Source organism: Falco biarmicus, chromosome 5 (genome assembly GCF_023638135.1).
Source record: "Falco biarmicus isolate bFalBia1 chromosome 5, bFalBia1.pri, whole genome shotgun sequence".
NCBI lineage: Eukaryota > Metazoa > Chordata > Aves > Falconiformes > Falconidae > Falco > Falco biarmicus.
Genome location: NC_079292.1, coordinates 70,430,205 through 70,552,100, shown reverse-complemented (window position 1 = coordinate 70,552,100; position 121,896 = coordinate 70,430,205). Strand labels below are relative to the sequence as shown.

The 121,896-nt window shown below is 40.9% G+C and overlaps 1 protein-coding gene and 1 long non-coding RNA gene across 4 annotated transcripts; one reads left to right on the top strand and one right to left on the bottom strand.

Moving 5' to 3' along the window:
• Window positions 1-645: 645 nt before the first annotated feature.
• On the top strand, window positions 646-107,572 carry RERG (RAS like estrogen regulated growth inhibitor). 3 transcript variants are annotated; one of them, XM_056341573.1, is made up of 6 exons: window positions 646-771; window positions 1,568-1,668; window positions 2,384-2,558; window positions 91,532-91,588; window positions 105,591-105,664; window positions 106,389-107,572. In XM_056341573.1, exons 3-6 carry the CDS (start codon window positions 2,498-2,500, stop codon window positions 106,797-106,799), a joined length of 603 nt encoding a protein of 200 aa, XP_056197548.1. In that variant the 5' UTR covers window positions 646-771; window positions 1,568-1,668; window positions 2,384-2,497; the 3' UTR covers window positions 106,800-107,572. The 3 variants fall into 3 exon arrangements, with proteins under 3 accessions (XP_056197548.1, XP_056197549.1, XP_056197547.1); XM_056341574.1 differs by lacking the exon at window positions 1,568-1,668 and having other exon boundaries at window positions 106,392-107,572; XM_056341572.1 differs by lacking the exon at window positions 1,568-1,668.
• On the bottom strand, window positions 33,763-48,565 carry LOC130150525 (uncharacterized). Its single transcript, XR_008822246.1, has 3 exons — window positions 48,351-48,565; window positions 47,825-48,049; window positions 33,763-37,437 (listed from the first exon to the last, which is right to left on the bottom strand). It is a non-coding gene; the product is annotated as an uncharacterized LOC130150525 (long non-coding RNA).
• Window positions 107,573-121,896: the final 14,324 nt, after the last annotated feature.

Below are 121,896 nucleotides of genomic sequence, written 5' to 3'. Positions count from 1 at the left end.
TTTGCCGTAAGCCACGCTGGGATGCAGGGAGAAGAGCACCGTGTGAAAAGTTGGTGCTGCTGTGAAGCGACCTGACGGAGCAGTGACCTTGCTGTTAGCCTGCCAGGGCAGGGAGGCTGCGTGGCTCTGCAAAGCGTTACACCAGGCGGTACCGGTGAGCAGCACTAACCAAGCAAAAGTGAGGGAAAGACAGTGCTCGAAGGTGTTGAATTAGCTACGGAGCAGACTTGGCCGGGCCCGCTAGCAAGCACTTCGTCAGAATTTATGCATGTGAGCAACCCCGCTGTCCCGCACAATTAAAGGCTGCGTTACCGCCAAACACGCCGAACCTCAGGGCTGAGCTCGCCGGGCTGGGGTGACGCTCGTCGGCACCTACAGCGAGGGGACGGCGCCACCACGGTGGCCCTCCCCGTCCCGCCTGGCGCCCCCCGCCGCCCCCCGCCCCGCCGGGGCGCCGCGGACCCGCGCCCGGCACCCTCCGCACGGCACCCGGCGTGCTGCTCCCGGCGGCCCGCAGGGGGCGCCGCAGTGCCGCGCGGCGGCGGGGGGCGCTGCGGGAGCCGCCGCCGGGCGGGCGGAGGGGCGGGCGGCCTCTCCGCATTGTGCGGCCGCGCCGCTGCCGCCGGCGGGAGCGCGGGTGCGGCCGGGGTCGGGGCCGGTGCCGGGGCCGGGGCTGGGGCCGGGGCCGGGGCCGGGCCGCGCCTCCCTCGCTGAGCGCCGCGGCGCAGCGCGGGCACCGCCAGCGCGGCCCCCCGCGCTGCTCGCAAGGAGGTGAGCGGCGGGCGGCCGGCGCGGGGCTGTGCGCGCCCGCGGGTCTCCTCCGCGGGTGCGGGGGGGGCGGTGCGGGGAGGAGCGCGAGCGGGAAGGTGCGGGGCGGGGGGCACGGCGCACGCTGCGCGCGGGGCCGCGGAGCCGGCCCGGCCGGTGCCCGCAGCCGCGGGAGCTGCTGCGCTCCGCACCGTGCGGCAGGCACCTGCCGGGACCCGGCCGGGGAGTGGAGCCCGGCGCGGCGCCGGGGCGGGCGGGTGCCGGTGCCTGCGGGGAAACGCGGCGGTACCTGCCGGCGGGGCGGGCGCGGCGGGGCCGGCCCGTGGTGCCGCAGGCGGCGGCGGGGTCGCGGCGCTGCTCGGGCGCGCAGCCCCTGGAGCTGCGTGAGCTACCGGCAGGCGGCCGGGAGCCTTCGCGGGAGGGGGATGGCGCTGTCCCCCTGCCACCCACCCCCCACCCCGCCAGGCGGTGCAGCTCCCGAAAAACTTTGCGCTTCGTGCAAGGCGATCGAGGTCTAAATTCACTCATAGGCAAAATGATTCAGGAGCATGAGGATGTCAGAGATGAGCTGGATCCCTTCTCTGTGTAAGGCGTTTTTACTTCTTTTTGTCTGTATGCAAAAGCCTCGGGTTTTATTTCAAGAAATCCGTCTGAAATGCATTTTGCTGTAGACCGGGTAGTAACATAGCGAGCTTCCTACGTCACTGTTAGGATTTATGGCTAAAGCGAACACTTCAGCGCAACAGCAAATCTTCATAACAGGTTGCATTCACAAGTAAAGTTCTGCCCTGTTTTACAGGGAGACTGAGTTTGTGATGTTTTAAGTCAGGCTTGAGGATCATCAGCATCGTCAGAGTTGCCATTTTTCGCCCAAGATCTTAAAGCACTCTACAATGACAGGTATTGTCATATTTTTTACTGTCCAGGCTAGAGAGATCAAGGAGATGAAGTGCCAGGTGACTTGCTCAAGGTCATGCAGCAAATCTGCTGTGAATATAGATAATTCCCATGTGGCCTGTTAAAAGTGTATTACCAGAAACTCTGGCATCCTTTTCTAACCCCATGCTTTGCCGAATGTTTATGTACAAGCTGAGGCAGTTTAAACAAGGAGCCATGGAGAACTACTGGGTACAGATTTGTTTAGCAGAACTGGCAGGTTACAAGTGCTTAGAGGTTTTTAGGCAACTGCAGCTGGGTAACTGAAACCTTTCTGGTACTGGAGGGCTTGAGGGAAGATCATCTATCTGCAGGCACGGTTAGTGAGTGCTTGTGGCTTTTACATACATTCTACAAAAACTAATTCATTGGAGCTGAGGCAAATACAGTAAATATAGCAATCACAGCTGAGAGAAAGAACAAGAAACCTTGTGAGGCAGGTACTTTGGGTTGTTTAGTACCTCGTGCAGTGTTACAGTGCCACTGTGGAGCAAACAGCGAGAGCTAGGAAGCTGAAGGCAGGTTTTGCCCTAACAGTGCCAAACGTGTCAGTGGTGTTGCTGCGATGTTTAAAGCAGGAACATAGCATCAATTATCATGACTATTTAAAAAAGAAAAAAGGGGGGCTGAGGAAGAGCCTGCCTCCTTGCAGCTCCATCCTCGTGTTGTTCTTCCCCAGGCTCTGCATTGACGTCACAATGACACGGTGAAGCCAAAGACAGGAGCTGGGAATGGTTCTTCTGCTTCACTTTAGATAATCGAGTGAATTTGTCACCACTCCGTCCCTTCCAGCATGGCTAAGAGTGCAGAAGTGAAGCTGGCGATCTTCGGTCGAGCTGGTGTGGGCAAATCAGGTATGTTTGTTGTCTGATTTTTTCTTCTGCTTGTCATCAGATAACTTTTTCCTCCCTCTCTTTGTACAAACTCATTGTACAAAAGGACAGCTGTGGTCTTATTCTTGTCACAGAGGTCAGGATCAGGCCAGGAGTTCTCTCTTCCTTGCCTTTCATGCTATTTTCTCCAGGATCTCCAGGATAAAAGTACTTTTATTGCTTGGAAAAAACCACAAAACCTAACAAAAACCAACAAGAAAACAAAATAACAAACTTCCCACCCCAACTCAGTCCCACTTCTCATGAAGTGAGTGGCAAGATTTCTCTTTTCCATAGAACAGAATTAGTAGTATTTGTCTCTTCATAGCTTGTGCTAGATGAAGGTATTTTTATTATTCTCCCTATCTTCTAAGATCAAATCCTCTGTTAAATATTGGATGACTTCTGTAATAGCTGTAATACTGGTTGATTTCAGTGGGAAATTTTAGCCTTGGCAACTGAAAGAACGTTTATTCTTAGTGCTCTTTTGTATTTACATATTTACCAGGAAACCAAGAAAATACAACGTGTAAATTTCACGTTTAGAGAGGTCTTTTGAGAAATAAACATAGTCTGGTGAGTTCACATAGTAGAAACACAAGGGGGAGGTGTGAATGTTAAAAATCCATTTCTACAGACAGCCTTTCCTTTGGTGAGACAAGGGGCATAACACGAGGGTTGCAAGCTTGCTCGGGTAGTTTGGTGGTGTTGTGTTAACTTGACGGCTCCAGGACCTATCTTGCATGTCCTTGCACCATAAGGATGAGGAAATAAGTAGCCTGCGTGTAATCATGCTCCTGTGCCAATCTGGGAATTGTAAGATACTGTTTATTTTAGAGAAATCTGCAGAAGAGAAGCCAGGAGGTAGGACATACTGGTAAGAGCATTAGGCTAGACTCTCAGCTGCTGTCAACCAGCTCTGGTTCCCTGAAGTAACATTTTAATTAGAAGTGCCAAGGTTCTGGCCCATAAACTATTATAGTTTCATTAACTTTAGAATGGGTTGTTTATAAAAGCACATTTTTTAATATATATATTATGTATACCCAGAAGGTATTTTACCAGAACACTATCAGTGAAGTAGCTCTGTCAGCCTTCAGGAAAAAAGGCGTATGTGAGGCAGAGGTTCTTAGAGATTATGCTGTTTATACAAAGACAATGCAGATTAAATTGTACCTTTTTGAATAAAATACCTGAGGGAATGCTGGTAATATTCTGGGATAAGTTTAAACTGTTCCTTCTTCCCTGCTGCACTCACCCCACCCCTCTTTTGTGTTTCGCTGTCCTGTCCAAGTTTGTGAGTAACTTCAGCGGTTCTCCTTTTAGTTTGTCTTTTATTCAGTTGACTGTTTCTGTGGTTGTCTGGTCTTTTGGCTGGATTCAAAATAATGCAATAGGATGTTGAAGTATTCGCAGGAAACTTGAAACACTAAAAGACTCCCCTCACCCTGATATTCCTAATCATTTGAGAGCTTATATTTAAAAAATACAAACCTACCAGTTAAGTGCTCTGTTAAAATCCCTCATCAGCATATGATAAATAAGAGCCTTTTTTACCTGTTGTATCCTTTTTATAGACTTCGCTATACTAGGTTTTTATGGTAAAAAAGTTTTCGTGTATTCCTGGGTGGGAAATAATTTTTAATGAAAAGTCAATAAAAACATTCTAGTCCTTCACAGTCTTCCTCCTCTGTGTCCTCTTTTTTCCCCTTTGAGATGGAAGGAAATGTTATGTAAAATATGACTAAGGTCCTCTTTTTGATTGTGACCACGCATGTGAATCTGTGTGGAAATGAAGGTGCAAATAAGTGGGCAGCACAACGAGGTGATTTGAGGGGGTGGAAAGACTAGAGAGCTATCAGCTACCTCAACAGAGCAGCAACTGTGCCTCCCAAAATCTCAAACTGGTTTATGAAAACCCCTCTTGTACATTCCCATAAAAGGATCCAGCTTCAACAGCTTGGCCAAGTCCACAGAAACGGGTATGCGTGTGTGGCAGGGTGGTGTCTGAAAACCCCTATTTGCCTGCAGCCAACAGTAGCAGGAGTGGGAGCTGTGGAAGTGCTGTTACACCTTTGCTAAAACAGAGCAAAGTAATCTCCAAATAGCTGGGTTTGGTGGTTAAGTACCCTGCTAGATTAGCGTTGATAGTGTCTTTTTTTTTTCTTTTTTTTTTTTTTTTTTAGCATAGCTGTGTAATTCCCTATCCCTGTGACCAGTTTGTAATATGTTGTTGAGGCAGAATCCTGTGGCCATAGGTTACTAAAGTAGGTTTGGCCAGACAGCTGAAAGATAAACCAGACTCTAGAAGCAAGAATGCAAGGCAGAATGCTGGAGCAGGCTAGATATGTGCAAGGAAAAGGAGAGGTTGGGTGATAAATACGGTCACTGTAATGCCAGGAAGTCATGCCAAAATACGGTCACTGGCTTGCTTTCTTGGCTTCTCTTCATTTGCTGAGGAATAGCCAGGCATTAGATTCTTAATCTGTAAGTGGCTTCACCACCTGACAGCATCTGTGAAGTTACAGACACATACTGTGATATCCTGGAGAGGCTCCTCCTCCAGTTCCTGACTGGGACTTTGGATCATGGCTTCAGCAGCAATGAAGAAAGGAGCGTGGTGATTCAGGAGAATTAAAGCTGTCCCTCATGCACCATGAAAATCAATAGAACTGTTGCCACAATCAACAACTGCTGAAGAACATCCTGGTCTCATCATTGATGTTAGACATCTGTGCAATGGGGTGCAAGATTCCTTGTTCTACTTAGTCCCTTCTGACTAATCCAAGACTCTCCCAAACATGAGATGGGAAATCAGAACACCATTCACAAGTCGATAACATCTCAAAAAAGAGTCAAAGCCAGGGAAAACAAAACTTTTTTCCACTTTCTTACTGCTTATCAAGTTCCCATGGTCAAAAGGATTAAAAAACAGGTGGAGGGGAATAGCAAGTCTGGGTGTCAGCTTTTTACTGTCCTTCCTTGCCTTGTCTCCTCCTGCCTGCTGGAGAAGGCTAGCAGAATTATTAATCAACTCACCTGTCCTGTTTTGATTTTTACTTAATGTAGACCTAAACCTTTCAAACAGGAAAAAAGGAGCAAATAAACTCAGAAAGGTGCATGTAAAAGTGCTCTAGTAAGGCACTTAGTTCAGAATTACACTGGGTAGTAAATCACTGGTCAGCTCATCTGGGCGAGCTCATTGGGTATGAGCATCCCAGCGTGCTCTTGTACAGTGGACTGGCTGCTCCTCTGTTCACCTAGTTCTTATGGCATAAAAGTTGCATAAGCATTGCTTTAAACTAGCTGGGGAAAAAAACAGATGAGGAGCTCTGCCTGAGCTAAGGAGCACTTCACTGATGCTGCTTCACTCGGGAAGAAGAGGAGGTGCTCTGTGGGTGGGAAGGGACATCGCTAAGCCCTGCTATAGATTACAGGGCTGCACCTCCTAATTTGGGCTAGACTCAAGCGGCGCTGAGAGGACGAGAGCACTTTTACAGTCTTTTTCTTTATGTCCAAGAGGAGCTTAAAGGGAACAGAAAATTAAAGTTGAAGTGAATTACTTAAACACTGCTGTTTAAGTTGCTCTCTTGCTGAATCCTACAGCTTCATTCCTATGGTAACAAAAGTTAGAATTTCCTAAATAGCTCCTTTTAAAAATACAGTAGTAACAATTAATAAAGACTTAAAGGCCTTGTTCTTCCATGTCATCACAAGGTACAGTACGTGCCCAGAAAGCTAAAAAGGAGTGAAAATTTATGAACCAGGAGGAGAAAAAAGGGCATGTACTGGACAGCACTGCATGGCTGATGCTTGTCCAACCCATAATTCAGTTGACTATGAATGCTCAAAATACCTCTTCTTAGGAGCCTTAATGTTTTGGCCAAAAAAAAAGACAATGTCCAGCTGTGGCATGTACTATCCATCTTGCCTTTTTTCTGTGTTTGTGCCAGGCTGAATACTCCAAGTTTCTGTGTTAGCACATGTCATGTGCCCAGCCATGGGCAGATGCAGTTCTCATCTGTCTGGCTGGGCCATGCAGCTGCAACCATGGCATGTGACATGGAAGTGTGTGTGTTTTCTACTGATGCTTAAGCAACAGGGAAGATACCAAAGCTCCCACAGGCTCTACCCAGAAAATACGTGTCTGCTTCTAGGCAGCTACAAAAATAATTTTCTTGGCAATCAAGTACATGGGACACAGGGCTGTTGTCATCTTTTGATCCAGCGATAGCTCAGGTACTTGCATTGTGCAAGAGGGTGATCAATAAAGTGGCATCAGTAAATACCATCCTGCAAAGAGCCTGTCCCATTCCAGAAATTAAGATCACACCAACTTTATTTTAGTGTCACAGCTGGGAAAGTCCTGAGTAGACGTAGATGTGAATCTGTTGGTTTACACTATTTTCCCTGTCTAATCCAGGGTGGGAGAACATACTCAGGAGAAAGATATCTGGATTTGAAAATTCCTACAGGAAAAATTCAAGCAACAGTCAAGTCAGAGAGGTCTACATTAATCTGTGTTTTGTTTTCATTATTTGAGGATATATCTGGAATACACTACCAGGGATCACTTTGCAATTGCAAGGTCTGGGCATGTGGGGAATAGAACTGAATTCAGCACTGGCCCTACCCTCCCCTTCCGGAAAAACCATACGAGTTACTGGGAAATAAGCCCATTTCAAAGCGATTTTCTACTTCACAAATCCCTGCTCATATGTTTTCCTCTAGTTTCATTTCAGGGACTTTTGGGGAGGAAACATGAGTTATTAAGAAGTGATTAGTCATCAAGCTCACAGCTCTGCTAGTAAGGCAGGGAAAGCTACCACAAAATCTTCAAAGTCCATGCTATACCAACTGATGCATCTAGGGAGAATTGCTGTAATAAGGTGCCTCTGAAATCCAGAAATGTGGATGGAAGGAGACAGTGGATTTTCTGTTGTTTTGGTGTTTTTTTTGGTGTTGTGTTTTTTTTTTGTTTGGTTGTTTTTTTTAGTTTTGTGGCATGTGTTTTGTTTTGTTTTGAGGTTGTTTTGGTTTTTTTTGTCTTTTTTACACTGGTGAAGTAGGTCAGTTGCTTTTTTTTGACTTTTTGTTCTTAAGAATGGCAATGATAACCAGATGCTTAAGTGATTATTCAGTGATCAAGTTTAACACCCACTGTATTAATTGTCCCCTAATATTTTGAAGGTAAAGTTCTCATTAAACAATCTCACTTTATGCGTCCTCTGGTTTTACACTTTTCAGCCAGGTACAGCTTCACTAAAGGTACTGTGCATGTATGTGTATACATACTAGTAGAAATCTTAACAGTAATTAGGTCACTCTGGTTGAGGTTTTGTGATGATTTCTCCCCCAACAAGCATGCAAATACACCCTCCTGGAGCAGGTAATTTTGCAAGCAACCAGTTGCATTAATGTGACCTTTCCACACTCCTGTCCAGGTGATGACGGTGATGCCTATACAGGGGGTGAGCCCTGGGTTCGTGGATCAGTGAAATAAGTCACTGTGACCCATGAATGTGTGGCCATGCCAGCAGGGAGAAGGGCTGCTGTTGTAGTGGCCCCAAGATGTGCAGCTTTGGGGCCAGGCAGGCTGTACATTAACCAAGCACAGGGCCCTACTAGGATCAGCAGTACCTCTGGGCACCCTCAGCACGCTGCTTGGAAAAAGCGTCACTGGCCTTCCTACACAGATACAAACTTTTAGTCAGCAGCAGCGTGACAACCAGCCCTCCTCGGACTTTCTCAAAACTGCTTTTGTTGATTTTTGTTATGCTAGAATGGAAGTGAGGGAATGCCAGGAACTTGGGCTAGACACACGAGCATTTGCTCTGAGTGGCAAGGTGGTCTGCTTGTATCTGTTACCTCCTCCCTTTCCTCTGCTTATTTGCCTGTCCATGGTTCACTATAGACTTGCCCTTGGTGTAAAAAGCATTCATGCTCAGCTTGACATTTGATCTTCCTTCTGGCTAGCCATGAAACAATAAAATGCAGAATTTCTCTAACCAAACACCAGCATTGTTCATTCAAGCATAGCTGCCTTCCCTGTTCCATCTCATTTAACTACATCTGACGTCGTCGGCTCTACCTGCGTCCCCTCTGAGCAGCTGGTGGCAGCTGTTAGAGCTAAGACTAGTCCTGCTGTTCTTTGTTTCTGTTTAGGTTGGGCTAAATATAGCCTGCTGTTTGGTTATTGGGGAAGGAATGCCAGGATTTGAGATTTATGTGTGTAGCACAGAATTTTCTCTAGGCCTGTGCTCAGCCACCGCACCCACTCCTGTCTCTTGTAGTCTTTGTGAAAGACAATGGAAAAGCTTCCCGGTGGAACCCCAGGAATCCTTTGCCAGTTTACCAGGAAGCCTTCCAGTGTTTTGGTCGGTCTGCTTCTCCCCACCAGGTCACTGGACGCAGTGGTGTCTCCCAGGCTGCTGACCCTAATGAGTCCTTTCAGAAATGCTGGTTTTTTTATTCTTCCACTTGTTCTAGACCTCCCTGGTATCTGGGATCCCTGCCTACCTCTTGCCTTGCATATACTATTTGCTTGGTTTTGTTTCTTCTCAGCTGTCACCTTCCCTTTCTCCTTGCCAGGTTAGTACACGTTCCCTAAACTCTGCATACGGTGGAATCACTTCTGCTTTGTACTTTATATGAAAACTTTGTATTTACAGTTGCCTTCTCAGCCTCCTCACCTAGTGCTTCCTCCCATCTCTGCTTCTCATCTCCAGCTCCTTTGTTACCCTTCACCCACACTGCCAGTTAAAGGCTCAGTGCACAAGATCCAGATAAGCTGACCCAGCAGCAGTGATGTGGCAAAGAACAGCCACTCTGAAGTGTTTCCTACTGTCCTGGGAGCCATTCTGTGGCCTGGACTTTGAGGATGCTCCAAGCTTTGACTGCTTCAGACAGTCATTGTGTGAAGCCAGCTTCATGCTGGTTAAAAAGGGAAGCGGTGTATATCTTTACATAGCTAGTCTTGGTCATGGAAGTGGGTAAATTTACCTATTTTGGCTTCAGAGCTGAGCAGGAAAAACAAGTTATGTCTCTATTTTCCACGCAAACTTTCTGCATTTACCTCTGCCACTCTTATGCCTTTTACATTTACAGCACCCAAAATCAAATACGTAAGTCTATAAAAAACGTAACACCACTAAGACGATCAACAAAATGCTTCAGCCGAGTTGTGGTTACAGGGCTGTCATTAGCTGCTGTTGACTGAAGGTGTTTGTATCCTCTCACCCCATGCCCGGTGGGTGCTCCCAACGCTGTGGTGAGCAGGAAAGTGGACAAATTGCTACAAGATAGCAGTGGGCAAGGAAACTACCGCATCCTCATCCATTTGCTGCTTTCATTCCAAGGCTATGTTTACTCAGCGTTACTGTCAGTCCTTTATTATACCTGCTGCAGCAGAGGCAGTTACAATTTTGGAAGGCGGCACCCCTTGGCTTTCCTTGCCTTCCCACATGCCCTTTACAGTGCCACCATGAATGCTCCCCATTGCCACTCTACTGGTTATGGGACACCCACCTCCCCAGCTCTCAAGCCTGGCCTGCTGTTTGAACAAGTATTTCTTTCTGTTTGCTTCAGATTAAACCAGCTCCCCCAATTTCATTGACTCCTACCTCTTCCCAGAGTCAGAAAAATCAGTGTTGTGGTTTCGGTGGTTTTTTTTTGTTTTTTTTTTTTTCTCTCTCTCCCCTGGGAGAAAGGAAGGGAGGTGCATCTATTTCTATCACCTTTTCATAATTCTGAATGGGAAAAGTACTTTTTTATGATTGTTTCCCACCAGGTAGAGCATTCACGCTGCTAGAGTTAATCTGCAGCTGTTACAGTTTCTAATGGATTTGCCATGTAGGTGTTGGGAAATGCCATATATTATGGTAGCAATGCTGTAGATAACTCGTATTCTATGCGTACAGTATAAAAAGATGAATGGTAAGAGAAGCATGAAGTCCCGGGGAAGGAAGTAGTAGATATATTAAACATATGTGCAGCTTTAAAACACCATAGAAATTGGCTGGAGTCTCCAGATGCCTTTCCAGAAATGTTAGACAGTAGTCTGTGCACAGGAAGATGAGAGAATATGTTGAAAACATCAAGCCTGGTTCTGAAAGCACATGAAGATCCCGATGTTAACAGGTTGTTTTACTGCCGCTGCTGGGGGGTCAGCAGAAAGGAAGCTGCGGAGCAGCAAGAGCAGAGGCCTGGGGCAGCAGCACATTACCGTGTGGGAAGTGTTTAGATAAGCGGCTTGGAAAGTTTTCAGGCTGGAAGGATGCAACTGGAGAGTGCACAAGATATACTCTCCCAGGAAGGGAATTTCTTTAGCACTTGAAGAGCACTCTAGCTTTCCAAAGGGCTGTGGGAACAAGGGCCACCACCATGACCCTCCTGCAAGGCACACCACCGTCACTATCCTCAAGTGGCCAATATGGAAACTGAGGCAAAGGAAGGAGGAGCCCGATAGTCTCAAGTCACCAAGAGAATTGTGACTCAGGCATTGCCAAAGCTTCTTTCCTTGATTTCTCCTCAGGCCCAGGGCTGCCAAAGCCAGTCTGCAAATGGCTGGCAGCAGTTACCCAGCACCTGAGCCCCAGCCGCCATAGGTCCTGTGGGATCCTTATGACCCTTTATGGCTCACCCACTGCCATTAATTACTGACAGCAAAGTAAAGCATTGAAATAACATTTATTTTCATTAAAAATGTATTTGGCAATCCTGTCTTTCACTATTTACCCAGTAGGACTTAATTTCATTTTGACCCACAGGAGCACAATCATAAAAGGAGCTTGCCTTTCCCTTCTTTCTCCCCTTCACGCGGCTATATTTGCCAACCAACTCTCAGTATAACTATAACATAATCTATCATAGATTTGCACAACCCTGCTCTAGAGGGCTGCTTTTGTCGGTGGCTTATCTCTGATGCCTGCCACGGGAAACAAAAATCCCACTCCCCACAATGACAGAAACTAGTTATACAGAGCTGTCAACCATGAGCTTTTCCTGACCTACCCAGCAATTAACCTGTGCCCTTGAGGAGCTTTACAAGTGAGAACTTAAAGTCTGACATTTGGAGCAGAAAAATGCAAGAAAGAATATAGAACCCAAAAATTCAGAGTGGGCTATTCATTTCTTCACAGAAATAGGGCTGCAGAATAAATAGAAATATATTGGAGAGTCACCACAAAAGAATGCAGTATTAGACCCATAGGGAGCAGGGAAAAAACACAAAAAAACCACCCCAAGCCCCACACTGCAAAATGCGGGGCATGGGAGCATGAATGCCAAAACAAACATCTTGCATTTGTCAGCCTCAGTGGCAGAACGCGTGATGCCAGGCACTACTGCTTAACCCAACTGGATTCTTGTGGTTACATATGCTGGAGCTGGGTCTGCTCTAGGCTGAATTCCAACTTGAAATAATTTAATAGTGATCCACAGCATGAGTTTGTCCCACAGGTCCATGTCTGTTAAATCTATTGCCAGGCAAAGTTTCAGGAAGTTTCTCTCTGATCAAGAAAACTTGAGCTTTATCTACAGGGAGCATGGTAGGTCACAAGATTATCAAAGAGGAGTGGAGAGGAATACCAGTATCCTTACTTATTTATTTAGAAAAGTGTTCTTCCATGGTGTGTGGCCTTGTACCCATTCTGGCAGTGGGTGCCTGCTTACACCAGCTGAGCATCTGGCCAAATGAGCTTATTTACAAAGCCAGGAGTGTGGAGCTGGCTACCCACCTCCCACTGCCGTGTACATACAATCACCCTTCCCCTTGCTGCAAAGGAAAGCAGAGAAATTTGCCTTGTTTCCTGACCACAGTCAAATTCAATAAAGCCAGGAGGAATGGGAACTCTTGTAATTCATATCTTAGCAAGTGGAACTGCAGATGTGGCCTTTATATCCACTCCTTCTGTTTATTTATGTTTACCTTGCTGATCAAATGACAAGAACAGGGAGTACAGCAATTTTCCCACAAAGATGCACAATCCTGAAAGAACAGCACCTACCTCTGAAGAGCAGCAGGAAGGCTGAAGGCGAGAGACAACTGTATCCAGGACATGTGTATGAATATTTGATAATTTAAGTATAGTAAACTGTGGCCTATTCGTGACCTTGTGACTGAAGATATAGGTTTAGGCATAGGGCTGTGAATAATCTAGCTAAAGGCTAGTGAACATAGGTTGGCCATAGATGGAAAACAATCCAAACTGAGCTGAAACCTGTGCTTTTGAGATTTGATAAGTGAAAAAATGTAAATCAAAGTTGGCCCCATTAAGTGTCAGTGTAGTAAGAATTCATTAATGAGCTGTACTGGTAAGACATGAAAAAAATGTAAAGGGTGCAAAAAACAATCTGGGCTCATTTTTACTTGAAAAGAAGTGACTGCCCAGACCAGATACTTCAGACCTGTTCAGGGGGAGAGGCAGACCTGTCCTGGAATCACAGCTGATCTTCTTATATAACTGATACTGTCTCACTGAAATAAAAGCAAGTATTGGCTGAGGCAAGAAATCAAGGTCTTGGCTTTAATTAATCTTCAGTGTCCCATGGTAATCTAATAAGTACATCTCATGCAAGAATACTCTTTCATTAACATTCAGTGTAATTAAACCAGCCTATTTCTCACCACTCCCTACCATGCATCCTGTCTCACTTTTTTAATTTCTTGGGGATTTTTGTTTGCCGTTTCTGACCTGGCATCTGAAACGATTGAGTCTCTCTCATGAAAACAAACCACCTGGTTTAAACACACTCAGTATGACTTTTCTTCATTAATTTTCTATTTAGGATCTAGCGTGAAAAAGGCACCTGAGCTTTGACTCAACACTACTGTGGCGGAAACCATTAGAAGTTCACAGTGCTCAGTGTATGTTGGGAGGAGTTTGGGAGCCTGTACTATAAGAAATATTTGTATAGTTTGGACAGGTCTTATATATAGCTCTGCAGACTTCTAGGACTCCAAAGAAAAGACCATGCACTATGTCCACTCTTTCCTGCTTGAAAAGGCAGACACGTTGGATTCTGAGCCAAGAAAGGAGCTTTGCCTGTTCTGGTTTCCTAGTCTCCCCTCCACAGAATAAACCACCAAACTAATAGATATTTCATTCTCCTATTTTATTTTCATGCCAAAACCTCAATAAACTTGCCTATTGCCTAAGTGATTATAGCATCTGTGAAGTATATTGAACTGTAAAATTATGGGCATGATCTGCATGGTACAATAAGCATCACCTCTGGAGCAGGCTAGCCTGGCATCCCTTTGAAGATGAGGCAAGAGACAGACCATGGAAAACGCAGAATGACCCTAGAGCAATTTAAGTTTTAGCACCTTACAGTTATGAAGAGTATCATAATTTGCCTGCAGGAGGTCTCAATGCAGCTGAATGAAGCTTCAGTATCATTAAGACTAACGTCATGTTCAGTAACATGCATCTCACCTTACATTAGGTCTATATATAAAAGACTTTTGAATCACCTAAAATAATTTTGCCTGGCTCATTTTATAGCATTTCTTCAATTGCCAAATGTTTACTGAATGGTACTTTCTAGTAACCTGTGAAAGTTTTAATGCCAGTAAGTGTGAAGAACTTTGTTTTACGTCAGAGTGCTGCAAGTAATACTTTTTGTTCCCAGTGCTGCAGCATGGACAGAGACCGGCTGCAAATAGAAGCAGGTGACTTGACAGAAAAGAATGACAGCCAAGATAAAACAGTACCTTGCCATCCTAGATCCTACTTCTAGTTTCTGCACAGGAGGTAGCTGACGTTCATGTTGTTCACAAAGGCAGGGAAAATACAATGACCAACAGCAGGAGCTGGAATAGAGCTTAGGGAAACATGTTCATGATTAAAACACATTGAAGTGCGATTGTGCACTGTCATTTTCTGTTCATTCCCATTAATACTGTTGCTCCAGGTGAAGGTTAAAAATGCTTTTGTGTTTTGTGGATAACAAGACATAGCAGATGGAAAAAAAAAAAAAAAAAAAAAAAAAAAGAGTCTTTAGTTTCAAGCGTGGGCAGACTGACATAATGCATTAAGTACTAAATCATTGTGCAATTCCAGGACTGCTCTGTTCACTTTCGTAGGTGACTCTTAAGAATTTGGGGCTCTACACTCCTGTGACATTCTAAAGGCATATTTCATATGACATTTCAGAACACTTTGAACCTGCTGATTGCAAAGTGCTCTCAAATCCCAAACTGTTCTGCTCAGAAAAAAAGTTTCCAGGGCGAACACACGATACTCAGTGTATGCTCGGTGTGCCTCCCAGAGTATTAAACCTATGAGAGCAGTTCTGCACGTGGGCCTCTTCTGTAAGGCATAATCCAGCTGCACCTCTACAATTTCTGAAGAGTCATAGGGATGGTCTTAATGATGTTGCTTTTGTATTTGGAGAACAGAATTAATGGTTGGGTGGGGTTTTTTTCTTTGTCTGAATATTAACCTCTAGAAAAAAACATATCTGCCTGAGGCTTAGAGCATAGTGACATCCTCTAGTTCCCTGTTGGGTTGCAAGCTTTCTGAGGAGCAAGGCCAGTATCCCAGTAAAAGTGGTGGTACATGATCCAAGTTTGATAACTGTAAGCAAAGTGTCTGTGCTGCTAGCTTTTACCTATTCTAAAAACCAAAACAAAACAAACCCACCACACAACTGGAAAAAAACCCAAGCCAAACAAACCCCAAACCTCATACTCAAAAAAACCCCCATAAAAACAGGCTAGAAAAGTGCATGAATGCATGGAGCCACTAGGTCACTATGGGAATGAGGACTGTCTCTTGTATAATGCCTACAGACTGTTCTGCTTTCAGTTTGTCCCTGTACCCCTCACACGAGGGACAGCCAGTACTCAAAAAGCCTTATGGGTTGGGACACCTTTTACCACTGGACAGGAGTGGCAGCAAAGGCAATGACACTAACGTGTCAGCTCCTCATACCACTCAAGAACTTTGGTGAAGTACTGGGATGTGATCGAGGAATTGTTACCTCCGCGCAACATCATAGCCACTACTTCTAAAAAAACCCACCATACCATCCTGAAGGTTTCTGGTGCACAGATGAAGTAAAACAAGTGTTATTTACTGCCTTACGGCTTACTGGAGGAGGAGTTATGCCATCTGTATCTCTAGAAGCCAAGTCACAGCAGCTCCCTCAACTCATGCATTTGCAAGAACACTGTCAACTAAGTATCGTCACACAGATAGCACGCTTGCTACCATAAATCATCCTGGAAAAACTGAATGGCAGGAACATGAGACAGATGTATGGATGATATCTACTCTTAAGGAGTCAGTACAGGGTTCTCTAGCAGTAGTCTCAGCAGTGCAGAACTTGTCCAATTTTAGGTAACTCATGAACCCTCTGGGATGTATTCCTCAGTAAATAATTTCGCCAGTAACAAGTATTTTATGTCCTTCATTGCAAGGGGTCAGAGTAGATGTCTGTGGTGACCCTTCCTGACTTGAAAAATTGACCATGAGTATATTTAAAAAAAAATTTTCTCTGGTGCTCGGTTGCCTTGGTTTTGTTTTGGGGTTTTTTTTTCCTCCCTTGAGCTACATCGCTTCTGTAGCCATGATCCTCTCCTCTGGACTGCTTGAACTTTCCTTTTTCTTAGTATAGTTTACATTCTATACATATGATCATGCCTACACATTGTCTAACCACATGGAGCCCCTTCTTCATTTCATAAGACAAATGATTTCCACAATAGTTATGAAATCTCTTTAGTATGAAGAAAAAAATCACTTTCTGTTAAATAAGACAAATACATATAACTTTACAGCACTAAGGTGAAAGTGTTAGCTGAGTCAGTGTTTGGACTGTGCTACAGGGTTGCTAATGAGAACTTGCAAATTTTATGCATTTGAAGCCATTAAAATGAACAGCACAATTTGTGCGGCAGTGGCTTATTTGCAAGAAGAAGGATGAACAGGAGCATGTGGAATAGCAGAATACAAATGAAATTTCTTCTGTAAACTCACATGAAGATTAGAACAAAAATAAAGAACTTTCTCCTGACTCTTATTAACATGAATATTTTTACCTCTGACCAGGGTGTAAGATTTGAAAACACACTGTCAAAGAAACTAAGAGCCTACACAGGGGAGATCCTGTCCATATTGGGGTGGAAATCTGGCAGTTTTAGAAAGAAAAATCACTCTTGGAAGATGAAAAAGCAAAGTCACAGAAAGGTGAGCTTTAGCTGCAACTCTTCAAAACTAGATGGAAGTTTCACTGGATTATTTGCAATAATAACTGAAGAACATCAGTTGTGGGAAATTAAAGATTATTAAATTTAGTCAAGACTCCACAAAATGCAAGACTAAACCTTGTACAGTGCCCTGAACAAAAGCTTTGGCCCTCACAGACAGAAAGAGGCTGATATATAGGTAATACCTGATTTCAAACAATCTGAATTGCAGCTTGTTGGTGCCACTACTTCTGCACTGTTTTTGTATCTTTAGAGGCGATAATCTGCTAGGGAAGTCCCAGTTTAAAAGATGTTCTCCTTATTCAAGAACAGTTCTGGGAGATTTGAAAAGCAGAGGTTTCAAAACACTGAGGGAAGGGTGAGGAGGCAGATGTTTTTGGGGGTATTTTTTTTTTAAAAAAACCTCTCAATTCAAGAGCAAGTTTCTTCAGCCTTAGCCACTCCAGAGACTTGAACACAACAGATCCAGGAGAATCTTCAGTGATTTAAAATGAAACATTTCTTCCCCCCCCCCCCCCCCCCCTTCAGAAAAATACTGGTTTGGGTCTCTTCTGAATTGCCATAATCGCTTAGTTTCCATAGCAATATTTCCACAATTAAGAAGTATTGACAGACATCTGGAGATCAATCCAAAGCCTGTGGAAATCAGTGGAAAAGCATGTGTTTATTTCCGTGGGCTTCGGAGCAGGGCCATGGAGAGTGGGGTCAGTCAGGCCACAGACCAGACTGCACCCACTGTCCCTCCATGGTGCTTCCCTGGTAGGAAAGCAGGAGCCTGGGGTATCCCCACACCCCATGCTAGCAGACTCTCTCAGAAAGTAGTATAATGAATTGAAAGACAAAATACTATTTAAAAGCAAGCATTGTAAGGGCAAAACCATAGACCCCAGGAGAAGCGTGGTGTGCTATTTCCTCAATCATAGATGCTGCATATTTATTTATTTTTTTTTACATTCAGAATTTGAAGCACTTCCTACAAAGTTTCTAAAAGCTTATCATCTAAAAAAGTTATAGTTCAGATTTTTCCACCCCTGCCTTGCAACAGCAATAGACTGCAAATAGCACGGCACTAATATACACTTGCAGTAGCGCACATTTCACACACTGAGGACAGGCACTGGGCAAAGACATGAAGTAACTGATACCAAGGTGGTAGCTGTGTCAGCACTCCATCCCAGACCTCTCCAGTTCAATCTAGACCCTGACTTCTGGGACCAAGGACTCTCTTCCTGCCGTTTGTGCGGTTTAACTTGCCACTATCAGCATGTTAGATATTTCAGTTACATAAATACTGATTTACCACAACCTATTGGCTCTGTCTCCTAGATACAAGCCCCTAGCAGAGCGCTTCTTATCACAGGACAGCAAGGACATGCCCACAGTTGTGGTGTTTTTCTGTTCAGCAGTGATGTGATGCGATGCTTCTAGAGGAGCCTGGCTCAGGCTGCTCAGTGGTGGACAACAAGTGGTTTGTTGACAGCTTTGGCAATTAAAATAATGAGGAGACAATGCTAGTTACTAGTGCACAAAGCATCAGCATCACAGGTTCGATAAGACAAACTATTTACCTGTGCTGCCTCAAAATGCTGAGTTGCGTAGGCCAAGCCAACATGGCTCTTGCATTTCTTTCTCTTGACAAGGATGAGCATCATCTGTCAGGCTAAGCTTTCAGTTTTCAGTCTGACAAGTGGAGCTGGAAGCAACACTAAGGTAGCCTTAAATAATAGTAGGATGGTACCAGGGCCCTTCTAAGTGTCTTAGTACATTGCTATAGATTTAACTATTCAGGCTGGATATCTGCTTCAGGCTGCTTTTTTTTCCTGGAAGGTGTCTGCAGAAGTAATACAGTAATTTCTAAGAACAAAATCAGGAAAAAAATTGGGTTGTGTCTGTGTTAAAAAAGAATATTCTTAAAGCCACTTCACATAAGTATTCTAGTATCATCATTCCCCAAAGCAGGAACTCAAAACATGAGAGGGGTGTTAGCATGTCAGCAAGGGTATGCTTTTGCTATGCTTCTGAAAGTATACTTATGTTTGGTAGCGAGCCAATGCCTCTGAAAGTCCCGAGTTGTGTTTCATGTGTTGGAGCTGGGAGTTAAACTTTCCTCATGAGTTTATCCTTATGGAAAACATTCCAGCTCTGGATACAGAACTATCTTTCTTTTCAAGGAGCTGTTTAAAGAAAAAAGTGGGCACGTTGACATTATTGCCTTTTCCTTTTTGCTGGCACAGAGGCACTCTGAAGAGGTAATAAAGTACATGGGAGAAAAAAGTCCCTCAAAATGAAAAACAAACAGCAATTTAGGATTAAGATTGCCTTTCCATTAGTTTATCTGAAATGGATTTGTCTTGGGAAGCAGCTCTGGAAGCTAAAAATGTAGCGCTCAGCCTCAGAGATCAGTGGCAAAATTTCAGTTTCTTTACCTCATCCAACATTCAAGTGGCTGCACATCAGTGTGATCAGTCTCTCTTCCAGGCTTTCTTTTTCAATTGCTTTTTTACATCCAGTGCAACTGGAAATAAAGAATGAATCAGTCTCACCCACTTAAAGATGCTTCCGTACTGAGCAGGGTCACAAGATGCGGGTGAAGGGAGATCTCCCTCCCACTGTGCCTGTGTGGTAGTTATGCTATGGATAAGCGAAGGTCTCCCATCCCAAGGGCTGTCAGCCCAGCCAGCACCTCTCAGCAGCACAGAAAATAGACCAAAGCACAGGACTGAGGATTACCTCACTGGTACAGGAGACGTTTAATACAAGTATAAACACATAGGGAGGTGGATATACATGCACACATGCCAATACTTATCTCTGCAAGTATCTTTTGGCAGCTGGAGTTTGTAGCCTCATATTCACTGTCTTTTGAATAGCGTGGGCAGAGTCTTCAACCCTGCAAAACAAGTTGCAGTTTTCAAACAGCACCAGTGATATACAGGCTATTCATGAATTTAAGAAACTGAAGTGCTGCTAAAAGAGAAAAGCCTGCCTTCCTAAGACCTCTTCTTAAACATAGGCCACTAAGGGGACATCAGAGTAGACAAAATAGAAAAATAAATGATAGTGTCCTAGACAGAAACCATTCCAGAACAGTTATTTTTTTCATCTATTTAAACTGGGAGATCAGTTCCTTGTGGCCTCTGGGGTGGTTGGTTATTTTTTTGTTATCTTTTTTTTGAAAGAGGCTTTTTGGCTCAGGGCTGGAATGCCATGTTCAAGTGAGGCCAGCAAGTAGCCTGGGAGGCAGTTTTAACACCCTGAGTACATACCATGCAGCAGCAGGCCCAGACACCATTGTCAGTCCCGTAAATTAATTCTAGGTGTTCATCTTACTTCCAGGTGTTTGTCTTAACTAAATGCCCATAAGACTCTGAAAAAATAGCAGTAATCCAACTGCCTTCTAAGATTCAGCATTTGCACAGCAGTGAGGAAGCTTTTGTTTAGCCTGATATTCCAGTTTAGGCTGCCTCAAGTGATGAGTGGAGGGCACTTCATGCATTGCCACCAACATCAGCTCAGCAGCACGCTGTTATTTAGCTTTGGTAGAATTTTATAGCCTGCATTACGGCAGCAAGAGCCGCAGTATGTGATGAATCTTTAAAATAATTCTCATCTGATGGATTTCCTGGTGCCTTATTTAGACTAGGGGTGGAAAGTATCCCTCCCTCAAAGCTCAGATTTACCACCAACATAGGCACCATTTAAAACCATTAGTACGGTTTTGGCTAGGAAATTTATGTAAAAAACTACCTGTACTGTGTGGGGACACACCACAGATGAGCATTAGGTACATGCAGTGAACAGCACAACACTGGAACAAGCTTATTTTCAGTATTAACTAGCTTAAGTCAGAGCCTGACTACACAACTAGCTAGGTCATCTTTTCTGCTGAGTGTTTTCACAAATGCAACAAGTGAATGGAATGAACGTTCACCTGCTGCTGAAACAAGCTGTGGGCAGAGTAATTCAAGGGCAGCTTCAATTTCATGTTCATTCAGAAAGTGAGCTTAACTCAATCTCTTTTTAAAGCGACTTCCTTTCCCCTTCCCCCAGTTCCCCCCATTCTGTTTAGTGCTGTTTGAATTGTATTTTTCACTTTGTCTGAAACTGCCATGAAGCAAATCTGCTGTCTCAGTGAGAATGAGGCCAGTTGTGCAGAATTTTGAAAATTCAAATAACTTCCAGGCAAAACCCTAAAATTTTGGGAGTTTATCCAGATTTAGACTTTTGTTTGTGCATTACTCAGGGAAAATGAGAAAAAAGCCATGGGTTGCTATGCAGTTCTTGATACCATATACCATGATATCTTAATTAAACTCTGCCTTTGTTTGCTTAAGCCCCTAAGTATGTAGAGCTGAAAACTTAACTAAGATCTATTTATAGGGTAGCGTCTAGTCTATGCAAGTGTTAAATCATTCTGTTGCCTAGTGTGTCTGCTAGGTGAAGCAAAATTCCTCTGCAGCATTTGTCCCTCCACAGAGGAGTTTAATGGTCTGAAATTCCCTGTCTCTTGCCTAGGCTTTCTATACATTGTTATAAAGGAGCTTTTTGATGGATTTGCACTGCTTCCCGTACCACCTCTTTTCTTCCCATTCCCTCCAAGATGTGCCTTGCTGAAGGACAGTGGAAAAAGGGGGTCTTACAGCTCTGCAGCCTTTCTTGGGAACACGTCCTTCCACACCAGATACCTTCGTGTCAGCCTTTTCCTCCTCAAAGTTTTGCTTAAAGTATTCTGAAAGCTCTGTTGATTCAGTTTCCACTCTGGCTTGCAGGGCCTTGAAACCAGTATTTATATTGACCTGAGGCACATTAATTTTGCCTCTATAATGAGTGACAAAAGTCTAACGTTCAGCAAGTATATAGGAGCTGTCTGCAGATAAGAATGTCACATTATTTTTTATGGAAGTTTTCCCTCAACATGCTTCTGTATTTTTGTATAAGAGAAGATACAGGTGATTTTGAGATGAGCTTGAACCTTTTTGAGCAGTGGGCTTAAAATCCATTTGGAAGTAAAAAAAAATGTTTTACTAGTTGGATTCAGAGTATTAATTTTCTTCTAATGCTATAGGAAGAGACCATCTCCTTGCCTTTTTGCACCTCCCAGAGAATCATAATCTGATTTGCAGTGTCATTCATACAAGTTTGCATGAAAGTTCAAAGGTATTCTCAGTGAATTTTAACTGCTAAAGAGAACAGTTTTAATAACAATACAAGTACAAAGGTTGTGTTTATGTGCACATAGCAAATGGATGACAGTTCTAAAATTCATGTCTACACTAATAATTAGCAGCCAGAGAAAATACGTACATTTCAATGTTCAACCCTGAAGTCAGATTGGTGTAAAGCTCTGAAGTGATGTCACATTAAAGTGTTATCCAGAAATTGTGTCTTGAAATGAACCACAGTGAGCTGTGATTGACAGCAAGAGACCTTGGTACTAGTTTTCTAGCATATGTTCTTAATTCTGCTATTTATTCTATAACCTTGAGAAAACTTCCACTGTTTTGGTGTTCCTTGCTCACCATCCTATGTTGAGATACACACAGAGAAGGCTTTAATAGTCTCAGAGGAACGCTTAAAGTCCTTGAAAAGAAGCAGCTATACAAGTGCAAAGTGTGGATGGTAGAAAATTCCCTGAGGACAGAGTAAAAGAAAGGGAAGGTGGAGGGAAGCTCCTGCACTCCTGTAATGCTAAATTCTGCAAATGCTTCTGCGGGACAGGTAGCTCTCAGATGTCTGGCTAGAGTCAGAGACACTCATTTGTGACTGAATTTGCTTTGCGTCAAGGTGGTTAGGAGAGAATGAGAAATTAAGGGGATGTAACAGCAGCTTTGCAATGAGACTGGAAAAAATGGGACTCCCCTGTTAGAAAGCCAAAGGTAGAGGGAAGATTTAATCAAGGTTTAGATATAATCAGGGTTTACACATCATTAAAATGGCAGGCAAAATCAACACAACGTTCACTGAATAATACTACAGTATGAGGCACTTACTGAAACTAGTATAAGACTGGCTTAAAACAAAAACAAGTATTTCTTTACAAAATGGGTAATGAAATCCTGAAAGCATGCGCTAGAGTTTTAAAACACAGGCAGCATCAGAAAGTTCAAAAAGGATTTGCACAGATTTATGGATAACAGATCTACAAATGGATTTTGAAAACAGAGGGCACAGATGTGCCCTGTCACATCCTTAATACACAGTTCTCGAGGAGGGAGCAAACCATAGAAAGCAGCCAGGCTTGCACGCTCTCCCCAAACTGGTTTTCTGTGGCCACCGTTGGAGTGTAAGCCCCCGGGTAAGATGGACTGCTGGTCTGACCCAGGAGGGCATTTTATACACCCCGATGCTACAGGAAGCAAATCACACAGACAGTGCGGTAACTTTACCTGCTGATGTTGTTCTATAAGATACCCTTAGTACCTCCAGACTTCTAAATGGCATCATGCCAGGACTAACCACTTCCCTGAACATATGCTACTACTGTGCACCCCAGTAAAGGAGGTTTCACTTCTTTTAAATTCACATTTTCAATTAGCTGCTATTAAGATTATTTTATTTGCTTTCTGGTGTGAGGTTTCAGAACACACATGCTTATAATTTTCAAACTTTTCTGCATAATCAGTGTTACCGTGCACACATTTCCATGGGGTTTCAAACAAAGCTGACATTCTCAGAGTACCTACTGCCATCAGTCAAAGCTGCACTAAAGGTAGCAAATGTCAAAAAAATTGCAGTTAAAGTCATGAGAGATAGCAATACTTTTGTGACTAAACATGACTGCAGCTATAGTCATATATATATGACTATATAATCAGTCATATAGATTATTTTAAATGCATTCAGCTTCCACAAATCAAAAAGACTTCTGAAATTAATCTATTTCAAAGGTCTGCATCAAAGAAAAAAAACATTATAAATGGCACTTGAAGTCCCAGCACAGGTAATAAAAAACCCCTAATAATGGCACTAAAAATCTGTTTTCCAGGCAGAGGACCACTTTCACCATAGTCACAGCAGTACAGAGTGTTTTTTCTTGAGGCTGAATAGATGAATTGTGTCTTAAAGTCTATCATCTAGAAACTTCTGCAACAGGGGTTGACCACACAAACTGATGTTGACAAAACAGAGACCAAGTTGCATTTCAGTTTAGTATGATTCTTAAGTTGTTGGCTTGTGTTTCATTCTGCTTCTGCCTTGACCCCCTTTCTTTTGCAAGAGCACTCTATCTGGAAGGCACAGTTCTGTGCTTGCTGGGCTTATGGTAGTTAGCCATCCATAGGGCATTCTTTTCACTTGGTAAACTTGGAAGCAGGGATAGACAACCCTTATAAGAGAGATGATAACACACACACACATTATTCAGAAGTCTAATAAAATTTCAAGCTAGAGCTATTAAAAGTGTTGGAGTATTTTTGTTCATTGGATTTTTGGAGGGGGTTGGGGTTTTTGTTTGTTTTGTTTTTTAAACAGTCACAGATCCCTAGATACAATTTCTAAAGCTTAAAAAAAGCCTAATCTGACTAGCCAAGCAGAGGAAAAGTTAGACCTGTCTCACTGTGAATGAATACTTTAGCTATACCTCTGCACTTCAAAACATCCTTATCAAACTCCCTGTAGGACCAGAGTGCTCTTCAGAAGAGCTCTACCAACCTGAACATGCAGCCTTGATATTGTAAGTCACGCAGTTAAGAGGGCTACTTAAGCACTAAAGTTAAAGTTAAGTCACTAAAGCAAGAAAGTGTGCAGCCTACTTGTGCCCAAGCAGAGAGTGGTTTATTTTGAGGAGTTGAGCTGTAAGACAGGTTATTCACCTATGTTCCTGGGTGCGATAGGGAGCACAGGTAGTCAGGAGGTTATCTGGACATGCAGTGGGTATATTGATGCAGTTTCCAAGTTTTATGATGCTTTATGTAGAGCAATCCTAGTTTTAATGTAAGAGTTCCCACATCTACTGAGTGCTGCAGACAAGGAAACAGGAGCCTGAGGGCTATCAATAATAGTTCACTCCTTGTGTGGTCTTAGTAAGTGACTTGATCCTTTGCTACCTCAACTTCTTCCAGCCCCTGAAGAATTTAATACCTTTTTATTTCCTGCTTCCTCTTTCATTATGGTAAGAGCCAATAAGCCCCACCAGAGATTACACTACTCTTTTTCTTTTCTATAAGGCAAACAAAAAAGATGTGCAAAAATCAGCTGATGTTTGTATACTGACGAGTGCCTTGTTTGCAGTGCACCATATGGATTCAAAGTTTTGTCTGGCATATTCCTACAAGCAGATGCCTGAAGGAGCAACTGCTCATCTGAAGTTTTTACTAGAAGAACCTCCCATTTCATTTACGCCACAGCCTCCTCCTCTTTCTCCCTCCTTCCATAACATGAAAAATAAACGTAGTTATGACTCAGGGGAATGTTTGTCCTTAAAATTAAAGAGCTTTCCCTGAATGCACTTTCTGTGAGGAGTTTCCTTTGTCACCTTTCTTACAAACCATTTGTATAGTTTGTATGCTTCTACAGATTATATTTAACATGTCAGGAGATAGCCAGTTGCTTGTACTAATGTTATGAGCCAACGATTTTGGAGACAGGTTTGCCATCTCAGTTGGCTTCAAGACCAAATGAAGGCTTAGATATCAGCCCAACAGAATGGTTTTGCTTTCCCACTTTGTATCTGCAAGAAACTTTGTTTTGCAAGTGTAGCACAATGCTCAGTGAGGATTACACAAATAACTAGTTGTGGGGCAGGCATTAATTTCACACTGTAGTTTATTAGCTGCTGTGTGGCAACATCCATATGGTTGCATGTTCTTGTCCCATGGAAGAAGCAAGGTAGCCTTAATGGGAGTTGAACTTCCTTCTTTATTTAGAAAGACCATACACACAGCAGCTGGTGCAAGGAAAATGGGATGATGTAGCGCTTATCTGAATTTGCCTGGCCCCAATTTGTTTGGGTTCCCCATGTCTTACCGTGTAGCTGTCGTTATGGAGGAGATGTCTTGCTCTGAAAGCTAGCGACTTGAATTCAAGTTTCCCATCTGTCACAGTTTTCTTGTACAACCTTTGGTCAGTCACTTCACCTCTAACATGATTATTAGAATATATCTTTATTTCAACAAAGCCTGGGGAGGATAAATGCTTTCAGACCTTTAAGTAGCTGAATATCACAGCAATGGGAGGCTCCACATGTGACTATGTCAGCTTGGGTTAGTTGTGCAAAAATGATTTTGAGGAATTAAGATGTATCAGCACGTACCATATAGAAGAAAGGATATTTAGGGTTGCTGAGGAAATGCATTTACTGGGAGAAAAAGGAGGTCAGATTTCTTTTACTGCTATCTACCTCCTTAGCCTCCAGATTAGTTTTTCCTAATATATGTAGTTTCAATAATTTCCTTGTATTAAAAGAAGAATCTTCCTGCAGTGCTCCCCAAAGAGTTAGGCTTCACTTTAAATGCCTCCCCCCACCTCATTCTATTCACCATGCACACAGGGCTCCTTTTTTTCCCTTTATTTTTTTCCCCAAGTGTTTTGTTGACCACTTCCAGATATCACACAAACCACTAGCAATTCAGAAACCACAGGCTGAGAAACATAATTATAAATGCTGCTGCAGTATCAGAATTGTCACGTTCTTCATGATGAATCTTAAAGGCACTAAGGTACAAAGAGCCTTCAACTCTGGGTGCTGCTGCTTGGGGCAGCTGGAGTCCACTACTCAGATGCCCTCACCATGTCCTATAGAATGCACCCGAGTGCTCCTGCACCCACCCCTCTGCCAACTCACTAGGCACAGAAGCCCTAGCTGTGGGTAGGACATGCTGGTTTGAAGTAGCTTCACTGCAGCACATTCTAAGAACAATCTAGTAAAACACCACAAGCACAACCTGAAAAAATTCCTGGGACTTAATGTTGCTAGAAAGTCTGTGCAGTTCAGATGATGGGATCTCGGTGCTTTCAGAGACCACCTCTTTGTAGAAGAAAAAGTGCTGTCAGTGGGGCCCTGGATGAGTAATTCCCACACAGAGTATTTTTGTAGCCTCATCTGGATCTGGCATATCTGTGTTCCAAATTTAAGCATGTTAGTGTTAAAAAGCAGATGAGCATCCACGAATCCCTGTGCAAACAGTCTGGCTACTATACATTCTACTATAGTACAAGTTTTTGTCACTGCTAAATTAGTAATTTACACTGGGGTTTAGCAAGACAAAAATTCCAGTAACACTAATTGGTACCACCTTGGAGCAGGGGGTTGACACATGTGGTACCTGACCCAGGTACCCTTCTGAAAAGTGCGATGCACTTTTGCCTTCCAATAGAAGTAGAAGAACATTCTGCTCTGTGTGGCAAGGGGCTGGCACACATGCTTGCTTTAAAAAGACTGGATGTTAGAAAACATTTCATAATGGAATGTAGGAGTCTCAGTAAGCTGGTTTAAAGAAAATGTTTTTCCTCCCAATCCATTTTAAACTCTCCCTATGTTTTTCCCATTGGCACTGAAACACTCCTCTGAAATAGATCTCCCCTGTAGAAGCTTCTGACCCAGAAAATGATGTGGTTGAGAGGACATCTTCGTGCCATATCCCAGTGGTGCTTAGTAGCCCTTAGATGTATACTTGATGCCCTTTTCCTATGGCAAACAAGTGGGTTGAGACATTAAGCCTGCCTGTGAACATCAGGGTGCACTGACAGTTAAGAATGCTTCCTTTCAAGAACCAATAGACCAAAGTCTAGTAAGAAGTCACTACAAAGCAAGGAGTTCAGCAAAAAAGTATCCCTACTTTTACTATAAGTCTGAAGATTTACTAGTACCAAACAATATATATATATACATGCTGCTCCACATAGTTATTTAGTCAGGAGAGCTTAAGCCTGATGACATAGTTAAGTTCCCTGTGCAAACCAAAGGGCCTTCCCCCAGTATTACTGCCTGTTTGCATCGTGGCTTTGAAGCTATAGGTATGCCAGGGAAGATGTGCAGAATTTGATCTCCTAATGGACGAAGATGAGAAAGCACAACCTTAGAAGTACTTTAAACTTAATTAGTCTTCAGCACATTGCAATAATAGGCAGCTCCAACTCGAACACATCCTGCAAAGAACTGTGCTGGCATTCCCAGAAAATGAGGAAATTGCTCTGGAATAAGAAGGGACAGTGTTAACTTGGAGCATAAGGACTATTCTAGAATAATCCTCTGTACAACTGATTTCAAACCTAGCCTTTTATGATTTACTTGAAACCCTTTCCAGGTATTTGTCCTTGCTGAAAGTACAGCTCCAAAAGCTCAGGCTGTATATCTTCCATTACCCACATCAGGAATCTAGAAATAAAACACAGGCTTACAATATTGCCTGTATGGTATCAAATGACTTGTCTACATGTGGAACTGTCAAAGCGAAGTTTTGCATCCTGGTTTATAAGCCACCATGATCATATTCCCTGTTTGGAGGGGCTTCAATGCTTTATGCAATTTTTCTCACAGGTTCTGCATCAAGATTTGCAAGGGTGGTTCAAGATAACGAGACAAAGTTTTCTTTAGCTAGAGCTCAGGACTATGAAATTACACTTCATTATTGCTTCAGGTAATGTCACCAAGACTGTCAAGCTCAGCACTGAAGCCTGTAGAGACTAAACTCTGTAAAGAGACAGATTCTTAGCTGAAGCTGGTGGAGGAGAGCACTGTATCAGAAGCAAGGCAAAGTGACATTAATCTTTCAGACCTTCTGACACCAACTAGCATCTTGTACCATTCTTTGGGTCTTCCCTTCTCTAGCGTATATCTGAACCTATACACAGCATACCAAGTGTTTTAGCGAGACTGGCTTTGTCTCCTTAGGGAATTCACGTGCTGCTAAACTCAAAAGATTATCTGTATTTTCTAGACACCATGTGTTGTTTAGGAGTGTGTTTTTTAGTGGCTGCTGCATCAAAATACAGCACCAGCAGCTAACATATAGTTACTAGATAACATAGTAGTTTATGCTGGCATGCTAGGAAAGTAGGATTATCAGATCCTGAAAAAACTTTGATTTGTTGCGTATCCCATAGAAACAGTGTAACATTTTTCTTGGAGAAGGGCCACTCACAAATGAGTCAAGCCAAAAGTCTAGAAAAACAACAAAAAATCCAGACTGCTTCAGGCCCAGATACTAAACCTTCAGTACAGAATGTTTTCTACCTAGGAAGGATTCTCAGTGCTTTCCATTGACTATAGCCAGGCACCACCTCTGTTTTCATGGCATCAAATCATTCATGTCCCTTTAAAAAGCGTTTTTTCCTACAATCTGCCTGTTGTTTGGGTCAGAGAAGCAAAGGCACCCTATCTGTAGTAAGCAAACACTGCATCTCTTCACCTGGGAGTCCCTGTGCATACTTTCCCTCACTGTCATTGCTCCTCAGCTTCCTCATTAGTTCCTATCTTCAGCCCTTTCCCCAGCTCCCCATAGTGCCGGAGTTAGCACCGACCGACACTGTAATGAAAGTCACATCAAGCTAGGCAGAGGCAACACAAAGACAGGCAGGACACAACTGTTTACCCACTCCCTTATTTCACTTTCTGCTTATAATTTTCTGGTCTCCCCTTTCTCTACCCTGGTTGTAAATTCCTCTTCTGTGCTCACCTCTCGCTTTTAAGACCACATGGCTCTGCTTGACACTTCCGCACCCTGTGTCTAGCACACAGGGTAACAGATGACACAGCCTAGTTAGCCCCAGAGAGGGGGAAGAGAAAAGCATTGCCTTGGTATGTTAGTGCTCCATCTCTGATGCCTGGTGAAGAGTAGGCCAAAAATCTAGTTCTTTGCATTGTGGATCCTAGGATGAAGCTGCTTATTTAAGTGTGTTTTGCTGTACAGCTTTGGCCACGTGATGATTTCTGGACAAGTCCTTTCTCAAAGCAAGGAACCCTACAGGGGAAACACGATCACAAAGCACTTGGAGTCTACAGTGGACCCATAGCACGCAGAGGCATACGCGATCTCCAGGCTAGGAAACAGAGTGGACTCTTTTCTATCCGCTGTGCTCTGGAGATGCCCAGAGCTTACACGCAAGAGCAGACTAGCTTTTAACAGCACAAGCAGGCAGCAAGCCTGCCAGGCCAATGCTCCGTCAGTAGTGCAGACACAGCATGGGATGGAGCAGCAAAGCACCCGAAATCACAGGCAACAGTCCTGACTCATGGGGCAGGAGCTTAGCTGAAACAGTCTTTTCAGGACTGGGGACTGGATGAAAGTTATGAGAACTTTTTCAGGCTGGGATGTCGAGCAAGGAAGCATTCAAACTTTCCTGCACCTGGAGGCGCCCGTTTGACATGCTTGGTGGCATTCAGTGGTCATTTTTCGTTCCTACATTCATCACTCAGTGCTGCCCATGGCAGCAGCTTGAGATGCACCTGGCTTACACGCTGTCAAGGGCAAGGCTGAGAAGGGGAAGGAGGATGCTGCAGGGCAAAAGACAACTTCTCCCTGATCTTTCTACCACTGCAGCTCCTATCATGGTAGCATGCTATGCTCTCCCTGCAAACAGGGGGTAGCTCTGCGCTCAGCCCTTGACGGGTCTTAAATGACCCACTGCAGGCAAAGTTAGGCCTCTTTCCCATCAGCTAGGCCAAACTAAGTTGTTTGTTTGTTTTTTTTTTTAAAAGCAATACGAAATAGGGAAGCTGCTGAGGGCACGTGTGCTCATTAACACACACCACAATGAATTAGAATCATGTGGGAAAGTTTTCTACACCATCCAAGGGTTATTTGGCTACAGCACGCAGAGATCAGCTCTTATTTGCATTAACATAAGTTGATTGCTGAAGCTGTAGGTTAGATCACATCACAGTTCTCCCATTAAGTGGTGAGGGCGCAACTTGACTAGGTTCAATTCTCAGCTTGGGCTCCAAAGCATGTAGGAAAGGCATTAGGGAACAACTGATAAAGGGCGATATTTGGATCCTTGGGTGCGGATAAAATAAATTAGGAGCAAAGCTAGATAGCCAAGAGCAAATGACTGGCTCACGTGGTGGGAGGAGCCTTTGAAGTGAGATTGCAAAGAGTCTCTGAAGGTTTGACCCCGTGCGGTTCACATCTGGTTTGTCTACATTAATATGAGATTGCTACAAGTGTTTCCCATCAAGGATCAGATGGTGGGGTCTGGCTGCCAGCCTCAATGCACAATCTCACAGGGCACTTGTACCTCTAGGTTGCTATTCTTCCATCACTAGACAAGAGGCATCTACTGGATCTAAAATTTCTGGCCTGAATATAGGTACAGTTTGTAACAGGACAATACATGCACTACTTCCCTGTATGCAAAAATGATATTTTCTTTGTAAGAGCCAATTATCAATAGCAGGTTCTCATTAGAGTTAAATGGATTCCTTTGCTTCAGTTAGACTAACTCCAGAAGAAGAAATGCTTTTAGCCCAGAAGTTGATTGTGTGCGTTTAAATTAACAAAGGAGTACTTTATTCTCTAGAAGTGTTTTATGTTCACATGTATTTTGTTCTCAAGGACAAGCAAGTCTTTTAACATTTATTGCAAGTTTAAAAAGCAAAACATTCAACCTCTGCAACACCACCCACTCCAGCTCCACACCAAATAAACCCCGCTCCAAGAAATCCTTGTACTAATAAAAGGAAAGCCACAGCAGCTAAAGCACCTGAACTTACCTAGTCATGTTCTTGAGCAGAGACCACTAATTAAAAACAAAATTGATGGTACGGTACTTTTATCACATCAGAAGGATAGATGCATACACAACTGTTCACCAGTTGAGCCTCACCAGCCACAGTTTAGGACTTATTAAAGTCACACACTTACAAGATAACATGGGGGATGCAAGTAATCTGATGTTAGTCTTTGAAAGGGATAGGAGTGAATTAAAGCTTCAGATTTTCCATACATAAAGCATCTTTTCCCAAGGCTTGTATACCACAGCTTTATGAAAGGTAATACCAAAAAACTACAGTTCCAGACTTCAAAATACACAAATGATCCAAACTCCTCTTTTAAACCCATCAATAACAGCAGTACCTCGATTCCTCAAGTGGGCAACCAGCAGGCATTCACAGCCCTGCCCACTCCCATTTCAAGCTCCTGCAACCAGGAAATTATTCCCTAGCAGAAAACAGCAGCAGCAGATTTTGGAGCTCCAAAAAAGATCTGGTATTTTCAGCACACTCATTTTCCAGCTCCATGCAATTACAAAAGCTGACCATAAAGTGATTTTCTTATTTAAGAAAGTCATGGTTCGTTTTTGCCTCTGTTTAAAATCTTATGCAAGATGAAATGTTAAAACTGACAAGCCTGAAATGAAATATCAGAACATTCCTTGACCTTGTCATCACCATCTGCTTTTTACTTTCTTGTGTAATGAAAATATTTTTTTTTAAAATCAGCATATTCCCATGAAACTTGTTGATTTGCATGATTTGGCATTTTTCAGGAGAAAAAAATAGTTAGCTGGAAATTTTTCAAGCAGCTCTCTACACAAGAAATGCAAAGCAGAAAAATTGGCCCAGCTAGTCCAGTTTGAAATCCCTAAAGGCTTCTTCTTTGCTCCTTTAACTCTGGCCAGAAGATAGAGCCTTCACTGAATTCTCTCCTGCGGGATTATAGAATGGAAAATAGTTCTCACTGCTTCTTTGGTTGTTTTACACTATCATAACTGTATATATGTATTACATTACTGGAATTGATGTAAATGTGTAAATGAGGGGAAGACATGAAAATGCCTATTGCATATCCAGGCATGAAATCATTATTCACTTCAGGAAAGACACTATGAAATAATTTTTGTTGCTACAGCAACAGACACTGCACATAGCAAGATTATTTTTTTTAATGCATATACCCAGATAAATATATATAAAAGTCATACTAACACATTTATAAAGGAAACTGCAAATAAATCAGGTGGCTGCAGCAAATGTAGTATTTGAGAGTATGATAGATGAATACCCAGTCAGAAAGCAGTTTGATTTACATTGTTGTATTTACTAGCCACATCCTTCTAGCGTAAATACTCAGACTCTTGGATCTGGCATTTTCCATGGTACCGCATCACCACACAGTTACTGATTTCTGTGCAGGGCTCTTACCTTTGTAGCATGACTCCTCCCCATCTTTCTGACCCTGCATCCCCGTGGTGGCAATTGCGATGTACATCCATGTCCAGCCAAAGCAAAAGCCCACCCTTTTATGGGTGAATCAGGCTCCAGACAAGTGCTACAATGCAGGTCTCCTACCACTTCTTAGCAGAGCGGCACACTCCTTACTCTGCCGTGGGCAGGTAGCTGCTTCTGCTTCAGGCACACAACCCGATACTTCATTCCTTGTCCTTAATAAATAAAAGTTTTGTCTCTTGTTGAGGAAGCAAAGTGGCAGTGGGATTTATTTAGCTTTCCCAGGAGAAACTAGAAAAGTGGAATCGCTAGACAGAGGCCACAGCTCCTCAGCAACCTTGTAGTCCTCTAGGTTCTTTCATCATGCTTCCTACTTCATCCCGAGATACTGAATGACTTCCTAGGACCTGCACCAGACAAATTTCTGAGCAGTTTTACCACTTGCCAGAAAACATCCTCCAAGCTCAGACTAAGCTAAACAGCCCAAGGCTTGCAATTTAAAGGGAGTGCTGCAATCAGCTGACCTCCATCACCTGGTCCCTTATTTCCCTCAGCCACAGACTATTTTCCATCAGGGCTTTGTCCCAGGCTGCTCCCAAATATCCCTGGTGGGGATGGTGACGGAGAAACAGTTGCCCTGGAGCCAGCTAGTGCAAGTGACAGGGCAGATTCAGTGGCAGAGCTTTTAGCACAGGTTCTACAAGCTCCTTAGCAATTCTTTTTACTTGGCAGGTTACTCTGGAGTGAAGCTGATGGAGAGAGAAGATGCCATGCTATAAGCATGCATCAGACTTTGCAGTCCCAGCCCATTGAAACAGATAGGTAGTAAATACCAGCAAAATTGAGTATAGAACAGTTTGGGACAGACTGTTAGCATAACAGATAGTTTCTTTCTGAAAGTGAGCATAATACACCTGAGTGGTCAACCAGAGCCCAGAGTGCATTCCTATGTCCTGTGAAAAACAGCATGCCAAGCAGTTTGAAATGCTGAAATATGGTGCTGAAATACAATCTTAAAGCTGAGATTTAATTTCTCACTCTTGAGGAGAAAAATTATTTATCTAAACGTGTCTTTTCAAAATTACAAACAATGATCTATGGGTAAAAGTTGAATTTTCATTATTTACAGTTACATTTGATACTGGCCTTGCTAATGACATGTTTTTGCCTGCATAACCTATAAGTTACCCCCAAACCCACAGTCTTTCAGCTGCTAATAGCTGAAGGAGACTTTTAAGAGAAAGTTTATCAAATGTTGCTCTTCAACAGAGTAAAGAGGAATCCTTTCTGCTTGTGCAGAAACTCTGTGCAAGTTATCTCAGGACGTGGGCACTATCAGCCTATTAGGCACTATTTCCAATGGGCTGCAGATCTGAGAAGCACATTATATACTGAAAACTTGCCAGTATTCTGCTTCACTTTTTCATAGATCTTCATGGTTTCATCTGTTCTATTTTTCATTTTTGTAGATAGACTTCATTGGCTTGCAGTGTATAGGTAGATACTACTGCAGCACACATGAAAACAAATCTGCTTGAGAGTCTATGTAGAGATGTCGCGTATCATATGGGCCATGGTTTTAAAGAAAAAAAAATAAAAAAAAGAGAGAAAGGAAAAAGAAAGAAAAAGAGAAATGGTGGAACATTTCCAAGATGGAGATGCAGTAGTCTTCCCATCACCAGTTTCCCTTTGTTTTATTAGATTTGATATTTGGCCATACAGCCTTGTACAAAAGTGTAACAAATAGCCTCTACAATTTTTATATCCTATATAATTACACTAGGAATTGTGGTGAACTGAGGCCTTAAAATGCTCCACTGCATATAAGCAAATTTCACCTTTTGAAATGTTGAGGAAGGAGATAACTTATAAACCTCAGAAAGTGTTTCTTCAAAACTAAAGAAATAAAAGTTTTGTATCTAATCTTACAAAACTATTTTCCTGTGTAAGAGATTTTGCTGTTAAAATATATCTCAAACTGTTTCATATAACTTGGTCAGAAAGGGACACAAAAAAATATTTCAACTGTGTTTAGCAAAGGTTTCAGAACATCCTAAAGTAGTCTGGAAGTCTTGCAAGAATACACTTTCTAATACACTCCCTAATGAGATTCATGGGGCACCCTGCTTCTGCTTAAACTGGAGCATAAAGGAGTGGGGGTTGGGGAGAAAGCACAACAAAGTTCCAGCAGGGTTTACTGAGCCTGAAATAGGTTTGGCTTGAGATGGGAATATAGTTTTGTTTCATCTGTATCATCAAGTTAATTTACACATTTTATGAGCAACGTTTGTCCCTGCTATACATTCACTGCGCAGAATAACAGGTATATCATAGGTACCATTTCCCTGGGTATATTGTTACAGTATTTTATTTGAGGGTATCTTGTAAACATTAACACTTTTGACATGGCTTTACATGATTATTACTGAGGAAGAGCTAAACAATGTTTAGCAAAGCAGCTGGTACAGTCAGATGTATATTTCTTTAAAAATAAATCACAGCGTACCACAATACATTTCCTGCTACTGGTATTCAGAAGTGAGCTAGGAAAAAAAAGTAGACACTTATCATCTTTAGCCTTTTAGAATAACTTGATTTTTTTTACATAAATGTCACTCATATTCGTATGAAGGGGTCATCGCTTCTCTCATCTGTTGAATACCTGTTTAAACAAACACTGTTATTCTTTAAAGCTTGTTTCAGCAGGGCTGGGGACTGGAACCATGAAGCTAGCTTGTAAGTGTAAATCTGATTTAAAACTCCAGAAATGCCAAAGCAAAATATATTGCGTTTGAGAAGATTTCAAATCTCTCTTGCTAATTGTCACCTGAAGTTGGAAAGTAAATAATGACTGATACTGGTATAGAAGCTTTGATTCATAGAAATCACTTAACATACAAAAGCCCATTTCAGCAGTTCACAGCTGTAGCTGAGAAAAAACAAATCCAGCTGAATCTGTAGGAAGAGTAAAAAATAATAGCAAAACTAAATTTGACCAGAACAATATGGCTAACAACTCTTTTCTCATGAAAAACAAGTAGTAATATGTGATCTTGTTAAAAGAGAGATCAAGAACTTCTATCATTTCCAGAAGTAAAAAAAAAAAGAAAAAAAAAGGTGTGTTTTAGAAAGCTGATTGATTTGGCTCAGAAAATGTGTGCTAAAGAGGAGAGGATTCAGGATGTTAAAAATTCCAAGTTTAATGAAGGAATGAAAGCTCCGTTACATGGTCAAATGACTTTATTAGCAGCAGAAAACTGTTGAAGAACGATTATTTGGAAGTAACCAGCAAGTCTCAGAGAATCTGCATGGAGTAGTCCTGGGCAAAAAGCATATTCCTGTGGGAACAAAGATACAGTAGAAGTCTCTGATCCTAGCCAACTTACTGTATTTCGTGAGTAGAAAGGACCAGAGAAATGTATAATTTCAGACAGTGATTTGAATTCCACAGGTTGTTGAATGGATGCTGGGGTGCATTGATACTAGAGATGGTGCTACGTGACTGGACTTGGGTTGCTTACAATGATAATTCTTGGATTTATGGGAAATTTGGAATTGCTGTTGCTCAAAAATCAAAAAATCATAGAACTTAGCTAGTAGTATCATAGCGTAGAAGATATTTTCTGGATGTGCAAGGGCATTGCAATATAGTTATTATTATTAAGACAGTATCTTAAATGTGCTTTGTGTTTACTCTTCTAAACTCAAATTAATTTACTGTAGTCCATTATTTTATACACTGTAATTCTATTTCTAAGAATCTGGGAGGTGTGACTTTAATTAAACATGATACTAATTGGTATGGGAAAAACAATAAGGGTAGGTACTTCTGGAAAAGTGTGAACTGTCAGAAGGAAAGATGTGGAATGAGAATGTATCACATAAATTCAAATGTCCCATTTTACTGTTGTCTTTGTGAACCTGGTTTCCTAAGGAATTTTTTTTCCCCCGGTCATACCATGTCGCTCTGTTTCACCATCTGTCTCTTAATTATTTGCTGACCAAACTCCATCCGAATTTGACACATAGATAGTAATCTGAAGCATATTATGTTCCAATAATGCATGTAAAGCCCTACTTGGAGAAATAGTTCGTTGTAAACTCTCTTCTTTAGCCATCTGAGCTTAATCCCGGGACCTACACTTGAAAAAAAACTTGGCCTCCATTAATGTTCCTCCTCGCAGATTTAGTCACTTCCGTAGTTGCAGCAGTTCAGTTCTCAGAACACCAGACCAGATTGTGTTAGGTGTTATCCAAACACAGACCAAGAAGAGCACAAGAACAAAGATTGTTATGAGAGGACTCATAGAGCTGAAGAATGCCTAGAAGATCATTCTAGAGTAAAATACATAGATCTAGACATACAAACATGGAAAACAAAGCACCAGCCTGGAAAAAAAATAGCTCTGCCAGCATCCTGGTCTGGACACTCACGAGACTATTATATTGGGTCCCATGACACTTCACTGGGCTCCTGTGTGGTTAATCTTCTGTCAATCCAAGTTATCTTGTTCCTTCTTCCATGCAGCTCAGTCTGTTGGCTGTAGGAGAAATGGCACATTAAGGAACTTTACCCATGGCCTCATGGACCACTTCTGACCCATCCCTGTTCTGACATACACCTTCCGAGTGCTCTAACCTGACCCTGCACTCACTCTCCATTTTCGTTTGGTGTTCATGATCACATATCCTCTAGGGTTTTGATGTCACATTACTGTGGATTCACATGGTGTATCTATTCTACTGGCTTTACACTCCGCAGCTGCAGACGAACAGGCAGAGGATTTCACTTTTCTGTAGCATAGAACCATACAGCTCAAAACCAGCCACTTTCTCCTTAACCATCATGCCATTCAGTGAGCATTAAAGACCACATGGAAGAGAACAAGAAAGCTATAAATGGGAAGGCAGAAGGAAATACTTATTATTTGTAAGAATGTTTCTGAGCTAAACAGACATCATCCACAAGAATTAGTAGGGCAAGAGGAGGTGTTGCTGGCTATTCCCACATTGATTCATTTTGGTAACACAAGAAGAAATGTTGAAGAGTCCTGCCATAAGGGAGGAGTCTAAATGAAGTTCTTTGTCACTTCTTACATTCCCAAATGAACTGAAGGGAGAATTAGAGGACTTCATTTGAAATTATTTTTGAACGCTGAATTCAATTGCAGCTTAAAAAACTGCTAAAGCAGATGCCTCTGTTGCAGATGACTGTAGTTAATTATTCATAGTCCACGAACTGCAATGAAAGCAGACCTGGAGATGCAAAAGTCATTTTATGCTTGTAAGTCAGATTCAGCAGCACCGAGTAAGCAGGTGCAGCCCCACTAATTTAAGAGAAAGAAGTTCTGCCAGGCCACCAGCAAAATTAGACCGTTGTCTAGCGTGCAGATGGAAGGAGGTTTTGGAAGAAATGGATGTGGTTGATTTGCTTTTGTAGCAGTTCTAATGTAGTGTTAAGCTATATGCCATGTATTTACTACAACTTTTACTTTACTACAGCTGTTCTTCTATCTGGAAATGAATGCTTCCAGGCCATGGTAACAGACGATATACAGACAGTGTGTTTCACTGATTCCCAAAATGCTATAAATGGTAACAGCCTAGGATGCTGAAGTTCTCTGTACCCTGCAAGATGCCATTGCACAATATCAAGCTCCTGAGAATAAATGATAGTCCTTTCTGCAGAATAAATGAAATATTTAGTCTCCAAATCCCTGAAAGGCACATCTGGAGCACAACAGGGATGGGGAGCTCTGCTGTCAGTGTAGTTCTGCATTGGTTCCTAGCGTTGCTGCTGCTCATACCCACAAAGGCCAACCTACCAGGCAGAAACTACTTTTTGTGGCTCATGCTAGCCAGACTAGCCACTGTTTTCTATCATGCCCCCTCCATTAAGGACATTGAAGCTGGGGTTTAGAGGGACAGAAGATTGTTGGCTCACTGCTAGCACAGTTAGGGAAGTTTGTATTTTTCCAGGAAAATGTTTCCCTTTTGGCACGTTTGCCACTCAGAGCAAGTAATTTCACTTACTCCAAAATGCAGCCTTCTTAGGGGAAGAGTGCAGATTCTTTTTCATAGCACAAAGTAGCTATGACTTTTCTGGACAGAAAATGAAGGGCTCCTATAGCCATCCCAGCTTCCAGAGTGGAGGCTGGCAGGATGGAGGTGCCTGAGCATGCCAGAAATAACACGGCTCTTCTCTCCTGTGAGGGTGGCCATCTGTCCTGCTCTCTCCACACCGCCTTGGAACCGCACTGTGATCTTTGGCAACCTCCCGCTTCCAGCCTTCTCATTTGCAAAACGGGGGCTTGCAATGTTTCCTCTACCTCCAAGGCCTGTTACAAAGCTTTAAGATGGAAGATGCTAGAGAGGTCTAAAAATACCATGGCTGTTAAAATTTGGGAGTATTTGAATCGGAAAAGCCAGTGAGAGGCAGATGGGATATATCCAAGATCTAACAAGGCGTGTTCATTTCCAGTTGGACTTTGTGGTATGGGTGGCAATGAATCAATGAGAGGAGACCTTCTATTTCACATGTGCTCTAGAAAGACACTGCATTATCATTTGTAATACAAGTAAGTGTTGGATAATACTACAAATAGGACTCCTTTGTACTTTGGTGCCTCTGGCAATGCTGTTAAGCACATAAATATCGCAGTTCTGCATTGAAAGGTGATTCTGCTTAATAGAGAATTTTGATGGTTCAACATTTGGTGTTGTTCTGACAAGAGACATATTTCAAAATTCTCTATAAAAAGAAAAAGTCATGGGACTAGGACTCTGGAGCAGACATCTTGGCTGTCTTCCCCACGAGCAATGCAATGCCAAGAGCCCTAAGAAACCTAGCCTTTCTGCTGACTGATCTCAAATCTACCTGGGTTGTGAAGGAAAACTGTCAAAAGCAAACCATCTCTTCAAAATGTTTCAGTTTTGACAAATAAACAAATGCTAATGTAAAAAGAGGAAAAAAAACCCCAACCAAACAAAAAACCCCAAAAGCCAACCCTGCTGGAATTTTTCTCAGCAGTGCTAGTAAACATTGAAGTGCAATGGCTCCAGCTAAGCAAACAGGAAAGCATACCCTGGTGTCTAACTGTGCAATCTGGCAGTAGCAAAATAAAGACTAGATTAAAGGTATGTTGGACCACAGCAACCAAGAGAGCTCTGGATCTCTAAAAAACATTATGTAACGAAACACAGAAATATAGTGCCACTTTATGAGCTTAACTCTGTTTTGTCATGCAGATAATCAAGGCTGATTTTGTGACGAAGCCATCCAGAAGAGCATACTGGAACCTGCTCTTGGTCAAAATAAATAAATAATTACTTCAGGGAAAAATACACATCTGTTTCCTCTGATTGGCAAAAACATCACTGGTATTCCAGTGCCTCCCTAATTTACAAAATTAGCCCTTAGGATAATTATGGTTGTCGTCTTTGTAAAGGGCTTTGAGTTTTGCACAGGTACCGCTCTATACATAAAGTACAAAATAGTATTATTTCAGCACGGTTGCTGGGATACCATTATATTGCGCATTATGGGAGTACTCGTGTTAGTGATATTCCTAGGAGGGGGTGTGAAATATCTTTCCCACCCACCCTTCTTATTCAGTGCAATGGTAATTACTGTTCCTGCTTTCCAAACTTTGTAAACATCCCAGCTGGCTGTGAAGGGGACAGCTTTCCTTGGTAGCCACACACTCTTTGCAGGACTGTGAACACAAGCCACAGCTCCTTGACCGTTCTGGAGCCCAGCAGTATAGCTCCTCACACACTCAAAGTTCAGCACATCCCAAGTCACTTGCTGAATTAGGCCCTGTTAATGAATTTAAGCAATGATTTACCTCTCTCTGTGGCTAAAACACTGGTGTGTTGCATCCCATCCCATTCCCTGGGCATTTTGCAAACAATCACCATCGAGGTCTGCAGTGATTATAAGCATTAAGTTTGCTTTAGCTGCCTAATCTATATTTCTCCACTTTCCATTTCGTTATTTGCTTTGGATTAATGTTTGAAGAGCTATGACTCAGTCTACTCGGGCTCCTGCTGCTTGAAATTAAAATAAGAGAGTTCCTCCCTCTACCCCCCCACCCTCCATTTCCTAATATGTTGCTTTCTGAAGCCATACAACACCTTATAAATGTTTCACCAGAAGGGAGCTGCCAGAGTATTCCCATCTGTCACATTAACACAGCCAGATTGGAAGTATTTTTAAAATTTAAGATAGCGTATGGAGAGAGGGAATAAATAAGGGACTGCTTACCTGACTGGCAGAAGTAGAGTTAATGGGAGACCGTGAAGTACTGCCACTTTGGGTTTGAGAATTTGGGCCCACCTGGAAACAAGCTTCAACAGCCTTTATGGACGATGAGCAACTTGGCCCTTGCCATCTTTCTCTGGTTCCTTAGAAAGTGAGCTGTCTTTACTAGAAGTGAAAAGTACACGACCTTTCAATTGCCAGAGTTTCAATAGGAATGCTTGAAAATTGTCTCTGCCTATGTTTTCAGAGAGGGGAAGGATTCTGTGATATCTTAACAGTTAAGTTTTTTCTCCTGTGTCTTACCAAGTATTCGTAACAGTTAACCAATTGTACAGCCTTTCCTTTGAGCCGAACTGCTGCCCCACCAAAATCGCTGAGTTTTAACATTGCTTTGGGCATGGCTTTGGTGGGATTTCAGCGTTAGGCGTTGCTACTCCGTGTGAACCAGTAAGTTCAGATCTCACAAAGAGAGCGCTGAATGTGACCACTCGGGAAAGAGAAGTGAAACAACTAGCTGAGGTGTATGCATGCCTGGAGTAATTAAACTTTTCTGTTGGCAAGGCTGGTTGTTTTGGGCTTTGTGGCTATGCCTGTTTTGCTACACAAAATAGACTGAAAGACCAGTTCTTAGCCCTGAGAGCTGGTGGCACCAAAGAGCTCAGGGCTAACTCCTCTGGATGCAGATTTGTCTTGGGGGGAGCTAGTTAGCACAGCCCAAACCAAAGTCAGGGCAGCGTGATGAATGAACAGCATGAATGACGGGGTCTGCTGCCTGGTCTTGCTTTTTCCTCTGTGTCATTCAGTGTTGTATACTTGTGCTGTGTAGTCTTACCAGTTCACTCAGCCTTGTGGGCTTCTCCCACTCTGGGGCTGCCCTGAGCAGGAGCCCTTGGTGGCTGGCACGCACCTTACGGACTCACAGAGTTGCAATGGATGAATCTACATCATGGTGCATGGTATTCGAGCTATAAACCAGTCAGTAAAAGGTTGTAATTAGCGCAGAAAAAAACATATATTTTTTTCTTAGGATTGCTTTGATTCTGAAATGCAAGCACAGTCAGTACATCTTTGCGTTTTTTTAGCTCCTCTGTGTAGGAGGAGGGCAGAAAAAATGTTGTATTGCAGCTTTCAAGGAACTTGCTTATTCTGTCTCTTTTCCTATTCACAGCACAGAGGATGCTTTTCAGCTTGCGTTTTAGCCTGTGCGTATCTTGCACACCGCTGGCATACAATTCTCACTGGGGCTGAACACATATGCTATTATAAGCCAACCATACTGCAGGCTAATTCGCAAGAACATACATGGACAGAAATGGATGGCTTGAAAGCCTGAATCCTGATTTTATTTCCACCTGTCCTGCAAATGCTTTGTTGCACTGGGATCTTGCTCCATCTGTCAGTTTATCTTCTGCAAAGTATTGATAACCTTACAATAGCAATCTAGATTTTCAAAAGAGCTCAGCCTCCCACTCTGACAGCCAGACTACAAGGAAATCACCTCTGATTTAGACATCAAAATGTAATACTCATATGTAGAAAAGAAGTTTAGCACACTGGATCCTCAGTTTCTTATGCAATCTGGGCAGCAGGCGCTGCTGTGAGGGTTGTTGGGAACTTTGGAAAATTCTCTCCTTCTTTAAGAACCTGAATGAGAACCCAGCTTTTCTGAAAATCTGGCTCCAATTTAGGTGTTGAGCACTCAAAAATTTGAGTCTGAGCTCTCTGGAAAATCTGGCATCAAACAAAGTAGTGCTGTGAGAATAAATTAATTAATGTGAGATCCTGGGGTAACAGTGATGACAGGACTAGTAAACTTTGTAAAAAAGTGAGGAATAGCTTCATGTGTTGAAATTTCAGGGAAAATACCTAGTAGCCAAGAAATGACGACCTACTGTGGGTCTGCCACAACACAAGGAGAACCACGGTAGGTTCTTCTGTAGCTAAATTCTGCCATCGGTAGAGTGGGTACTGTTGCCAGTGACAGATGTGATACTATTGGCATCCAACTTTAGAAGTTTTAAAATATTAAAATACAGGCTTTTAGTGAAGTGGAGAAACACATAGTAAATCTTTAATCCTGACTTCTTAAGCAAGAAACACAAAAAGCATTTGAAAGCTGTTGGTCTGTTGCTATTAGTTTCACCAGAGTATTTGTTGTCAGGTGGACTTAGATTTTCCAGACGACACTAATATCCCTGCAGGAAATGGGAGGGAGATGAGGCAATGTCTTTGAAACTGCTGAAAGACTAGTTTTGTAAAAGAATTACACATATACGATAATAGTGTGCTTTTCTTTTTAACAGTTACTGTATATAAAAGGAAAAAAAAAAAAGCAGAAAAATGCATCTGGGAGTTGCCTGTTGCTTGTTCTGCGTGTTCACTGGTGTAATGCCTGTCAAGGGTCTTCACTCACCCTCACAGAAACAGGCATATGACTCTGCTTTGGGGGAGGTTTTTCTAATGAGAAATAGGAAGGGTCTTACTTCTAACATAGTTCTTTTATTCCCTAATAGTCCCTTAAACACAGCTGAAGAATAAGGCTAGATCTATGACATCCTCACTGTGGGGGGTAGTCACATCTTCAGCAGAAGCTGAGAGCTCTGTAGCTGAAGGCTAGCAATATTTATGTCAAGCTTCATGTTCCAAGGACCATCTATCTCTTTGGTTTTTAGTGAGCTAAGCAGCCACAGTCTAACAAATACACAATTCTAATGAGTTCAGCAGAGTTACTCTATTTCATATCAGCAGAGAGACTGGTCAAGTAAATAACCCTTTTGCAGATACACTAGTTATATACATGGAGCATAGCACTCCAAGGGCAGAGGAAACCAGCAGGTTTGGCATTTTTGCCTTTTCTTAGCTATCTTGCATCTTTTCTCAATATTTCTTTTATAAGCTTAAGCTTTCTGTTTTGCCCTTGTGGTATGTAACTCTCACGCCTGCTTCTGCTGATTTTTTTTTTTTTTTTTTTTAAAGAAAAGGAAAAAAGAAGTATTGGGAAAATAGAATGATTTCTGGAATGTGTCAGCAACAAGTAGAATCTCTTGGGATCACCTTTGACATACAGGAACAATAAGTTTGAGAGAGGAAATTGGTTTTCCCATGGCTGATGGTTTTCCTGGATTGGCTTACCCCACTCCCACAGTGTTGAAGCTATTGAATGCTCAATTAGTATTCCCTAAAGTGTCAAAAAGACTTGAACCAGCTCCACAAATTCTTGCTGCAGTTCATGTATCATTTTTCAGGCTTTGAGAAAAGGGTCTACTGTTTCACTGTGTGCAGCAAACAAATTGCCCCCTTCTCAACCCTGTGCCATTTTGCTTTTTTTACTTGGTTCAAGGGCACCTGCAAAAATAAACAAATGGCAAGTTATTGCCTCCAGAATGTGTGGAGTACCTTAGCTAACTAGTTTAATAAATAGCTAGGCAGATGGATATATTGACTATAGTATCTTGAAGTATTTTGGGTTGGTTTTGTTTTGCTTTGGGCAGTTGCTATATTACGCTGTATGATTCTGACAATGGTAATGGATTCCCAAAGCGCAGATGGCAGGGCCCCTTTTGAGCTATGGGCCAAAAATCATGCTGCCAAGCCCAAGGACTCAAAAATCATGACCTAGATTTCACCCCAAATAATGGGATTTCTTCACAAGCTGGTGGAACTGGGTTTGTAAATTAAAAATAAAAAGAAAAGGGGGGGTGGATTGCTTATATTTCATATTTATATTTTTGAGTCTTTGTAATGTGTTTGGCTACATTTTAATCTCACCTTTATAACCAAGAGTCATAAATTTCTTGCTTAGTAATAAAAATGGAGATCATAGTGTGACTCCAAGAGCCAAAGCTCCAAGAAAAACACTGATTTTCACTAGAAATTATAAAATGGAAGAAGTTAGAGATTAACTTTTCAGTTGCAAGAGGTTTCCAAAGACAACCCATTCTGGTTCATCTCAGTGCAAATTCCAAGGAAGTCCATGTCAGCTTGAATCACTAAGGTACTCGTGTAATAGTCTCTCCAAGTCTTATTTGCATTAACTTCATTAGATTTGCTTACCATAACCATTCTTGACCCAGTCTTTGCTAGTTCTGATGGCTTCCTTTGTGTTGGCCAGGCTTATGTTTGTGGTCAGAAGCAGCAGACAGAAAAAAACAAAGAAAAAAAAAAAACAAAAACCCAAACAAACAAACCATAGCTAAACTGGGTTCTGGACAGGACTGAGTGCATCACTCATCGAGGTGCTCAGAAGAATGAAAAAGCAGAAGTTATTTGAACTTTAAACCTTAAATCACAATTGGATTTTAATCTGAAATAGCAAAGAAATTTCTAACAGCTTGCTATTTTATTGTGAAACAAGTGAGCTTTAGTACTTTGGTGCTTTGCAGTGAGATCAAGGACTGTTTTTCAATGATTGAGAAGCTTAGCCTTCAGTAAGTCATAACGAACAGCTCTTCCCAGTTCAGCCAGAAACCAGTTACAAGAAAACTGCATTCAAAGGGAAGTGTCAAATAGGATCTGCCTGGAAAATTATTCAGGAAAAGAACTGAACAGAGAAGAGTGGCAGTGGCAGAAAGACAGTGGGTCAATTTGCAGATATTCTTTGTTAGCCCTGACCTCTGACAAGCACACTGCAGTTTATTAATTGATAATCTTGATGATGGGATGGATAACATGCTTGTGATACTAAGCTGGGATGCACAAGAAGTGTGTCAGAGAACAGAATAAGAATTCAAAATGGTCCTGGCAAATTGGAGAAGTAGTGTAAGATGACCATTCTTTCTAAAGACCACTTCTCTATGTTGTACTACAACCTTTTTCTAAATAGAAGTGGTAAGTGTGCCACAGAGATTGAAGAAATTAGTGATGTGAACACAGTCTGGGGGATGTCTGGCTGGATATCACTTTATCCAGCAGGGATTTGAGGGTTATAATGAATCTGAAGCTATGATCATGAGCCAATCAACCTGAGGCACATAGGGAAAATACTGTACTGGTATGTTTAAACCAGAGTATCATCTGTAATAATCACTCCACTCTACTTTGAGCTGCTTAAGACCAAGAGAGTAGTGAGTAGCATTCTTCAATATGTAAAGTATAGTTGTGGGTACCACAAAAGCAATGGCCTTAAATTTGCAGTAAGGAGGGTTCAGTCTGACTTTAAGGAGAAACATCTAACAGCAAGGATGGTGGACCCCTGAAACAGATTGCTGTGGGAAAGTTGAAGAATCACAGAAGGCTTTTACCCACAAGATAAACATCCATCAGGAATAGATATAGTTGAACTTTCATAGGGTGGATTTGGTGACTTCAGGGTCCTTAATTTCAATGATTTGTTAGTAAAGCCTAGACAAAAGAGGAAGAGCTCAATACAATATCATCACCATTTCTTTAACACTGGGAAAAAATGAGCACAAGAGACAGCGCCTCAATTTTGGTACTGATTCTGATGCTGGCAACAGCAGTCATTCAGTGCGTAAGGCAGCTTGGAGCAGAAGCAGTACAAAGGCTGGTGGGGAAGTGAGATGAAGATGTTGACCCAAGCTGCAGGGTGTGTTGCAGCTTCAGAGTCACTTGCTGCCACAGGATGCTCAATAAAGAGCTAATGGTAGCACCTGCTGATGGTGCAGCTTGGGCCGTATAAGGCCATATAAATAAAAGCATTCATAGCTCAAATCCTTCAGGCTTTACAGCACATGCAAGAATGCAGCTGTCTGGCCCAGATAATTTATGAAAGCCCCTTCATGCCTCACCTTCCCTTTACTTATCCCTGAATGACATAAAGGACTGCTGGAGAGAAGTACCTTGTCCATGTTTGAGCTTCTGGCAGGATTCTTATTTGACATCTGTGAGAGAAATCTAATGCCCCACCTGCCTTGCTTCCTCCTGGAGCCTGCTGTAAAAGCTAAAATGGCTACCTAGAGCTTCAGCCCTTACATACTGCAGACCTTATCCTAGCTTGGCTCCTTATAAAATGTTATGCATGGAAGAAAATATTTTAAATATACACTTGAGCAAGCCAAGAGAAAGAGATAATGAAAGCCAAAAATAAATCATTTTGAGGCACAGAGCGTGTACAACCCCTGAAACTCTATTTTTGTTTTAGCTTTGAGCATTCTGTTTAAGAGTGCAAGAAAGTTCTGGGAGAGTGGGAGAGTGAGTGCTTTGACATACACATAAAGACTTTTTCGTTAGCAGAAAAAGTATTACTGGGTTTGCTACTACTTTACTACATTGACCTTGGCACATACACTGTTTCCCAAAGTAATATCTTTCCTCTGAAATGTTCCCATGTCTTATTTCCATTTTGAAACTATGTAATCAATAAATAAAATATTACATAGGCTCCTAAACAGAAATAGGCATCAAGTCAAATAATAGGAATGGGTGAATAAAGTGGGGGCAAAAAAGGGAAGATTGAGATTAAGGTTGCATAGAAACTTCTATTTGAAATCATGTTCGTAGCATTTTCTTAACTTCAAGCTATGAAACCCAGGACAGACAGATTGTTGGTCACCTGTGCTGCCTTTTGTGTTTTCATTGCCTTCCTATGGGCTTATTTTCCTGGGATAAACTCTGTTTATTCAGCTAGCAGAGACAGAGAGTCTAGCAAGGAGAAAAGAAACGCCAACTATTTGCACAAGGCATGGAGGGAGAGAGTCTCTATATACCTGTATTTAGGGTGCTGTTTAGAAGGAGCCCTCTGTAGAGCTGTGCCATGGAGAAAGGTTGGTCCTTCCTGGCATTGCGGTCTCAATCCAGCTGTGGGGTGAGCTTCCAAGTCCAGATACTGGGGGAACTCAAGTTTGTCACCGTGTACAATAACCACATTTCCAGTGTGTATCCCCTCCATCACATCTCCACCCAGATAGCCCCTGTTCAGTTTGGCTAAGCAACTAGAAAAAAAGAGCATCTGAAATTATCAAGTATGCAACAGATTATTTCTAGTCTTACATCAATGAAATTATGTTTCCATAAATAAGTCCCTAATAAGCCTGTATTATTATATTAAGACATAACAATAATCTAACTAAATATAAATTAAGTGCAAATTTGGGGACTATAATTGAAGGGATTACCCAAAATATTTAGCTGAATCATCATCAATTACTACCTCTGTTTCCTCCTAACAGCTGCAGTATCATCTGTGCAGACTTTAAACAACATGCCATTAAGGGTCCTTGAGCACATGCTTACCTTCAAACCTCTCAGCAGATCCACCACTTCAACCTTAGTGTTAGACACGTGTGCAAAGATGCTGCTGACTTGCAGACACAACCCTAAGTAGGCATCCAACACATTCACTTGCCATCAACAGTCTGAAGACAAAACAGCACCAGATTTTTTCTCTTCAAGATGCATTTAGTGCTAGTGGCAGCAATGTGCTACCCAGAGCGTACACCCGGTGCGAGAGCTTTTGCAGCCAGCTGCCATGCACAGCTACAGCTAACACGTGTCCGTGGAGGAAGGTCCCTCTTCACAGCTTGTTCCCTGCCCTGGAAACCCTGGCCTGCCTCCCATGCTCAGTGTTTTGTGCTCACCACAGGGCGTTTGGTCAGTGGCGGTGTGGAAGCATGCTGGAGAGGCGGCGGGGCTGCCTGGCTGAGTCAGAGCCTGAGGCTGCAGGAGATCGCTACAGAGAACGGCAGCTAAGCTCATCTCGAGCAGGAGGGCTGCAGTGGGATTTCAGTTTGTGTGTTGATTGCTGTTGGTTTTGTGGCCAGCTCATGCTGGCCAAGTGTACAAGTTGCCAGGGGTCCCCATGGGCTGTTCTGGCAGCTTCGAACCCACGGTACGTGGAGGTGCGTTGCCCATGCCCTCTTCCTTCTACATCATAGACCATTTGCTGGGGAACTTTCCAGAGCTGTTTAGGCTGAGTTCAGCCCTGGCTAGCCTAGACTATAGCTAGCCTAAAAGGGAAAAAACCCTTGAAATATAGATACAAGGAATTTCCAGCCTGTTTCTAATGTCTCCCTGGAACTTACTCCACAGAAGCCACCGAGAAGCAGCCAGACAGCAGAGACTCATGTTTTCCACACACTGCGGAGGTACAGGGATTTAACTTTCTGGTGAAAAGTTTTGTGTCCCATTACCAGTGCCCCAGCTTTTGTACACTGATGACAGAAGGACTACCTGGTGTTGAGGGCTTGTGTTCCCACACAAAATTTTAAACCTGAAATGTTAACTTAATTTTATTTTTCCTTTAGGACTTTATTGTTTCAGGACTCTTGGTATAATTTATGCCCTGTTATTTGACTCTGTTACACAAGATGCCAAGATTTATGTTAATAGAGGAAAATGCATTTTAAATGTCTCCTAATATATTTCCCTTGAAATACATGAAGATTACAGCTGCTGCAATAAACTCATAATCTCTGACTGCTAGAATGGAAATGTTTGACATTAACAGGCTGCTTTTAGAAATGAAGTATCTGCAGTGAGGACATGGAGAACTTTTAACTGACATCCAATTGTGACTGCATTTGAACTTTGCATGCTATTTGAGATTCGGAGAGGAGGGGGAGAAGTTAACTTTTTACACATACCTCAACACTTCTTGATGTCAAACAGAAACAGAGGCAGTAGAATTCCACAGGAGAGACTGCTTCCATGGCAATTTGGAGTTGACAGGAACCAAGGAGCATGTGAAAACTTGTGAGAAAGTCTGATCCCTCCTTTTTTTCCAGTCTCAATGATTTCCATGGAAATTGAATGCTAGGGAATAAGTACAGAGACTTATATCTCAACTGCAGCCAAACTTCAAAAATTTGGAATGGTGTGGGACAGCTTTGAGAATAGTTGAGTTTGAATTAGCACAGGGTTCCTGATGTGCCCTGATTAAATATGTAACTGTGAGACCTCGAAAGTGGACAACCATCCTGCAGCCTTTCCTGCATATAATTCCATTACTTCCAGAACATAGAGGCAGGCTTTTCATGTTACTTTGAAGTAGCAACTGATGTAGAGATGAAAAGAGGTGGTCTCTGATCAGATTGCCTATTCTTCCACAGCAGTTTTGTGCCACTAAGATTTTGCTAGCTTATCTCACTGTAAACCTGGTGTAGTAGAGCAGAGATTACGTCTGGGTTTAGAAAAGCTGGGCAAGTTTGAAATTAAAGCATTACAGTAGAGCTGTAGTTTATACTACCGTCAGCAATCTTTAGTGCTTAAATAAGATGAAGACCATTTTTGTACACATGACACTCCCACTAAACTCTGCTGGCATTGAAAGGGCAATGACTAATTGCTCAAAATAAAATATGATTGCCTGTTCTGAATTCCTTTTTCTAAGAATCTAGATCCCTTTGATATTCATAGGGTTATTTAAATCCTCCTTTGAAAAATGAATGTAGGAGTGTGGGTCTAAGCATGACAAAGACCTTAGACCTCTAAGTTTGAGTTAGGGAAGCCTTGTCATAACAGGCATTTGTCTGCCAGGAAGGTTTTTGTTTACATTCTAGGCATTAATTGCACAATGTATTGCAGAACAAAATGGTACATTTCCCTTCTCCTGGAATACCTCACCAGAAGGAAATCAAGCTCAAAATGGTTATACAACCTGAAGGAGGACAACTATTTTCGTACTTTTCAAAAGATCATGCACAAATACAGTGCTCCCTGTGTCAAGAGAAACAAAGAACAACAAAAAAGCCCCAAACCCTAGCCTGCTTTAACAACATCAATGATGGTTTTTTTTATAAAGAGGTCATTTTAGTGTTTAGTTTATGAATATATTCCAGGCCTGCTACACCAATACCAAAATACACATCATAGACCAATCCAGTTAAAAGAAAATCATATGTTCTTATCGCCTCCTCACTTTTTCCATACACTTAGAATAACAACAATAGGCAGCTTCTATTTGAGGTAAGGTCAAAGTAGTTTCAAAAAAATCAATAAAATTAATCTGCTGTTATCTGTGTAACAGAAAGCAGATCAAATAAGTGTTTGATCAAATAAGTGTTAAATGAGCACTCTTAAAATAGGAAGTAACAGATTCTAGGCACGTGTATCATCAGTTCAAGTTAGATTTTGCCTCTTGAAGCATCCCAGCACAATGAGGAAACAGGTTTGGAAAGGAATTGCTCCGTCAGTGAGGAGTACAGGATCTACTGTACTGTTTATATTATCTTTCTTATATGTTTTCTTTTGTTCATAAGTAACAATTTTTTTTGTTTTTTTAACGCAAATTCCTTTTCCTGTTTGCTTTGGGTATTTTGTGTGCTTTATTGTATAAAATCTAGAATTATTCTTTCTATTAAAACTCCCTTTCTAGTCATTATGCATTATTACCATTATTTTATTTATGTTATAAAAGGCTCAGAACTGGTTCTTTGCTGTATAAAAATATGAAAGGAACCACAGCCCCATCCCTAAAAAGCTCAGGAGAAAAATACTAATATGTTTGGGTTCATCCGATTTCAGCAAACTAAATTTAGCTTTTAATATCTTTTAGAGAGAAATCACAACATTATGGGGAAAAATTACTTATTTGAGACAAAACTAGTACTCAATAGAATCTTAGTTGAAGGATTTATCTGACTTGGTAGGACTTCTGAAATGTCATGTTTTGCACTTTGAAGGGATAAACTGAAAGACATTTTGCTATTCCAGTAATGCCGGGAATTATAATTCTGTGCTCACGAGCCTAAAAAAAGCCCACAGAGTAAAGCATCTATTAGCACCATTTAGCCAGTACAGCTTGAAAGCACAGATCACAATGTTAATCAGCTCAACAAATCTGCTACATTATTAACCATCACCAAAGACCTTTTAATAATAGTAATGCTAAACAAAGAAGATGCAGATAACAGGATACTTGTATGAGATTTAAAATTATACTGTCTTCTTGGGGCTGTATTTTACTGTGTTTTTCTTAAAGAAACATGGGAACTGTATATTGAAGTGTCATTTGGAAGGTTATTAGATTAAGTGGAATAAAGTCAAAATTAAAAAAACATACGATCATACTTGTTCATGTCCTAGTCTTGACTGCAGTGGGCGTTGAGAGCTAATTCTCTTAGATGAAGCACAGCATGCTGAAAAACTGAAGTTTTACTATATAATTTTCTTTCATTATATGAGCATGGTTATATACAGGAATATTTCTTAAAAATTATAGTTAATCATAAGTCAATTTATAGGTGAAGAATGGTTTTGACGACAAATTTACGACCAGCTGCAGTTCATAACCATAAGAAATTCTTAGGTGGGAAGTAAAGACTTTTGCTTTTACTAACATATTCACTACTGTAGCAATAAATGTGTTAAGGCCATTTTTCTCAGGTGGAGCTTTACAGAATCAGATCCAAAACTTAACTGCACAGTGTCCACCTTCACCAGTCAATGAGGCAGATCTCCTATATACAGCAACGTCATTCATGACCAAGGCTCTGCTTTCCATCCTCCATTCAGTACATCAAATGTACAAAAGAGGTCTTGAAAAAATAATACATGATCATGTTGCATAATAGACACAAAATAATTAAAGTAAGATATTATAGACAACTCAAATGCTAAATACTTTGAAGCCTGATTTTTTTACAAGCTTAGCAAGTATATTAATAAATAAAAAACCCCAGGTGACTACGACATCTCATATTAAAAATGGATGTCCCATTAATTTCTTGCAGATAACATACTTAAAAAGTAGGTTATATTTCATGTAAATAAAGCTGTTATATGTAAATGGTGGAGTGGAGGTAAAGGCACATAGAATTGGAAGATAGTTTGGTTGGTGACTGAGTCTAATCCTTCATGTCATGAGTCCTGTCCTCTATCAGGTATTTGCTTTCTCTATCAATAGTGTATTAAAAAACCTACCTTACTGAAGTTGTTTTCTGTTTATAGATTAACAAATATGTATGGTATTTGAAGAAGACATTACAGATCAATAGCAGATTGCTTTGATAGAGTGGCAATAAAAAAGATTAGGAACGTGGAAAACATCAGGAAGTGCAAAGATGCTTTAGTCAAAGATTATTCCCTGGTTTAAGTTAAAAAAGAGGAAGATAGCCTCAACTCTTCCCATGTGTTTTTCATAGCACTTTTAAAGTGTAATAGTGTTAAAAAACCTTAGGTTTGATTTAATTACGAGTATTGTCCTACCTTGGATACCTGTGAGTTGTCTGATGGACACTGAATCAAGCTGCCTTTGCAGGTATGTATTCTGTCTTTGACTCAGTCATATTCAATATGCAGCCTCATGCTTGTGGATTTTAAGGGGTGCTTTGCTTGAAAAAGAACTGAGGAAAGAATGTGAGGATATGGCCATCATGCATATGTCAGGTATTCACAAAGTGAAGTTAACGTAACACATTTATCTTCACAAGTTTGACAAGTAGATAAGCTAAAGGTGGTGTGACATTCACCCATAACTGAATGACTAAAATGCCCACTCTAACCTTAATTTACTCTAATTTATTAGCTCTTCTACCTGTAATTCAAGAAAATGGCTCTGCTTTCAAAAATGACAACAGAAAACCAGGAGAATGATACCCACGCACCTGATTTTTAGACTGTCTAAGCTGCTCTTCTGATAACCTGCAAGGCAAAGTCATGAACCTGCTATTTCACAGTAGCGCCGGATGATGTGAACTGCAATTAATGCTGTCAGAAGAAGCAGACAGTTTTGCTCATAGGCTGCCACTTAGTCATGTAGCTTTTGCAGCTGCACAGTAAATAGCTCTAAAGCACCCTTTTGGAGGTTAATTGTCCACCATAATAATTATTCAGACATCACATTATGTACACAGTCCTTGATGCACCTAAGTATATGCCTCATGCATACTGCACATACATATTCACACACAGCATCCACAGCCCAGATTCAGATAGGTCGATTTAATTATAGATGCAAAACATTCTCTATCCAAAATGCAGTTGTTTGAGGGGGGACTCACAATTGCACCATTTTTTTCACCCAGATAAAATTGCTGTCCCTGACCTTGATACATTAAACTCCTAGATTGCAGTTTCCAGTTCAGTATGCTAAATCCTAGTAGAAAGCATAGGTTTAAAAGGAAAGCATAGGTAAAAATGAGGTATTGCTGGCAGTTAATGACAAACTGCACTGACCAGGGTGTTTTAGGTAATTCAGTAACAATGTTCCCACTCCTTTACCAAGCTAGTACTACATAACGGGATATATCTGTATCATTTCATGCAGGTAATGATATAAACATATGTATGTGGTTTAGTAAGATGGCTATGAAAATGCAGCACTTTGCCTAGTGATTGCTGTTGTCTGGCATTTCATTTCTGTTTACTTTTATTTTTATTATTTATTTTTTATTTTATTAACGTAAGTGCTTGAGGAGATGAGCATGGTACTTTGCAGATCCCTTCAGTTAGGAGTGACAGGAGGGCATGCTGATGCAGTGGGAACGGGATGTAGCAGGGAAGAGAGTCTGAATACCTTTAGGGGCTCAAGAGCTCAGATGTGGGTCACCAGAAATGAAGATAGGGTGGCCAAGCTGAAAGAAAGAGTGCAGCTGGGATGTTTTGTTCAATTCAGAATGACACATTGCATTTCTTTTCTTCAGGTTAGTAAAGCCTTATATTCACACTTTTTACAGAATGACATCAAATCAGCAACAGAGCAGCTGTTTCCAAAGCAAATAGCTTTGGTTTTTCTGAAACAATTTTCTCCTTTCTTTCAGACCAGACTGCTTGCTGATTTGACAAATTATTTCCTTCTCCCTAAAGCTGCATTTTGCTTTTATTCTTATTTTGTTTACAAACCTCCTTCCTTTTCTACTTCCTCTTCTGTCCCTGGACTGAGACTGTAGCATACTGCTTCCATCCCCATCCAGCTGTGGGAAGCTGCTCAGCTCCACTTCCTCCCCATATTCTGCTGAAAACAAAAACTAGCAGAGTTGATACCAGAGGTGAGAAGAGGATTCCTATTGTTCCCCCTCCAACCTCTATGCATGTAAATCCTAAGTAGGAATATTTATTTCCCTTTCAGTTAAGGGAGTTTTTTTCAATACCTGCTGGGTTTCCAGGATGACCAGTGGTCAGGTACAGCACAGCAATAGAGCCCGCAGCAACTGCTCCTCAGCTAGAAGTTGCTTCCCTTCAACAGAGCTGCAAAAGGCTCAGCACATGATATTCCCAGCACATTGCAAACGTGGCTGGCTTACAGCATCAAAGGCAGCAGCTAATCAGCTTGCTGGTCTGGATACGGACATAAAGTTGATTACTGTGTCCCGACGGACAGGAAAAATACACTAAAGCAATGTTTTTCAACTGTAGGCCTGCACAGGGCAGGAAGACACATGCTGTCTTCTCACGTTCCTGTGAGCTGGGTAGCCAGATGATTTGAAAGGAATGTTGGGTGGATCTCCAGAGAACTCTGGCTGTGCTGAGGTTACATCTATCACAGTCTCACCCTGGCTGCTTACCTCTTGGAAAGAGAAGAGGTGGGTGGAGGGAGCACTGAAGGCTAACAGCCCTGCTGCTAACTGCTGTGGCCACATCCCAGGACATTCCTTGCCCCAGGCCCCTCTGGAAGGCAAAATATAACAGCAACATATTAAAACCCTCTGTTTTCTGAATCTATGGGTTCCAACTAAATGGATGAGAGGAGAAAAGAGAAAGAGTAAAATGAAGTATTTGCAGCTGTTTGAATGGACATTTTATGTATCATTTAGACCTCAAAATCAGATTTTGCTCAGGCATTGGCATATGTTGCTGCAGTTGTTTTTGCAAGACACCAGATGCTGCTGATCTGAATTGCTTCACAGAACCCATTGGCAATCCAGGAGATCTCGGAGGATGCTGATAAGAGAAGATACAGCAGCTCTGTAAATTATCTCATTATGCATCGATAAAGGTTCAAGTGGGAGCTTTCATCTATGTTTGATCTCTTCCCAAATATGTAGAGTGGTTGAACATGCCCATTCTTCTGAATAATACAACTATTGCATTAAACTTTGCAGAAATTAGTGAATTAATTCACCATCCTTCACTGAAGAGGCAGTTGTAGAGATTATTTTTTTTAAACTCATAATTTTTTTTTTACATCAAAGCTTTGGAGGCTACTGCTGACATTTCCTTATTGTGGTTTTAATTAGGTGTTATTTACAATGCACCTGAAGCTATTGTCAAAGTTTTTTTTCTGCATGGTGTATCAGCAAACCTAAGTAAGAATTCCATCTGAAGTTGATAAGGTATAAATATTAAAGGTATAAATGTAAGTTTAAAGAGTAGTTATAGTTACGTGTAAATATTTTCCATTTGATTTTCCAATTGCTCTGTCCTGTTTAACAGATCCTTTCTAAGTCATGCTGGAGCCTCTCTTGGGAAGCAATCCATCTGATGGAACTGCTCTTGGCTCCCTTTGAATGGAAGCAGCATCATGACAAACTACATACAATAAGTTAGAACAGAAAGTGATGATCACATTTATATGCCGGGATCTCCACATTTACAGTTTCGTTGAACCTGTCTGAAACCATTTGAGGGCCCTCACTTGTGTAAGGAGCAGAGCTGGAGAATATCTCCAGAATCCTGGTAATGTAATGGGGTGAGCTGCATGGAGCAGCTATAGCTGTAGCACTGAGCCAACCCCAGCGTAGAGCAGTGGCTGGAGGGGAAGAGGCAAAAGAAGGGAAGAAGAAAGGGGAGGGATCGCACAGTGCCTGCTTCAGGATTCCCACTGTGTGCACAGGGTTTCTAGGCAGAGTTGAGTCCTCTGCCGTGAGCTTGCCATCACTTCACGAGAACAACAGAATTCGGATCAGAACTGTTTTCAAAAGGAGGTTAAAGTATTAACATTAAGAATAGCCTTTTTCAAGGAAATTATAATTAGTCTATTTACATTTCCTGTCCTTGTGATTGAAATTTGTAGTCTGCTAACATTTTGGGAGTGGGGAGGTAGTGATGTTTGGTGTTTGGTTTTTTTTCAGTTGTAGTGAGTTTAGGTATTTGTCAACAGGATTTTCTAAGTAACTGTTAGCTTGGTGACAGAGGCTAACATTTGGAGCTTGTAATGGCTGAAATATTCCAGTATGCTCACGTGATTTAAGTGCTAATTCCTTGAGCAAAACATTAAACATCACTTATAACAGAAGAAATTACAGCAAATATGCATATAAATAACATAACTTACAGCTAAAGGATAACTAGACATTGCTAGAGATGGATGTAAACCAGAATAATTGGATCCAAACATAAGCAGCCTTTCAGATGGACGGATCTGGTTACAATCTTTATAGCTGAAGCATCTCTCTAAATATCCCTGAAAGGAATGTATGACAACTTGCACTGTAATATCTGAGTCACCTTTTAGCTGAAGGGGTAGAAGTGGTAAAGGCAGCACTGAAAATGTGAATATTAAGGTGCCTTAGGAGCTGTAAAATAAAAAGACATTGTTGAGATAAGTAAGGGAGAAAGTCAATAAAAAGCTCTTTTAAACTTATGTGTTTGGTTCTGAAGCTTCAGAGTTGTTGAATTGTAGACAAATAGAATGAAGTGTTTACCTAATGTAAATGGAGAAAGGCAGCCAACCAGATGAGAATACACACTCATATTTGTTTACAGAAGGTCATACTCAAGCTGCAAACAAATCTGTTCAGAGTGCATCCATACTGTCAAATAACTTACCTGCATGCTTTGCTCCCAGCTCTGGTCCTTCAGTCATCTGCACAGGGTGCAGTAAAGCAAACATTTTCCTCCACACTCCTGTAAGTGTAATTCTGGGAGTAGTTTGCTCTGTGGACTGTTCCTATAGCAGGGATGAAGAGTGAAGCATGTTCTCCAGCACCTCCCCATCAGCTCTGCACCTTCAAAGACCCCTAAGCACTCTCCTGTTACTTCCCCATGGCATGCAATAACCACCCATGCTCCTGGGCTGTAGAAACACCATCCTCTTTCAAGCTGCCCTATAGGTTACATGAGATCTCAGGCACCTCCAACTGAAAAACTGCAAGAAAGAAAACAACTGTCTCTTAGAGCCATGGGGTCTGTAGGGGATCAGGGCCAAGTGCTGGGCAGTGTGAAGGCAGCTGGTTGATTCTAAGTGGGGTTAAGCCTCTATGGCAGGAGTGTGACCCACTTAAAAACATTGGTCTGGGCAGTTCCCCAGGCAGATGCCGTTAGCAGGTTACACAGTGCCCTCTCTCAGAGATACACTCCAACTGGGCTACATAAAACTACTGTTAAAAATAAGCAACGCTTTACATAGGACTAATTGATATTGGGGACTGAGAAGTCTAGAAAATATCAGAGTGCTCAAACAAAGAGGTTACAACAGAATTTTATTGAATCAATTATTTCTACTGATAAACTGCAAGAAGTGTGTGGACTTAGTCTCTACATGCTAAAAGGCTTGTTGGGCAGATTGGAAAAAGATTATGATTACAGATAGCAAAGAAGAGGTGACATGCTGGCTTTTGGACATGGACAGTCAGACCTGTCTAGATTAGAGATTAGATAATTATGTTCAGCTATTTTAATAAGCTATTTCTCATCATGCATAAATGTATGCTGATCAGTAATTAAAATGGCTGTAGTATGAATCTCTGCAGTTTTTCCTTAAATAGGCTTAACTCTATTTTGCTGCCATTCATTTCAGTCTCTTTTCACAACAATGCACCAAATGTAATAAAATTAACTTTTTGGGAAACCAAGGGTGAATATATTCACATCCAGCAGCAAACCATTGTTTTGGTGGTTACAGCTTACTAGGTGCCATTTCAGGTGCCTTCTGTCTCCATCACTAGTACAGGCATTGGAGAGACAAGCTGCACCTTGTGGCTGTGCACAGAACAAAGACCACACAGGGATCTCAAACGTAAGACAATTAATCTGTAATGACAATGTTTATTAACAACAGTAAAATGTGCAATGATCTCACATCAGGAGAAGAAAAGACTCCTAACTGCAATTTTATCCTAATTTGGCTGCGTGTAAGAGAATAAATCAAGGGGATTTTAGAAAAGGCTGATACGCTTTATGTGTGTGCTAATATGAAAAGAATTGAGAATAATATTGTCAAAAGCAGTAATTTTTCCTGTTGAAATTAGGAAGATTCCAAGATATCTAGAGGGTATTATTAACAGAGCGTGTTTAAGAAAATAATAAATGGGGCTTGGGAGAAATCTCAGAAAATACATGTATGTTCATATTTTTGATTCTTTTGCTGATTGGTTTTTATTTTTTGGTGGTTAGTATTGGAAAATGAAAATATTTTACTTCATAATGGAAAATGAATATACTTCTAGTAAGTAAAATTTTGGACTGTTCTCCAAAGTAATTAAAACTGTCAGTGAAAGAAAAGCAACTGAAACCCAACAGGCCTGCAATTTTCATTTGTGTTAGTGCAGAAACAAACCAAAAATCATAGCATCATAGAACTGTTTAGGTTGGAAAAGACCTTTAAGATCAAGTCCAACCGCTAACCCAGCACTGCCAAGTCCACCACTAAGCTATGTCCCTGAGTGTCACATCTACAAGTCTTTCAAATACCTCCAGGGATCGTGACTCAACCACTTCCCTGGGCAGCCTGTTCCAGTGCCTGGCAACCCTTTTGGTGAAGGCATTTTTCCTAATATCCAATCTAAACCTCCCCTGATGCAACTTGAGGCCATTTCATCTTGTCTTATTGCTTGTTATTTGGGAGAAGAGACCTACCCCTACGTGTCTACAGCCTTCTTTCAGGTATCTGTAGAGAGCGGTAAGGTTTGCCCTGAGCCTCCTTTTCTTCAGGCTAAATGACCCCAGTTCCCTCAGCTGCTCCTCACAACACTTGTGCTCCAGACCCTTCATCAGCTTCATCTCCCTTCCCTGGACATGCTCCATCACCTCTATGTCCCTCTTGTAGTGGGGCCCAAACCTGAACACAGTATTTGAGATGCGGCCTCACCAGTGCTGAGTACAGGGGGACAATCACTGCCCTAGTCCTGCTGGGCACGCTATTTCTGACACAGGCCAGGAATTCACCTTGGCCACCTGGGAACACTTCTGGCTCATGTTCAGCTGCCATCAACCACCCCCACCCCAGGTCCTTTTCCAGCAGGCAGCTTTCCAGCTGCTCTTCCCAAGCCTGTAGCGCTGCCTGGGGTTGTTGTGAACCAAGTACAGGACCCAGCACTGAGCCTTGTTGAACCTCCTACAACTGGCCTCGGCCCATCTGTCCAGCCTGTCCAGATCCCTCTGCAGAGCCTTCCTGCCCTCCAGCAGATCAGCATCCATCCCCCCCCCAGCTTTACGTCATCTGCAAACTGACTGAGGGTGCACTTGATATCCTCATCCAGATTGTTGATAAAGATATTAAACAGAACAGGCTCCAAATCGTTCCCCAACATTTTGCAAATAAAGCAAAACAATTCTGTGGAAATGAAGTTCTAGTTTAAAAACATATTTTTGATAGTCCACACAGGACACCATAAGAAAGCAGGGCCAAATCCAGACCAAGCATAAACCAGCTGCTAGCTTAAACAGTGTTGGACTAGCTGAGAAACTCATCCTTATGCTACTATGTTGGCATATGCAGAACATCTCATTTCTTTCTGCATTAGCTCTCACTCTTATAAAGGTTCTACACAACTTCCAAGTCCATTTCATTCTTAGATGGAAGGTTTGTAATAATATATAGCATTAAAAGGGGAGAAACAAATTCTGTAGGTCAGAGTGTGTCATGGCTTAAAAAAAACCCACCAAGTCCATCTTCCCTGCATTTGGATGACTTTCCTTAAGAATCAAAGCCAGGGAAGATAGATGAGCCACTGGCTGAAAGGGAGAGTTACCATATAATAAATATAGTAGGAGACAATCACCTTTTCGTTGAGTATTTTAGAAGTTTCAAGATATATATCCCTTGCCATGACATTTAGCTGGGGCAAAAGAACCCACTCCCACTCAGTTATCTGGGAAACCTTATTAGGCCAAATTCCACTCTGACACATTTTCAGCAGATGTTTAAAGACCATATGGATCCCTGTATGCATCTCAGAAGGCCTAAAGTTCTGCAAGTGCTTTACCACTAAGTAACAAATATCTCACAATATCTTGCACTTTGCAAATGAGGAAATGGAGACACAGAGAGAGACAGGTCCCCTCCCACAGTGTGGCAGAGGCAAAGATAAAACATGTTTCAGGTCAGAAGCCACTCTTTTTCATCTTTAGACTGTGCTACTACTATTCATAAGTGTTTATTCATCTCATGTTCCAACTATGAGTGATAGTGAAGGCAGTAGTAACATTACTATAAATATGTTTTTCATTTGCATTTTACTACACACTAGTGATGGCAAAACAGGGAAACTAGGGAAATGCTCTGTCTTCAATCTGATATGGAATCCAAGGAATTTAACAGAAACATTTGGTACTACACATACTTTTGCACTGTGGAAGCATCTTAAAGAGTAACGATCACCCTAATGCAGAGCAATCATCTAAGACCTGAATATCACTGTGAGAACAGAGTACGTTTTAACTTGTACATGCTCTTTGATTGCTCACTTCTACACTGGGATGAATTCCTCTTACAGAAAAATTCCTTAAATAAAATCTATAGCCTAATCTGACACAAAATAGAGCTTAAAAAATGAATTGATTTGGCTGAAATGAATTTAAAATTGTGATGGATGTTTTCTGAACACTAGGCCAGATTCTATCCTAATTCTGTATAATAAATGCTTGGTAAATGGAGCAAAATAAAAGTGAAACGTATCTTCATGCTTGCAGGATTGTAAGAAGGAGGTCCACTGGGGTGGAAACAGGGAAGTATTTTAACAGGGAATCAGGAGGAGGAAAAACACATTATCAAAGTGGGGATACACTAGTTTAATATTGGAGGAAAGTAATCATAAAAAAAGGTCCATGAAATCTGAAAGTACAGAAAGTACTTCTTCATGGAAATGCATCTCCACCGTATATTTCATTATGCCCTTGGAAGTTGCTTGTGTGTATATCATCTGCATAGAACAGAGCAAAATTCATCCTTGGAGTATTTTGCTGCTAGCTGGAAAATCAAGAAAATGTTTGTAATGAGAAGCTAAGTGCATTTCTGATTCCTGGGGGGAAGCATTTCTAGTGGTGGCAGGCATGACTAGCTCTATTTTCTACCTTGTCAGACTTTCAGCTAAAAGTGAACTGAAAAGTTTATGCTAGGAGCTAACGACTGGTATGTGGGAAAGCAGCAAAAAGATTATGTTCCTTTTCATCCTTGGTTCAAATCTATTCCACATGGCTGCTGGTCAAAAGTCTTTTCCCATCCAAGGCATCTGGAGATAAGCCAGAATACTGGAGACTCATTACAGCTTGTAGAGATGAGTTGCCACCTACATCACATCTTAACTTGATCTAACTGGAATTTGTGCAGTTGATTTGAGGGCAGAGTGTGATATATTCCCGCTGGTTTGCTTGATGCAATCAGGACATTTAAGCAAATGTACCTCAAATAAGAGCAGCCATACAGAGCAATGGGACTAGCAGTGCGACTGTGTCCCATAGAGCTGTCTCTGTGTCCTGACTGCATCCCTAGGTCCATCATTTGCAGGATAAAGCTTCAACCCAGCACCATGTCATTTTCTTTCAGCTTGAAGCCTCACCTGAGTTCTTAAAAATTGTATGTGGATGGTGCTGAGTCCACCACTCTGTGCTTAAGCTTGTTGTGAACATAAGACCATGGCCACGGTTCCGTGGTGTAGCAGCAGCATGCTGCAAGTTGGGTTATATGGCGCACTGCTGTCCCTGGCATGTCAGGCCCATGGGAAAACAGATCAACCAGCACCTTCAAGCAGGGAAAAGTCCCTTGCTGGTTTGTGAGAGTCAGAGGAGGATGCAGCACACAGTGGTTTTAAATTGTTAGTGTTCACTGTATTATAACAAACTCTGGAGGCAATAATTGCTTCCCTGAGGTCATATCAACTGCACTAACAGCATGAGAAATTTGATCTGCCCGTTTCCTGGTTGTGGTCACAGCTCATGAAATCACAACTATCAAACACAGAGCCTGGATAAAAGGGCCATTCTCTTCTATCTACACGGCTATTTTTGGTTCTTCATGGTTTATAAATTAAATAATCTTTGAGACTGGAATTGCTCAGGAGTGTTTTTTCAACCAAATGGCAAGTGCCTTTAGAGCACTTGGGGAGATGGAGGAAGTCAAAATAATTTTTGAGTCACAAAATAATTTTTGAGTGCTTTTGGAGTGTTCAAAACTGAAAATATGTTCCTAAAAAAAAGAAAAGATACATGTATACTCTGAGTTTGATCCTCTCCCTGGAGAAGCATTCATAGCTTCAGCGATTTCCATGGAGTTATGTCAAATTACATGAGCTGGATATTTGCTTCATGCCATTTTGCAATCACAAGTGGCAGCAATGTGATAAAGATCTCAACATATTTCTGAAAGGAAGGCAAGTGTCACTGATAGACTGGTTGCAAAACTGTCATTCATTAATAAATAGGTCATGAGTGAGTGAAACGTATACAAATGAAATACTTCACCTGTTTGGAGCTTCATTTTGCAGTCCCTTTAGTTGTATTTATCAACCACACTGGCCTAATCTTTTCAAAGGCCTGTCTTCCTGCAATTTAAGGTCTGTGTTTGGGAATCTCAGGGTAAAGAGAGCACTCCCTTTCGGTCTCTAAGCTTGGGTACATACTGGAAAGGTGAGGACTACTGTTGCAAGGTAAGAAAGAAGGAACCTGAAATTTGAAAGATGGCTCAAACCAAAGACACTGACTGAAAGAGCAGGCTATGAAAATGCAGCTGTAAGTACAGGTAGCAGCCCTGGCATCATATGAAGTAGCAAGCACTGGTTAGGTAATTACAGATGGCGTTCTGAAGCTGCACACACTTACTGTGTGAGCATGTAGGGACTGAAAACACGAAGTGTGCCCAAATCCAGAATACAAAATCCAGAATCATCCTTGGACAGCTCCAAATAAAATTATGGCAAAAGAGATGTAATCTCATAGCATCAAGCATTCAATGACTGAATACTTGACTTCCTCAGTCACTCCTACTTTAGCAAAGAAAACAAGCTTAAACTCCAGAGTGAGAAGGAAAATTTATGAAAATTATGGAAACTGATCACAATACGTTTATTTGTCCCTGTTGTGTTGGAATTTCTGAGAATCCAGAATAAATCCAGAATAGTGGGGTTTGTGGTGTGTTTGGGTTTGTTTTTTTTTTTTTTTTTTTTTTTTTGGGGGGGGGGGAAGGGGCTGTGGGGTAGGGAGTGTTCCCTGAACACAAACAAGGAATGTGTACTGAGTTAGAGTGGAAATTTTTAAGTTTGGTTTTCCAAGATAAAGAGCTGCAGCGTAAGCAAGAACACAGTGCTACTTAGGGGTCACAAAAACTGTCTAATCCCCTGATTTGTGCAGCAACAGAGGTGAAGATCTCCAATTCTTATGCAACGCATGATCCAAAATGGAATCAATTCCAGATCAGTTCCAAAACACCAAAGCTTTTATGCTATGTAGTTTTTTCCCCTCTTCCACCAATATTTACGTTAGTGAGCAAGTGTGAATGGATAGTGCTAGAATCAATTAATGGTAGGATAACTCCGAAGTATTTGTACAGTTGTTCCTGTTCCCTGTCTAACCTGCTCTGCTTTATGTCAGTGTCTTCTTTAAGGGGTAGGAATTGTCTTTCTGTACTGTGGTTTATGTAGTGTCACAAACATTGATATTGATCTCTTGCAACAGTTTTCTGTTTGATCTCACCAGTGTAAGAGCATGTATGTTATTTTCATCAGGGCATTTCCAGTCACTTAAATCATTAGTTTTGCACAAAGCAGGATTGTAACTGAGCAGTGGGGAGGGGGAAGCTGTATGTGCAGAAGTAAGATTTAGCAGTTCCTATATTTCCTGTTAGACAGAGGCAATTTTGTTATATTTGGCCTTTCTTTTTCTTTTTTCTTTTTTTTTTTTTGTAAAAAAAAAACAACAACAAACAAAACCAAGAAACAATTTCCCCAAAGCAGAGGGCAATAACATCTAATTTTCTCATCTACTGTTTGTAAATTCTTTATTAAATAAACTTAACTTTTACCTTCTCCCTCTTCTGCACTAATTCTGTGACTTGGTAAGCTTTTTCCAAGTGTAAATGCCCTTTCTCTCCCAGTCAGAGATAACAAATGTTCTTGACAAAACAACACAACAGAGTTGCTATCCACTGATTGCTTAAAAAGCAAAATTAGTATTTTTTTCTGTGGAAGCAATTTAATCTTGGATAAAATGTGGGTTTTAGCCTCTCAGAGACTGCCCCAAGCTGACGTTATAACCTTGTTCAGTTGACACATCTGGTGGTATATGAGCTTTCCCATAGCAGTACCCACAGAAATGGTTTGGGATCATACAGTAGGATTATGAATTTATAACACTAAAGTAGGTATTCTCCTAAGTGGGCTCTGACTCACTTGCCATTTGCATTTTTGTAAGGAGGAAAATCCTTGGAGATGTAAATCAAAGGTATTAGTAGGAGGCAGCTCATATTCATCTGCAGGAAGCAGGAAAAAAGGAAAATTGCCAATGGTCTGGCATTACATGCTCTCCCTCATAGGATCAGTTGAGCATTATTATTGAGCCATAGTTACTCCCAAGCCGTTTGACGCCCTGTGGATGTGAATTTAGGTGTCAAGTCCCATAGAAATTCTCCTGTGGAGGAGCTGTTGAGCCCTACGTGTCTCTACTGCTCCTTAGGCAGGCAGGCAAGCAGGAAGCGCAGCCCAGAAAGTAAATGGCACTGGTCACCAAAGAACTGAGTGAAGAGCATTGGTTCTCTTCATCAAAGCATTTTCCAAGGCAGAAATTTCTCTGCCAGAAATTACTTGCATCTTTGCAATTGCCCCAGAGTAGAGTGGAAACAGTGCATCTCTATGGCCTTCTCTTTTCTTGTCTTCTTACATGTTTAGATTTTCTCTGACACAAACGAGTAACATTTGAAGTTCTCTGTGGGAAAAATGAGTCCAGCTCAAGGATGACTAACATCCTGGGATGCTGAACCGTGACAATTAGTCAATTTACTTGCCTCTCAATCCCTGCCCTTGGTTCTTTTTGCCTTTCTCAGATATTCCTGTAGATATCATTGGAGGCTGTATTTAAGTAGCAAAGACATTCTCAGGAGGAACAGCATCATTATTCTAGGGCTTTATAACCCACAAGTGCTTCAGAACCTACAGGCATAGTTTTTTGCTGTGCAACAGATCCCTGGTGTCTAATCTTACAAGTAAATATGTGACTCATTCATTCTACAATGGTGTGGGACCATAAATATCAGATATTTAAGTGCTCAACATAAGGCCATGTTCATGTGTGGTTCATGAATGCAAGCCTTTAGATAGTAAATACCCAAGCCCAAAACAACCCAAGCCTGCAACCAAGAATAAAAAGCTTTGCTGTTTTGTAGAATTTCATAATACAAGGTAGACCTTGTAGTCAGTAGATCAAGAGTAGTCCCTGCTGAGAATTACGTTATCTAACTTTAATAACAAAAACATGTAACATGTATTAACTAAGTTTTGTTGTTTTTCCTGTCTTAGTAGCCTTTTAAGGCCCAAAAATATGTTCATTGTGTCATGAACTGTTTCCAGTCAAAATATGCTTGACAGATTCTAATTAATACATTCAAAGGGACAGTTTTAGTACAGTTTCCCACAGACACTTCTATAGCAATTGTGTTTCAAAGGGGCAATAAAACCACAGGGAGGTTTTGCACTATAATAACACTTGGCTGTTTATCTGGGCTCAGGGTTACTTGGGTGTTACATATTCTTTCCTGGCAGAGGAGAATGAACTTAGAAGGAAAATACCAAACATCTTTCAGGTAGAGTGCTACATCATCATAGAGATTTTTAGCAAAACAAATACAGGGTTCTTAGCCCTAGCAGAGCTAGAAAGAGCTCAAGGACACATAGAAGGTCCTTTGCATTCATATAATTTCCACTTGAACAGTTTGTTGCTGTGGTGCAAGTCAAATACAGCATAGAGATACCATTACAGAAGCACCACTAGGGACTCCAGCCTTACAGGTACGTTGACAACTGCACTTAAAGCAACATCAAAATCCTTCTAGTTCATGAATTAATTGTAACTTTGGAAACCAAATTCTAACACAATAGCTCTTCAGGGGACAATCTAGAGGAGGAAAAACATTTTCATTTGGCTTTGACGATCTCGCTTGTTTTCTTGGCCCCTTTTTTGCTAACAGCCACTTCAAACCTATTGCTTGCAGGGTACGCTCACTCTAAGTACAAGTCTCAGGATACATGGCACATTTCAAACTTTTAATTACAGCCACTGATCATTGTTCTTCATAACCTAATTTACTTCTGCAAACACCACAATTAAAATGTCAAACTTCATCAGTTGCATTGATTTTCCTGAGCAGCCTCACACCTGACTACAGCCTTCACTGGGTTGTCTTCCCACAGGATCTGCTCTTTCCTTGCCCTATTCAGATCCCAGAACCAATCTTCAGAAACAGAGACTCCCAGATAAAGAATTAGTTGCATGTGATCCCTAGTCACATCCAGAGGGTGCAATAGAAACAGGAGCAACTTTCCAGCAAACACGCAAGCTCTGCTGCTCAAGAAAATACAGTTCTCTACTGTAGGAGCTGCAAGTCCTCCACTCCCACTAGAAGCAACAAGGCAGCTTCTCTTTGTGCTGAATTTCCTGCAGTGCTACAAATTTTCAAGCTTCAGTTTCTAACAAGAGTATGTAGCTTAATGAGAGCTAGAGCCCATAGCAGGAGAAGCAACAAGCAGCAAGATGGGCAGGGAGTTTACCCTCTTCCAACCTTCTGACATTTGAAGAGAATATGTTGCCTGTGCCTTAGTACTTCAGTTCCAGAGTGTTGTTCAATGGGTACATTAGACAGGTCTAAGGTCTAACATAAAAATGTCCATAACAGAATTATATTGCACAATAACCCATTCTCATCATAATTCCTAATTACTGAACTCTAGACTGCTTCAGCTGTACCTTAATCAAAAATTGAGCTTTAAAAAATTCAGAGGGCGGCACTACAAATAATTAAAGTTCATACCAGAATCTACACAGCGTGGGATAAAAGTTAAGTACAGATAAGAAGTAAGAGAGAATATCTAATTATGAAGGGAAAGGTGACATCTAGTTGCTTCTTCCTGTTTCTTTAATGTTACAATGTGTGAGCATCACCCTGGAAAGATTAATAGCTGGTACATATCGTTTAGAGCAAAATAAGAAGAAATAATACTCCAAACAGCAGCTGTTTAACCTGTGCATTGCCCATCCAGAGAAGATAATCACATCATTTTTATTGTCAAAATATTGAAACAGTTTATGGTCTTGAGTAAATATCTCTAATTAAAGGTGGTATGGTGTCAGAGGGCTTTGTGAAAGAGTTATGATTTAGACCTTTGGAAGAGCACTGCCAGGCCTGAGGTCTGTTTTATTGTGGATATAAATGCTGGGTGCACACTATCAGGAATGTCTAATCCATGACTAACCAGAAGGATCCGAGTCCACAGCATAACAAAATAACCCTAAGATCTATGCTGGTGGGTAGTCGGGAACGTTTAGCACTGGAAAGCAGTAATCAAGCATGCCAGAATTCACAAGATCATGTAAGATTTACAGATTAAAATAAGATTTACTCCTAACCTGACTCCTAAAAAGATTGGATAGTATATGCATCCTAATCTGGAAAGGTCTTTGAATATATTTCATCTAGAAACAAAAGTGGGCATCTTATGGCAGCACACTTGCATAGAGCAGTAACTGACTACTTCCGAGCTGAGACAACAGCCACCTTGAACCTCACCAGTTCTTATACCTACACCTCCCACACCACCCCAAATTCTTGTTTGGTTAAAAAATATTAACAGTAAGAGATGTTAATTTTTGATGACGCTTTCTTTTTACATTCAAGTCAAGCCAGTGCTACTGGACCAATCTTCAGCTGCTAAAAATCAGTATGGTTCCATTGGTTTCACTGAACCTCAATGTAGCTCAAACTTATCTCTTCTCTTCCATCACACTGTTGTCAGCTGCACAGAGGGTTTGCCCTGCTGCTCATTGTAGTTCATGCAGGTCACTATTCACTGACTGCTTTGCCTCTACTTAGAGCCAGTGAGACCTCTGACCTTAGGGCTTTCACAACCCAGGAAGGAAGCAGCCAGAACAGTCACTCCCTCCTTGTCACCTGTTTGCAGACAGCTGAAGCATGCAGCAGCACCCAGAGTGCTCTCACATTGTGTCACTACACCTTTAGGACTCATAACTGAGAGAGAGTTTGGAAGAAAACCACTCTGAATATCTGGTATTTTTCTACACGAAATTTTCAGATCCTACACGTTTATTTAGATGCTCATGAGATTAGGACTGTTGGCCATGAGGAATGAACCAGGGAACCCAGCTTCTCGGCATAGGAACTCTCTTGTTGTCTGAGCTCTTTCAGCTCTGTTGTGTAAAGCTGTACCAAGATCTTCAGCTTTCCCATGTAGTCCAGCCACCTGGACTGCAATTATGTTAAATGTGTATTTTCTCTGGCATCTTTAAGCTATGAGTAGCAAAAGGACACTGCTCTAAGAGCCAAAAGTCAGTTTGGGACTTAGTGACCAATTAATTGTATGTGCTCCCTATTCTATGCTATCCATATGCACAAATATGAACAGTGCTTGTGACTCCAATTTTGCTAAAAATAAAACTAAATGCGTATCAGAAAGATGTAAGTAAATTTTAAGTTAAGGTAAAAATACAGAAGAAGATACTTGCAACTTCTAGACAGATCATTGCAGGCACAGAATTATGAACCTACTGTTTTATCCCCACCTGCCCTCTGAATTTTTGTCATACCCTTGCTTTCATATACCTTGCATTGTTTGTTGCTTTAAGTGAATGCTTAATGCTAAAAGAGGGTAATCTGATGGCAAGTTGAAGGAATATTTAATCTAATCGGTGCTTGCTTTGGAATTCTGCCATGCTACGAAAGCTTGTCACATTACTGTGTCTACATGGTGCAGCTGCTGCTCATGAGCCTACTCACTGTGTGTTATTTAGCGCTGCACATAGGTGCCAGCAGAACTCAGGACTGAGGCTGCACGTGCAGAAACAACTTATCTCTGGTTGCACAAGTAATATCAGGATCATAAGAGAACCTTCTGTGAGGGAAGTTCAATATTTTTCTCCTGGTTTCATTCAAAAACAACAAGAAAGAAGCACATGAAAAAATAATGGAAAAGGTAATTTAACTGAACTATTGCAAATGTTAAAAGAAGTGCTGAGCCATTTCAGAATACAGAGAAAGCTTCAAGTAACAGAAACAATAAACAGGTTAATTTGGATGAAATCAAGACGGTATTAAAAGTAAATCTGAGAGCTGTTTTTCCTCAGAATTATACTTAGTGAATGTAATATACTTTATATTTCATGAAAAAAAATATGGGCAATAAAATCTTTACAGAAAAATTTCAGCCTACACAGGAAAATGTCACATAGTCTCGTTACCTGATGGAATCCAGAACCAGAGATTTCTTTTTACGTCAGCACTGTGGGGTAGCTGTCAGCAAGTTATGCCGTATCCGTGTGCCTTGTGTTTATCATAAAGCGGTAAAATATGTTCTTCTAGCAAGTAAGTCATCTTGCAGAACTGTGGGTGAAAACAGAATTGTGTAAGAGCTGATACCAAATATTTATATTAAATTGCTTAGATAGCTGAAAATGTCACATGGATATAAACTACATGCAAGTGCATAATTATGAAGCATTAACTGGAAAACAGGAAACATCAATTGTTTATCAGAGATAAATTGGCAGGACCAGCAAAATATTTTTAAGGTTGTTAGATACATGCACAGGATTTAGGAATCCAAAATGCAGCTCATACAGAGTCAAGGTAATAGGTGAAGGAAGATAATACAGGCACTAGGTGAAAACTTGGGAGAAGAGTAATGACAAAAGGGATATGGAAGCTGCACTGAATTACAAACAAATCAAAAGTTGTAACATGCATGATTGTAAAGAACAGCAGCAGGCACTTGGGTTTTGTGAATGAGAGCTTGTATCGATGTAGAAAGAATGTACCAAGTATCTTAGGTAAAAAAGCTGTCTCAGTACCTGAAACATCAATACACCTATGCTAGGCTTTCTTTTATTAATTTTATGGCATGCTCTAGGCTAAATGGGTGTAGTAGAGGAAATGGGAGAATAAGCAACAGAAAAAAGACAGGGGCTCAGTGGGTGAATATGTAACCAAAAAAAAATAAAGTATATGAATAATCAGGAAGACAGCAATACTGTGAAAACCTAGAGCTACTCCTTAAGTCTTATTCTTGCAAAAACATATTTTCATAAAGAGGACACACCAAGAATTTTTGTTATTTTTTTTAGAATATTCTAAAGTCTGTTATACAACAAACACCTCTACGTTGTTTGTGGAAACCAAGTAAAAGAATGCAAAGCAAATATGCAAGTAAACTAATAACTAGTGTTTATTCAATTATTGTTTTGTACAAACAAGCAGAGTGTTTTAATATCAGTCTGTAAACAACTCCTTACCCAAACTGCATATTCAGTTGAACATCATCTACATGGAAGTCAGTTGAAAATAAGCACATGCAAAAAACCCAGCCTAAAATTCAAAGGCAAAAGCCCTTAAAAGCACAATAAGAAGGGGTGGAAAATGATAAGGAAAAGCCCTTAAAAGTATAATAAGAAGGGGTGAAAAACGATGAGGAAAAGCACAAAAAATTAAAAGCAACTATTCCAACTTTTTACTTTATAAACAACATTAGAAAACTATCAGCCACAGAAAGACAAAAAAAATAATCTACTCATCTTGTAGAAACTCAGTTGTGGATTGGCTAATGGAAGATATTAAACAAAGCTGTCTGCCAAGAGGAGGAGAAGTGGAAGTCCCAGCTGTAATTAAATAGATTGACACCTCTTCCTCTGGAAGCATCAGAGCAAGCGGTCCCCTTCGGTATCTCTCAGCACTTCCCCCTTTCTGTGGCCATGGCAGTGAAGACCACCTGGCTCAAAGCAGGGGGAATTAGGAACAGTGTGGGGACTGGAGATTTTTAAGACTTACAGCCTTTACATTCAGGTGTATGCATGAGGAGGAAAAGGATCTATATAGGGAAAGGAGTGCCCCAGCTGAGGATCCCCTTCCTTCCTGCCAGGGAACTCAGGGAGGCGAAAAAGGCAGCAATCATCCTCAGCTGCCTCCCCTCCCCTGCCAAAAAAGTGGTGCTTGCAATGGAGATTGCTGGGCTCACTCCTACGAAGGAAGTTAAAACAGAGGAGAATTTGCTTTTCAAATACAAAGATTATTATCTTTGATGAATAATCCATACGAACTCTAGATCCTAGTTAGGTGTCCCCTCAGCAGACTCACTCCCTTCCTCACCGGGACAGTTAGATCACGTGCGAAGCTGAGGACGTGCATCCTTTACTGAAACATCTTATTCTTCTGAAGCCAGTTTTCAGGTTTCTGAGATTTTCTACCTTAACTGATACTGCTTGAGCAACAATTCAACTTTCCTATTAGAATAGGCCAGGGATGAAGAATTTCTAGGACATGATGCAGTCCCTTACATAAGGGCAAAGCAGCTGAGTAGTGACTTATTTGTACAGCTTCCTTTCAGATACTTTTCCTTTTCTCTGTCCCCTCTCCTCAAGTGCACACACCAGAAGCTAGTGCAACCCTGCATCATGCCATCTGCTCAAAACTCACGGGGAACTGCCCTTCACTGTCTGGCGGTGGCATTGCTGGCTGGGCCAGCCAGCTGCTCCACTGAGGGATGCGGTGGCTTGTCCCACAGCTCAACAGGCAGCATCTTGTGGGAGGAATCCAGGCTCTTCTTTCTACCTTGTTTGGGAAATCTTCAGGATGTTATTAGATTCTGTAAGACCTGACCTTTAAAAGTCAGGGGTGCAATTAACTAATGTGGCTAGCTCCACATCAGCAGCTCACACTAGCCTGGGAGCGGCAGGAACCAGACAGTTCACTTCTGACTAATGCTATTAGGGAGGAACAGGAGGCGGACCCAGACACTCTAATTAAACTGCAGCAGGTCTGCTCAGCAGGCTGTTAAGATTGAGTGCAAAGCAGAGATACTGTGCAAAGCATGCTAGAATTCCTGGACTGCATCTAATTATACATATATATATATAAATTATATATATAATTTATATGATATTTAAAAATGCATAGCCATTTTTGTCTTGATTTGCTGGCAGTAGCCTGTCATCCAGCTGGCAAAAGTAAGGAAAGGTATCCAGAGAAATGGGGATCCTCCACTGTCAACGCTCTGGTCTGGAGGCCTCTGTACTAACCTTATAAAACCTAGTGTATAAAAGCATTGATAGAATAGAACCCAAATATCCTTAACGTTATTGAAAGCTGAATGTATATGATGGGGAAAAGCAGGGAGGATATTCTTAAATGTAGGCATTAGCTCCCTGCAACTCTTTACCCAAGGGACAGAGATGGGCTCCACCAGGTTGTAATCCAATGCAGGATCCTAATCAACTACAAAAACTGAGAAATTAGTCTCCTGAGGCTAAAGCCAGCTGTTACAAATAAATCCCTAACACATCTTAGATCTTAGCCTGAGCCTCCAACTTTTCTTGTGCTCAGCTGATTGTGCAAGTGGGCAGCTATACATCTCATGTCTGTTAAGTAAGATGGGTACAAGAGCTTGGGCACGGATTTGTTTAGGCTTAAGAACCTAATCCAAAATCATTTGAAGCTTCCTAATTATTTCTCAGCTAAGTCTCTGAAAAGCCACTCTTAGTTGTCTTTCTCTATTTCAGTACTGCTGGTAGAATTAGCAGCTGAAAAATATGCTTCTTTACTTGCAGAAAAACATTGTTAACATGACTGCCTCTAAGGAAACAAAAAAATCCAACACTTTTGTACTTGCTCCTGATTTTTTTTTTACCTCTGTGTTTTTTCGCTGCTACTTTGCTGTCCCATATATCAGTGTTGTTCATCCAGTTCCTTATTAATGCACAAAACTTCAAATTATTTTAAAATAGAAACTATAGGAATAATTAGATATATTGCTAATGTAATCTATAACAAAAGTCTTGGAAATAATGAAAATGACAGAAATTGCGAGTTACAAACAGGGACTGAGGTCCAAAATTTTTAATGTAAGTATGTCCTTAGAGCTGCAAGCAAGTGCCAGGAAACTTGGTGCTTCTGGAAAATCTGATTACGTCTCTATTTGCATCTTAAAAGTTTAAATATACTTATGCTTATGGTAAATAAGAACATTCAACAGAGGCTGATGTTGGATCTGGGCCTTTGAAAAAATCTAACCTCACTGAAGTGACTGGGAAATCTTTCAAATGCCTTTGAAAAATTTCCCATTCTTTTAAATTGGGGTCATCCAAAATTTTGACAGCCATAGACCAACTGATATTATACAAATTTGCTCAGATTGGGCTTTTTGAGACAAATGTGCTTTATGATCTTATAGAGATGCAGAAAAATAATTTTGCCAGGACTAGGTGGAAAAGACCCATGGGCCATCAGCTGTGCAGTCATGCACTGACCTTATGGAGTGACTAGTTACTCATTAACCCTCTTTTTATATACTTGGTATTTTCCTGATCAGAAGAGGAAAAAATGCATACTTGCTGCAATTCAAGTCCTATTGGAGAGAAGCATAAGAAAGTTTATCTACTACATAATCTTTTCAAATGAAATTAAAGTGACTTTAATTTGGCTTAAATCATAATTTTTCCTCTGTGTAAGTAGATCACAACTCACTTGCCTATAACTGAGAATCCAGACTCACACAGATACTGCAGTCTAAAGACTGGTGGGAAATGTGGCCGATGTTATCTGAAAGAGTAAGGGGAAAGACAGGATGTGGGAACGTTATTACTAAGAACTAGTTCAAACCATAGTTAGCAGAAAAGTTATCACTTTTTTTTTTCTTAAAAAAAAAAAAAATCCTTCCTAAAAGGGCGGGAGAAGAAAGATGGAGAGATCAAGCAGAAGGGTGGGGAACCTTGCCATGAAATTTTACCTAAAATTGATGTATTTCAGGTTTTCTTTCAGAAAATGGGAAGTGGGTATTGGAGAAGCAATAGCCTAAATGGCAACATTTTAATCAAAGAAGTTCTATTCAAATCTCTGCCAACAAGGGCAATGGTAGTGGTAGTCATAATGATACTCATTTTCCTCTACTCCCCTTACATAAATTTACCTACCTTGTCCATCCCCCCAGGCCTATGACTGTACTAAACCAGCATTTTTACCATGACCCCTTTGGCACAGAACCCTGCAATACCTCTTTGGATTCATTAGCCACATGTGATGGTTTGCAGCGCGTCCATCTGCCATCCGTTAGGCACTCCCATCATGGCTAGCGGGAAGCTAGCTCAGGTCTGGTGGAGCATGGCCGTAATGAAGCAACAGCTGAGTCTAATCCTTGCCAGCAGTAATTGTCCATGTTTCATTAGTGGTGTGTTTATGGACATTTGTGGTATGTTTTCCTCCTTTGTTTCACTATATGTTTTCTTTAGTAATTAGTGTAGCTTGAAAAAAGATCTGCTGGAATAAATAGAATAGGTCTTTGGCTTAGTGAGGATGGCATGAAGAGGCAGGTCAGCACTTGGAGTGATGCCTTGGACCAAAATCGGACACCTGTAAAGTATACACTTCCAGGGCACTAGCCCTGCCAACACACTCTGCAGCCTAACCCCTCCACAGGCAGTAACTGGTGAGCAGCAGCAGTGCTCCCCACTGGCACCATCTAGGCAGTTGTGGAAGGCCCAAGCAAGTAGGTGAGCAATTACAGAATAGAGAGAAAAAGTAGCCAGCAGGTTTTGGAGGATTTCCCTGACCAAATCATCAGAATTTTGCTTAATAATCCTTTACCCAACGATTTTTGAAGTTGATTTAGTTTAACCAAGTTTTGTAAGAGAAAGACCCGGAGTAACCCTATCCACATAAGAGCTGTTGAGACATAGCAGTTGTGTTTTAATTTACATGCAAGATGATTTTCCAGGTGCAGGCAAGCTTTTCAGAGCCACGAATAGCAAAAGAAACACTTGAAAACCTAGTGAAAAGTTTGCAAGAACCCTTACACAGAAGACATTGGAGAGATGGGAAGCTCTCTTTAGGAGACCGCTCTACGATGCAGGAATTTAGCCTAAGCTGCCCTGTTTCCAGCTATTGCAGACACAGGGATTTCAGTCTTAACTTCTTTCTTATAGGGGTGGGGCTGCTTATCAATTTGAGTACATTGCTTATCTCATCGCACCTAAACAACTTCCCAGGGGCATGAGCTTCAACCTACAGAGAGAAAGGCAAAGCTATTGATGACTTCAGTGGGTTGTGCCTCAGGGTCTGTTTGAGGAAAGGAGAATTCAGTACAAAAGTCATCCCAGAAATATTGCTATGTTGAGCAATGGCAGGGCACTTCCCAGCTGTTGAACAATTTTAACAGCCTGATCAAAAATAGCCTGCTGATGAATGTTCCTCTAGGAATAATTTCAGTGGCATGTGAGTTTTCTGCCCTTTCATTGTCAGCTTTATTTCCAGGAATGTTTTTCTTTTTTCCAGCCAATGTTTTCTGTCACAGTGGCTTATCTGACAACACGTTGCGGTGAGCTTGCTGCTTCTTTGCTTTCCCAAACACACTGTCCTGGCCTTCTTATCTCCTATATCAATGAGTGACATACCTTTAAATGTTTTACTTTATCTAACTAAAATGAGAGTATAACATTTTCCCCTTTTCTAACCAGACCATGCTCATGCCTTTAGAGTAGCAAATTATTCATCTCTTCTTGCAACTTCTCATGCTTTTTTGGGGGTGAAACCCTAAAGAATGGGAGGGAATTCAGAGAATGGGGAGGAATAACAAAATTCCTCCTCCAGCTCTGATCTCGATAACAGTGGGGAGAGCAGGAATCCTTGCCTGGATGGCTCATCCTCCAGGACAAGGTGTATAGCAGGTAGGGTAGCTAAGCCTGCCTGGAGCAGGAGCATGACAAAGCAAGGCTGCTGGAGGCAGGGGCAGGATCACTGTGGCTTTTATTACCCCCTGGGGCTCCATCACATCTGCCCCGGGTGGATGAGCAGGAGATGCCACAGCCTTTCCAGGTGCTCTGCTATCTAAACAGCAAGCCCACAGGGCAAGACAATACCTGTAAATGGAGCTTCAAGTCCGTATCTTCTGTATGAAAGCAAAACAATAAAGAGGGGATCAGACTACTTTAATAGTATCCCTTGTTCCTGTAAGAAAGGTGAGCAAAGCTCTCATTTTTGGCTGAACTCAGCTGGAGCTGAAGAGTTCATCCCACCCTGCAGCAGTCATCTGTGGGACCACAAGACTCACCTTTATCTCCTGGGGAGGCTGTGTCAGGGTGCAAAAGTTAAAAATGCCAGCTAATTTTGCCTCCTTTTAAAAAGGCAGTAAGGAAATGATGATTATAAACTATTCTTGCTGTCTGTAAACAGCTCGTTGAAAATGCAGCTTCTAACAAACAATAAAATAAAATGAATACTTCCCTTAAAGGTACATCTGTGAAAGCATTGTTTCAGCATCCAGGTAGCAAGTACTGTTAATATATCTGAAACACTTCTGCTTTGTCAGCATCAGCCTATCTGCAGTGATAATCCATTTATCCTGTCAGCTATACCATTACAACAGGTTCCAGATGAAACTCAGGAATGTGAAGAGAAATTGAAGACCAAATTTTTCAAAAGCTGCTCAGGGACTGAAAGAGGAAGATAAGTCACAAAAGAAATTTCTAGAAATGCCCTAGTGTAAGTGAAATCACCAGGTGTAGGGTGTGTTTTCTCCAGCAGCAAAGCCAAATTAAGCATTCCCCACTTTTCCCACAGGACCATCTTCTGCTCTCAGTTTGTCCACGTTGGCTGTCAGAAGCACCATGCTTTTCTCAGAATCAGTGGAATGCTCAGGGTTAACAAAAAAACCCTCAGTCTTAGGGAGACAGCATCTTTTGAATTAGAATAATTTCACTGATGCCATGTAGACCTCATCCCCACAAACACATGAGATAGCACGGCTGGCTGGGTGGGCCTGGAGAGCTACAGACTGAGGAGTGACAGCAAGACACGGTGGGGAGAGACAGATGGGAGAATGCTGGGGAAGGGCATCCTTAGAGACAAACACCATTCCAGTGCTACTGGGCATCACACTGGCTACCTCTCTGCCCTGTCAGGCACGCTGACAGCTTTGAAAATGTAACTGCCTGCTATTCTGGGCAAAGCCAAAAAAAAAGGACGGTGAAGCAAGCTCGGACTGACTCCCTAGCCACTGCATCAGCCTTTGTTATGAGCAACTGGAGGTTTTCTTACTTGTCAAATTGCATATTCCCAGGGCTGTGTTTTCCTCACGGCTTATATGATGTCATTGTGAATGGCTAAGCAAACACAGATTGCTGCAGTCACTATACAACACTCTGCAGGGCAGTAACAGGAAAAATAAACGTATATTGTTTTATTCAAATGCTGGCAGAGAAAGTGGAATTGTTTATATTCTCTCTGCTCACTCTAAAAAGATCATGGGGTGAAACTAAGGAAATGTTCTTAAGAAAAAAACATTAAAAGAAAAACTCAGCAATGAGAAGTTTATCATGCTGGCCTGAGAAAATAATAAAAGTTAGTATCATCATAATTGCAAACTTCCTTAGTCCTGAAGGATCTCTAAGTCCCTGACATTTATCCACTGTGGTGGCATGTACCTACTGCCCCTCAGGATGGAGGACAGGGTCCTAGCAGGGAAAGATGACACAATCTGCTTGCAAAACTGCCGTGGGATCTTTAAAGTCCCCCTAGAACAAACAGGAACTTGGTGTTTGTAGCCTCATGTAAAAGGAATGAAGAAAATCCCATCACTAAGGTCACTTCAAACCGGATAAACCACTGAATGAGATAATGACTGGAGGGGTCCTGAATATATGACTTGTTATCTTTCCTATCTATGATTTCTATGAACGAGAGAATCTCACACTGCTAGCACCTCTGATTTTTGGGGTATAACTCATTATTCAGCATGAATTAAATGTAGCAGAAATTCTTCTTAATACAGAGTTTAAACTAAGCCTAGCTAATTAGCTAGCTGAGACCAGAACACTTCCTGTAGCTATTGCACCCTGGGGAAACAGGGCCAGGTCTCCTGGCAGCTATGATGAACATCATAAACTAAGTTATGTTAATCCTTCAAGTTTCAAACTTCAGATAAGTCAGAGGTTTTACAACATCCATTATCTACTACTGTGTCTTTCTTTTTTTTTAAAGTCATACATGTTATTAGCTGAATGCCCTTAAGCATTGAAAATGGAAGCAGAAATTTACCATTTAAATTTAGATCATGCTTTCCTCCTGCCACACACATACATAATTTTAAAGTTTACTCTGAACTTTCCCAGGATTGTGTGTTCAGATTCCAAGCAGAAGGCTAATAATAACCCCTACATTATTATAGACACTAAATGAGTGCTCATAAAACTGTAGTTGCAGCCAGAGATAGGAGATGATAGTTGTTTATTAAAACAATGAATTACTTTGAATTCATTTAATGCTGTCCCTAGTACTGGGAACTAAGCACACCACACTGCAGTACACTGGCTGGATCACTTACCCGTCTTTATCTTTGCCCATCATAACATGTCACAGCTCTGATAGGAAGTCATTACTTCCACATTCTGGGATGAATTAATCTTCCTACTGACAACAGTTGTATGGATGAGCAGTGATGTGAGATCAGGCAGATCAGCAGTTAGGCTTTGGATTTTAACAGGCTTTGGTCACTAGTGATTTATGAAGAGTCCACACCTGCTCTTCCAGCCTCCTCCGCAAAAGAAAAGAGGTGATGCTGCAGATGGTGCTGTTAGATACCATTGGGTGGCTACCAGTTCATCTCCCTTGGGGTTGGGTTTTTACCTCTAGAAATGAGCATCTCTACAGTATGTTAGAAAACATTTATGTAGACTGAGCTTTCTTCCTTTCTTCTTCAGCTAATCATTTCTCCACTTTGCTACATACTTCTTTGTACTGAGGGAAGAAGCATCTGGTCCATCCACAGTGTTTATATTTTACTTCAATTATTGATCACACCCTTTCTATCATTCACTTTTCTTGTTCTTTAGTATCTCAAATCCCAGTGTGGAAATGGTACCGTTATTGTAAAGAGCTTCTCTGCTCATGCTGCTGTGCCTCTTAATTCTCCATGTGTTGAGGCAAAGATGTTTGCTGTAAAAAAAAAAAAAAAAATTGGTACAAACAAAAGTTCATGATCGCAGGTGTCAAGCAAGTAACAGGAGCAGATGTCTTAACAACACAGAGAAAAGGAGTGAGGGTAAAAGGAGAGAGAAAAAACCACATAGATAAAACATGAGAACAGCCATCAGGATATTTGCCACCACTTTCTGAGAGATGCTAGAGGCAGTTGGAAGATTGTACACTATGATGCTAGTAACTAGTCACACAAACCCAAAAACCATTGTGGTTTATCTTGCTGTCCGATATAACTGTTCTCACATACCTTTCTCCATTCATTCTTCTGGGAACTTCTCCAGGTGTCTGGTTCAGGTACTTGGCAATAAGCCCATCAGAAAGAAAATAGTTCCTTATCTTCCGCCTTTAAAATTCCAGGTAGTCAAGGATCTGCAATGCAAAATCAACTAACAGCGCAATTTGAAAACAACGGGTTCCCATAAATATTGAATTGTGCACTGTATTAGAAAGATGTAGCATTTATCAATGCTTTTGCCATCAGGTTTGTAAAAAAGAGGATCATGAAAAATCCATGAGTCAGTTTTCAATGCATTTTGGGGCCCTAATTCTTTATTTCTCTGTGACACAGGCACCTTACAGACATGCATGTATTGACTGATTTTTGGCTCATCAATCACAGAATCACAGAATAGTTTAAGCTGGAAAAGACCTTTAAGATCATTGAGTCCAACCGCTAACCCAGCACTGCCACGTCTACCACTAAACCATGTCCCTGAGTGTCACATCTTTTAAATACCTCCAGGGACCGTGACTCAACCACTTCCCTGGGCAGCCTGTTCCAGCGCTTGACAACGCTTTCGGTGAAGAAATTTTTCATAAATAGGGCTGATACGGAATGCCTAATGTTCACTTAAGCTCCTTTGTCACAGAAAGCTGGAAGTTGCACAGGACATAGGATCTTTCAACATTTTCACATATATCTACTCCAGCTGGATTGTAATTGCAATGTAAAGTTTTTCCAGGTTATCTGGCATTTCCAGAGAGCCAAACCCAGAGAGCTAGGCTGTGCAGTTAAAAGAAATTAAATGTATCACAGAAAAAGCCAAGGAACAGCTTGTTTTTCACTTGATGCAAGCTGTAGTCTCATCTGATAAAGTATACATGGACTTAAAATTAGACATGAAAAATTATTACAGTCAGGCTGAGGAGACGAGAGTGATAGATAGTCTGTCCAGACTGTGACCACACAGAAACAGCCAGCGCTGTCTACCAAAATGAAATAGGATGCTCTGCATCCCTTTACATAAATGTAACTACATTTTCTAAGGCAAACGAGAGAAGATGGCACACTTTATGCCCTTTCAAGTTACCATTTGTGCTGATCTGTACAGACTTAGTGAAACAGTAGCGCAGCAAGGCACTTTCACAAAGGTACTTTTTGCCATTGTGAAGATTACAAATACAGGCGGTGATCCAGCATTAGTGCCAGTGGCCTTGTTCACAGTATGCTAACTGCCCTCTCATTCAGGCTGACTCAACAGGGCCTAATAAAACCCTATTTTTAGGCATTTAGAGTGAGTCTTCAGCCTAGCAGCCAAAGTGTATGTTGTGCCTTTCCCAGAAGGGGTTTGTCAGACCAGGACATACCACATGTAACAAAATGTCTTTTGCTTCTGGCAAGAAGAGCACTCGGTAGATGGCGAAACACCAGCGAGCCCCCAAAACTATCAAGCTCTAACCCCAGCGCAAGCAGCCTCCCCCTTAGGCGGGGTTAAGGATTTATGGCCAGGTTGCTGCTGGCAGTCAGGATGCTCTCTCAGAGCAGCTGGGCCTTGTGGACCAGTCCCTATCCTGACCAAAGGTTCACACAGAACTGGCTTTTCACCTTGTTGGAAAAAATTCTTCATCTTCTTTGGGCATGAGACCGTGCTCCCTCCCCTACTCCCTGGGAAAGGGCTTCACAGCTCTCCCAGGACATGCAGACCTTCTTTAACAAGGCAGCTTCACGTCTCTCCCCTTTCTTCTAGTTCCTCCTACTCATCTCCTGCCTTCTGAGCATGGGAAGGGAGAGAGAACAGGGATCTGAGAAAGGGCTGAAGAAGAGCCTTAAAAAAGCAAAACCACCAACAACAAAAAAGCAACGGCCAACACAAAACAAAAAAAAAAACCCCAAACAACAAAAAAACACAACAAAACAAACCCACCAAAAAGCAAAACCAGAACAGCAACAAAAATCCCCACTCCTGCACTGGCTGTGGCTTCCTTCTTTGCACCAGCAGGGGATGAGGCAGCAGCTCCACACTGTCCCAGGAGCAGCTTAAGGCATCTCCAAGATGGCTAGCCAGGTCTTCCTTTCAGGAGTGCCACTCAAATGACTCGTGTTGCCTGCGCCTTGAGCCAGACTCAGCACCAGCAGAGTGAAATCAGCACTGAACACTTTTGGCACGTTCAGATCAGCTGAAGCTGAGTAGCTGGTGGATGCTGTAACCAAGAAAGATCATCTTTGCCCTCTTCCTGTAACGGTGAACATCTGGTTAAAAAAAAACCCAATAATTTAGTCCCACACATTTCTCCAGTGCAATACAAAACAACATTGCAGTGAATAAAAAGGAGGCTAGTGGCATTAGGTTGGTTTGTTTGTTTTAAATCTGCATTTTCTGTTACAGGTTCTTTGAAAACAAATGGTGAGGTGTTCAAGTATTTCCTTTGAAAGAGCAATCTGAAAAACTAGCTTCCTTCCAAAAAATGGCCTTTCTGCTCAAAGTGCATTTTCCAACAAAAAATCATTCATACAAAAATGTTTTGACAATATCCAGATCATCCTGCCAGCTAAAGTATTATAGAATTCCCTCTTTTATTTCCTTTCTTTCTCTTTCCTTTTTAAAGATGACAAACTAATTTGACAAAAAGATGAGAGTGGAATGTTTTCTAAAGTCAATACTGGGAGAAATGTAAGGAGAAAAAAATACAAAAAAGTTAAAGGCCCCTGAAAATGTCATCTTGCCATTGTCTTAATGAAATACTAGATTTTTAAACAAAAAGGCTTTCTACCCTTCCTTTCTTCTGAAAATATTTTTTTTCTTTTTTCAATTTTTACTGAAATAAATCAATTTTTTTTTCTTTTTCACCTTGAGTCGGGCAGGTGGGTGTTATGTCAAAGGTTTATACTGAGAATCCTATTCTACTTTACTTTGCCCAGTATCTTTCAAAACAGCATGCAGATACAAAACTTATCTGTGTCAGTCACCTAGAAAAGCAACAATTATTTGTGTGATTTCATTCATAAGGCTTGCTCTACAGCCCAATCATAAATATACCCTGTCTCAGACACACAATCCTCTGGAGGTGTTACCATTAACAATATTTTGAAAAACCATATGTGTTAGCAATATCACACCAGAAAGTCTTCACAAAGGGGCAACATAACAAGTTATACTATGAAGTCAAGAGAGTAGAAACGGTAGAAGTATGGACATTACACACTGCTTTCCTAAAATGATCAAAACCATTAGACACCCCAGTCTGATCATTTATCTTTTATATGAGGAGACATGTGAAATAAACCACTTGATATCAGAAAAATATATTATGGAACAGGATAGCATAATATAAAATAAACCTCCTGCTTATATTTCATATGCAGCAACTGTTGTAAAAAAATGCCTCCAGCACTGAAGGCAACGGGTAGAACATTACTACAAAATCCTCATGTTCCGTGGCAATGGGATGAATGACTACTATACTGTGTATTTTATGAAATGCACAGTTAAATATTCCATATGAAAATACACAGAGGTTCTTTTACTGTCAAATTACCATACCAGAAGCAAGACAAGGTCTCTTCTCCCAACATCAATAGGACATGAGGAAATAGCCTCAAGTTGCACCAGGGGACGTTTAGATTGGATATTAGGAAAAATTTCTTCACTAAAAGGGTTGTCAGGCACTGGAACAGGCTGCCCAGGGAAGTGGTTGAGTCACCATCCCTGGAGGTATTTAAAAGACTCGTAGATGTGATGCTCAGGGACATGGCTTAGTAGTGGACTTGGCAGGGCTGGGTTAGCGGTTGGACATGATCTTAAAGGTCTTTTCCAACCTAAACAGTTCTATGATTCTAAGAAATGCTTCCTGCTATTAACATTAGGATGTGGTTCTAATAAAAAATTTTGACAAATGACCCTGTATTTTTTATATTCAGTACTAAGGGATGTGGCCTTCATTCCACTGACATGCCTGTGCCAAGATTGCTTTCTCCCCAGTCTCTGAGTTTTTTCTCTAACCTGGGGGCCAGACATCTCTGTCAGTAAACGGAGACATTGACAATTCCCTAACTTCGGAGTCAATTTGTGTGAAAGCTGTATGCCTGTGAAAGTAGGACCAGGCATAGCTAGATGTGGCAGAAGAGCTGGAGCACCCACAAGACCCTGTGCCTAGGCACACGCAGGCGGGTGGCACCCCTATGCCTGCACATGGTCTGGCTGGTGAGCAAGCGAGTAGAAACATGCAGGGAACAGAGCACTGTGTAAACAGTCACCCTGGAAATAAGAGTGAACATAGGCAGAGCAATTACCCTTGTGCAAATTGGGAAGTGGATGGCTCACCTTTCCGTTTCATGAGCACCTAAGCATTAGTTTCATTGGACTGAAGTCAATGATGTTTATGGTAATTTTCAGCTGCAGCAGAAGTGAACATGGTCTGATAAAAACACAAGTTATTGTTTACTTGGTGTCTTGCAATTAAAAAGTGCTTGTAAAATAATCTGATGGAGTGTTTCCTTCCAGTTTGCTATTAAGATAGTTGAGATTAACTTAGTAAATACGCCATGCTGCAGACTGCCAGAGTTTCAGATGATCTCCTTGAAACAAGTTACTTTTCTCCAGAACCTTTGGACTCAAAAGTTCCTAAAATCAGGTAGTTCCCACAGCAGTAAAATGCAGTTATGTCAGAGGTAAACTGAAATTGCCACTAGCAAAAGAAGTACGCCCCAAAACTTTGTAGTAGAAATTGAAAAGTGACAGTGATTTTAAAAATGACACTAATTACACTGACACTTGGTCAGGCTAAAGGATGAATATCCTGATAAAGACTGCTAAAAAATACAGATGAGTAGGACTGTGGTCTCTGTCTCTTCCACAGTAGCGCAGTCCTTCCAAACAGCTTGTCAAAAGGTCAGTTACTGACATCTAATTGCACATATGGAACTAGCATCTGAAGCAGTCTTTGGAGTCCTGCTATGTGCATATTGAGCATGTAAAATACTATTTACTGTAAAGATAAATCCAGCATACAGTACTGAATTTTTACATTTGAAAGTATGTTAGTTTTCAAAGTACTTGAACATGGGATGCTGATTTAGTCCGTGATGCTGTTCTGTGGGGATTAATATAGAGATCTGAGACAGGTATTCAGTCCTAATTTATACCCTGCCAGAATAAAGACATTTGAACCATTTTTGATATTCAGATTTGAGTTCACAGAACTGAAGCTCTAATTATTACCACTGAAGAAAAAAGATTTACATTACACGAAGCAGCATAACCTCCTGAAAGGCAAGTGCAACACATTTAATCACGTAGCTGTTCAATCCTAGTCCATATTTACTATTACACAGTGTATACATATACATGCGCTGTTATATATATACTATTATACACTATATATTTATATATATATATATACTTTTTATATTTAATATATATTAAACATTACATATACTTTTATATTTATGTCATTAGTCAGTGGAGGACCTCAATGTGCTTTACAGGAAAACCATACAAGCATACACCGTAATTTCTCTGAACAGTTCTCTGTTTAAGACAGTGATTAGAATATGCATAAAATGTGCAGAGTTTGAAACAGCAAGGCAGTGTAAAACAGACCATTTTTAGACTTGGTACAGTTCTTTCTTTCCCTTCCCCCCAGCTGATCTCATTTTCCTCCATTAAATTTACCTTCTAGTTTACTACAAACACATTAAGTCTCAACATCAGAAGTGACCACAGTGAACAAACCAAGAGAGAGTGAAGGCAGAGAAATCCTCCTGTTGATGTCTCACTCACCACTCGTATCCCCACATCACTGAATTTCTGAGATACTGTCAAAACTGAGTCAAATCCAGGCCCACGGACGTAGAGCCAGAAGTAATGACTACATGCTTACACCCATGACATACCAGGATCAGAAAAGGACTCTGAATTATAAGTTCATACTTCACTCCACCCCCAAACATCCCCAAATGACCTGCACTTTCAGGAGCAAATTAAATTCTGTGGCAGTCCCTTTAAAATAAACCATTACTTCCCAAAGCTGGACACAGAGCTGCTTAAGGAGGCAGAGCATCGCATGCCAGAATCCTGTGGCATTGCCATCCTGCAGACTGGAGCTTGCCACATGCTCCAAGGGGACTGAAATTCCAATATATGAGGAGCCTCTGAGAGGGTGAATGGAGGATAAACTCTAACAAAGACATAAATGAAAAAAAAATAATTAAATACTTAATTTGTGAAAGTGCCTTTTGATCATTATAACCTCTGGTTTTAACCACCCTGATGTCTTCTTCCAAGTATGGTTTACTGATAACACATCTTCATGGCACCAGCAATGGACTTGTTGATAAGTTAAATAATGGGACTATTTTCAGACCATTTTTATAGCTGAAAATTCTCATGGCATAAAAGAGTCATCATACAGTTATTTCACTGTGGAGAACTGTTATTTTTCTTAGAATAACTTTGAACTCTGTAGCTTTCAGGGAAGGGGGATGTTTTTCAAATAAAACCCTGCTTCCATTCTTCCCCCAAAAGCTCAGCTTGTATTAGCTGGAACAATAACAAATTCATGAAGATATGTATTCAGGCAGATTGTAAATTTAGCCAGAACATTTATATGTTACTAAATCCAAACAAAGATCTAAAGTAAGACACAAAACACCATAATAAAAAAAAAACCCAACACAAATACAACAAACACAAATCCCTCCCCCCAAACCACCCCCCCCAAAAAAAACCCCCCAACAAAATCCAAACCATTCCAAAAGATATGGACTGACATTTTTAAAGCTGAGTAAGGGACCCAACCACACAAGTCCCAAAGAAACTGATTAATCATGTGGTTGATTATCTCAGTTTATATGCCAAGTTAATTCCTGATATAACTTCATTGTCTTCGGTGGAGTTAGACTGCAAATGTATTTGACAGATAGTCATGTTTCTTCTCCAAGAATAACTTCTGAAGCAGAAGGTTTAAACATGAGTGAATGAAAGTCCTGAGCCAAGTTCTACCCTAATTTAAACCCTGTACAAAACAGCTGACTTGGAAGTCAGGGTGTAAGGAAAGGCAGAAAGAGACATGAGTCTATTCTTCCTTTGCTGGGACATTACGTCAATTCCCTTAGGTCATGTCTCCGAAAAACACAGCGGGAATCCAAATTGCAGTTTGTTGGAGATTCTTTCCTTCTAAACTTGCAAGTTCTTGTATTTCACAAACAGTAAGTGTTCAGGGAAGAGGCTGCACTAGTCTCAGTGGAGGACCATGAAATTCACTCGTATTAGGTACTACATCAATCCAAATCTTGCCTGCTTCAAACTGCTTTTAATCTTCTTTGAGGATAAGCACTGGAAATGGTCCTATTAATATGAACATTGGAATTAGTCACCTAATTTAATCAGAAAATAATGCATTTCAGACATTCTCAACCTCAATGTTATTTTGAATCAAACCCCAGCATTTGGATTTTTTTTGTGTGTGTGTTCGGTTATTTTTAATTCATTATTAGTATTACAGTTAAGCAAGCCTAAGCAAGGCTGACAGGTCAAGCAGGCTGCATACACCTTTGCTAAGGTAAGAGGGAAGAAGTAATGCCCATCTCAACTCCTTTTATGCAGCATTGCTAAGGAATGACTAGGGAAGTTATATTGCTTTGCCCCAAGTGCCATTTATGCCAGCAGCAGAAATCTGAGCACTACAGCTCTAAGTGTAGTGAATTCCTAATGTCCTCACTTCTGGTTCTTCTGCTGGCAGAAGTTATTTTACTAAAAAGTGATGTAATCTGGCAGTAAGTGAGCTCAACATAAACAAATGGCTCCACAGTAATACCCCTGCTCCAGGGAGATCATCACTAGGGCGGGTGGCGTGAGCCATCAAGCTGGTCTCCAGACTGACAGCCCAAACACTTGGGTGCCCTTCCCAGCTCTCCTGTCATTGACTATTTTCAGTCAAATCAGAAAGTAAAGTCATACACGTTGTTTTAACACTCCACTGGATGCCAGGGACCCATCTGCTAAGCACCCTTAATGAGGCAAAAGTGAAGACATTTCCCATCCGACATAGTTTGCAACAGTTATAAACAGGAGAGATATTGGATCGAGAGCATCTCATGTTCCACATCTGTGAAATGCAGCTGATAATCTTATGCCTTGTAAAACTGCATGCAAGTGAAAAGCTCCATAGGATGGGCTATGACCACTGCCATGAAGGAGAGCACAGTGTTTGGAGGGAATTGGCCAGACCAGAAGCAGGGAAGCTGAGCAGAGCCAGCCCCACAGGAACAGCAGCTCTGCACGGCCCCACGCTGCGCGTCCCCAAAATTGGCCACTGAGCACGTGACTCTGAAATTGACACTTCCCCACTCACCTGGCATTGTGCAGGGGTGGCTTTTCTTCCCTTCACTGGGCTCAAGCAAGACTTATACAAGTACTTTACCACCAGCAGTGCATACAGAGCAGCTTGCTGGGCTTGCTGTGCTCCCCGCTGAGACCTGCCAGTTGAGGGACACCAAATGCCATCTGGTCCTATGCATAGCAGCCACCTCCCACCCTTCCCTTCTTTTCTTCAGCTCCCTCCTGCATATGTGATTATTTGTTATCTCTGCACATAGGCCTCCCTGCTGGAGACTAATACCACCTACTTTTTCCCTCTTCACCAGAGCTTACATCTGTGATCTCTAATTCTTCCCCTCTGTAGCACTCAACGCCTGTACCATTTCATCCTGTGTACCTCTCTTGTCCCAGGCTCATCTCAGCAGCTGCAGTCCAGTTCTACTTTGCCGTCTTATCACTTGTCACCTTCTCAACACCTTCATTTGGGCTGCCTCCAAACTCAGCTTTTCTCCCTTTTCCTTCAGAGCTGCTGCTCTCTATCACCTATCTCAGACACTAGTGCTTGACAGACTGTCTTCCAGTCCCCTTCATCACTTTGACCCTCCTCTAGCAATTTCCATCTACAAGTACAAGGTGTTCATACCAAAGTGGACTATGTTTAAATAGGAAAATAGCTGGACAGGTTCCTCCAATCTCTTCTGCCTTTTCTTTCTCTTCACTAGCTACTCCAGGTCCAGGCACAGTCTCAGGCACTGCACACAGGTAGCACATCACTGTTTGTCCTTCAGAGTACAGCTGTGAAAGGAGAAAGCATTTTTAAAATCTCTTCTTGAAAAATAAGATGGTAAGGAGTCTTTTGAAAATGTGACAGGAGATCTTTTACTCTGCATCATTTCCCCAGTCAAAATACAGAAAGGAAAAATAAAGAAAGAAAAGGAAAAAAAGAACATGCTGTGTTTTTTACTAGCAATTACAGAATCTATTGCTAGCAATTAAAGAAGAGCCATGACTAAACTTTTGAAACATCAAGATGTTTAAACTATTCCAGCTGAGATAAATTGTGGGGGAAAAAGTCCTGATGCAGACATCATGATGGATGGAAAATAAGCTACACACAGATCTTCTTGTAGTATAATGACATCCATGTTAGGACTATGACTTGAAAAGTTACTATGGCTAAGAATTGTCACATTCAGTCCGAGGGCCAAGGAGAGCATTTCTGCAAAGGTTAAAAAAAAATATTAAAAGGTAGGATTTCCTAAGGAGAATGAAAACTTAAAATAACACCGATTTAAAATTGCTTCTTGTGTGGTAATCTCATTTCCTTAGAACCAGCTTCTTATTGTCCTTCCAAGTGTGAGGCATAGTTAAATCTTCCTGAAAACAAATGTTCTGATTAAGCAAAGCTTAATTAATTATACTTATTCTTCAGGCTGTTGCCATGTCCTACTCTTGGGCACAGAAATCTGGGATGTGAGACGTTCTCATAGCTTTAATTTTGAAAAGGCTCAGGACTGGGTTAGGTGTCACATTTTACTGTCCGTCTGTAACTGAAAGAAGGATGGAACAATCCTGTACAGCTGACAAGGAAAACTTTTCCTGTAGCTGTAACCACTACAATCATAGCTAGCACAGTGGTATCTCTAGCTCCATTTTGGAAATGCGGAAAGGATTTTGAATAGTTGTTGGTGGTGAATGCTTTGTTTACACCACTAGAAATTCAAGGCACTGCTTAGTTTTAAATTAGAACATAAGCAACATGCTGACAAAGCCTATATAGGCTGTTTTTAAAGAGGGTGGAGGGATAGAAAAAATTAAAAGAACATAAGTAGCAAGATCTTAGACCATAAACTGAAACTGAGAACTAGTTATCCCATGCTCCAAAATCTAAAGCTTTATTTCTACTTCAACAAATTCATTAACATTTGTTGACTATTGGTTTAAAATATTACAGCTGATTACTTTAAGTGACAAGTAGGTAAAACATGGAAGATAAATTGTTGCAAGGTAGGCATGCCAAACTACAGAAGGAAGCTATTTAGCCAGTTATATGTTGACCTTTACAAGGTTTCAAATCTGAACCGTAAATTTTCAAGAATTAAATTGTTTTGGTTTGAAGCTTCAAAGCATCCTGGTTCAAAAACTGCCAACCCTTTTTTCCACTGGTTACGGGAAATCTAAAGCATCCAAGACAGTGCTTTTTCAAAGGTCATCTCCTTGTAACACTGTAAATGGGGTGGGTTTGGCTTTTTAATGGTAGAAGCTATAGTGACAAAAAAAAAAAAAAAAAAAAGTGAAAAAAGGTTAGAAACTACAATTTAAAACCTCCTGGTATTCTGGTAGTCTTGTTCCAGCATTGTTCCATGGTAAATGATTAATACTGTAAAGAGTTTTGGGGTTTTTTTCATTTTGTTTTCCCCCTTCAAAAATGTGAATTGGGCTACAAGTAGTGAAAAGGTCCCAGCTGCCACAATAAGCAATGCTGAATTCTGCTCACAGGTCAGGGGAGCTGCTACATGCCCATTCACACAGAAAAGTTTGCTGGGAAAGCTTTAAAAACCAGACGAGTTGATGGCTTGTGCATCTCACCTGGGTTCTTTTTGTCCCTCCAGCTCTCGTCGTACGCTTCCTGACCAAACGGTTCATCTGGGAGTATGATCCAACGTTAGGTAGGTTGCATTTTGTTCTGTACACATGGTATGCTGTATATAATAGCATGGCTGAAGTAATGGAAAGTCATAGAGTTAAAATTCCAAGCCTCAGACAACCTTTAAATTTGCTGTAAAAAGCTTCTCTATGGTCATTTAAAGCTGGAACAAATGATTACCTAAGATGGCAGAATAAAGAAACAGTGATGAACTCAGACGAAAGGAGAACTAATGTATGAGGCACATTCCTGCCTACACAGAAGTCAATGGGGATTTTGCCGTTGAAAGCAATTGCATTAGCATTGCCCTCTGAAAATTATTTAGTGTGCGATCAGTTTTCTGCTTTTGGATAATCCGAACATCAGCTGCTAGAGAATAAAACGGCTGGGATACAGATCTCAAAAATTCAAGAGGAAAAAAAAGTGTGGGTACTTACAGTCAGTCTACCTACCCTTAGGTAAGTGTTTTGTCCTCACTTTCAAACGTACATTGTGTCTCACTTTTTGGCTCACCAGATAGGGACACCAGTCATCAACAGAGATTCCACGTCTCCCCCACTACTCCCAATTAGCTGTGTTGGGTCTGGTGCTTTCGAGAAGCTGGCACAGATATCTCAAAAAAGACTTGTCAAACAGTTGCTCTGAATAATTAGAGGCCTTGCTTGGAAATTTGGGCCAAGCTCCAGTTTCTTAGTATTTCCTAAGTTAGTGTATATTTGAGTGCTCTGCACCAGAGAAGGTCCAGGACAAGTCCAAGACAAGGCATTCACTTCTTAGAAGGCACCTTCAATACCTCAGGACTAAGTGATTTACACATGAAGTAAGGGGACGGGAAATTTCCTGTCCTCTGACCATCCACTGCCATCTCCTTCCTAACCTTTCTTTGGAGGCTCAAATACAGACCATAGAGTTAAATACCTATTTCTTTGTTAAGGTTCTTTCTCTAATTGGTTTCACCAAAGAAATACAGAATGCTATAAACTTGCACAGCAGAAACAAAGATGAAAGTTTAATATGCTTTGTCACAAAACTTAGGCAGCCCTTCCAACAAAGCAAAGTATCCAGTATTATACTAAGTATTTTTGTGTGGCAAGATGAACAAATGACAGATACCAGAAATCTCATCTTTGGAAAATAATTCACAGAAAAACCTGAACTCAAATACATTCTTTTATCTGCTAATACCAAAATACTCATCAGTGAATTACATGTCACCTGCCTTGTACTGCAATACAGGGTGTTCAGTATAGTGTTCTATTCATATTATTAGTATTAGGACTTCACAGCTCCATCACTAATACATCATTTTAAGAAGCTGACAATAGAAGTAGTACATAAAGGGTTTTGTATCAGTATAATCCAAGTACATTTATTTCTTACAGGTAAACTGCACGCAAAACTGTCCTTGTTGCTTTGCTTAAGTACACAAACTAAGTAATTAGCAAGCTGCAAGGTTTATTATTTTTTGCCCCATTATGAAGGCCCCACACCCTTTTTGGTGTGCAAGACTTGACATTTGTTTCTGTTTTACAAATGAATACAACTGCATATTAACCATGCCCTTTAGGAATCTAATCATCTTCTGTTTGCAACATGGAAAGCTTTCATGCAGGCAACAGTCCTATCTCAATAAAACAAAACCTAAATCTCTTCTGACTTACTGAATTCTACACTCTCGTTCAGTTTAGAGAACAGCAGCTTAAATTAGGTATTACAGTCATTGTGAAGCTAAGTGCTTTAAGTTGCTCAGAGGAAAATGTTTGATAAGTTGAAAAAATGAATAAACTATTGTCAATAAGTTATTTCTTAATCATAGTAATCTCTGGTGGAAGCTGACCACCAAAGATTGCTTTTTAAAGTGCTCTTTTTTTTAAACTAAGGATCATAACAGGATTCAAAGGAGGCTCTGAATTGTTAGGGGAAAAAAAAAATTCCTGAAATTCTAACCAATATTCAGGCCTTCAGAGATCAATCAGAAAGGGACCGTACCTTCAAAAGCTTTATGAATCAATGCTTGAATAAATATATTTCTGTCTTTTTCATGATCATCCTGCAGTGATTTGGTGTCCAGTTACCTGTAAACATCACTGAGCTGAATTTACTGAGAAGTTTTAGCAGAACAGATTAATTTCTTCCTAGCAGTCATGGACTGGCAGCTGGGTGGAAAGAGGGATATCTACGTATTCCACCAAAACAAGAAGTTTAAGTTGTGTCGAGAGACCCTTTTGCTCTACAGGGAGAATAAGCAGCTTTGTCAAGTAATTTTGAAAGGACAGGAGTAAAACAGATGCAAACTATCTAGCTACTAAACAACATGAGGTTTTGCCAAAAATCACTGGGGCAGTGACAAAAATATCATATTTATAGTTTATTACTTATTCAAGTTTTCAGCTACCCATTAGCCCTCTGATGCAAGGAATCCCAAGATAATTCCTATTTTTAGGAAAGCTTTCACCAAGCTTTACAAGGCCTGATGGAAGTTCAACATGATCCTAAACTAAGCATCAGGGTAAAAAAAACCCTTGTCCTCTTTTAATTTGAGGGTGGTGCATTTTAACTGGAAAGGAAAAAACACACCTTATAAATATTCTTGACTACTCTAACCTGCCAGAAGAAAATGAAGGACCATATTTTTAGCAGCATGTGGATATACTGCTGTATCTCCAGAAGCCAAATTGCAAACCACAAAATAACATTTTCTGGCAGGATGAACATCACTGAACCTTGCAAGCCTTGGCACATGGGCTGCTGCTGAAGTCAGGGCTTTGCAGCTCTGCCACTTTTGTGCAGGATGTTGGATCTGTGCAAGCGTTGGTAGGACAACTGCATCCTCACAAAAGTACATATCACTCTACTTTTTATTTTGCTATTCTCAGCCAAGGGGTAACAACTGCAGCAAGGGTCACTTTCTGGAGAGTGTTAACCATCAGCCTTGACTTCTCCATCATTTCTATTTAATTGGCAAGTCACTGTCACCATCTTGGCATGGGGTTTTTTTGTTTGTTGGTTTTTTTAAAAAGGTGCTAAATCTCTCAGGCTAAGTGGTTACCTAGCATTATCAAGGCAAATGGGTTTCCACTTTCACTCTTTAGTTTTAACAAATCATACAACTATCTCACATGGTTACAGAATTAGAAGGTTCAGTGACAGAGCTCTGTGTAGAAATGGGCTGGAACTGCACATTCAAAACAAATACATACAGTTTTCTAAAATATTAAATATATGGATTCAGCATTAAACTTAGTCTTCTTTACTTGTTAAATATGTACTAAGAAAGGGGATTGTGTTACCAGATGGATTAAGGTTTGTATATTTCTGAATAGAACACAACTTGCAAATTTATAAGGAGATTCAGTGAGAGGTTAGAAGGTCTAAAACCACTTGGCCTGGTTAGGGCATCACTTAAGCCACAGCCTAAAAGCACTTCACAAACATAAGCAACATATCTGCGGTGGATTGAACACAGAACTGGAAATTTCTGTTATATTTCAGTTTGGCTCTATGAAGAGATTCGTAGAAGCATGAAAACAAGCATTTCTATGTACCATTGCAGCAGCGCTTGCCAGGAGCAGGGTGGCAGCAGGCTGATGATTTGTCCCGCTCACCGAGGCAGCACCCTCACAGCAGTGCCGATGCAGGTGGTCCTGGGACTCGACCACCCCACTGCTGCCACAAACCCAGCAGCCTATAAACGCATAACACTAGCCAGCCAGCATCATCTCAGGGAGGGACATACTCTATGGGGATGAGTTTCAAGGTGGAGGCGCAAAGATCTATATTCGTCCATGCACTCTCTGTGGGTGAACTCTTAGCCTGAATTGCAGGACTTCCATTGACTCCAGTAACCCAGGGCTTCACACCATGATTTTCAAGGCTGCTGTGAATAGCTGCTCTCCTCAGTGTCAGTAAATCGGAATAACAGTCTGTATCTCAGCAATTTCACCCATGAGCCAGTGGCGGTGCCCAGAATTTAGGGTGCCGTCACCTGTCTTCAAAAATGGAGAGATATTGTGGTTTGTCGTCAAACAAGTAATATATAATTGAATTTAAAATTGGAGGTGCTGAACTAGAGTAAGTCAATGGAATTGGCAAATTTATTTTTTCCTGGCGGGCAAAAAAGGAGGTGGAAGCCCAAAGAGTTATCACAGCAGTAGATAGACAGCACTCACAGCCTGCAGAATACTTTACGGGCAACAGCAAATTACCTGCCTCTGTAAGCTGTGACATGCAGGGACACTCTCATGGATCAAATGATGAAAGACGAAAATTCATCATAGCTATGGCTAAGTGGGTGCTTTTAAAAATGTTTTGCAGTATTTCTCTGAGAATGCATTCGTTGTACCATAGCCAGAACAATTTGCTTAACTAGAAACAGAGCTGGGATATCCAAGATTAAAAAAAAAAAAAAGAAAGAGAAAAAAAAGAAAAAAAGAGGGGCTTATGAACGGGGTTGTGTCATTTGTACTGAATTAGCATTTTTATGTGCAGTTGGGGGAATCAGATGCTTTCTGAGGTGAGGGACTTAAACCAGCCAATTTTGCGATACAGGGGAAAAAAACCCAAACAAATAAAACCTCAAGGAAGTGCAGGAGACAGGTTCCTCAGTTCTTTCCTTGATTTTGTCACTGATGTGTTGCCTACAGTCTCTCTGCCTCTGTTTCCCACCTGCAAAATCCTTCATCTCATAGAAGGGTTGTAAATCCTTTAAGTAACTGGTATTTATAGAGTTAATCACATATCAAAGCTGCACAGAAACACAGAAACAAAAGTCTACCTATAAAATAATAGCAACCAAAGGAGATCATATATTCGTTGACCTTTCCAAAAGTCAGTTGGCTTTCTCACACTACCCCTAAATGCCTTTCTCTAGCTGTTCACATATTTCATACAACTTTGCTAATCTTCTGTAAGGAAAAATGTCTCTGAGCAGATACTCAGCAGAACAGTGCATAACAGACTGCTCTGTCTATGAAGGCAGAGACTGAAAGCATAGGAGTTTATTTAATTTGAATGGGACAGAGAAAAGGCTATTCATTACTTTGAAGGAGCAGAGGTAACCATAAAGAAACATGAGTCTTAAGAAAAATTATAAGTCTGCTAGGACTAGTAGATTAATGGTGACATTTTTAAAGAGCATTTCTTCCATTTTAAGTCACTGAGGGTTTTGTCACTCTTTTTCTACTGGGAGAGGAGAAAACCTGAGTTGGTGTTTCTAAAAAGTCCTATCTAATGCAAGAGACAGACAGACTGTAAGACACCATCAAACAGTGGTAAAATGTGTAGGTATCAGTAAAGCAGCAAAGGTAGGAGATAAGGTAGTACAATTTGCTCTCCCACTAATTTGATTATGAAAGGCCCATGATAGCACTGTTTTTCTCCAGCATAACATGAAACAGCCAAAGGGCTGCAGAAAGATACACTAGATAAACAAGTGCTTGAGGGAGGGAGACAGACACCTCTGTAAGTGCCCTGAATTATCTCACAGCAGAGAACTTCATCTCCTATTGACCGGCTCCAAACTTTACAAATTTCTCTGCTGTGGCAAGAACAGCAGAAATCACCCTGCAAAGGTATCGTTTACATTGGCAAGAAAGCTATTCCCATTGCAAAGCTGGTTGCAAGGAAGACTATTTTTACATTAGAAGGGTAGTTTTGCCTGTATAACCACATCTGTAGTTGGGGGTTCCGTTAGCAAAATTATATAAATCAGAGGTCACAAGGGAAGCTTGCAGATACCATAGATAACGCATTTAACATTACAACACTAGAAAATATTGCTAACCTGAGTTTCTTTTCTGCACCTGATAAATACAGATCTGTACAAACGACATAAACAGTAGAGCAGAGTGGGAATATATCCAAACTAGCTTCCATCAAAATGGTCAATAACTAGGAACAGCTTAGCAGTGGGAGCCAAGACCTCACTAAGAATAATTTACTTTAAAAAGAGAAGATGCAAGAACTATTTTTCTGGGTTAATTTTGTGCCAACACAGCCATGATAAAAAGCTTAAGTCCAAATACTGTTCCCAAGGACTGCCTTTGCTCTCTGGTTTATTCAGCTAACACATTGTCTGGGCAGCTGGAATACCATCTGAATACAGACTCTTCATCCCCAGGATTGCTTTCCCTGCTGCAAATCACAAGCTGAAGAAACACATCTTTGTATGTTGCAGATTTCTAGTTTTCTTTACTTGTGGCTCACTCAGCAAGTTTGTCTTAACACTCCTAAAGGTTTACTGCCTGCCTCTACCATAAAAATACTGACTCCCAGCAGCGCAGCTGAGAAACTGCCCAGACAGCAAACAGAACCTTTAACAAAGGACCCCATACTAAAGATAAGTGTTAATAAATCATCAACTGATGGTCCCTTCAGCCCTAGGGTGTAAAGGTTGACAGACCAGCAGCCCCAGGAGGAAGGCAGCCTGGAGAAGCCTTCCCTCCCAGCCCTCTTCCTCCTGCTGCACAACGGGACACTGCAGTCTACACAGTGCTGTAGACCAGATCATCAACACGCTTACCGTTAAAAATAACCATTTTCCATAGCAAGCAAAAGAGGAGAGAGTTCTGCCATCATCTTGCAAAACTTTGCCTTCTGCACATTTCGTCTGAAGACTCATGTTGACAACTACAACTTACCTAAGCACGAGCTAGGAGTAACATATGTGGTCCAGTGCGGGCTTTCAGCCAAAGTGAGGTGTAACGGTAACCAACCATTTGGGGCTAGGAGGAATGGCTGCCAATCTGCGTTTCAAGGAGTGCCATGACAAATGTGCAGACGCTTAATAAACTGCTGGAAAACAGCCTTATTTTCAAGCCAGACTCTAGCTATTAGTATCCTCAATTTTTACTAACAAAATTACTCATTCCTTCTGCCTCAGTGCTTAAGGGATCCAGCCCTCAACAGCCCAGATTGTGCCTTCCTAGGCATCTTCCTGGGTTTCTGTTTTTCCGACTTCAAAACAGTAGAAACATTACTTCACTTGATACACATTTAATACGTTATATCATTTTTACTTTATACCTCAGCAGTAGGAATTTATACTGAATGTATTATGGCAATGAGCCGCGAAAGTATTCCTGATTCCTCTGAGGTGTTTGTAAGGAAATGGACCGGTATGGCCTAGAGCACCTTAAACCCCAACACTGGCTTCTAAAATGCTCAACAAAGACTTGAAATGATGAAATTGTAATTCAGAGCAGCAGAGGAAGATGCTTAAAATAACATGGGAAGCAGTTACCTGACAATGTGGTTTGTTTTATTTCACATGAGTCTCAAGATGAAGATATTCCTGATGCCAGTAATAAAAATATTGCTTTTTTACAGTAGCTCAACAGACAGCAAAAATCAGGAATGGCAGTGACTGTTCTTGCTGTAGCTACAGCTACAAAATATTTTGCCCTTACTTCTCTTGCTCATCATACTTTGAAATTTTCTGCAGGTGAGTAGAGTTTCCACTGCTCGCTTTTGCACCTTCAGGAGAGCAGGCTTTTGCTTTTTTTGTTTTAGGTGTGAGAAAAGTCTCACTGGTTAATTTTCATTTATATTGGCAGAAATAAGATGAAGCTCACAGCTTCACTAACAAAGACTTCTTGCCACAATCAAACAAAAAAGTGTAGCAAAATATGGTTTATTTAGTCTTAAACTTGTCATGGGCATAACTCCTACCAGGAGCTAACATCTCTGATTAGTGTTGGTGGAAGGTTAAATTGAAAAAATTAAGAAACAGTTAAAGCCTTGACGTTTACTCCCTACTAGTTAGCACTGCTTTGGTTTTGTTGGTTTTGTTTTAGCATGCTTTGACAGACCCAGTTCCCAGCTATCTGTACATGTTTTCTCTGCCTGTCTCAGTAAAAGCTGGTGAGGAAAGAACCTATAGGAAAGGAAAAGTAACACCGCTCCTTTCTCCTTTAAAGAAACCCAGTCTTCGCACACAGGAGAAAAAACATATGCCGCAGAGGCTTACAAATAGACATAACTTTTTTTTTAGAGCTTCAAGAAATCTGTATTCTAGCATTTCTATTTGGTGGCCAAAATGCTGTTCAATGAAAATGTCAACGCATCAAGAAAAAAAATGCTTTTCTGTAGATTAGTTTTATATCTTCTATGTGTTCTACCTAAAAAGCAAATTCTGGAGATGCCACAGATCCTTTCATACCAAGATGAGAATTTCATTGTCTCGTGGGGCTCTGCATGACTAAGTAGGAAAATGTGATAAATCCCAAACTGCTCACTAAGCAGCAACCATGATGAAGCCTCATTTCTTCTGAATTTTTTATCCATATTACCTACTGTGGTAGCTATTTTTTTTGCATGTATCCTTGTGCTCCACAGGGCATGCTTTGTCTCCCATGAGCCCCCACAGCACCTGAATCTTCTTCTAAGATTCTACGAATAAGTCTTTGCCCATCTCCAGGGCAACAGGACCTGGGACAGCCCTGCAGCAGAGGCACATGGCTGCTGCCTGCCCAGTATACGCTGGCTCTTCTGCTCTGTGCCTCCGCAGGGGCATTTATAGGGTCTCTACCCTCTGCCCAGCCTGCATTTATACAGGACAGAAATATTTGAGAGTTTCGCCTTGGACAGAAAACAACTAAAAGCAGATCAGCAAGCTAAGACACACTGCCCGCAGTGCCTGTCATATGACTTTTTTTGTGCACAGCTTTAATCTGACTGGTTTGTGAATACCTGCTGTACTGTAGTCACGACTCTGAGTACAGCAAATGGAGCCTTGCAGAAGGCAGCCAATAGAGCCAAAAATGAAGTTAGAAAGGAAACTCCTTTGCATTTGCACACCAGTGTATCAATTCCAAAAGCAGCACTCATAATGGCAAACCACGTGTGAAGTAGGCTAGAGTTCCTAGAGTTGAATTAAATATCACTGCAAACAAACACCTTATTTTTTTCATATACTTTTTGGGTTAAATTTCTAGCTTGACATGATTGTTCATGTAGTATGACAGTCATACAAATAAAGCACATCACAGGTACTGTACAACCTCTTGAAACTTTTCCTTCTGTATTTCCTGACTCTCGGGGTTACACAGGCAGAAACACAACATTGAAGAGTCCAAGTCCAATTATCAGAGCTGTCAGTGTCACAGAGTTTTCTGTCAGAAACTTACTTTTTACTAATTTTCCTCTTTTACATGTGATAACAACGACTGCAATAACAATGCATGGCATGTCATTTGATGGTGTTATTGATAAATCACCCAACTATGCTTATTTTTGGGTCTGTAGTATCAGTTAATAAAGAGATGTGTGAGGATAGAATGCATTAGCATTAGAAATACGTTCTAAATACACAAGGGCAGTACTGTGCTTACTGTAAAACCACTGACGGTTGCAAAATAAAACCCCTCCTGTAAGGTAAATAATGGATGGAGTAAGTAAAAGCCAGACGCAAGCAAAAAAAATACATTCAGCTGAGTTTTGAGAAGATCTGTGGTAGGGGAAGGAAGAAGGCTGGAGAAACTTTCTGAGTCAGGAAGGTACATTCAACTTACAGGGATTTTCTAAAATGTTAAAGGTTCCTGAAGCAATAAGGAAATGCAGAGGGGAACAGATTTCATAAAGGCAGGCTCAAGGAAAGCTCTCGAGAACATATCAAACAGCACCAGGGTTAGTAGTGGAGGTAAGTTTTTTTTTCCCTGTGGGGTGTCATTATTTTCAGATGTGATAGAGAGCTACATCCTGACGGATGTCAAAAGTTGCAGAAGTCTAAGCAAGCAGGGAGTTAATTTAAAAAAAAATAAAAAAGAACCCCACCAAAAAATTCACCAAAAAATCCCCAACCATCCACACCCCCCAAACAAAAACCAAACAGCAAAACCTTTATTACGTAATCAGAAATAATTATGGGAAATTTTAGTCTTTTTAAAACATACTGCTCCATTGCCATCCAACAAGACTTTAACCAGAATTTAGAAGTTCATGCCTATTAGCTGAAGCTTTTTGGTCTGGACAATCAGCTGTAATTATTACACAAGCTCTTTCTCTAGGTCTCTTGCTGTTCTCAGATGCAGTTGGCTAAAAGCCACCATGCGGCCAAAGTTGCTTAGAGCATTTTTATATGTCCTTGTTTTATTAACCTTTCTTGACAAAAATGAACTAAAATTCTAAATGGAAACAGAGTCTGTGTCCCTATGTACTTAAGAGCAAACAAAAGAGACCAGGCAGTTCCTTAAATCTACATGTGAAACGGTGTATGTCATTGCTCCATCTCAGCTGATTTACCTACTATTACAAGTGTTTTCCTAAAAGCAATAAAGCCTTCCAATGCAAATATTTCCTTCCAGAGCTGTGACATACCTCGATATATACTGCCTGTTCAAAATAAACAAGTACCGAAAACAGCTTTTTATATCACTACAAATCTAAACCAAGAACTAGGAATTACTTCTCAGATAATAGTTTTTCTTTAGAAAATACAAACTTCTGAAACAGATATATTCAATAGATCAGGATAGTCCTGCACAAATAGGTTTGACAAATGACCATTTAAGACTTATAAGCCCAAACTCTATTAAATATACACATATTTAATAAAAACCCCACATATATAATAAATATACAATAAGCACTGCACAAGGATGTGATATGGTCAACCTGTGACTGAATATCATATCTATGGACAGTCTGTGGATCATGGGCTTCAAAGTTTTCTCTATTTTAGTATTTTTTTCCCCTACATTTTTTAAAATCATATTGCTCAGAAGAATAGGGAGATTTGTAATACACTTATCAACACAGAGAGCCCCAGGGGAGATCTTTAATTCCCATCTCCAATCATTATTTCCACAATTATTCAGTAGCTATGGTAATTTAAAAATTTTATCCAGTTCCTATTAATGAATTATTGTGGCAATATATTATACACTTAAAACCAAACCCACTGCCACCACTTTCCAAAATGTTTCTCAGGCCTTTTGACAGCTCTAAGTGTTTCTGGAATAAACTACATTTTTTCAAACGATAGGATTGTGAGAACCAAAAGTACTTTGCACAGCAGGAGTCCTGGGGGATGGCAGCTTTATATCCAAGCGGGACCCTGAAATCTGCCATCACCTTCCAAAGCCGCAACCATCAGCACCTTTGGTCTTGTTATTTGGAATATGGCTAGAAGCATGGCACACCCCCAAACCAACATGAACGGGTCAGATTTACTTATAATCAAACACCAAATACAGCTCTCTCCACAGCGCTAGCAGCGTAAGGCACAGCACAGCTCAGTCAGCAGCAGCAGCTCCCCGACAGCATTGAGGCTAGCAGCTTTGTCACTGAGTCTACTAAGAGCAAAACACAGCTCTGCAGTTTCATTTCTAGCTGAGGTTTTAGCCATATTGCTATAGATATAACATATAGGCATCACCTGGTGCAAATGACAATCTGAAGCTTAGAAAGTTGCCTGTAGTCATCTTGGGAGCCACTGGTACAGTGTTACACTTTGCTCTTTCTACTTCACCATGATGATGCAAACGTAAGACATTTACAGCCTGGATTCATCTGATGAATTTTAGACTTCTAAGTGCTTTTGAGGCGTGATTTATCTGAGAAGAGAGATCAGACAAGCTATATCCAGCACCTATTTTAATTCATCAACTCTAATAGGAGTCGAGGGTGCTTAGCAGAGACACAGACACATGCACTGTCAGTGGTTCCAGTTAGGGATCCAGCAGGTATCTCAAGTCATCTAATTTCTCTCTAGCTGTATGTCTAAAGAAAAAAAAATACAACTGAGAAAATTATATTAATAAATCCCAAAGCAAGGCAATATGTTTGTGAAGTACCATGGAATCAATATGAACAGACTGGAAATCACAACTTCAGGGCTCGTAACTTACAAGACAGCCAGATTCTTCAGATGTTTCTGTTCCTTTGAAAAAGCTATGTCTGTGATTACATCAAAAAAATGCTTTAAACATCCAGCTGTTTTACACTCCTCATTAAAATTCACCCAGCTACCACACATTCCAAAGCACAGGAACAAACACACATTTACTAAGATTTATTTACACTAATCTGACCCAAACCAGTCCTACTCATCCAGGATCAAATTCCATCCCAACGTGAGCAGCCAAAGTGAGTTAAGCTTGCACCATAAAGTGCTGCCAGAGTCCTATTTTGAGAACTCAAGTATCATTTAAGAATCATGCCACTTTTCTGTGGCGAGCACAAGTCTACTTGAGATTTATTGTCCCATTTCACGAGGAAGAGCCACATGACCTACCACACTCTGCCTCCTAAGAAGGACATTTCACAGATACGCCGCAAGCGTGGTTGGATGAGCACTTTCTCAAGTTGTATGGACTAGTTCGCAACATCTACTTGTCAAGCAGGGTCAAATGGTTGAAGGCATTTAAGCACTGGAAGGCCTATACAAGTAATGACCTAACATCACCCTACTCGGTGAGCCATCTCTTCTTCACAGCACTCTCCCCCAAAGAAACAAAGCATAATTTCCTAAATGACCTTGGACATGGAGTCCCAACCTAGCACTGAATATTTTAGCTGCTGAAATAACTTGTTGAAGGTGCATCACTGCAGCTTCCACACCTAACTAGAGCTCCTAGCTTTTCTACATTTCCCCGGGGGAATCGCTGCAGCTAGCAGGGTGCACAAATGGGACAGAGACATACCACTGACAGACTTAGTATATCTTACTTTGCTGTGTAGGTACAGCCTCAGAATCACAACAGTAGAACTCCAACTCCTTCTGCAGCCTTGCAATACTAAACAGAAGGGGTATTTACAGCTTTTTTTTAAAAAAACTAGCCTTCATTGCCTGAAACCCTACAGCAAAATTGCTTGCCATCTGCCTAATTACGTTGACCATTTGTCCCTATTAGAGGCAGCTGTGCTACTTACAGCAATTAAGGTGGCACAGGAGGGAAGTGACATTTTTGGTTTGGGAAGAGTGTGTGTAGCAGCAACAGCATCAAAACACTCATGATTATGAAGGTGACATTCTTAAGTACATACGGAAAAAAGGCATTCACCAAACATGAGCCCTTTCACAAGTTCAAATTAAAGAAATGTGTTTCCTTAAAGATATCCTTCATCCTATTGAGGAGATTTGCACCAAATAAAAGAATTGCATCTCTGACAATGCAAAGCAGAAAAGCATTCATAGTCCCTGGCTGCAGTTTTACAGCATATGCATTTGTCTTTTGATATAGGACATCTGTGAGCTAGCAACAGTAATAAATCTGAATGTTAGCACAGATAATTTTCCAAGTTTTGGGTCAAACACTATCAAATTTAACTTAGCAGCTCATTAAGATAAACCAAGCCCTTTTGTCATTAGTTTTTTGATTAGTTGCCTGGTTCTAAAACCTAGGGCACAGTAAATAGGTCCCTTTTTATTCCTATAGCGTAGTGTGAATGCTTAATGCCCACTCATTATCCTTATAAATCATACACAGGGAAATCACTGCTTGAGACCTTGCTAGGAGAGGGGAATGTGATGATTTCAGCATGTTTCAAAGAGACATTCCTAAAATAGCTAACTGTTCTGTAATTTTATCATAGTATAAGGCCTGAGCTTAGTGGTTAGGTTGCCTGATCTGCAACCATACCGGTTTTGATCTTGTGAGACTTCAGGCTACACAATGACCGGCTGTTGAGCTGGATGCTTTGAGGGTAGTATTATTTGTGCTTTCCAGGTGGCAGCCTTCCCTATGGGCAAACATGGAAAACAGGCTGCAGCCTTGCAGAGCTTTTTGTTGCAGGAAGCTCGGTCCTTTTGTTCGGCAGGGTGCAGTGTCCACAGACACAGCCCTTTGCAGCAATAACTCATGGGAAAGAAAGAGTTGTGCCATATGGGGAGATCTAGAAGAGTCACCATTGTAGAATGGAGGCCTTGAGTGTGTTCCAGAATGGCTGGAAGAGCTCCAACAAATAAAGTTTAGTGAAGCCGTACATCATATCTCAGGTCTTATGCTGGCGTAGCTGTAAGGAAGATACAAAAAAACCACCTTACTTTCTTTTAATATGTTTCACAAAATATGTTCTTATTCTAGAGTCTACATATCGTCACCAAGCTACCATTGATGATGAAGTGGTTTCCATGGAGATACTAGATACAGCTGGTCAGGTGCGTGGGTACTTGTACTGTTATCCAATACCTTGGCTCAAATAGACAGCAGGGAAGGGGAGTGCGGTGGTGGCAGCAGTGCGGTGTATGGCAGGTGTGCTCCGCTTCTAGGGACGGAGATTTGCTTCTGAGCAAAGCCCCTGCTCCTCCATCACCATCAGCTTGCTTCTCGACCCAGCATGTTGGATTCAGATCCTTCTGCAAGGAATCCTGCTTAAAGTTTTCAAACATTGGAAGAACAAACAAAGCAGGGTTTACTCTGGGATTAAAATTATTTGTTTCTCATTCCTTGATTAAGGGCCAACCCAACAACATATTTTTATTCACAAAGTCACAGTCTATTTCTACAGTCAAGTTATGAGGCTTGAAAACCCCAGTCCATGATTCCCACCAAAATGAAGAGAACTTCTGTCATAGTCAGGTCTCCCTTCCTCTCAAAACATGCAGCATGGCAGGTGCTCATGCTGCACAGTCCTGTGCAGCTCACGTGCTGGGTATCATTCAACAGAGACCTATTCTAATTGCCTGCTACCAGCCTGTCCACAGGTAGTCCATGGCACCTTGGTAGAGTAGATCACCTATGCTACATGATAAAAAAAAAGTGATGTGCATAAAGTATAAAATAAAGCAGATGTACATGGCTTTGTAGGATCAACATCTATCTGAAGGCCTGGTGTCTTATTCATAAATCAGATTCCTAAGCCTGGTGTCTGTCTTTTCAAAGCAGGAGGATGCTATACAGAAAGAAGGACACGTGCGATGGGGTGAAGGCTTTGTTCTGGTTTACGACATCACGGACAGAGGCAGCTTTGAAGAAGTGCTGCCACTTAAGAACTTGTTGGATGAAGTTAAAAAACCCAAAAATGTCACCCTGATCCTAGTGGGGAACAAAGCAGACTTGGATCACTCCAGGCAGGTCAGCACAGAGGAAGGTGAAAAGCTGGCCACAGAACTGGCATGTGCTTTTTACGAGTGCTCTGCTTGCACAGGAGAAGGCAACATTATGGAGGCCTTCTATGAGCTCTGTCGTGAGGTACGGCGTCGAAAGATGGTCCAGGGCAAGACTCGGAGACGAAGCTCCACCACCCATGTCAAGCAGGCAATTAATAAGATGCTGACCAAAATCAGCAGCTAAAAAGAGTGGAACTAAGCCAGAGAAGCATTTTATAGCATATTAGCTTGGAGTAGGGATGAGGCAGGCAGAGCACACTTAACTAAAAATGGTCAAAGCTTTGCAATTAAAAAAATAAAAAAGACAAACACCACCACTTTTTGAGTAACACAGGGTCAGACTTTTTTCCTATTTCAGAACGTATTTAGCCACACTGCTTCTGGCTAACATAGGGCGGGGGAGGGGAGGAAGCAAAGGGAAAAAAAGCAAACTCCAAAGGACTAGATGATTGTGGGGATTGGCACTGACAGAGCATCTTCTGCTTCTACAAGGCTGGCTCCAGTCCCCTGCAAGTCAGTAGTGCCTAAACATGATTTCCAGCCAGCCAGTTGCTCAGAAGCCATTGGAGAGCAAGATTCAGCCCTCAGTCCATCAACAACCATTACAACCAGTGTTCTCAAGGACTGAGTACGTGTAGAGGCTGCTGCATTGTATTGGAAAGTTCATCTGTCACCTTTCACCAGCTCTCAATTGGCACATTGTGTGCTTTTACTCCAAACTGTCCTTCCTTGTTATTTTTTCCAAATCTATGAGTACTGATGTTCTTAGCAAGGTACGCAAAAAATGCAGGAAAGGTCTATTTCATGGAGTGTTTAGCCAACAAGACACACATTTTGAAAGAGCTGAAGTTCAGCTGCTTATCCAGATCCTCTGAAACTGTGGAATTCATCAAGAAATAATCAGCTAGTCCAGTCGCATTTTAGCATTTCCCCCTCAAACTGCAGTACTGTACTTGGGGAAATAAAACCAAAAAAATAATCACACTACTATTGATTTAGTTATGGGTAGTTTTTAGCTTTTTTTTTACATTTTTGCTTTGGTCTTATTTCAATTCAAATTGTTCCTCTTACTCTATCTTATTACTGAAGAAGAACTGAATCCATGGGAAGGCAAGCATTCAAAGTAAGCCCAAATGTAAATCAGATGTGAATCACCACTGCCATATCAAAAGGCCATAATTTCCAGCTGTTTAAACTTCCAGATTGCTTGAAGCACTCTGTGGTTTAAACCAGCACATTTTTTATGACTTATCTGGCAAATTGAAGTGAAAGTGCTTTATCAGATTTTGGTGCCTGGGATAAAAGGTGTCCAGTTTTTAATCCTCTCTCTCCTCCCTCAGACATCTCATTTAAGCCAGCTGTCAAGTTTTGCCTCCTGTCTACTTGGTTTGTAACTGTGTGTTAAAAGATGCAACAAACTGGAAGATTTTCATTCACATTGTGCTGGTCTCCCACCAGTTGTGTAGCATCCTTTTAGGCAGCGTGGTGTGCAGCTCAGACTGTCATCACATAGAACTGCAGCCAAAGGTTGGGATAACAATTGGGAATATTTGCAGTATTCTTTTAGGAACAGCCCCCTTGTAGCAAGTGCTTACAACTTGATTCTCCACTGCTTTGTACCTCATATGGTTATTCACTTCTGTGAGGAAGTAACACCAAAAGATTATCAAATGCAAATTGCTGCAGATGCAGGAGGGTGAGGATATCTGGTTGGATAGCACTTTATACAGTTATAGGTAACCATGTCTGTGGTGGAACAGGCTGGAGAATCAAGCCTGTATATCCCTGTGACAGATAAAAGTCCCAAGTCAGGACTTTTATCAAAAGGATTGGCTTAAAGATACTTTATAAAAATAAATTTCTTTAAAGCATTCTCTTTTACCCAACCAGCATCAAAGAACATCAAATTCTGATGTATATTTTATTTGTGCTGTTGTTTATTTTCTCTTTTCCCTATTCTAGATAGTGAAAACATTTCACTCTTCTGGAATCAATGTCTATATTTTAGTCCTCATATTCAGGTATGTTGCCATACATCAGCTAGACACACTGCAATGGAAATTCTACCATGTGCTTCTGGGCAGGCGGTTCTTTCAACAGGTGATACCACTATCTTCATGGCACATCTGTTCCCGAACGATTTTTCATATCTAACTTCTGTTAAAAATAAAATAAAATACAGGTTTTACCATGTTTAGTCCTATTAGTAATGCAGCATCAATACGAGTGTGAAAGAAAGGGCTAGTGCCCGTTCACACACCCGTAGTCATTAGCTGGAGGCCTGAATGTGCAAATGTGTATGCTACAACAGTAGGAGCCACAGTGAGCGCTTGCAAGTCGAGGCCCTAATTCATCCCGTTATCTTTCAAACCACTGTCATTGCATGTATCCGAAGTAAACAGAACCCTTACCTGCAATCCCATGGCAACATAGCTGAGAGGGAAGTTTTTATGTCGGTATGCAAAGCAATTGATTTATCCCTTTTTAAAACAACTTCAACAGTTCTTTTCTCTGAAAACCTTTCTTGGGGTTCAGAGTTGAGCTGCATTTGAAATACAGAAAGGTAATATACGAAGGACAAGAGAACATAAATTAATCGTATTCATATCAGGAGAGTTCAAAGGAAGGAGAGGCTAAGTTATGGCCCTAATGCTTTTCAGAAGGATCTCAGCAGATTATATCTTCTTTTATAGTGTCTGTATAGAGAAATTATAAAATCCTAGTGAAAGTAAATGTTCCACTGTGTAATCATGACTTGTTATATAAAGAAACGCTAATAAAAATAGTAATGTTACTTTGCAAAGACTGAATTTGGAAACTGTCGAGCATGATAAACACTCAGTCAAAAATGCTATTTTGTGACCTTTCCTCCCACAGAAATGCAAATTTACTTAATTGCTCATTAATTTTCTCGTTGGTGTAATGAGCTGCTTGTCAAGCCAGTTATAGTATATTATAATCTGTTGATACATATTACATAACATTAAATGCAATCTGATTTACGTTGCTCACCATGTTGCAACATATTATTGGCTATGCTATAAAGGTGGCATATTCCTACAATGTGCAAATTGAGCTAAAATGCAACATGAACCCCATTCCATAGCCTTTCTGCAGCAGACATCAAGAGTTTAAATTCTGCTTCTACTGCTGCTATTGAAATGTATATATATGACACTAACTTTAAATTCCTCTCCTCTGCCTGTTATTTCTGCGGAGAGAAGATGGGAAGGATGATAAAAAAAGGGGGAGAGGAAAGGTGAAATGCATACTTGTTACCTGCAACAAGTTGATTGTCATTTATGAAGCTTTTAAGTATTTATCTTCAATTGATGAAGAGTTAGTCATGCCCATGCTGCAAGACCTGGATCAGGAACCAAGACTTCCCTAGAACTTTGAGAATCTTTGTATCTGGGAGTTCGGTGCAACCATGATGGAAGTGAGGATCAGCCACTGGGTTTGCACCTGGATCCAGACAAGCTGTCCCCAAACCTGGGGACAGTTGCACCTGGCAGTTTGCTACAAGGCTCATTGATTTTTATATATATAATGATCTGTATGCATTTTTACATTAAAAATATGAAAGCTTGTGCTTGTAGATAATATATAATAAAACAAATAAAAACTAAAAAAAAATAGTGTATTGAATTCCTAGGCATTGATCTTCCATTAGTTGTCTCCAAAGTGTTGTCTTCCAGCATCTAAGGGGCCAATACCAGAAGTCCTGATTCAGTTTTCATTTAATCATTACCTAAGGAAAACAAACAGTGAATTTTGCCTGAATAAGCACTTCAGCATTTGGATGAGTTTGTTTGAACTTATTTGGCTGCTAGGCCTGGAATCAAGAGGTCAGGCAGCATCTACAGCGAAGCACAGAACCAAATGTCCTTGCTAACCATTTCAAGGCTGGTCAAAAAAGCTACAGTACCAGGGTTATTAAACGACCTCAGTGAAACCCACCACCCAGACTCTGTCCTGCCAACTAAATAACACGGATCTCGATCCCAAGGTTCTTGGGTAAAATCCTGGGCTAAGTGATCTGGGAGATCTATGCCAGCAATTTAAACAGAGACAACTTTTCACCTGCTGCCAGCTCTGCCTGCTTTCCAAGGATAGTGCACAGTTGTTCTGAAAAGAAGGTACATCATATCAGTGGTAAACAATCATACATAGTGTGGGTATTAAGCTATAGCAGAGGAAGCATCATCGCAGAAGAGAGGAACCAGCTGTAAGCCACTCCCTTGTTCCCCTCCAAACCCAAACGAACGAATTAACCCAAAGCATGATCCTAAACAGCTGAAGGGCAGGGCAGGTATCAGAATGCCACCTCTGGCAGAGTACTGCATGATGTCTGGGTGCGGGATCTATGCTGTGAGGTGAAACTTCCCCAGACTCTAAGTCATCCTTCCGGTCACTGTCTGCCTCTGTAGCACTGCAACGCAGCCTTGAGTTGCGTCAAGCTGCACTATAACTTGCTCCAGACAAAAGAATGTCTCCTGCAAAATAAGTAGCTACAGTCATAAAGGCTATGCATAAACACTGTTTGGGGTTCCCTTTATCTTTCTCTTTAATGGCTCGATCCATTTGCATATCTTGAGAATAAAAGAAAAAATATAGAGGCTTTAATTAAAAAAGGCTCCTTGGAATTTTGATGTATCTGCCTTTATGTTCTTTGAAAAATTAAATATGTAATGAAAACAGTGTCATCTTAGAAACTGAGATGTTATGCACTTTATTTCCATTACGGATGCCAGGCACTAATTACTGCAGGGTTATGAAAACACAGAGCAAGCATTTTGTCATCCTGTGCTTTGCAAGGTTTCTAGGAGGTGATAACGATGGCTTGTGTGAGGCCAGTTCAGACAGTTCTGTAAACTCAGTTGCATGTGAGGAAAGCTATCACTGCAGCTCGCAGCAGAAAGAGACAAAGTTCCTAGGGCAGGACCCCCCTGACTCCCAGGGGTATGCAGAGGGCTGGCCAAGCCCCTGGTTCACAGCCTTGGTAGCCAACAGGTGGAGAAAAGACTCCAATAGCCAACCTCTCTCCTCTCCTTGAAGGATCTCTCCTTCACTTTTAGTTTGAAGTAAAATGGTAGGAAAGTGGGAGGTAAGTTTACACTACTGGCTGTCACCTAATAAATCAGAGAGTTTGCTTTTCTGCCTTTTTGGATTGGTCTCTTTCATATCCACTTGATTCCCCAAAACAGCATTTGCCTATCCCTAGTGCTATTGTTTTAAAAGAAGTTGTCTGTAGTTTTTTGGTTGTTGCCTTTTTTCTTTTTTTTTGATGGCAGTTGTCAACATAACTGAATATCCAGGGATGTTTTGTGGGCAAAGAGGCTGTATCACTTCTTAAAGGTCCCTTTCACAGGAATGCAGTACCTACAAACGCCTTTGGATGTAAATTCTTAACACCTACCACAGGTGCTCCGAAGAGTTGGAAATATTTTTTTTTTTTAATAAGGGATTATCTCATAAATAAAGTACAGTGCCCTTTGTTAAGTATCACAGTCCTAAACCAGACTGAAACATTCTGTATAATTAGGAGCACCTATGTCCTACCATGAAATACTAACACTCAGAATAATAATAATAAAAAAATAAGTTTGTAGACAGATCTCAAATTATACCTTGCAGACCAAACCTAATTTTTTTTTTCATTTTTTAAATTTGTATTTATAGAGTATCAGGGATTTACAGAACCTTATTTCAAAATCCAGCAAGTTCCAGTTACTAAGAATACATCAGTAAATTAAAAATCAATGGTTTATTATCAGACTGTTTTTTCAGGGTTTATCTCCATCCTGCTTCTCCTCACCTGTCAAAGCTATAATTGCTACAAGGAATAACAAGAACATGCAGAAAGAACTTTTGACAGGAAAAAAATGAAATAAAAGCAACAGTAAATAACCCCAAAGGGACATAACCTAAATAAAGGTCAAATTCCCATTTTCCTGAAAAGCAATTGCAAGATTTCATACATTAACACTGCAACACAGGTGATCTGACCAAAACAAGTAATCCGAGAAAGCTGAATATTTTTAGTTTTGACTTGGGTTTGTTTCTTTTTGCATATCTGACCAAAAAGAAATAAAAATATTATTATGCAATACACATTAGGGTTGGAATTTGTAATTAATGCCAGGTTTCTAATATCCAGATTGTAATAAAGTTTCTGAATTGTTCAGTATTTCAGGGTTAGTTTTTAAGTAATGGGAAATAAGTATCTCTCAATAATTTTACTCTGTGTTATCCCAGCTATACTATATGTATTTCATCTTAAATAGAATTAGCTACAAATAGAGGAATATGCCATTTTTCTCAGGAGTTCAAAAGCATCATTTTCCCTGCGATATTAACAACTGAAACATGATGAAAGAGTATGTCAAATAATGCCAGAACATATCAGAGCACAAAGCTCCCAGATTCTGTGCAAGCCTTTGTAGATCAGTGCCACTACCATATCTCCCCCAAAACTTTCAAATGAATACGAGATCTCAGGATTGTCACAACTAAAAGCATGTATCTTTAAATCTTGAACTAAGTTTTTGATGGCAGTGAGAAGTTCATTAGGTGGAGAGGGTTCATGGCTGTAGGGAGATGCGATCTCTTGCACGCACACAGATCAGGCATTCTCTATCAACATTTGCAGGCAGATTTCATTTCATTCTTTTGGGCTTGAGCTTCTCATAACTTTTGCAAGTGAGAACTGCGTAACTTCGAACCGTATCTAAAGTCCAAGAAAATCAGTTGTCTACCTAGAACTCTCTCACAGTAGCCATTTCTCAGCTCCAAAGAGCAGCAGTAAGTAATGAGCAAGGTCTCATAACAACCAGAGAAAACATCAAAATCATTCATCTCCCCCAATCTATTTTTTTCTTTTCAATAGAGGAGGAGATTGGGTATAGAAAAGGTAAATCTGTTGTCTAAAAGTCATCATAGTGGCTTGTGAAATGGTAGCAATAGAACACATCCTCTGAGTCACTGATTTCTGCTTTCAAAACTCGAGAAAATTAATCTGAAGCTTTCAGTTCTATTCAGCTTCTGCTTGAAAGAAAAAGAAAAGAAGAAAAAAATAGTTAAAAAAAAATCCAAGCAAGTTTTTTTTTTGTTCTTAGGTTTTGTCCCTGCAGAGCTTTCTGTAGTTGTGCAGTTCCTCACAAAAACCTTTGCAAGAAAACCTTTGCTGAAAACTGAACACTGAAAACTAGTGTCCAAAAATCTTATATCTCCTAAGAACAGATATAATCTCAACGACATTCATGTAAACGTTCAACTCAGTACAAATTTGGGACAGAAGCTTATATCAATTTTGATCTAAATTATCTCAGTTTTGCACTCTGAAAGCGGGTGTATTTCCCCTCAATAGAGTTTAGTTGCTTCTTTTCTCTGTTTTTCAGTATTTGGAATAACCATATTAAATGCAAAAAGCCTGCAACTTCCTTTAGGGTCTTTCTCTGAAGAACAGTATTTCTCTGCTGTGGAGTTACCACATTCAAAGTTTATAACTCAATAGGAAACATTTCAAGAATGATATCAGAAATAACAAGAAGTTGTTTTAGAGAGGGAGAAAAGTAGGGAAGAGAGAGATCTTCAGAATTCCTAGAAAAGAAGCTAATTAAAGTTCTCTGAAGCATTCTGACATTTATACATAGCAATGAGCTATTATCTGAGGTTTAATCTCAGATTCTTTTGAAATAATTATTACTGCAGGGAAGAAAGAAGAAATGGATGAGGTAGCATGTTTTGCTAGCAGGCCATCAGGTCTTCACTTCTGGGCAAGGTTTGTTGTCATTCTGAAGCAAAGAGTTAACTACCAGCCTGGTTTCAGACAATTTTCCCAATAAAACCTACCAACTCCACTCCAACTTTTGCAAACTGATGTCAGTAGAAAAAAAAGAGCTGGCAATTGAAAGATCATAGTGTTTACCTTTGTAGTCCTTGAGTTTATCTTGGGATTTTAGAGATGGCTGCAGACAGAAATCCAGAAGATACGGAGCACATCTGTAACTCAAAAGGCATGATATTCTACCGTGCTTTGCCCATGTGTTGGCCTAAAGTTTTCACCACCAAATTCTGGGCTGTTTTCATGTCTTTATCCTCTTCAAGGAAAAACCTGAAAGCTGCCGATGCAAAAGGTTAGTGATTTTGGGGTGGATTTGTTTTTGGTTTTAAATTGAAACATTTAGAAAACATTTACAAAAAACAATCCCCACCACAATTTATTTTAGATATTGGTGAGCTCAGTGAACACATTTAGACAGCTGCTTAAGACAGCTCTTTCTCACAAATAATGTTTTAAAAAAAATATCTGTGCAATAGCTAGTCCAACCGTTCTTGTGAGCTCATGCACAATTTAGTATACTCTGTAGTTCTCTAGTGTTAACTTCTGATCAGTAGGCCTTTTATTCTCAGACACCATGGACCCGCATAAACCTTTATCAAAACAAAATGCTTTATTAAGATGGTTGCACAGAACATGTCGTGATCTCACAGATCATGTGGGTAGTCTGAGGTTACCAACCACTTGTCTAGTCAATTTTCTATATTCAAGGATGAGTAAAAGAACAATAATTATCACATCAAGGAAAAAATATTAATATTTACTTTCTGATTTGATATGCTGAGAATTAAAATATTTGTTGTTGAGTTTGGGGGTTTCTTTTTCTTAGTATACAGAAATGGCTCCTTTAAGGTAAAGGAGGCTACAGGGATTTGTTGAATGAGTTTCAGCTTAACTTGTAGGAAGGCTAAATGAAATACAGAGGTCAGAGCCAACATAACGCACTGACAGCTCACAGTATTTTCTCAGTGACCTGGAGGAAAAAGCAGTGTGTAGTTTAGTACTCATGTTCCCAAAGCAGTCACTATATTTCAGATGGAAATGTGCCATATGCTTCGGATTCCATGAGTTGTTCTTTCTGCCTGTCTAGCCCAGATCTCAAGTCAGAAAATAACGCCTATATTGTCCAGAGCTCATTTATATCCATCCACACGTTTAAATGTATGTTTCCCATTTAGATGACACAGAGATCCTTCAGGCTCTGTCCCACTCTGCACTTATTTGGGGATCCAGCAGGGAAAGTTAGTTGCTGACCTCTCCATCACCTTCCTCAGATTATATGATGTCACCTTGTGTTAACACAGCCGAGGCTGAGCACCCCACACCACCAGTCACTGAGGAAGGGGTGGAACAGCACCCTGACGGTCCCTGAGCCACTAGAACGAGATTTCAAACAACTATGCACTGTATCTCAGAGAAAAGTCTCCGATGCATACATTTCTGAGAAGCAACACACCAGCTAGGTGGGGTTTGCAAGCCTCAGATCTGCATTATCATGGGGCTTCCATGCACTTTGACCATGCATGTTCTTGGCCTCGCCACTCAGCTGACCAACAGCTCCAGCTGCAAATGATGTCTCTTAATCTTCTCACCTGCGCTTGATTTACAGCTGCAGCATACGTTTCAACTTGGAGGCAGAAAGGCTATGCATTTCTCACACATGGTTCTTCATGGATTTGATCCAGTCCCTTCTGTGACCCAGTCTGAACTTTGAACACAAAAAGCACAGAAAGTGTGGTGTTTTCAACATGTCATTATTGTGGCTATCAAGTTCCAGGAAGGAAATAAGCTCTTCTAATTACATGAAGTGAATTTGTATCAATGGCAGACCTCTGGTAATCAGAAAGTTTTCAGAAATTCCCAGAGACTGGGGAATGCATAAGACTGTTGAGAGGCACTTTTCTGAATTGATTTTTCTTCTCAAATACAGAACTATACAGCAAGACAGGAATAGACTACATAGCAATTCACTGCTTAAAGACCTGCCCCAAGGCTAAGTTCAGTTTTCAGACTGCCTCAGACTTCCCCCTTTTGATCCTGTGCAAATTAATTAAGACCTGTTCCATAGTTTATTGAAATTAACAAAAATCATTCCTGGTAGGTTTTCAGGAACTTTGGGATCTAAATCTTTTACCCTTACACTTCTTCTGTTCCTTTACTTGGATGAAAAGGATAACAGTTTATTCACCCCAAATCCCTTTTCACATTTCTGTGGTATATCATGTTAAATATCTATACAACTCTTAGCATAATAGAAGCCCAAAATCTACATCTTGGAGACAGTAGGCAGTAAGATTAATAATGAACATCGATCATCTAATCTAAATGTGAATCCATCATCACAGCGAATCCATATCAGACCAGACATGACCAAGCCTATCTAATTATCCAACTGTCATAAAAGAATTGCTAGCTTTATTCTATTAGTGGATAGGCAGTGCTATGTAAAAGCTGTCACTACAGCTTTTGTGAGACCAGCTTCCTATCTGTTCCATGACAGTCTCGTGTTCCAGATCAAAACAATACTTAAAGATCAGCCTTTCATTGCCACAGGTTTTAACTCTTGTGACAGTAGAGAGAAAGAAAAAAAGATGATATAGGTATGCATGAAATCACACAATAAAATTGTCAAGGTGACTACTGACACTACCTGAAGACTTTTTAAAGCTGATGTTAGACTACTGTGTGGATATGGCAATGACTAAGATTTACAGGTCACACTAAAATGCAGAGATCTTTTTTCACATCTTGAAAATAAGCGTTGACTTTTGTATGTCATCACTACTTACCAAGCAAAGCAATGGTATCACATAAGTTAAACACACAGATGCACAAGTACTAGCTGATAAAAGCGTTTCATTGATTTCTTTCTTTTACACAGGTAAGGCATTCCTTAAAGAAAGTGTAGCTTGTTCTAGCACAAGAGAGGAAAAGGAACACTCTTTTCCTGAGTATGACATTAGCTCACCCTTGTCTGAGTGGGGAGTAGACTAGATAACATCCATAGAGTCCCTTCCAACCTAGGTTATTTTGTAATTCTATGAAGAAGTTTAAATATTTGCTTGTATAGCTCCTATCAACCCAAGATTCTGCCATGGAAAAGAGGAATGACCTTCTGATGACACCTGGGATTAAAAAAGAAAATAAAAATCAAGAAAAAGCTCCTATCAAACAATGTTCCTATCCTCTGGACTAAATAAATTGAAAGAGAGTATTGTTCTTACCAAAATGATTAACCCACATCAAAATGCTTATTCAAAAGCAACTCCTATTTTTCTCTAATTTTGTTGATTAAAAAAATTTCATGAACATTGACAAAACTAAAGTTAGACATTGGGGTGTTTTGGTTTGTTTTGGGTTTTTTTGACTGCTTCTGGATGCATTGTCATCGACACCTTTTTGTTACAAATCTTGTCCTAATTGTTCCTCCCTGCTCAAACATCTCAAGTCTCCATTTTTCACTCTAAACCCTACGGTGGTGTACGCTTTCTGCCTGCTTCCATACTCGGTAAAACATGAACTAAAAAAATTACACCTGCAGTCATTCCTTCAGACCAATCACATCTCTTTTAAAAATTCATTTATAATCTTTCCAATAGGGACAACAACAAAAATTGCCACTACTGACTAGAAAGGGTTTGGCAGCTCATGTTGAGCTGCTTTTCCCCAAAGTCTGCTGCCATCTTGGGTCCATTAACCTGGCTCGCACTTTTGTAACTAATAACACCATTTAAGGCCTGGGTATTTTCTTTCTCTGCCCTTCTGTGTAGGCATCTTCTCCCTTCCAATTCAGTCAAAAAAATCACTCTCTTGCCAAGTCAACAACCATTCTTTCCAAGATACTTACCAGAAGAGTTCAAAGTGTATTACTTAAATCAAGTTCTTTGGCACTAAGATCTTTCCTTTCTCTTCCATCTATTCCATCGAGTGCTGAGCAAATAGCTAACACTTGACAGGATTAGAGCAGTAATATTTGGCACACCTCAAATTTTGGCCTCTATGCAGAAAAAAAAAAAAAAAAAAAGGTCTAAAACAAAAATCTCCCTGTTGCTTGTTACTTCCCTTTTCATCTGGAGAATTTTCCTGTGGTGGCAGCATGCACAAATTTGCATCACTGTATTAGTAAAGGGTATTGCCTTATGCTCACTTAAAATAATAAGAATTTATCTTAGAAAGGGCTGCAGAAAAGGATAGCTCCATAATTAGCATCTTCTTAGTGCTACATGTTCAAAGGAAAAGGATTGACTAGACAGAGAAAATGAATTATATTCTTCCTTCTAATGTCAGCTGTTTCTGGTAAATAGGAAAGCCAAAATCACATAAACCCTATTGTCTCCAATCACTAGCTTTGCTGCTTCTCTGAGAATTGTTCCTTGTCCATGGGAAGTCACATAACCATCCTGAAAAGACCAACTTGTATAATGTTTAACACATTTCATATTCAAACAATTTTTTTATATATATTTTGGAAAAAAATACAGAACTGGTGATGGGAGGAGGACAAGCCAAATGTATTTTTAAATATAGCATATTGAAACTAAGCTTTGTAGCTTTCTCACTGAGATCACAGTTGCTCCAGTGTTCTTTTCCTGTCCTCAGTGGATGTTTGCCCTAAGAGAAATCTCCCAGACATGACGCTGCACCTAGAGAACAGAAAATACATCCAAGAGCTGCTGTCATTCCTCTGTCCTAGTTGGCAGTGCTGGAAATCATATTGAATTGGATACACAGGTTCATCAGTCTGAGAAATCATGATAGCAAGGATAGTTGCAGCCCCCCCCGCCCTAAGGAATGTCTGATCTTTCTTTTTTCAATTAGCATACCTGAAGTTATCTAGCACATGAACTACTCCAGTGACCCTTTACAGGGACAGTTTTCAGCAGAAGGGAGTGGACGTCTTTTCAAGTTCAACTAAACTCACTAAGGAGTATTATGAAACGTATATAGGAATGGAAAGATCAGGAGTCTGCTTTGGGCTGTGCTGCAAAACTTCTGTTTACATTCTCATCAGGCTCTGATTGCTCATTTGCAAAGACAGTAATGTCTTATCAATCTCATCAGAACTCTTGAGCCTTCATTTATAGGTGGAGTTGACTTGCTTGGTCCAAGTACGCCTCAGTCACATCCTCTGACATCTTCTACTATTTATTGGAAATGTACTCTCAACATTGTGATAAAATCCAGGGAACTACACCCTAGAAGGCTGAGACTGCATGCTTATCACATGCTGAAAAGAGACTGTTTGCGTAGGGCCAGATTATTGGGATGAGGAGACCATAATAGGAGACATTATGGTCTGCTGCTGTGCTGCTCAACCACTGAGACAGGTCACCAGAGGTGAAGGTAAATGGTAAATGTGTCTGTGTTGTAGTTACCCTGGCAGCAATTTTTGATACACAAGGCCTTGAAAATTTTACTAGACAGTAAAAGAAAGAAAAACAGTCCCCTCCCCTTACTCTTCAAGGTCAAATATTACTTTCATAACCCCTGAATCCTACATGAAACTGTATCACGGACGTTGTTTCCACCATGCCCATGTATTTAACCTACTATAAGTATGAAAATATAGTGAAATGTTTATACTGCTAATAAAGGGTAACTAAACTTTGGGAAAAAAATAAGATAAAACCCAAAGCATTGCAGTGTGCAGATTCTGGACACTTTCCAGGCAGGAGCTCTGGAGACTTTTTCTTCTGTGTGACTTTGGTAAAATCACTTCAGCTCTGCAAGGCTGATTTTTATTTGTAAGTGGGGCAAATTACATATTCCCTTATTTGAAATATATACATGAAAAGCATTTGATGGCAGATTAGAGGTATTGATCAGAGCCACTCAGCAAAGAAAAGAACTGGGTCAAAGAGAAATGGCAGATTATAACTGGAAGAGTGACAAATATTTAAAATTCCAAATTTTGCTCTTATCTATGAGGTCTTGTTTGCCAGATGTATTTCCAGACAATTTTAGTTTTATTGTACCATTAGAACAATAACAAAAAAAAGAAAAGTAGAAAATTCTGAAGTTAAGATACTCACCCAAAAGGTTCTTTATGAACTTGGAAGATTTTTTTCCAGAAATTTTCTCATAGAGAGTTTCACTATGGCTGCATCTTTTAAAATAGTAGATTAGCATGGCCAATGCTTTGATGTATGATGAAACAGAATTTACAAGAATTCCTGTCATCTTGAATATTTTTCTAAAGGAAGCAGGAGGAAGATTTATGGCTTGAAGAAGATGATGACACAATCAAGTTTCTCTCTCTTTCAAATTTCAAAACAACAATGAACAGACTCTGTGGGGCCAGCATTCTCCTTGGTGTAACTGTGAGGCCCAGAGTGGTGAACTTGCAGAATTTGGCCAGCAATGTGTTATTGGTCAATGCATGTTTTGGTGGGTTGGTGCACGTTTCAGCTTTCTACCAATGCAAGGTTTATGTACCAAGCCTGTTCATGTCTATCTGGTAGTAAGGTGGCTAAAGAAATAGTTGATGACATTTCTGTTCCAGTGTACCTTTGCTGGAACTTTATTATTATGAGAAGAGGGTTCAAAAACATGGAAAGTAATTGTAATATAAACAAAGTTTCAAATGTTACAGCTGGAAGATGCCTCTCCCATGGGCTGATCTGAAACACTAGGTCTGAATGTCCCTCAGATTTGGATCCTTTTCAGATCAAAATTCTGTAGCAAGATCCAGGTCAAGCAGTACTGATATCTGGATTCACATGCCAGCAAACACGTAAACTAAGCAGCTTTCCAAGTCCAGGTCAGAAAATTTCCATACTCCTAACTTAACCAGCCTCTTTTTTCACCAGCTGTTTGAGCAACTCTGAAGATTATTTTAAACAGCTCAGGCAGCACAAAATAGCTCAGAGAGATAAAACGATCATGATGGAGGGACTGGGGTCTACAGGTCAGTTCCCCATTTTGAAGAAAGGGCTTTAAAAGGAAAGCAGAAAATGCAAGCCCTGAAAAAAATAATTGCTCAAGAAAATGCATTTTAGCTGGATTGTGGGAACCACCTCAAATGGCTTTCCCTTTGGGACCTCAGTTGCAGTAGCATTGCTGGCCACCCCAGAGGACTCCCTTTTCAGCTTTGGGGCATGGATCTGCCTTCTGGGAAACAATTGTTGGAACCAGAGGGGAGACTGAACCATGGGGGGAAGAAGGTGGCTAAGCAGCCTGCTTGCAGCCTCTGCAGAGGAAGACAATGCAGTAGAGTTTAGCAAACTATATAAATTTGAATCTTGTTACCTTCAGAGAATAGGATATCAGAGTTGACTAAGAAAACAAGGTTCACTGTATATATTATTAGTAAAAGAGATAATGGAGCACTGCATGTGTGAACTGAATGCGATAGGATGAAGAAGGGAACAGTCAAGTGTTCTTGGCAGTGCCTAGAAAGAGGAAAAGAACACTGACATTTCTTGATAAACAATTTCAG

Coding starts and splice junctions, on each gene's coding strand:
- RERG (XM_056341572.1), top strand. CDS start 2,498: ATGGCTAAGAGTGCAGAAGTGAAGCTGGCGATCTTCGGTCGAGCTGGT. Junction 91,589..105,590: donor GGAGTATGATCCAACGTTAG/GTAGGTTGCATT, acceptor TTCTTATTCTAG/AGTCTACATATCGTCACCAA. Junction 105,665..106,388: donor TACTAGATACAGCTGGTCAG/GTGCGTGGGTAC, acceptor GTCTTTTCAAAG/CAGGAGGATGCTATACAGAA.